General features: G+C 37.9%; 3 protein-coding genes and 1 pseudogene across 5 annotated transcripts; 3 read left to right on the top strand and 1 right to left on the bottom strand.

The window, feature by feature from the left end:
* Positions 1-32,611: 32,611 nt before the first annotated feature.
* On the bottom strand, positions 32,612-91,016 carry WDHD1 (WD repeat and HMG-box DNA binding protein 1). 2 transcript variants are annotated; one of them, XM_028101011.2, is made up of 26 exons: positions 90,932-91,016; positions 90,634-90,724; positions 81,360-81,471; positions 76,322-76,473; positions 74,707-74,818; positions 74,471-74,521; positions 73,460-73,555; positions 70,053-70,145; positions 69,148-69,254; positions 68,670-68,811; positions 64,858-65,068; positions 62,346-62,533; positions 60,617-60,801; positions 56,973-57,214; positions 53,518-53,655; positions 51,851-52,007; positions 46,421-46,535; positions 45,452-45,583; positions 42,541-42,758; positions 42,326-42,438; positions 41,674-41,730; positions 38,600-38,643; positions 38,037-38,204; positions 37,304-37,434; positions 35,426-35,564; positions 32,612-33,398 (listed from the first exon to the last, which is right to left on the bottom strand). In XM_028101011.2, exons 2-26 carry the CDS (start codon positions 90,708-90,710, stop codon positions 33,198-33,200), a joined length of 3,381 nt encoding a protein of 1,126 aa, XP_027956812.1. In that variant the 5' UTR covers positions 90,711-90,724; positions 90,932-91,016; the 3' UTR covers positions 32,612-33,197. The 2 variants fall into 2 exon arrangements, with proteins under 2 accessions (XP_027956812.1, XP_027956821.1); XM_028101020.2 differs by lacking the exons at positions 69,148-69,254; positions 74,707-74,818; positions 76,322-76,473; ... (1 more) ...; positions 90,634-90,724; positions 90,932-91,016 and having other exon boundaries at positions 32,613-33,398.
* Positions 91,017-91,126: 110 nt separating this feature from the next.
* Positions 91,127-111,151, top strand: SOCS4 (suppressor of cytokine signaling 4). The gene is made up of 2 exons (XM_028101458.2): positions 91,127-91,387; positions 104,943-111,151. The coding sequence occupies exon 2, from the start codon at positions 105,035-105,037 to the stop codon at positions 106,355-106,357; it is 1,323 nt and encodes a 440-aa protein (XP_027957259.1). The 5' UTR covers positions 91,127-91,387; positions 104,943-105,034; the 3' UTR covers positions 106,358-111,151.
* Positions 111,152-113,244: 2,093 nt separating this feature from the next.
* MAPK1IP1L (mitogen-activated protein kinase 1 interacting protein 1 like) lies at positions 113,245-126,532 on the top strand. Of its 2 annotated transcripts, XM_028110063.2 has the most exons (4): positions 113,245-113,406; positions 119,575-119,596; positions 120,290-120,991; positions 121,993-126,532. In XM_028110063.2, the coding sequence occupies exons 2-4, from the start codon at positions 119,579-119,581 to the stop codon at positions 122,002-122,004; spliced, it is 732 nt and encodes a 243-aa protein (XP_027965864.1). In that variant the 5' UTR covers positions 113,245-113,406; positions 119,575-119,578; the 3' UTR covers positions 122,005-126,532. The 2 variants fall into 2 exon arrangements, with proteins under 2 accessions (XP_027965864.1, XP_027965791.1); XM_028109990.2 differs by lacking the exon at positions 121,993-126,532 and having other exon boundaries at positions 120,290-121,986.
* A 10,210-nt stretch (positions 126,533-136,742) lies between these two features.
* LOC114214534 (peptidyl-prolyl cis-trans isomerase H pseudogene) lies at positions 136,743-137,323 on the top strand (annotated as a pseudogene).
* Positions 137,324-144,179: the final 6,856 nt, after the last annotated feature.

Raw genomic sequence — 144,179 nt, 5'->3', positions numbered from 1 at the left:
AGGGGGAACACAAGCAGGGGGAGTGGGAGAGGGAGAAGCAGGCTTCCCGCTGAGCAGGGAGCCCGATGCGGGGCTCATCCCAGGACCCTGGGACCATGACCTGAGCCGAAGGCAGACGCTTAACGACTGAGCCACCCAGGTGCCCCTGCTTCAGAGAGTTTCTAATGCTGGCTTTCTGACATATATACAGCTTTTAAAAAGTTTCGGATCAGACAAACCAGGAAAGAAGCCCCTGAAACTATTCTATACTAATACAGTAGCTCAGTCATTACAATTATTAGTATTTACTGGATATCTGCTCCAGGCATAGCCCTGTTCTAAATATCAAGGAAAGAAATATGGAAATTCCTTGGCCTCCTCAGCACCTTTAGTCTACAATAGAAGAAGTATTCATGCCAATGTGGTTTTTAAAGATAATTATTGAATTTCTATACGCATGAAATACCAAACTACATAAATCAAGAAATATGACCATCCCTTGGGTTCTTTGTCAGTCTGCTAATATTTTTGTAAGGTTTTTCCCCCTTCAGCAAGGTCCTGTAACATTTTTTCCCTGTAACTGCACTGCCCACTGTCTACTGATATTTTCTGGTCAGAGTTATCCACTGGGTCTCAAAATGTGTCAGCATAGATGGAGACAACATTAAAGAATGGCCTTGTATTTAGCAAATGAAAACAAAAATACCAAGTGAGGTACTTTTAAAAGTGGAAGGATTCAATGGGGACATTTTCAATAAGATGTTTTTTTAGTGGCAACCTTGTGCCTTCCTTTAAAAGCATTTGTAAACGTTAACTAATAATGTCCAAAGACAATTTCTACTTAAATTTTTACCCTAGAAATTAAATTTTCTTATAAACACTGCCACTGAGGCATCAGCATTTTTGTTACCAAATAGTACAAAGTCTCTGGATTTGTTCTATAAAATACTTACTTGTTAAATGGAGGCAGTACTTTTCAGCCAAATGCCCAAAGGTAATACAAGGAAGCTTTACAATCACTATTATATAAACAGTTTAACGGCGAAATGTAGGTTGTTGGCAGGGGTGGTTATAAGTAGAAATGAGAGAAGAAGGAGGAATAAACTAAAATAGGAGGGACATACTCCACAGAATTTATTAGCACAAAATATTTCAACAGTAAAACTATGAGCATTCACAGCTAGAAATTGTAATGACATCTATCTATGTTTCTAACCCAGTAAGGGACCCATTTTCACTTTGGACCCAATCTGGGAGTGGCTTTCTATCAAAAAAATCAAGGATTTTTTTTTAATTCTCCCATTTTTAGGACAGTAGCAGAACAGAGAAGAAGATGAGTGAGATACAGCATCAGAGATTGAATACTGCAGTGCTATAGAAATATATAGTCACTTACCAAGGGTAACAGATAAACTAACCTTAGGCATTTGGCAACGGTAACTGGAAAAGAAAGTAAATTTCTTTAAATGCACTTGATGAAGATTTTATATTTGAGATTCAAACTTTAGAGGGTATTCTTGACTAAGGTGGAAAGATGCACAAGAAAAGTGTCCTTATTCCACTCCTAACTTCCAGAAGAACTGTGAAGTCAATGCAATCCTGAGATGTCTCACTAAATCCCCCCAAATGTCAGGAGAAGCAAACTAAATTGAGCCCTTACCTTTCTTTTCCTCTGACTGAGGAGGAATGGAACAACTTTTGGAGAGAAAAATGGAACATTGAGCTGACTCTCTGAGATGGAAACGAATGATCAAGGGCTCTATACTGAGTTAAGGAAGGTGTCCACAGCCCAAAGTTACCTCACAAGAGAAGGGTAGATATACCCCAAATATCACATGTCCCTAGCAGAGGATCTTAAATAACACCTCAAAAGAACTAGCATGTACTAAAAAGAGGGATACTAATGAAGAGTACATTCTACCACAGATGAACACTGTCCCAACCTTCACAGTCCCTTATAGAAGAAAGGATATATCACAGTCACCTCAAGTCCCAAACTGTAGCAGAGTCAGGAAAACAAATGAGGTTCCACAGTAATGGGAACACAAAGAAGTCATCCTCAGTAATATCAGGCATGGATGGAACAGTGAAACCGCACGGCAACCATTGCGAACATACAACAGCCAAACAAAACTAAACTAAACAAAGGTGGAAATAATATACCATATTGAAGACACAAAGACAAAAATGCAGCTGAGTAGGAAATAAAGCTCATGGAACAGAAGAAAATTCCTCAAAAATTTTTTATGCTACAAAACAATAAAAACATGAGTTCAATATGATAAAAAAAACCAAGATAATAGAGTAATAAAATTGAAAAAGGAGTTACAGATCTAAGGAAATGAATTGAGGACCATCATTATTATGGAATTTGTTAAAAAGAATCAGGTATAAAATAGACACTGCAGAAAATATAATTACTGACATGAAGAAAGGCAGGTGAATGAATGCAGAAAAGAGAGAAAGATGAAAGCTTTTAGAGAAGACAAAGATGATCTAGCATAAGAATAATTAGGGTTCTGAAGATAGAGAACTCAGCAAATGGGAGAGAATGTAGTCAAACATTTAATACAAGCATATTTCTATACCAGAAAGAAACCCTTATATTTATATGTAATTGATTTTCAACAAGAGTGCCAAGACAATTAAATGGGGTAAGAAGTCTTTTCAACAAATGGTACTAGGGCAAGTGGAAATCCTCTTGCATGTAGCAAAAAAAGGACTTGGGGTGGGGGGGTCGGTGAAATAGGTGAAGGGGATTAAGAGGTATAAACTTCCAGTTATAAAATCAATAAATCAGGAGGGCAAAAAGTATAGCCTAGGGAATGTGGTCAGTAATATTATAATAGCATATGGTGACAAATGTGACTACATTTATTATGGTGAGCTCTGTATAATGAATAGAATTGTCAATTCACTATGTTATACACCTGCAACTAATATAACATCATGGGTCACTCACATCATATACAAAAATTAACTCAAAATAGATCAAAGATCTAAATGTAAAAGCAAAAGTTATAAAACTCTTAGAAGAAAATATAGACATCTTCATGTCCTTGGATCAGCCCATTAGATTTCTTAAAAAAGACACCCAAAGTGGAAGTAACAAAGGGAAAAAGAAAAGATAAATTAGACTTCACCAAAATTTAAAACTATTGTGCTTCAAAGGACACCATCCAAAAAAAGAGAAAATAAAACCCACACAGAATGGAAGAAAATATTTACAAATCATGCATTTGATAAGGAACTAGTATCTAGAATATATAAAGAACTCTAACAACTCAATGAAAAGACCAAGAACCGATGGGCAATAATTCAATGGACAAAGGATTTGAATGGACATTTTTCCAAAGTATACACCTAGTCAAGAAACACATGAAAAGATGCTCAACACTATTAGCCTTCACGGAAATGCAAATTAGGGTATGAGTGAATACTACCTCACAACCCCTAGGATAGCTGTATTCAAAAAGATGATAAGTGTTTCTGAGAACATGAAGAAATAGGAATTCTCATACACTGCTAGTGGGACTATGAAGTAGTGCAGCTGCATTAGAAAATGGTCTGGCAATTCCTCAAAAAGTTAAACATAGAATTCCTATATGACCCAGCAATTCCACAGCAAGTAGAAACCTAGGAGTAACAAAAACATGCCTACACAAAATTTGTAAATGAATGTTCATAGCATGATTATTCACAATAGCCAAAAAGTGGAAACAACCCAAACGTCCATCAACTGATGAATAGATAAACTAAGTGTGATACTAAGTGTGGTATACATGTACACTGGAATATTATTCAGCCAGAAAAATGAAGTACTGATATATCCAATAGCATGGATGAACCTTGAAAACAGTATACTAGAGGCGCCTGGGTGGCTCAGATGGTTAAGCATCTGCCTTCTGCTCAGGTCATAATCCCAAGGTTCTGGGATCCAGCCCCACGTCAGGGTGAGGGGGGGAGTGTCCCTGCTCAGCAGGGAGCCTGCTTCTCCCTCTCCTTCTCCTGCTCCCCCCTGCTTGTGCTCTCTCACTGTCATATAAATAAATAAAATCTTCTTTAAAAAAAGAAAACATTATACTAAATGAAGAAAGCCACATGCAAAAGGCCACATATTGTGTAATTCTGTTGTATGAAATGCCTAGAATAAGCAAATGCATCAAGACAGAAAGTAGATTAGTGGTTGCCATGGAGTGACCACTAATAGGGTATGGTTTCTTTTTGGGTGGTGAAAATTTCCTGGAAGTTGTGGTGATATTTGTACAACTTTGTGAATATATTAAAAACTATTAAACTGTACAGTTTAAAAGGATGAATTTTATGGTATCTGAATTATATCTCAATAAAAAGGATATTTCTCTTAAAAACTAAAAATAAAATTTGCAAAATATATCTATAACTTTCCTAGAACAATATGTTCTAGAAAAATTTGAGACAGAATGCTCAACGCCAAGCTGGATAAACTTCAAGGTTAAAGACAGTTTCAAGGATTGAGTTTTTCAAGCAGCCACGGAAAAACAAAACAAAACAACAAATTGCCTAAAAAGTTTTGCGAGTAAGGATACAAGCTATCCTCTGGTTTTTCCACAGCAACAGTCATTGCTAAAAAAAAATTTGATTTTTTTTTGGAGGAGACAGCTTTATAGCTTTAAAGAAAGTAAGTTATACCTACTCAAGAGAGTATTTAAGTCCAAGGGTACACTGTCTTAAACATGTATGAACTCAGAAAACACAACTCATACAAGTTTCTTATTGAGAAAACCACTCGATATGAGATCCTGCTAATTAAGGGATAATCAAAATAAAGAACTCAAGAATGAAGAAGTTATCGTAAATATTTAAATATAAAATGAAGGGGCACCTGGGTGGCTCAGTCATTACGCGTCTGCCTTCGGCTCAGGTCATGGTCCTGGGGTCCTGGGATCAAGCCCCGCGTTGGGCTCCCCGTTCGGCAGGAAGCCTGCTTCTCCGTCTCCCACTCCCCCTGCTTGCGTTCCCACTCTTGCTGTGTCTCTCTCTGTCAAATAAATAAAATCTATAAAAAAAAAAAAGGAAAAGACCTTTAAAATAAATAAATAAATATAAAACCAATTAAAATTTTTTAAATATAAAAAAACAATTCTAAATACAAAGCCAATACTAAATCACTTTGAAATCATTGTTACAGAACAGAACATGAACAGTATGAACCCGGACAATATAAGAATAATACAACTAACCAAAACCGAGAATTGGAGAAGGGAGATGGGCAGTCTTCACCCTTCATAAAAAGGAGTCAATAATATTATTTAAACTGAAACATATTAGGGGTACCTGGATGGCTCAGTCAGTTAAGCATCTGCCTTGGGCTCAGGTCATGATCCTGGAGTCCCAGAATGGAGGAGCCCTGTTTCTGGCTCCCTACTCAGTGGGGAGTCTGCTTCATCCTTTGCCAACTGCCCCCCCCCCGCAACTGGCATGGTCTCTCTCGCTCACTCGCTCAATCTCTCTCAAATAAATAAATAAAATCTTTAAAAAAATAAAAATAAACTGAAACATATTGGTAAAAAATCAAAAAAATCTTCATGGTTTTTGTAATTTCTTTTTTTAACTTTAGAGGGCCTGTTAAAGAAATACCACAGAGAAATTTTATGTGTCAACTTGACTGGGGTAAGCGTTGCTCAGATACCTGGTAAAACATTTCTGGGTGCATCTGTGAGGGTGTTTCCAGAAGAGAGTAGCATATGAATTGGTGAACTGAGTCAAGAAGATTGCCCTCCCCAAAGTGGGTGGGCATCATCCAACCTTTGGAGGGCCTGAATAGAACAACAAAGTAGAGGCAGGGTAAATTCACTCTCTCTGCTTGGAATGAGACATCCATCTTCCCCTACCCTCAAACACTGGACATCAGTGCTCCTGGTTCTTGGGCTTTCTGACTCAGATGAGGACTTATATCGTCAGCCCCCCTCATCCCACCCCTGTTCTCAGGCCTTATGGACTCAGACTGAAAGTACAGCCCTGGTTTTCCTGGCCCTCCAGCTTGCTGAAGGCAGATTTTGGGACTTTTGGGCCACATAACCACATGAACCAATTCTTATAATAAATCTCCTCTTATATATGTATCTCTCTATATATTTTATTGGTTCTGTTTCTCTGGAGAAACCTAATACAGATTTTTTAAAATATCTTCCTTCAGATTTGCTTCAGATCCCTTTTCTTCCTATTAAGTTCAAATAAAATGAATGTGTTTCTATTAAAAATAGAATTTCTGATAGGATGCCATTTGGCAAAGGGTTTCAACCAGCTTTTAGCGAAGAGCTGAAAATTCATATTAGAATGCCACTGCATGGTATTCATAGTTACCACTCCAATAAACCATATGCGGTTCTCATTCTATAGGGTAGGCTCAGTTATAAATTCCACTGAAGTCCCAAGTATGGAATAAGCCACATAGTACCTCAACTGAAGATTGGATCCCGATGCCCAGAGTGGGCAATCAGGTAAATACCACTCTGGAAAGGCTGTTATAGCCATGTTTCTTCTCTGGGTGAGCTACATGTTAATTGCAACACAGGAACTATGGTTAAAGAAAGCGAAGTCCAAGTTCCTGCTTCCTGAGTAGGTATGAAAAAAGCCAGACAACACATGATGTCACCACCTTAACTTGTGCTAAGATTATGGAATTCACGGGGAGAGCTAGATATGAAGCATTCTTCAGTCTGCTTGACGACGGTGGTGAGAGTGGGGCTTCAATCCTGGGATCCCTTCCTTCAGCTACTGCCCTGGCTCAGGACCATCTGCATACCCACTGTAAAATGCAACAAACCTCTTTCCATCCATGTTCCATGTAACTTTGTCTATGTTCAATAGACACCAATAGAAGACCCCTAAAGACAATTTCCCCTACTCTATATTGAATCCAAAACCAGATGTGGATTTTAAGTTTGAGAATCCCAAGACAAGAAGGAGAAATTTAAAGTTTCATGAAATTGTCCAAATGCTTTCACTTTGAGCTGATTCTTTCAGGATTTTAGTCAATTTCTGGGTATGTTTAGGGGGCCCTTTTTGGTCTATAGCCTACAATGTGCAAAATATTTGTGGTTTCAGAGATTAACAAAAATTAAGCTTGTAATCTGCTCCAGCTGAGTCAATAAGCTTCAGAGAAGGGTTCCATTTCCGTGGCCCCACCGGTCCCATCATGCCATCAAGATCAGGTGTCATTCAACCAATGTTTAGTGAACATCTACTCCATGTCAGGCTCTGTTCAAGGCACAGGGAATGCAGCAGTGAACAAAAAAGAAAACAAAACAAGGAGCTTACATTCATTCATTCAACAAGTTCTTTGATGTTGCTACCTCTACAACATATCTGCTTTTTTTTATTATTGGTTTCAGAAGAATTCTAGAGACCATTGCCACTTAAAAAGTAAAACTATGTATGGGACAACTGGGTGGCTCAGTTGGTTAAAGTAGCCGACTCCTGATTTCAGCTCAGGTCATGATCCTAGAGCTCAGGGTCTGGGATCCAGCCCCACTGTGGGCTCTGCACTCAGCGGGTAGTCTGCTTGGGATTCTCTCTCTTTCTCCCTCTGCCCCTCCTCCTGCTCGCACGCACGATTTCTCTCTCTCGAAAATAAATAAATAAATCTTTTTTTTTTTTTTTAAGTAAAACCATGTAAGTTCACAAGTTAGAAAAAATAAGGGTCATGTCATATAGTGGTTAAGAAAAAAACCTGTGTCACACTCTCTGGGTTCATGCCCTGGCTCCATCAGTTACCAATTTGGTAACCATGGGCAAGTCTCCTAACTTCTTTCTTTAAAGATTTTATTTATTTATTTGTCAGAGAGAGAGCACAAGCAGGGGGTACAGCAGGCAGAGGGAGAAACAGGCAGAGGGAGAAGCAGGCTCCCCGCTGAGCAAGGAGCCTGATGTGGGACTCCATCCCAGGACCCTGAGATCATGACCTGAGCTGAAGGCAGCCGCTTAACCGACGGAGCCACGCAGGTGTCCCGAGTCTCCTAGCTTCTTAAAGCCTCAGTTTCCTCATCTGGAAAAATGGGTGGTACAATAATAGACCTTCATAGGCTTGTTGTATGCGTGTAAGACAATCCATGTAGAGTTTAGCAACAACACTAGATACATAACAATTGAGTGATAAATGTTAGCCGTTGTTAACAGTAAAGGTGTTTAAACTGCAAAGAGAATATTTTAATTATCAAAAGATCCCTTGGAAAAGGAGTATTTAAGTGCTGATTTACTCAAGGGAACCTAAAGTTCAGACCAGAAAAGCTTAGTGTTATCTCTTAGGATTAACTGAAAATTAATCAGAAGTTAAAATAACATAAATCAAGAAGAATATTTGTTTCAAGTCTTTCAGTAATGGGTTGTGAGGTAAAACTGTGTAAATACCGTGAGTTTGGTATCTTTTCAAATGCACTTTGTACAACCTCTGGTTGTGGAGGTACAGACTCATACCTATTCACTGAATAACATTTCTTATTAAATGCCCATACTTTGAGCTACCGACCAGGCATTGAGAAATGGCGTGATTCAACAAGAAAGGCTGGCAAACTCATGTGTGATGGAAAGAATGAGGCAGTGCTCCGTCCTCCGAGATAAAGGTGATCAGGACACTGACCCAAATATATCTAGAGAGCGCCGTCTCCAGCACAGCCATGTGCGATGGTAAGGCTGTACATACCATCCTAGAATTTCCGCTTTTCCTGACCTCCTCTATCAGTTAGCCTGGTACTTATTTCTGGAGGATGCTTAGTTCACCCAGAGTAGAGGATTTGTTTTCTAGTCGGCAGACGCTTTCAAGTGGTAATTTAACTGTCAATGAAAAATAAATAAAAGGTGTTGCAAATTCTGTAAGATCTTAGCCATTTATGGAAGCTCTGTTGTTATTGAATGTATCTTCCTCTCAGTTGCCTGGGGAACTGCATTTTAATGTCACACATCAAGCAGTTCTTTCCTGAATGTAATTGTAGTTTTTCTGATGCCATGGTTAAAGCTGTTCAAATGTTTGGCTTCTGGCAAATATTTCCTAACATCATTCATGACAGTGATGGATCTGAAGCAATTTTAATACATTTTTAAATTCCACTAACTTGTTAAATAACCAGCGAAAGAATTCTATATATATTGAAAATATCTTTATTACCCGAAGAGGTGTCTGGGAAGATACATTAGAATTTGTAATGATCTGATGCTTTCAAGACTGTGGTTGGTCCTTTGCAGAATCACATGTAGAGGGCAGCCATGATCTCTCATAAGAGAGGTGCCTTATGGCAAGATGAAGCCCTGCACTGGGTTGACCATTGATTTCTGGCAGTCACTGCTAGATGCCTACCCAGTATTCTCTCTCACCTTCTTTTTTTACTGAGAGCTCTCCAGCTTAGTTCAGAGAGCCAATGTGCCTGGACTTGGCTAAAAACACATATTTTCCAAGCTCTCGGAAGCTTCAGTGGTCTTATGACATCATTCTATCCAAAGAGTTATCAGTCCCTGGGTGTCACTCTTGGGAAAGACCTTTCAAAGGGTGTGGATAGGTGCTCAGCCAATAGGCACTTTATGTCCTTCACATTCTTTCTCTTACCGGGAGTGCAGAAGCCACGCTAGAAGTGGATTAGTCATGTTGTTCCCAGGAAGCCGCAAGTACATGCTGGGGATGGCTGAGCAGAAAGATAGGAAGATCCTAAGTCCCTGATAGCACAGCATAGCCTCCATTCCAGCCTGGGACCACCTCCCCCTCCAGGCTTCCCATTACTTGAGAAAAGTGAAACAATTTGTGCCATTAGTATTTGAGTCCCTATCATTAAAAGCCAAACACAAATCCCAGCTGATAGAAAATTTGGTACCTGTAAATGGAATGCTGCAGGTAAAATTGGAAACTAAGTGTTCGGACAGAGGGCTCTAAAGATCCACCTGTTGGAGACTGAAAAGCTAGTGGTCCCTGTTTTGGCAAGGCATTTGATCAAACTGTCTCTGCTCTACCTTGCTTGCTGTGCTTCAGTCAGCACTATGGTGGCAGATTAGGAAGATAGATGGAATCTGGTCCATTGAGAATATTGCCAAGTCACTCCAGACCAGCTCTGCCACCCCCAGACTTCTTATTGGATAAGAAGAATGGTCCTTTATATTTTCTTTGCATTTTACATTATAGAATCCATTCTAGTTAAGGCACATAAATGAGAGGAATGACTCCAAGTACTTTGCATGGTGCCTGGCATATGAAAACTAAAAGGAATTTGTTGAATCACTAAATGGGACACTCTTATCATCTTATTCTTGTCTCACTTCAGAACATGCATAGATAAGAACCTTGCTTTTGTTGGTTTTACCATTATCTGCTAGTTTATCATCCTTCCTTCAAGAAAGTGAACAATTTACAAATTAATTAAATAATGAGGTTGGAGGAGAACCTGGCTGGTTCAGTTGGTAGAGCATGTGACTCTTAATCTCAGGGTCATGAGTTTGAGCCCCATGGTTTAGAGGGTACAGGTATAGAGTTTACTTAAAAAATACATACATACATACATACATAAGTTGGACTTTCTGATAGTCAGTCCTAGCCAAAACCAATAAACAATAACGCTACCTAACACTTTTTTAATGCTGTCATGTGCCAGGCACTGTTCTAAGAAATTTATCAACTGACTTATTCTTCACTACAACACCATAACATAAGATTATTATTATGTTAGTTCTGTCAGTGGGAAACTATTATTATTATAATAGTTTTGTAGGTATAGAGGGCACACATAAGTTAGGCATCTTGTCCGAGATCACACAACTAGAATGAGTGAGTAACAGAGCCAGGATTAATTCAAGTGTTCTAGCTCTTGACTACCACACTTTAATGTTACTTTAGTATTAATTTTCTTCATTCTTCGTCATCATCCTCATTCTGATCTTGGCCTCTGAGATAGTTGCTATTACCTTATGAGTTTGGGTTTTTAAAGTCTTTGGTTGACCATGCTGTGTATTTCTCCTTCTACCCACCTGTGAGGAGGTGGATGGGCTGGGCATCATGGCCCATGGAGGCAGGCCCTCTGTAGGAATGATTAATGTTTATACTCAATGCTTTAAAAAAAACAAAATTGTGAATTTGTTTTATTATAACAGTAAGGCATAAACATTTGCTGGTTACTAGGTAGCAGAGAATTCTAGATGTCTCTGTCTCCATTCTCCCCTTCTTCTAAAGTAATAGAATCCTAATGTTAATCCGGGTATATGGCCACCCTCAATGAAGATACCTTCCTGACAACCTCACACTTAGATGAAGACACTGATTTCTGGACAAGGGATATTAAGAAAAGGAATGTATTCAACTTTGAGATTGCATCTCCCTTCTTGTAGCCTGGAATGGGAACATAGGGGCTTAATGGATTATGTAGACAAAGCAATCCCCTATAGGTAATGGAACAACCAGAGAGATGGAGCCTGGAGCCTTAGTGACTTTATGGAGCAGAGCCACTATTGTCAGTCCAATCATATACTTGAGAGAAAAATACATTCTTCTGTTGTCTAAGCCACTGGTATTTTGGACCTCCATTATGGGAAGCAGGACTTATGTCCTAATTAATACAACTGGGATACATAATTTAGACTTCAGAGCCAGACTTAAAGAGATGCAAATGTCAATCGTATGATGTTGGCATCCTGCATGATTTATCTGATTCATCAATCTTTAACTGATATCATTGTTGTCGAACTCTGTATTGAATAAAGAAAATCCCACATTTTAATAAAAAGAACTCTTGTTTAATCTTTCCTGGAATTAGACCTTTCTCTGATGATCTCTAGTCTCAAAGCCTCTAGATTCCTTTCTATAGCTGTCAAGGACTGTTTACCACCATTAGAGAAATGATCTTGCCATTCCCTTTGACTTTCTAGTTTTTTCTTGTTTGATTCAGTGTACGTTTTCTATGCACTGAAAGCATAGAAAACCCCTCATTCCTGAGCAAACCAGGATGGTTGGTTACACTAGTTATACTTAAAATATGTTACCCTGTTACTTTTCCAAGAGCTCCTCAGTTTTTATCTACAACTACCTTTCTACTTTTTTCTTCCTTTCATTCTCAACTAACATTTGTTGATTTTCCATTATATGCCAAGTATAATATTAGGTTTTGGAGAAGTACAAAGGATAATGGGAAAAGGACCTTCTCATCTACTAAAGGAAACAGACGGGTAAATCTAATTATAATATAGTGTAATAAATACAATTAAAGAGGTTAAGTGTGAAATATTTGGGGAGTTCAGAGGAAACAGTAATTTGAAATAATGGTTGAGTTAGGAAAGGGCTTCATAGAGAAGGAGGCATTGGATATGCATCTTAAAGATGGTTAGGTATTCATCAAGCAAGGAAGTTGCTTCTTAGCACTTAGCGCTTCCTTTATTATGGAACTTTAATCTGAACAGAAGTTCAATACAAAACAAAACACAAAACCTGGAAATGGATGCTCATTATTCATGATTTCTTTTTGTGAAATTTTTATCTGAATCTCTCCCCCACCCAGAAACATGTTGTAGTAGTTCTGGTTAAAGAAATGCAAACAGAAGTTGTTGGAAGGATGGGAAGACTTAATCAAGAGGGACATACAGTTGATGTAAGCCCTTTAGCCATTTCCCCTTACCCTTCCTGGGATTCAGAGGTGATGACTGGCACTCCAACAGCCATCTTGGACCATGAGGTAACTTTCAGAATGAGTGCACTAATGATGGCAGATTGGAAAAATAGGAGGTATCTGGCTCGTGATAACTGAGGAGCAACTATAGGAGTCCTGCACTATCTACCTCAGGGCTTTTACAAGAAAGAAAATTAATCTTTTGTGTATTCATACCATTGCTATTTAGGGGTTTGGACTATATGAAGTTAAACCTAATCACAATGGATATAAGTAACAAGTCAAATTTTTAGTGATTACTATATTAGCAGTCAAACACCCACCACTACTATGACAGTTTGAGTAAGAATTCTCTGACATAGTACAAAAAATACAGACATCATTTTAGATAATAGAAAAATAGCAGACAACCTTGGGCCATATCCCACTCAGCCCTGCTTAAGCTCCCATCTCTCTTCAGGTGCTGGGTCCCTCTCCCACCACTTCCCTTCTTTTCAGGATTAGCTCTATTTGCCCACCATGTCAACCATTACATTCCTGTCCATTTATTTTGTTAATTAGGTCATCTATACTCTAGGGCTCAGCCTAGCTAAGCCCTGATGATCATGTACTTTATAGTCCTAAAATATATTTTGCTTATTATAGAACTTTCTCCCCTAAAAAGAATTCTGTATTAACTCAAACTAACATTTTCCCTCTACACTTATATTATGTCACAATCCCAAAGTTTCCTCAACCAGCCTGTAGCTATTTGTTGCAGTTCTATATCACTTAATATCCATGGAAAAGCTTGGTCCACAAAGGAAACTCCTAACCGAAGACGTATGGATTGAGTTTATACTGTTAAATGATAAACTGAAGCATATTAAATTTTCAAGAGTTTATTTGAGCAAAAATTGATCCCAGTCAGGCAGCACTAAACTGGATGTGGTTAGGAATGCTCCACCAAAAGGAGCCAGGGAAAAGACTTTTTATAGAGAAGATGTGGAAACAAAGCAAGGAAATTATTTGATTGGCTATAGCTTAAGCAGCTGCCTTATTTGGGAAAGCCTAGTTGGCTGTTTGTGATTGGTTGTCCTTAGGTTTTGATTTCTTTACCTTGAGTCATTTACAGGCTTAGGTTTTGGTTTGCTTATGCAGGCCACAAAGGCATTAAAGCTACCTCAGTCTAATGGCCTCCTTGTTTAATTACTTTAACAATCTAAAGCCCTAACAATTTCTTCATCCTCCATCTGTATAGTACAAATTGCTTTTCTAAATCTAAGGAATGAGATCATTAATAGTAATGTTATATATGTTTGTTTATACCCATGAGGTCCCAGAAAAAATTCTGAGTTAATGTGCAGTCCTGTTCAGGCATCAGACTTACATTTTTGTGAGAAAGCCTAGAGACAAAAAATGTTAGAATTTTAGGCTGGTAGGGAGGTATTCTTGAGCAGGAAAGCCTCAGTGCCCCTCAGTTTCCAATGGATAAGAAGCCTCTACTCCCAAACTTCAGACTCTAAATAGAGCTGTCTTTGGCTTCCATGTACTATGAGGTGTGGGGGAGATGAGAGAGGCTTCAACGAAATTGGAAAAGGGGATATATCCCAACAACCACAGTAAGTCCTGGGTCTTGGGAAATGGCATCACATGGGTCTGTATATTTGCAAAGTTGTGAAGAATCTAAAAGGATAGTTGTATAAACTTTCTTCTCCACAGCTAAGTCAATTTCCTTCTCTTGACTCCCTGGTTTTACTTGACCTGTTTCTTTCCTCTTCTTTTGGCTTCTTCCACACCTGCCAAAATCTGCCCTTTTCACTTTTGTTATATACCTAATATTAATGATATCAGTGATTACTTAAAGAATGAAGCGTATTTCCAAACTGCATGTGTGTGTGTGTGTGTGTGTATCAATTATATATATGTATCTTCTTATTGAAATCTACACAGAATTATATAGGAGTAGGAAGTTGTAACATTTGTGAATGAGTTTGGGAAATATAGCTTACTTAGAACAGTGAAACTTTTCAGAATGCTAACATGATAGGAGCATGTGCTTCAACAGTATATTCCAAGCTTCCATCTGGCTGTCATGATTGTCCTTATTTCTGAGGGTATTTTAAAAGCTCCAGGAGCCATCCCATACAACCAAAACCTTGGAGGGGTGTACAAAAATATTCCCAACCTTGTATGTTGTAATCACCTACCTTAAATATGATTCAAACCATGAAAGAGAACAGGCCCTTTTGTGGCTAGGCCAAGAATGGCGTCCAACTAAATAAGGATCAAACAGAAATCAAGAAATGAGCAGAAGGCAGAGAAACTCAACTCAACTCTCACCCCATATCCCCTCACCACACTCCCTCAAGCCAAAAGAGAAAGTCACAGCTAAGCTCTAGGCTAATACAGTCTTTACATGGAAATCTGTGAGCAGTGGCAGAGATTGAGACAAGAGGCTCTGAAAGCCGTCCGTTCTGATTTTGGCAATGATGTAGAGAAAGAACACAGTTTGGCATCCAGACAGGTCTGTGGAATTCCAATTTAGCCACTGATTAGAAGCTCTGTACCTTGGGCATATTCCTTAACCACTCTACTTCATTTTCATCTTCTGGAGAATGGGACTAACAATATCCTCCTTGCAAAGTTACTGAAATAAATTTTTTAAATATAACATACATGATATGATCCCATTGATAAAACTTCTACAAACAAGGAGAACTCATCTGAGATGTTAGGAGTTAAGGTATTGGCTATCTTTGAGAGAGGGGAGGGTCTTAGTTGAGAGACGGGTGCAGTGATAATTGACTGAGATTTCCACTTTTCGACTTTTGTTAAAGTTGAAAGAAATGACATACGTAAGAGCCTAGTACTGTGCCTGAGAGATTCTCGGCACCCCGTGAATGACAGTTGTTATTTGTTGGCCATTTTAGAGGTTCAAAGCCTGTTGAAAGGCATGCAATTGAGAAATCAATAAGAATGAAGTCAGATTTTAAAGATTCCAATAATTTGTTCAGAAGCACAACATGTCATTAAGAGCCCACATGGGAATTTGAGAAATACTGTTATTAGCATCAGAGGCGGAAGTAACTAGAAGGTGTGAAAACCTATATTTCATGTAATTGAAGAGGATCAATTTTACTGTTACACAGCGCTTCACCTAGTTCCCATGTCCTACTAGAGATACCCTGAAATCTTTCCCTCTAGTCTGATCCATCCACCATTTAGGCCTGCTTATGTCCATTTTAAATGACAATTCAGTTTCTGCTAGTTAAACAAATTTTTCCGTTGAAAAACTGTGGCAAGCTTTGATCTAATCAAAGCAGTTGATCTAATCAAGGCTTGATCGGTAAGCCTTCTTGCAACACTAACAGAAGAAGGCATTTATTTTTTTTTAAGATTCTATTTATTTATTTGACAGAGAGAGAGAACACAAGCAGGGGGAGCAGCAGGCAGAGGGAGAAGCAAGCTCCCTGAAAAGCAAGGAGCCGGATGGGGGACTCGATCCCAGGACCCTGGGATCATGACCTGAGCTGAAGGCAGATGGTTAAACAACGGTGCCACCCAGGCGCCCAACAGCAAATAATTTTTTATTTGCTGTTTTTTTTGCTTTATTCTTTTTTTCCTTAAAATCTTCCATCAGCTTTAAACAAAATAAGGGCAAGCCTTTCATCTTTCTAAGAACAAAAAGCCTAAAGGGTGTTTGTGTGGCTGCACCTGTCTGTTCACTTACATACTGTCACCATTTTCCAGGAATCAATATAATTATTTGCCCCTAGACATAGTTTCCCAGCAACACACATCTTGAACCAATTCAGGTGAATTTCCTTTGTCATTTATTGTCACCTGGCTTCTGCATCAAGTGACTGCAACCTTCCGCAAACATTAGGATTATGCCTACTCAAAGGAAATGAGTAAATGTTATGTTTATACACTGTCTTTCTCTTGAGATTTTATGATACTGAGCAAAGAGTCATAGCCAAGGCCACCATAGTCTCTTTGAAGGCAGCTGGGCAGGTATTTTTGTGCCATGCAGACAGAGCAGAACAGATTTACTCCCAGGGTTTTCTGACCGGAAGGAAAGGCAGGACTTTCAACAACTATTGATGATCAAGAGACACCCAAGAAATAATCTGATTTTCCTGCACAAGAGTCTACCCTGACATTTTCTCATTCTTTCCACTGGGAACAGGCTGGCAAGTACCTTTAAGGCAAAACAACAGTCAAGTTATTGCCAAACCATTTAGCAAATAGTATATAAATTTTCCATGTTTTAAGTGTAAATATCCTTCACTTTAAATTCCCTTTATCCTTCCAAATAGAATTTTTTAAACTTTACGTTGTCTGAATTCTTGTAGGCAAGATGTTTACTTTGGTATTCACTAAAGTGGTTTTTTTTGTGATTGCTAAGCAAATTAATCATATTTTTAAATAACGATGTACAGTTTTTTATTTGAAAAAATAATGACAGTTATTTTTGATAGGGTTAAAATCTCCTATAACCTCACCACAATTGTCATCAATTTGCTGTATTTCTTTTTAGTCTTTTTAATTTCCTATACACAGGTGGTTATTTTTGTTTCACATTGTTATATTTCCATTGGCAACCGTTTTGTTCGTTTACCTCTGTATTATATGAATTTTTCCATGTTACAACAAAATTTTTGAAGCCACTTTAAAAAGAAGTAGCTTTGGGCGCCTGGGTGGCTCAGTTGGTTAGGCGACTGCCTTCGGCTCAGGTCATGATCCTGGAGTCCTGGAATCGAGTCCCGCATCAGGCTCCCTGCTCAGCGGGGAGTCTGCTTCTCCCTCTGACCCTCTTCCCTCTCGTGCTCTCTATCTCTCATTCTCTCTCTCTCAAATAAATAAATAAAATCTTTAAAAAAATAAAAAAAGTAGCTTACTATCCAGTTAATTTGATAAATCTCTTATTAACAATAGAGTACATCATTATCGACTATCACTCAAGGATAATCACTCTCAGATGACCTTTGCCAGGGTCTTAAATTTGTACCAGGTATAGATAAGTAAATTAGTCTTTACTTTCAAGGTACTTTTCCTTATTCTGTACTTGGAAAAATCTAAAGTACAGCTATATTAGTGATGTGACCTTGCATAAGTTATTTATCCTCTAAACTCAGCCCTTTTTTTCTATAAAACGTGGATGATAATAGAACCTCGTTCAAGATGTGAGATCAGTTCCTCTCATATGCTAAGCAATCAATAAATGCTACTGATAAATGAAGGGTATGTTTTAAACAAGATTCATTTCCAGTCAAAACAAATGGGAAAGGAACTGTTGGATTTTTTTAGTAACAGATTTTAAATTAGGTTATGATCTTGCCCCAAGTGTAGGGGGCAGCCTAAAGAAATGTAAGTCATACAACAAATGGAAAATGTTAACTCCTGATCCAGCAGTGTCCAGCTTGCCTTTGTCAGGCACTGCCAGACCATCTCCTTGGTAGTCACAGACCACAGCACAGCGACACAGTGACTCTCTGCACTGGTCAGCTCAGTGCCTTCAGGCAAGCTAAGGCCAGCTCCTCTCAATTGTCAAGCAAATCTTGAAGCTCCACCAGACAAACAAGATGCTTTCCTGCAAAGAGCAGGACATGTTGTTTTTCTTTAGCCTTCAAATGTCTAGATGTTATTCCAAATAAAATTTTATAATGGAGCCCACATTTAGAAGTTACTATAAGGTATTTTCCAAAGATTCTAAAATGTCTTGTATGGGGCTGAGGAAGAAAAACTACTAGATTTTTCAGGTTTTTAACGAAATTGAATTTAAATGCAACCTTTTTTAAAAGATGAGAAAAACTAAAAAAATAAAATGAAAAAAATTTTAAACATTTTATTTTGAAATAATTTTAAAGAAAATTTGCAAAAATAGCACAAAGAATTCCCATATACCCTTCTATGAGATCCCCTAAATGTTAACATTTTATTGTGCTTGCTTCATCATATCTCTCTCGTTTTAAGTCACTGAATACTGTGTATGAGTTCTATGTGTTTTCTTCCTTTTTTAAAAAATAAACTCTATGCTCAATGTGGGGCTCAAACTCATGACCCTGAGATCAAGAGTCACACTGTACTACCTGAGCCAGCCAGATGCCCATCAATGTGTTTTCTTTACAATCACATCCTTCATGTGAACTGGTACTTGTTTCCTATAATTTATAACTCAGCGTATGTTTTTAATATATACTTTAAAGTATACACACACAGATACATACATTTATATTTTATCAAAGTGATCAACACATATGGTCAAACAATCAAATAGAAAAGATGACTTTATAATGGAATGCTATAGTTCTGCGCTCAACTCTGCTCCTCAGAGGCAATAAATATCTTAACCAGTCCTTTTTACTTTGGGTTCTTCCCAAACCTACACATCTCTAAATAATACACTTCTGCTATTTCTTACTAATCAACTCTGGACATTTCGTTTTAACTTCCTACTCTGAAAAACAAGAATTTAGCCCATTTACTCCCTCTCTCCCATAGAGATATCAGTATTCTTGTTCTTCTGCTGGTCACCTCTGTATCTTCAACAAACATACTCAGTCTCCACTTTTGTTCCATAGAAGCTCTCCCACTTTGTAAGCAAAGGATATTAGCATTCTAATTTTTTACTCTCTCCCCTTCATCTAAGGGCTACCCCTTTACTTTTATTTTATTATTTTATTTTTTTTAAGATTTTATTTATTTATTTGAGAGAGAGAGAATGAGAGGGGGGAGGGCCAGAGGGAGAAGCAGACTCCCTGCAGAGCAGGGAGACGGATGCGGGACTCGATCCAGGGACTCCAGGATCATGACCTGAGCCGAAGGCAGTCACTTAACCAACTCAGCCACCCAGGCGCCCTTTTATTTTTTTTAACGATTTTATTTATTTATTTGAGAGAGAGAGCAAGCGAGCAGGAGCAGGGGAAGGGGCAGAGGGAGAGGGAGAAGCCAACTCCCCGCTGAGCAGGGAGCCCGACATAGGGCTCGATCCCAGGACCCTGGCATCATGACCTGAGCCAAAGTGAGGTGCTTAACCGACTGGCCACCCAGGCGCACCCCTCTTTACTTTTACATTGTCAATTTATAACATTTTCATCCTGTTCTATAACCACCATTCAAATGTCCATTATTTGTCTAAGTTCATCTTACAAATGGAAAACTAATACGAGTTTACATTTCCATGATGATGTAAACATGAGTCATTGCAGAGCAAGTAGCCTGCTAGGAGTCCTTTTCCACAAGGCCAAGATAATGATCACCTGTCACTTAGTGGAGAATGTTACCCATGTCAAATTGAAATGGGGATTCTACATTTCACCTCCACCAAATCCTTTAATGGAATCTTCATGTTTGCCAACTTCTCACTACTCCCTGATCAGTCATTGCCTGGGCATCTTTGGCTTACCCCTCCTTTCTCAGGTTTTGTGAGCACACAGGAACCCCCAAGATGCCAGAATGCACTGCTCTGGTTCTCCATAGAAAATTTGTTTTCTTTCTTTACAGCAACCTTCCATTTTAATCAGTTGCCAAGAATGAAACCAATTCAGGAGATTTCACATAAATTCTAGATTTCTGTCCTCTACTGAAAAAATTATAAAATTGGCTAAATGCACTCAAATTCTACAGTAATGTGCAACAGAACAGTTTCCTTCCCTTTCCTTGTCTGGCCTCTGAGGTCATGAGTTTTCAACCCTTAAAATACAGACTTGCACTTAATCTCTTTGGCTCCAGCCTCACATCTCATTCCTGCCTCTCTAAGGTTTCAGAGGGCAGGCCGTGCCCCTCCGGGATCGAAACCCCTCCTTATGTATTCTCCCTTACCTACTGTGTGGTCACAAACCAGAACAGTTTCGGTGGCATCACCTGGGAGCTTGTTAGAGATGCAGAACTCCATGCCCCATTCTAGACCTACTGAATCATAATCTGCAGGTAAACGACATTCCCTTGGTGAATCCTAGGCAGATTAAGAAAAAAATTGGTCTAGACTATAGTTTCCCTGCCCTTGCTTCCTTGGGCATCCCCCCTCCCTTTTTTTGGTCTTCTTAAATTTATTCAATTATCTCATACATAGATGTTCCCCACCCCTCCCACTTCATCATCAAGTTTGTAGATTTGCTTTTTATTTTCATTTATTTTCCATTATTTAATAGGATCTCTAGAGACAAAGGAAAAAAATTGTGTAGTCAGTAATTCAGCAGTTTGATAGCTCTTGAAACAGTAGCAATAGAAAATTTTGCCATGCCCTGTTTTTGTTTTGTTTGCTTGCTCATGTTTTTCACCTATCCCCTCAATAAGAGCACAGATGTGAGAGGGGATGACAATGTTTATGATCTTGATGAAACAATTCCTCATGCAGGAGTCTCCTGTTGCCCTCTGGTTAATTACTTTACACCTGGAAAACTCAGAGACGCTGCTGCCTGCAAGGCTGGTGGCCACCATCCTGCCAGAAGTACTGGCATTAAAAAAAAAAAAAAGCAAACTGGAAATTACAAGAAAGACAAAGGGAAAGGAACAGCTTAGCAGAGACGTGCAAAACCATGTTTCTTTGTTGTTCTGGGTGTATTTTTATTTTTAGCCTCACAACTGCTACTGTACATTTGTCCCAGCCAGTCATCCAAGTATTTGTGGAAATTAACTGCAATGTTATGAATGTTTCACAGATGGATGAACCAAAGCTGATGAGAAAACAAACTGGTTCTGATCTTTTCACCATTTTGGGGATCTGAGTTTTATCTGGCTGAAAATAAATGTTTTCAATCAGAAACTGTACGGGGGCGCCTGAGAGGCACAGTCAGTTGAGCCTCAGACTCTCGTAGGCTCAGGTCTGATCTCGGGGTGGTGGGGTCGAGCCCCATGTTGAGCCCTGCATCGGGCTCGGTGCTCAGTGCAGAGTCTGCTTGGGTTTCTCTCTCCCTCTTCCTCTGCCCCACTCCACCCTGTGCACTCTCTCTCTTTCAAAAATAAATAAATCTTTAAAAAAGAGGGAGAGAAAAAAAGAAACTGTACCATGCAGAAATTTTTTTTTTCCTGCCAGAAACTGAATATCCTACTAAAAGTGGCTTGAACTAGTGTCTCTCAAAATTGGCTGCACATTGGAATTACCTGGGAAACCTGGCTCCCACATGGCGAGGTCTGATCTCATTGGTCTGGGGTGTGACCTAGGCATTGAGAATGATTCTCATGTGCAGCCAAGGTTGAGAACCACAGGCTGAAACGATGCAGACACTTCCCGTTTCATTTAACCAGAGGTCTAGAGACGGCACTGTAGGCATGTTCCCGGGCTTCAGTAATATCGTCAAGGACCCAGGCTCTTCCCAACTTTCTCCTTAGTCATTCTCAGTGTCTCCACCTTGTTACAGATAGCTGCTGTAGCTCCAGACATAAAGTGGTCAGACACAGCAGGAAAAGGGAGGTCAAAACCACTGCCTCTCCCTTGTCCCTCTAGGAAAACTTCCCGGGGAAATGCCACCCTGACCCCTGTGCCTCAGGAGATTTCTCCTTATTTCATTGGCTAGAACACTCTCAGACCAACTGCCAGTAAAGAAAAATGGCTTCTGTCAGTTACCCTGTTGCTGTTGCAAAACAAAATGAGGGTTCCATTAAACTAAGTAAAAAAAGGAGGATGACTGTCGGCTGGGCAACTGCCAGTATCTGTCTCTGTAACCTTGTCATCCCAAACAAATTAGCAATAATTCATCATTAACCTGAGCATGCCATCAGGCTCTGTTGGGCCCTATATTAATTTTTATTTTCTTTTTGGAGCAGTTCCAACTATAAGAAGTAATATTCCATGACTTTAATTCTTTCTTAGGGGTCTTCCAAAGAACAAAGAGAAATTTAATTTAAAAATAAATAGAATAAAACTCATTCCATCTCGGTCATTACCGTATGGGCTCATTGACACTTTTTATAAATTGAAGATACATTGTGGGATCGTATTGATCTTATTTTTCTTACTTCATGTTTTGCCATTTCATCATTTAGGGAATTCTTTTATCATACTCTTCAATTTTTCCTAGCTATATTTTATTTTATTTGTTTATTTTTAATCTTTTATTTATTTATTTGACAGAGAGAGACACAGCGAGAGCAGGAACACAAGCAGAGGCAGAGGGAGAGGGAGAAGCAGGCCCCCCGCCGAGCAGGGAGCCCGATGCGGGGCTCGATCCCAGGACCCCGGGATCATGACCCGAGCCGAAGGCAGACGCTTAATGACTGAGCCACCCAGGCGCCCCATCTTTCAGTTTTCTTACCGCATTCCCCAAAGTATTGCATCAGTTTTCAAGAAGGAATAAAAGAAGACTGGAGGAACTATTTTATAGTTTGCTTTAAGATTTCACAGAACAAGTTGAAATTTCAGAATTTCTCATTCTCCAACCATAGTAGCGAAGGAAAAAGAATTGACAAGAAGAGATGTTTCAAAATTTTTAGATGAATCAGAAGACACAGATTGCAGCACTCTAGACTTTAAAGATGGTGGAATTGATCATATAAATGAAATGTCAGATTATGAGTTTTCAGATGATGGTGTTACCGATGAATTTTCTCAAACTCAAAAATAAATAAGTGACCTATATATGTCTTAGGACAAAAAGGAAATGTGGCATTTTCATCCAGTTAGTCATTCATTCGACAGGAAGCATGTTATTACTACACAATATTTTGTGACAAAAACCTGGACTCTCTTGCTTCGCTAAAAGGATGTATGATGGCATCCTTTCTATTTTTCTTACTGTTTGTGCGCCAATATTCATTTGAAGTGGTTTGTTATTATAAATTCTTGTTAACTTTCTTAATAAAGTTTTTTTACTTACTATCTCTTTATTTTTCTACAAATTAATCATGACTTTAAAATGGCATAATGAATATTATTCTTGGTGTATTGACAAAGATCATTCAGATTACCCAGTTGTGGGCTCAAAATCGTTTATTAGTGTCCATGAGGAAAACATTGTTTAGGAGAGGCACTGTGCCAGGCTTTGAAGATACACAAAAATAGGTCTGCCCTTGAAGAGCTTATAACCCTATTGGGAGTCAGGAATATAAATTCTCTCCCATTAGCTACAAATGCCATGTAGGGTTTTCCATTGTCAATTGTAGGATATCCTCAGCTTTTTTTCCCGATCTTCCCCCAAAGTTAACACCTTAAACAACTATAAGTAGAATACCAAGAAATTGATATTGGAACAATCCATTCAACTTATTCAGATTTTACTAGCGCAGATTTTGTGGTGTGTGTGTGTGTGTGTGTGTGTGTGTGTGTGTAGCTCTATGCAATTTTAACATGTATAAAGCCTCGTGAAACCATCATCATGATGAAGATACTCAACTGTACCATCACCACAAGACTTGCTTTATAGCCACATCCCTCCCCTCCCCATCTTTAACTCTGGCAACCACTACTCTGTGCCCCAACTCTATAATTATATTATTTTATGAGTATTATATAAATGGAATCATACAGTGGAACAGAAACAAAATAGCCTTTGAGACTGGCTTTTTTCAGTCAACATAATTTACTGGAGATTAATCCAAACTATTGTATGGATCAATATCTTGTTCCTTTTTGTTGCTGAATAGTGTACCATGATATGAATATACCATCGTTTGTTTCACCATTTAGCCATGGAGGGACATTTGGATAGTTTCCAGTGTGAGGCTATTAAGAACAAAGCTGCTATGAACAGAGATATTCCTGTGTGAAGTAAATTTTCATTTCTCTGGGATAAGTGCCTAAGAGTCCTCTTAGGACTCTTGCTGGTCACATAGTAAGTCCATTTTAGTTTTGAAAGAAATCGCCAAATTATTTTCTGGAGTGGTGGTACCATTTTACATTCCCACCAGCACTATATGAGTGATCCAGTTTCTCTACATCTTCACTTGCATTTGATGTTGTCACTATTTTTCATTTTAGCTCCTCTGATTATGTGTGTAATGTTGTCTCATTGTAGTTTTAATTTGCATTTCTCTAATGGCTAATGAGACTGAACATCTTATCATGTGTTTATTTGCTATCTGTATATCCTCTTGGTGAAATGTCTGTTTATGTCTTTTGCTCATTTTGTAATTGGACGGTATGTTTTATTTAGTTTTTAATGCTGAGTTTAAGAGTTCTCTATATATTCTAGATATACCCAGCTACTATTTTTAATCAGCTGCTATAGCATTTAATTTGAGGGAGAAATGATGTCATGAAGAGTCTCTATCTCATTGAACCACACGAATACTCCTCCCTTTTTAGAAAAACCATCTATATCAATTCCAATCCAGCTGTCTTCAACGAGGAACACTCTTGGGGGTGGGGGGTAGTTTCCAACCCTAGGCAAAACATTTCATTTGCCATTAATCTGCTCCACACTCTAAAAATTCAAGTGCCAGCTCTTCAACCTTCTTTCTCGAGGGGTTTTGTTATCAGAGCCCCAAAGCAGCTGAGATAATACTGACATGGCAATTTTTGTTTGTTTTTCATTTTTTCCCCTACTTTTCCACTTTCACTAGATGGATTTCTCCTGCCCATTCATTTCTCTGCTTCCGCAGAAGTTTAGCTTTCCCCTGCTATGGCTATGGCACTCATTTCTACATACTTATGCAGCTCAGTTCCTCAGCTTAACTGATTCTGCTTCTGTATCCGAGTCCCAAGTTTCTGGGAGAGAGACTGGACCTCTGAATATTGGGGTTAGGTGTGCACTTCCAGTGCAGCTGTGGCCTGGGGAAGTGAAGTCAAGTGGCAAGTGATATGTGGCTATCCTTCTGGGGATGTGGCCTGCGCGGGTTCTCTGAGACTCAGAAGGAGGTCTAAGCAGAAAATTGTCATCTTTGTTAGAAGGACCAGAGGCAAAGAAAGTCAGGGAGGTTAAGTGGTTCCCAGAGCCATATAGCTCCAGTAGTAGAGGAGGTAGAGGCAGGATATAAACCCCAAGCCCATCAGACTCCAAAGCTTGCACTGTGTCTACTATGCCACCATCTACCACCATGATTCCTGCCCTCGAAATCCTGCGTCTCAGCACGCCTGGGTGGCTCAGTCGTTAAGTGTCTGCCTTCGGCTCAGGTCATGATCCCAGGGTTCTGGGATGGAGTCCCTCATTGGGCTCCCTGCTTAGCGGGGAGCCTGCTTCTCCCTCTCTCACTCCCCCTGCTTGTGCTCCCTCTCTAACTGTGTCTTTCTCTGTCAAATAAATAAATAAAATCTTAAGAAAAAAGAAAAGAAAACCTGGGTCTCTTGGTGAGATCAACACGTATCCATAACTACAATAGAGACACATGAATTCCAACAGAGAAATATACTAGGAGAAAACAGAAGACAGAGATCTATTAAATGAAATATCATTTATAATTAAAAGAACAATAGCATCATTCCTTTTTAAATAAGTTTTCTAGTAGTTTAAATCTATGCCTATTTTATTATCCTCCTCATCAAAATACTTTGGTGTGCTTATAAGTCCTGGGGTAACATGGTTCACTGACATACAAAGTTAATTCCACAAAGTGACAGAAAAAAACAGAATGGCACAAATCCCTCTAAACAAGACACATGACTTTATGCAATTTTTGTCCTTTAATAAGCATTAACTAACTTTCTAATGTTAAATCAATGGTATATCCTTAGAATTGAGTCAATGAGATAACTAAATTGTATTTTTTTTCACACACTGTGAGATCTGACCTACTAAAATTTTTACTTAGGAGTTTTCATCCATGTTCATGAGTGAGATTTGGTTTATAATTTTCCTTCTAGAACTTTGCCAGTTTTCGATATTATGATTAGGACAGCTGCTATAAATAATTTGGTAAGATTGGAATTTTTACTTGACTGTTGATAGACTTTGTTTCTAAATTCATCTAGCCTGGGACACCTGGTGGTTCAGTCGGTTAAGCCTCTGACTCTTGATTTTGGCTCAGGTTGTGATCTCAGGGTCATGATCTCAGGGTTGTGGAATAGAACCCTGGGTTGAGCCCCTCATCGAATCAGGCTCTGTGCTCAGCAGGGAGTCTGCTAGAGATTCTTCCTCTCCCTCTGCCCCTACCCTGCCCCCATGCACTCTCTCTCTCTCTCTAAAATAAGTAAATCTTAAAAAAATAAATTCATCTAGCCTGATATTTTTTTGAGAAGAATTTTAAATATAGACTAAGTTTTTAAAATTGCTTAGACTATTCAGATATTCCTTTCTTCAAATCAGTTTTTTAAATAACTTCATAGAAGACATCCCATACAGTCACCCACTTAAAGTATAAATTCAGTGGTTTTTAGTAAATCACAGAGTTGTGCAACCACTGTCACACCCAATTCCAGAACATTTTCATCACGCCAAAAAGAAACCGTGTACCCATTAGCAGTCACTCACCCTTTCCTCTTAATCCGTACCCTTAGGCAACCACCAAAACTTTGTCTCTATAGATTTGCCTATTCTGGACATTTCATATAAATGGAATCATAGAGTACATGATCTTTGTGACTGGCTTCTTTCACTTACCATGTTTTCATATTTTATCTATGTTGTAACATGTACCAGTACTCCATTTCTTTTTATTGCCAAACATTCCATTGTATGGATACACCACCTTTGGTTTATTCATGCATCACATGTTGAACATTTGGGTTGTTTTTACTTTTTGGCTATTATAAATAAATAATGGTGCTCTGAACATTCATGTGCAAGTTTTTGTGTGTACATGTTTTCATTACTCTTGGATTTATACCTAGTTGTGGAAATGCTGGGTCATATGATAATTTTGTTTAACCTTTTGAGGAACTACAAAACCACCATTTTCAATTCCTACATTCCTGTATCTGAAGATTCCAACTTCTCTACATCCTCCTCACCAACACTTGTTATTGTCCATTTTTTTAGTTATAGCCATCTTAGTGGATGTGAAGTGATATCTCTTTGTGGTTTTGATTTGCATTTTCCTGATGGCTAAATACTGAGCACCTTTTCATGTGTTTATAGGCCATTTGCATATTGTCTTTGGAGAAATGTCTGTTCAAGTCCTTTGACCACTTTTAAATTGGGTTGTCCCTTATTGAGTTTTAAGAGTTGTTTATATATTCTAGATGCAAGTCCCTTAGCAGATATTATCTGCAAAAAAATTTTCCCATTCTATGGCTTTTTTTTTCACTTTCTTGATGGTGTTTTTGAAGCACATTTTAAATTTTGATGATGTTGACTTCATCTAATTTTTTCTTTTAATTCCAGTTAAATAACATACAGTGTAATATTAGTTTCAGGTATATAATATAGTGATTCAACAATTCCGTACACATCACCTGGTGCTCATCATGACAAGTGCACTCCTTAATCCCTATCACCTGTTTCACCCAGCCCCCCCACCCACATATTTTTTTCTCTTTGTTACTTGTGTTCCTGATGTTATATCTAAGAAACTATTGTTTAATCCAAGGTCACAAAGATTTACACTTGTTTTCTTTTTTTTTTTTGTAAGATTTTTATTTATTTGACACAGAAAGAGAGCAAGAGCAGGAACACAAGCAGGGGGAGTGGGAGAGGGAGAAGCAGGCTTCCTGCCCAGCAGGGCACCCCCACTTGTTTTCTTCTAAAAATTTTTTTAGCTTACATTTAGGTCTTAATCTATTTGGAGTTAATTTTTTTTTTAAAGTAAATATGTATGGGGATGCTTGGGTGGCTCAGTTGGTTAAGCATCTGCCTTCAGCTCAGGTCATGATCTCAGTGTCCTGGGATCGAGTCCTGCATCAGGCTCCTTGCTCAGCGGGGTCCCCCTCCACCTGCCGCTCCCCATGCTTGTATGCGTGCTGACAAATTCTTTTAAAAAAATGTATGTATGTGTTTGCATGTATCCAGTTGTCCTGGCACCATTTGTGGAAAAGACCACCCTTTCCCCATTGAATTGCCCCACCAACCTTGTCAAAAATCAATTGACTGTAAATGTTGAGAGTTTATTTCTAGATTCTCAGTTCCATTGCGTTGACCTATAGGTCTATTCTCTCACCAGGACCACACTGTCTTGATTGTTATAGCCTCATAGTAAGTTTTGAAATTGTGAAGTGTGAATCCTCCAACTTGTTTTTTCTTTTTCAAGACTATTTTGGCTATTCTGGGTTCCTTGAATTTCTGTATGAATTTTAGGATGAGCTTGTCATTTTTTGCAAAAAAAAAAAAAAAAAAAAGCCAGCTGGCGTTTTGAGAAGGAATGCATTGAATCTGTAGATCAGTTTGGGGAGTATTGCCATTTTAATAATGCAATGTTAAGTCTTCTGGTCCATAAATACAGGGTGTCTTTGCATTTCTTTAGGTCTTCTTCTATGTCTTTCAACAACGTTTTGTAGGTCAGAGTATAAGTTTTAGTCTTTCAATGTCTTGAGTCACTTTTACTAAGCTCTGCTTTTGTAGGTACTTGTTTACCTCATCAAAATTTTCCAGTTTACTGTCATAAAGTTATTTATAATAGCCCTGCCTTTGTCAGTGTTCAGAGAAACAGAACCAGTAGGAGAAATATATTAGATTTATTGCAAGGAATTCATTCACACAATTGTGGAGACTGGAAGGCAAGTCTGAAACCCTAGATCCAGAGCGTAGACCTCCAGGAAGGGCAGGCAGGAAATCTGGCTTGAGCTGAAACTGCTGTCTACAGGTGTAATTTCTTCTCCCTCAGGAAAGCCTCAGTTCTGCTCTTTAAAGTCTTTCAAATGACTGAATCAGGCCCACCCAGAATATCTAGGATTATCTCACTTAAAGTCACCTGATTATAATACAATCTATAAAATACCTTCATAGCAATACATAGGTTAGTGTTTCATTGAATAACTGGCAAATGTGGCCTAGACAATTGACACATAAAACTGATCATGATAGGCCTCTTTCAAAAATCCGTACCATTTGTAGTTAATACATTCCTTTTCATTCCTAATATAACTTATCACCCTTTTTCTATTATGATTAATCTTGCCAGATATTTTCCTAATTTGTCTTTCAAAGAACCAACTTTTGGCTTTCTGATTCCATTATGTTTATTTTCAATTCCATCAGTTTTTGCCCTTTATGATACAGTTCCAGAGAAGGTAGAAATTGGTATCAACAACAGGACCACTACCAACAAAAGGTGACACTTTAAATTTTAGGCTTGAGTTGTTTTGGATTTTTTTTTTTTTTACACCTTTTGGGAACATGAATTTGGACAGCATACCTATGTGAAAGAAAACATATGCACAGAAGAGAGCCTAATGACATACACTAAAATGTTAACAGTGGTTATCTCTGGATATTAGGATTGGGGGTGATAGTCTTCCTCATTCTTCCCATATGAAAAAGTATGTACTTCTGGGAGACACTGCGTGGCTCAGATGGTTAAGCGTCTGCCTTCAGCTCAGGTCATGATCTCAGGGTCCTGGGATCGAGTCCCACATTGGGCTCCTTGCTCAGTGAGGAGCCTGCTTCTCCCTCTGCCTGCCACTCCCCCTGCTTGTACTCTCCCTCTCTCTCTGGAAAATAAATAAATAAAATCTTTGAAAAATAAAATAAAATAAAAAGTATGTACTTCTGGGGCCCCTGCGTGGCTCAGTTGGTTAAGTGTCCGACTTCGGCTCAGGTCATGATCCTAGGGTCCTGGGATTGAGCTGCATGTCGGGCTCCCTGCTCAGCAGGGAGTCTGCTTCTCCTTCTCCCCCTCCCCTGCTTGTGTTCTCTCAAATAAATAAAATCTTTTTTTAAAAAAGTATATACTTCTATTTTAATGTATATATATATGTTGAATCACTGTTATACACCTGAAATTAAGAGAATACTGTATGTCAACTATACTTTAACTAAAAAAAATCTATGTACTTCTAATTAAACACAATGCAGGTTTTTAAAGATTTTATTTATTTATTTGAGAGAGAGAATGAGAGATAGAGAGCATGAGAGGGAAGAGGGTCAGAGGGAGAAGCAGACTCCCTGCCGAGCAGGGAGCCCGATGTGGGACTCGATCCCAGGACTCCAGGATCATGACCTGAGCTGAAGGGTCGCTTAACCAACTGAGCCACCCAGGCACCCATGATGCAGGATTTTTAAAAAATTTTTTCAATGTAGGATTCTTGATTGATCCTAGATTGGTTGGGGGAGGAAGGCTAAAGGATACTTTGGGGGAAATCTTAACATGAAATGCATCTGAGGCAATAATATTCTTCTGTTAAATTTCTTTGGTATAATGATATTGTGGTTATGTAGAAGAATGTCTGTTCTTAGGGGACACATGTTGAGGCACTGAGGGGTGAAATGTCTTGATGCATATTTCAAATGGCTTGGGAAAAACCCTATTTATAAAGCATATATTGCAAAATGTCAAGAGTAAGTCAAGGTACATAAAGGGTATAATATGTTCACTGTACTACTTGAAATTTTCTGTAGGTTTGAAAATTTTCAAAATAAAAACCTGAGGAAAAATTACATACTTCTATAATAAAGCAGAGAGAAAACAAAAAAGACCCATAAGACAACCAGTCACTGATTAAGATACTTTCTGCATGGATGGGTCGCATCTTTTTGCCTATGGGGATCTGTTCCATGTTAGTGACAGCAGCTCACCACAAGGCGCTGTGCTGATACGATGGGCTGGAGATTACCATAGCCCCCAGAGTCGGCAGGCGTAACTCAGTGCCCACTCACATGCTTTCTGGAATAATCATATGATGATCTTTTGATGAATATCAAGTATTAAAATAACCTCCTCTTTGAGAAATTTTTACTACTAGAGAATGAAATTAAGCAAATGGCTATATTCTACAGCACAAAATAAGCTCAGAATAGGCAATATTATTGATATCATGATGGTGGTTAATATATTCATTCATTTCCATTTTCCCATCCTTAAGTCCCAATTCTCTGAAAAAAAATTCTTTTTAAAGGTTTAATCTTATATGGTAAAGGAATAAAGATAATGTATCTTGGTTTCCAAGTTTTGATTTATAATTTAAACTAAGTCAATACAAAAATGTTCCTTCAAGCAAATAAAGGGATTAAAAACACTTTTTTTTTTGCAAATCCTTAGTATTCTCAGGTTCCTATGGAACTGTAATATAACACTGAAGGATTACATCCTATGTACAATAAAGTTGAGGAAATAAAAACAAATGCATGTCTACAAACATGTTTTCCAAAGTATTATAAACTTTTACCTTAGGTCTTAAAATAAAAATTCATATAGTATTCAGAATGAAATCAAATGATGAAGCAACATTAAATAGCCAATAGTATAACTAGTAATAGCTGACATTTATATAAAACATTACTATGTACTAGGAACTAAGTGCTTTTATCTCATTTAATTCTCATAACCCTAAAGTAGGTACTATTATTATACCCATTTTACAGATGAGTGGTCAAAGGTTAGAAACCTGTCCAAGGTTTATTCAGCTGGTAGGTACTACAGTGAGTCTTCAAGACCCAGGCTGTTTGGCTTTGAAATCTGTGCTCCTAACCACTGCACTATAATGTCTCTCTATACCAGCTACTAATTAAAAAATTAGAAATGTATTCCTTCCTAACCTTAGTCATAATGATAAGGAATATCTTTGGTTTCTACACATCTGAATTTTCAACATATTATGTTCCTTCCAACATATAAAACCATCCTCAATTCTGAGCCATCTGATTTTATTTTACTACAACCCCCCTCCATTCCCACCCCTGTGTACTCTGCTCTCATTAAGTGGCTGCATTTGTATTAAATTCTGCTTAGAATAATAACCAAAAATGCATGAAATAATTAAATCTTGTTTGTTCAAAATTAAAGAGGAGTTAAAGACCTTCCCTAACTTTTAACTACTCTCTTATCAAGGCTTCAAAGACTTGCTCAGGAAAGTACTGATGATGATGATAACCAGAGTATCTTACCAGGAAACACATTATGCCCTGGGCTGAAATAGTATCAAAACAGTATCTTCAATCTTCTTTTCCATGTGTATGATGTGTAGCAGGATGGGGGCAATGGTGGAAATTATGGCAGTAAGCATAAACTGTATTTTCTAGAAACATTTTCATTTCATGGAAATACAATGTTAAGACCACAGCAAGCTAAATATGGAAATGTGAAAGTCATTTATTTTTTAAAAACCAGGCACTACACAGACAAGTGAAAGCCATATATGAAGAAATTTCTGAAACAAACAAAAGAAAAAAATCTCATCTACAAAATTATTTACATGTTTCGGGTCCACATTAAAAAACATGGTCCCTATGGTAACAAATCTGGAAGACAACTTCTATAGTACTTCTCAGTACATGACATAAACCAAACGAGGAAACCCCTTGAAGGTACTTCAGTGCTCAGAGGTTTTAAGACCTTGGCTTTGATGATTTTGAAGGTAAGAAACAAAATCAAACTGGCTTCCACTGGGACATGCCAGTAGCTTCAAGTCAGTGACTAATCACAATGTTTCTGAATGTACCTCCATTTGGGGGCAGAGTAATCTGCAGAGATGATGGTTTTTATACATGCCCTGTTCCCTACACCAATATAATTACTACATTATCTTATAAAGACAAATAGTTGTCATTAAACTTTTTTAAAAATACATAATGAGTTTTCTAAACATTTTTTTTTAAGTCCAGGTTCATCAATGATGAGAAAAAAAATCCACTACCTACTTTTCTACTCTCTTTAACTCTATTCCTGCTTAAATGCAAAAGCTGACAGTTTCTGATTGGTAGAAAGATCTAAAGGTTTTTGCTTTTTAGGCAAATTCAGATTCTCCTTTGCTTTTTCTTTCTCATTTTCAGTTTCATGACTTTCATCAACCACATGTTTTCGCTTCTTTGCTTCAGCTCCATCACTTGTAGTTCCTCCTTTGGCCTTGGAAGCCCATGCCTTCGTCAAAATATGGGAGGAGAAAAGATTTTTAGGCAATAACAAAGAAATAGGAAGGAAATGATTTCCTTACTTTTCCAGATAACAATCCCATCTATAAAAAGCAGTATTAAAAAAAAAGCAGCATAATTAGCACTTGAATTGTTAAGCTAATCATTAAGGGCCCTCATTGTTAACGAATCTCTTATTACTTAATTGCAGAGCATGTTAAAAAATTTACATTCTACCTCTAATATTTTAACCTAAACTCTGCTTGTACTTAACCATATTAAGTGCAAAATACTACAACTGCAGGTACTTTCTTAAAAATGAAACTTTTTGAGATTATTCACATGCAGTTGTAGGAAATACAGAAGGATCTCGTGTACCAGTTTCCCAGTTTTCCCCAATGGTAGCATCTTGCAAAACTAATGTAATATCATAACCAGGGTACTGACATCAATACAATCCTCTTTTTTACTTCTACTCCTATGTGTGTGTATGTTTAATTCCAAAGTAGATTCTACCTTCAAGATACAAAACAGTTCCATCACTACAAGGATCCCTCATGTTGCCCCCAAAACCTACACTTCTCACCCAGGCCCCAACTCCTGGTAATCGGTACTGTTTTTCATCCCTATCACTTTGTCATTTCAGGAATGACATTTCAGATATTCTTTCAGGACTGGCTTCTATTCACTAAGCAAAGAACCTTACAAAGCTCAGTCGTTTCCATCTGTCTCTTACTGACTTATTTTTTAAGTAGGCTCCACACCTAGCATGGGGCCCAATGTGGGGCTTGAACTCACAACCCTGAGATCAAGATCTGAGCAGAGATCAAGAGTCAGATGCTTAACCAACTAAGCCACCCAAGCGCCCCTCCCTCTGTCTCTTAAAATCTATTTTAATATGTAATAGTTCCTACATCCACTTTGTTTCCTTTCCCATTTCTTTACTGTAGAAAAGGAACCCTTTGGAGCTGTAGAATTTCTCACATTAACACACTGGATTTAAGCAAATGTTTAAGGTTTACCTTAACAATTCTGATTACATTTCTAAGTATTCAAAAACACAATCACAACTTTTACCAAGTCTCTTCCTCTTCTACTGCATAAGACCATTCAGATGCCATTTTATCTATGTCTTTAGAATTTTTATCCTCTTATTCATTCTTATAAAAAGTGAGAAGCACAAAGTTGGCAGTGAAATTCTAATGAGGATAGAGGTGGTTAAACCAGTTTCTAGCTTCCTCATTTTGTAATACCTTTACTCCTAAAACCCAGTTTATCAAGGTAAAGTATCTATTTCACCAGGTGCCCGTGCTGCATACTGTCATCCCTGGGGAAATGAAATCTGAGGATTTAATTGGCATTCCTTCCCCTTGCACCAGAAAGCTGCTCCTAGCCCTCCCTCACGTGGCAGAAATTACATGAGGAGCAATAGGTACCAGCCACCTGTCCTAATTTCCAAATGAAAGGCTGTAACAGAACACCACCTTTCCCCCCAAAAGCAGTATTCTCATTCTGGGTTTTTCTGTTTGTTTGTTTTAAAGTAAGCTCTATACCCACAGTGGGGCCTAAACTCACACCCCTGAGATCAAGAGTCACATGCTCTACTGACTGAGCCTGCCAGGCAGCCCAGTATTCTCACTTTGTATTCAATGTGGAAGTACATAGCATTTTAAAAAATTCTGCTTACAAGAACCCTAAAGTCCACACATGTGAATTAATTTCATTTTTACTTATTAATTTGCTTTTGATTTAGAAGTAATGTACTTTTTCTTGGGGTATCCTCCTAACTTACATTATATAGGAACTTATATACAGATATAAACAGTAAATCTGCCCAAAATTTAACCATCAGCACTAAATAATAATTATTACACATCCATATAGTCAAAGCTGACATTTCAGTTATTTAATTTCCTCTCCGCCAAGAGTTTATACCAGAATATCTGCAATTTCCAAAAACAGAAAAAGGCATTTTCTGTAAGAATTTTTAAAACCTGGGATTTACTAAGATCTCAATCTCAACAAAATCATCCTTACCTTCCTTTCTTCAGCGGACAATACTCTAAATCGAACCATTCCTTCTTTTATTATGTCTGCTTCATCTGAAAAGTCAGGATTGTCAGACAAAATACTACTTCTGTTTTCTTCCAGCCACATCTGGAACCCAGTCTTTGTCCTAAAATAGCAATTATGTGAAAATATTTTATACTTAAGATGCAGTTTAATGTGCTTTATGATTTTTCAGGTTAACAATTAACGATTAGTCTTTGCATACCTATATAAAGTAAGAGAGACACAATTAATTACACTTGTTAATATTCATACTACGCATTACTTAAAACTGCCAGGAGACCACGGGTAAAATGAACTGAAAAATCCCTTGTAAGGTCGATTCAAAGATTTTACTTACATTTGTATTTTCCAAGTGGAGCAACCATGAACTCTACACTTCTAGCTCTTTTTAGAATACTGACGCGCTCAAGGTCTCCAATTCCACTCAGCCCCTCTGGACCAATAAATGTTTTCCAAGTATCCTTGGTGGGTTCTTTTTCCATTGCCCAAACCAGCTATTTGAAATTTTTCTCTCTCTCAAGATCTTTACCCATCCCCTCCTTGCTCTCATAGCTCTCACAGCTGTGGTAACATACTGCACTGGCAGACAAACAGGATACAGGCAAACAGGAACTCTCACATTGCAGGACGTACAGAAAATGATACAACATCAATGGAGAAAATTTTGGCAATATCTATTGGAATTATGGTGCACATTAACTTGAACCATACAGGAATCCATCTTATAGATATATGTATATGTGGGAAAGGACATTCATATAAAGTTACTCATTGTGGTACTATTTGTATTAGCAAAACACTAGCAACCACCTTCTGTCCACCAGTAGAGAACTGAATAAATTATGCCATATCCATTCAGTGGATGTGAAAAGATTAAAAAAATTCTTTATGTAGCAATAGGAGATGTTCTACAAAAGCTAAGTGAAAAAAAGCAAGGTACAGAATAATGTGTAAGCTACCATTTCTGTAAAAATAAAAAAAAAGATAAATGTAAGTGTTTGAACATACACAAATAATTCTGGAGGGCTATGTAAGAAATTTGTTGTAGTGATTGTGAAGAGGGGAACTGGGTGGACAGGAAAGATATTTACTCTTTATCACACATTTTTTTCTATCTTTTCAGTTTTTCCCGTGTAACTATATCTATTCTAAGATAAAAAAAAGAATTATAAAATATGTACAATTTATTTTTTTTAATATTTTATTTATTTATTTGACAGAGAGAGAAAGAGAGAGAGCAGGGGAGCAGCGGAGGGAGAGGGAGGAGCAGCCTTCCCGCTGAGCAGGGAGCCTGAGGCGGGGCTCGATCCCAGGACCCCGAGATCGTGACCTGAGGTGAAGGTAGGCACTTAACTGACTGAGCCACCCAGGCGCCCCAAAATATGTACAATTTAAAACACATATAATTTATCAGGGCATACCCTAGTAAGTAATATAAATAGACATTAATCAATATTTATGGCTTCCTTTCCCTAAAATTATGTGTTCAGAATGTCTACTACCAGTGTCAATGTATTATTTGTAATAATGAACAAGAGAGTTGAATAATTCTGTACTGCTGTTTCTGTATGCCTTTTATTGGGATATTACATCTTAAGAATAATAAATTTGGGGACACTTGGGTGGCTCAGTCATTAAGCGTCTGCCTTTGGCTCAGGTCATGATCCCAGGGTCCTGGGATCGAGCCCCACAATGGGCTCCCTGCTCAGCGGGAAGCCTGCTTCTCCCTCTCCCTCTGCCCCTGCTTGTGTTCCCTCTCTCACTATCTCTCTCTCCCTGTCAAATAATAAATAAATAAAAATCTTAAAAAAAAAAGAATAATAAATTTGTCTGTGTACTGACCTTTGGTTTTCAGTGTTTTGAGGACACATAGCCGGTGTTTCAGATGATGAATTTTTAGGACGTTCTTCTTTCACATCCTCAGTCTTATCAGTTTGGGAAGTTCTTTTCTGGAAATAGGATGCTGCAGATGCCTGTAAAAACAAACATAATGAATACTCCCAACAAAATGTAGTACAATTTTGTATACTAAATCAACTTTTGAAAAATGTGGAAAAATGTATGTAGAATTCTTATACCAACACGTGAAGCCCTGGGGTTCTCAACTGAACATAAACATGACCAGAGACACAAACCCCCAAAAAACTACAAATTCCATATTTTCTAAATGCTGAATTTTATTATATGAAATGGAAAAGATAAAAGATCTACTGTACTAATGACAAATCTAGGATGAAATACCAAATCTGGGAGGAAACTAGAAGGCAAAATCAGAATATAGAACAAGATTGGGGCCAGGTACTACAGCATCATCATTAAACAAAGATATGCATTAGAATCATCTGGGAAATTTTTTTAAAAACCAGATAGGTGCCTGAGTCCCTGGGCCCTGAGTATAAATATATATATATATTTCAAAAAGTGATTCTGAAGCAAAATCAGATGAGAACCACTACCCTCACTAGACAATCAATAATAAACAACTGGAGCCTCCTGTCTCATACCTGAAAAAGAGGGAACAAAACAAACAGATCATGTGCTGCTTTACTGCTGATGTGGGTAGTTGAAATAGTACCTGCTTGGACTTTGGCTTTGGAACTAGAGGCTTTATAACTGGAGACTTTTCATTATTTGTAGCTCGATTAAGTGCAGATTTCTTGGATGATTTGTTCATATTGTCTAAAATATTACTTGAACGGGCTGAATTCACTGAAGTGGCTGGCTCTTTGGAATTGGCCGATACCTAAAGAGCAAACTACTATTAGCATTTTTATGTTTAAAGAAGAAAAAAAAAATCCCAAGAGATTCATTTTTCCTTAAAATATCTATTAGGTCTATATTGTGGTCTCACATTTGGAATTAAATACACTTTGTACAATACAAATTAGACGGATACACATATTAAATATACCACATCCCCATGGAAAAGAGGGACTATCTTTCAAAAACCATTGGTATTTAGAAGATAAGTAGAACATATAACTCTTAACCCAAGTGTGAACTAGTGCTGCTTTCATCTGTTTTCATATCAGTCTTTAATGCCTCCAAGTCTGGCGAGTGTCATCTGATGGTTTGGAAATATTTCTCTGTATAAAAATGTATTGAAACACATTTTAAGTATCACTGGAAAGAGTTTACCTTGAAGGGGTTTACTCGTCCTTGGCTGCAAGAGGTAACTGCACCTTTCATAAGAAAGAAACCCTCACTTAATAGTAGTAAAACATAGAAGACTTCTGACTTCTGTAATAACAGATGGAATATTTTAATCTGTATTATACAAAAACAAATTGCAACTTTAAAATTATTAACAACTACATAATGAATGACCCCCTACCTATTTCCAAGCCAAAATAAAAGCTTTAAATGGGGAACCTGTCACTATGAAATATACCAACCCAATATATATAGATCTATCCTTTTCTCCTATTACCATGGAAGAATGGTGCCTTGTTTTAGCTAAGGTTAATAATTTCTCTACTTGTGCTCTAGGTCCCATCCCCTCCTGCTTTGTCAAGAAACTTGTCCTATCAGTGGCTACACCATCTTTGGATGTATACCATCTTTTCCCTCTTTATTGGCTATTTCCCTACTTTATTGGCTACAAGTTTCCCAACTGCAACAAACAAAAACAAACCCTCTCAACCCCACATCCCCTCCAGCCACCATTTTTAATTCTCTCCCCCATAAAGCCAAATTCAAGAGCTGTCTACACAGTTATTCCCAGTTCCTCACTGTTCATACATTCCAACATCCAAATAATATGGCTTCCAGCCCTACTACCCTATAGAATCTGCTCTTGCTAAGGACACAGTAAACTCCATGTGGCCAAATCTGGTGGGTAGTTTTTAGTCATCATCTTATTTGACCCCCTCAACAGCATTCTATATAGCCGAGTGTTCCTTTCTTCCTCATATTGTCTCCTCCCCTTGACTTCTGAAATTCTGCATTCCTATCTGCTTCCTCTCTTCATCTCATTTTTTTAAATAATTTTTTATTGTTATGTTAATCACCATACATTATATCATTAGTTTTTGATGTGTTCCATGATTCATTGTTTGTGCATAACACCCAGGGCTCCACGCAGAATGTGCCCTCTTTAATACCCATCACCAGGCTAACCCATCCCCCCACCCTCCTCCCCTCTAGAACCCTCAGTTTGTTTCTCAGAGTCCACAGTCTCTCATGGTTCGTCTCCCCCTCCGACTTACTCCCCTTCATTCTTCCCCTCCTGCTATCTTCTTCTTCTTTTTTTTCTTAAGATATATATTGCATTATTTGTTTCAGAAGTACAGATCCGTGATTCAACAGTCTTGTACAATTCACAGTGCTCACCATAGCACATATCCTCCCCAATGTCTATCACCCAGCCACCCCATCCCTCCCACCCCCCAACCACTCCAGCAACCCTCAGTTTGTTTCCTGAGATTAAGAACTCCTCGTATCAGTGAAGTCATGTGATACATGTCTTTCTCTGATTGACTTATTTCACTCAGCATAACACCCTCCAGTTCCATCCACGTCGTTGCAAATGGCAAGATCTCATTCCTTTTGATGGCTGCATAATATTCCATTGTGTATATATATCACCTCTTCTTTATCCATTCATCTGTCGATGGACATCTTGGCTCTTTCCACACTTTGGCTACTGTGGACATTGCTGCTACAAACATTGGGGTGCACATACCCCTTCGGATCCCTACATTTGTATCTTTGTGGTAAATACCCAGTAGTGCAATTGCTGGATCGTATGGTAGCTCTATTTTCAACTGTTTGAGGAACATCCATACTGTTTTCCAGAGTGGTTGCACCAGCTTGCATTCCCACCAACAGTGTAGGAGGGTTCCCCTTTCTCCGCATCCCCGCCAACATCTGTCGTTTCCTGACTTGTTAATTTTAGCCATTCTGACGGGTGTGAGGTGGTATCTCATTGAGGTTTTGATTTGGATTTCCCTGATGCCGAGCGATGTTGAGCACTTTTTCATGTGTCTGTTGGCCATTTGGATGTCTTCTTTGGAAAAATGTCTGTTCATGTCTCCTGCCCATTTCTTGATTGGATTATTTGTTCATCTCATTCTCTTTTGATGGTTCCTCCTCCACCTAATGACCTAATGTTTAAATTCTCTAGCCCTTAAGCTCACTTTTCTTCTCACTTTATACCCTCCTCCAATGTTCCCTCACCCATACCCATGATTTAAATTGCTATGGTTACGCCAACAATTTTCACTTTATATCTTCCTCCCAGACTACTTTCCTGAGTTCCTAACTCAAATAGTAGTTCATCATCCTATCTAAACACCCTAGTGTTTTCTAACTCAGTAAATGGTACCATCATTCAAATATTCAAGCCAGGAAACGGAGTCATTCTTTACACCCTGAACTTCCATATTCTCTACATTTTCTTCAGAAACACGTCATTTTTTTTCATTCTTTCTCCTATTAGTCACCACCACCTGAGTCCAAGCCACTGTTCAATGTCACTTGGACTGCCTCAGTAGTCTCCTTATGTGCGTTCCTCCTCTGCCGGTGTGCATGCTATGCCTCTGCTTGAAACCTACAACAGCCTCCCAGCAACCTCAGAATAAAGATCAAAATTCTTACTGTGGCCTACACAGATCTGCATGATTTAGCTCCCGCCAATCCCCCCAAAACCACTCAGCACCACACTTTTCTCTGCCTCTGTGCTCTCTGCACCACTCTTAGAGTCCTCCCAAATGCTGTTCCTCAAGTCACACACTGTTCCCTTGCTTCTGCTCTCACCCATCTTAGCCTAGCTGATTCTTACTCATCCTGCAGGTCTCTGCTTTAAACATTCCATGAGGCCTCCCTTGGGGTCCCAACCAATCCCTTACCACTGACTAGATTACAGCACACTGCTATATGCTCTTATAATACTCTGTACGTGTGTTTACAGGTCATTTTTTTTTAAATCAAAGGAATATATATACATGGCTTAAAAAGTCAGTTGGTACTATGTAAGATGCATGTCTGCTTGACTTCTGTATCTGCCACCTAGTCAAATACCTGACACACAATAGACATTTAATAAATATTTGTAAAATTAGCAGTTTCACAAACAATATTTCTGATAAAAACAAACCAAGGGCAGAGGAATAGAGGTGGGGGTGGGGGTAAGGGGTGTATCTGAATAGATATATCACTTTAAAGACTAACTTGCACAATTTTGATATTACAAAATCACAAATATTTCTTACCTGACTTAACAGCTGGCACATCAGAGGGATTTGTACTTTTGGAAAATAGATTCTGTCCTATAAAATAATTAAGATAATACAATGTAAATGGGGAGATAAAGTTACTCTCTATAATCAACAATCAGCAAAGATGTCTTGACAAAGCACAAGTATTCAATTTTCCTCAGCTAAGTAAAATGGGGAAAGCCACACAATATAACATTTCTCATCTTTATTTATTTATTTAAATATTTTATTTATTTGACAGAGAGAGAGAGACAGCGAAAGAGGGAACACAAGCAGGGGGAGCGGGAGAGGGAGAAGCAGGCTTCCCGCAGAGCAGGGAGCCCGATGTGGGGCTCGATCCCAGGACCCTGGGATCATGACCTGAGCCAAAGGCAGACGCTTAATGACTGAGCCACTCAGGCGCCCCATTTCTCATCTTTAAATTGCCTTAAAAATGTATCTTATGGTATGCCTGGGTGGCTCAGTCAGTTAAGCATCTAACTCTTGATTTTAGCTCAGGTCATAAATTCGGGGTTGTGAGACTGAGACCCGTCTGGCTCCTCACTCAGCAGGCAGTCTGCTTCTCTCCCTCTGCCCCTGCCCCCACTCACACACATGCTCTCTCTCTCTCAAATAAATAAATCTTAAAAAAAAAAAAGTATCTTGCCATGCTTATGTAATTCTGGTTTTTCTTCTTTATCATCAGCTTCTCTGCTGTCCTCTGCATCTTCTTCCACTTGGTTTCTGAGTCTTGGCTGGCTCCACTCTGTAGCAGTATTACTGTAACCAAAAGACAATATATTATTCAATAAAGAGCTATGCAAAGACCAATTTAATATTCAGAATGGTAAAGAAAAATCTAAGCAGCTGATTATTTCTTACCCAGCATTCGGCTCTTTTCTAAAATCCTCCTCTTCCTCTTCTTCTACCTGGGTTGTTGATAATTCAGCTGCCTTCTCTACAGCCAGTTCACTAAGTTTTTGGGCCAATATTAATCTCCGGGAACGAGAAGCGTATTTAATGGCTAAATTCACAGCATTTTGAGTCATTAAATCAGCTAGTTCCACACAACGGAATTCCCGATCCAGTTTACAAGAAAGCTAACCCAAAATGGAAAAAAAATAAAATCATGTCAAGAGAAACTTATTTTTATTTTTTAAATTTTTTAAATTTATTATGTTCAATTAGCCAGCATATAGTACATCATTAGTTTTTGATTCATTAGTTGCATATAACACCCAAGAGAAACTTTTTAAAAGAGAATGATACTAGTAGTAAAACTGAGGAAACAGTTTTCTAGATAATGTATCTCACTGATTCTAAGATGCATATTTTTATACATTTTAACATCTCTGAAAGTGGGAAGCATCTCACAACTGATGGTGGGTCAGAGTTTAATTTGCAGCATTTTTTTAGGCTTAAATAATGGTGCATTTTACCATCAATAATAGATTCAATGAAATAAGTTTTATGATTTCAAGCTATTAACTGCAAGGGAAGTAAGATATTCCTTTAAGATTCAAATGTGGTTTTCTTAAACTTGTTTCACTGCCCACCCACCCTCACCCCACCCTCGCCAAATAGGGCAGCAAGTTTAAAGAAGGAATAGATTGTAAATGATTTGTCATTACTTTGCCCAGAATTGGTACACAAATGCTACTAAGTGAGTTTGGGTTTGGGGGAGTAGATTTATCCATTCGTTTTTAAGTGTGATTGTCTATGATCTCCAACTACCAGAAATAGTTGTATAACTTCCAAAGTAACAGCTGCCTTTTTCTTGCTCTATTTTTTATAAGTAACAATACAAAACAAAGGGCATTCATTTAACATCTTAGAAAATACTTGACTACTTTTCTTTTGGTATGAAATTTAACAACTCAAAGTACAATGTAAGGAAAATTAGTACTTCAAAGACTACTAAGGGTTTCCTAATTCATACGGTAGAAGGAATATTTTGTTACTTAGACATCCCACATTTGATGCATCAGCACAGAAGCTTTAAATAGTCATCTGCATGTCCTTTTCAAGTTTCTAATCAGTCAAAGAAAGATAAATACCATATGATTTCACTCACATGTATATAATTTAAGAAACAAAACAAACAAAGGAAAAAGAGACCAAAAACCCCAGACTCTTAACTATAGAGGAACTGATGGTTACCACAGAAGATGTCAGTAGGGAGATGGGTGAAATAGATGAAGGAGGTTAAGAGTACACATATCTCAAAGGCAAGGGAAATAAAAGCAAAAATGAACTTTTGGGACTTCATCAAGATAAAAAGCTTCTGCACAGCAAAGGAAACAATCAGCAAAACCAAGAGGCAACACATGGAATGGGAGAAGATATCTGCAAATGACATAACAGATAAAGGGCTGGTATCCAAGATCCATAAAGAACTTCTCAAACTCAACACTCAAAAAACAAATAGTCAAGTCAAAAAACGGGCAGAAGACATGAACAGACACTTCTCCAAAGAAGACATACGAATGGCTAACAGACACATGAAAAAATATTCAACATCATTAGCCATCAGGGAAATTCAAATCAAAACCACACTGAGATACCACCTTACACAAGTTAGAATGGCAAAAAAAATTTTGGGGGGGGTTCTTTTTTTTAAATTTAACTTCAATTAATTAACATATAGTGTATTATTAGTTTCAGAGGTAGAGTTCAGTGATTCATCAGTTGCATACAACACCCAGTGTTCATTCCATCACGTGCCCTCCTTCATGCCCACCACCCAGTTACCCCATCCTCCCCCACCTCCCCTCCAGCAAAAAAAAATTAACAAAGCAGGAAACAACAAATGTTGGAGAGGATGTGGAGAATGCAAGTTGGTACAGCCACTTTGGAAAACAGTATGGAGTTTACGTGAAAAGTTAAAAATAGAGCTACCCTACAACCCAGCAATTGCACTACTGGGTATTTACCCCAAAGATACAGATGTAGTGAAAAGAAGGGCCACATGCACCCCAATGTTCATAGCAGCAATGTCCACAATAGCCAAACTGTGGAAGGAGCCAAGATGCCTTTCAACAGATGAATGGATAAAGAAGATGTGGTCCATATATACAATGGAATATGACTCAGCCATCAGAAAGGATGAATACCCACCATTTGCGTCGACATGGGTGGAACTGGAGGGGATTATGCTAAGCGAAATAAGTCAAGCAGAGAAAGTCAATTATCATATGGTTTCACTCATTTGTGGAACATAAGGAATAGCTGGAGGACATTAGGAGAAGGAAGGGAAAATGAAGGGGGGGAAATCAAAGGGGGAGATGAACCATGAGAGACTATGGACTCTGGGAAACAACCTCAGGGTTTTAGAGGGGAGGAAAGAGGAGGGACGGGTTAGCCTGGTGATGGGTGTTAAGGAGGGCACGTATTGCAAGGAGCACTGGGTGTTATATGCAAACAATGAATCATGGATCACTACATCAAAACTAATGAAGTACTGTATGGTGACTAACATAAAAAAAAAGTACACATATCTGCCTATGATCTTAGTTACAAGGTAATGTCTTAAATATTTTATTTTTTTAAAAATATTTTTTTATTTTTTTATTGCAACATCAACTGGGAAACAGAACTGAGTAGAGAATTGCTGAATAACTATATTGAATACCTGAAAATAATACAATACTGTAAATTATACTAGAATTAAAATCTTAAAAATTAAAAAAAGATTTTGATGCTGTGGAACTTGGTGCTAATTCACATACTTTTAAGAAATCCAATCTATAGAAAAGTGTAACTTTAATTTTTCCAGCATATTTATTTTACTCACCGCAAGCATTTTCATTAAAAGCTCCTGTTGTTCTTTTATTGCTTGATTTTTAGTGCTTTCTTCATATTCATAACCATTTTTAGCTAAATAATCAAGGTGATTGTGAAACATGACGGAACGCCAAAATTGTTCCTACAAAAGTGGAAAAAACTGCTTAAACTACCAGCAAGTGTTAAATATTTATCTTAAGATAACAGATTCTGGGGGCGCCTGGGTGGCTCAGTCGTTAAGTGTCTGCCTTCAGCTCAGGTCATGATCCCAGGGTCCTGGGATCGAGCCCCACATCAGGCTCCTTGCTCAGCGGGAGGCCTGCTTCTCCCTCTCCCACTCCCCCTGCTTGTCTTCCCTCTCTCGCTGTGTCTCTCTCTGTCAAATAAATAAATAAAATCCTTTAAAAAAAAAAGGTAACAGATTCTGAATAAATTTTTGAAATACTCTTTCTATAGTTTATTTTGTAATTCAAATTTTAATGTGATACCAAAGCTTAACTTCATCTTTTGTCCTTAAAAAAAAGGAAATATAGCATTTTAAATAGTTTCTTAGCCATCATAGTTAATGCTCAGAGAACTTGGTAAACTATTTTTAAGAGCTGGTTTGCTATTTGTTTAGATTAACTAATTGCAAGATTTCAAATGACTTTTGATGGCACAGAGCTAGGACTAGAGTGAGGCAAGCCTGGCCTAAAACACAGTATTTATGGAGGCCTGCCCTCTCACACACTCGCCCAACTCTGCAAGTGAGAGCCTTACCCTGATGTTCATACCCATTTACCTCACAGACAAAATCCCTGGAAGCAGTGATGGCAATCAGGTACCCTGGTGATCATAAGCAGTCATCCTCCCTCCCTGCTACCACTATTTATTTAAAGTAATGAGTATTCAACACTGGTCATCAGGGAAATTTTTAAATGTCTACATCACAGACATTATATTATCAAATTCAAACTGTCAAGGTAAGATTTCCACATACCTCCATTTGTCCTTTCTCTGTCGCAATCTGACAATAAGGAAGCTTAAAGGATAATATAGCTACAGCAGGGCGCGGAAGAGTGGGAGGAAACCGAGAACCTTTGCAAGGAATGCACCTGTCAGTAAAAAGAGTCTCACCATAAAAACTTCCCCCCAAATCATAAAAACTGTTAAAATATAAAATTTCTTAAATTCAGTAACTTGGAATAATATTATGCCAATAGCTGGCTTAATAATATACAACAAATTACTCTTTTTAACTCACACCTGATTGGGTTTAAAAACTGTCCCTCCCCATGCATTTCAAGAATTTTAACAATCCCTCCTCACATCAGTTTTTCCTTAGCAAACTGCCCACTTTTAAAATATGGCAGCTGTGCAAGACTTGTCACGGGATCGATGTTGTAAAACAGATCACCCAAGATGAAATGCTGATAAAGCATTTCACTTTTATCAGTTTGGTAAAAGTGTCAAATAAGAGAAAAAGATGGTGTTATGTCCAATACAGATAAGTGTCTATTACTAGATATTGATAAAAGTGAAGCAGAAAATCCAATATATACCTGGTTATAATATATACCTGGCTCTGCTAAATCAATGGTTCCCTTATATGGTAATAAACAGCTCAGTGGGCAAGAACTTTGTCTAAAACCTTTTCTGATGAGGATATGTAAGGTATTTAAAGATGCCCATCAGTATGAATACTAATGCAATTTATTAATTAAAAAGCATTCATTAATCACAGAATGATATACGCACATAGAATACCGTTTTAATTTATGTACTCCCAATTATTTATAAGAAAACCACTGAAAAACCATGCTCACACACTGTAAGTACCTTGGGTGAACTTTCTAATATTTCTAGTCATTTATAAATACAGTACAATAGTCAATGCTTATTAATAACCAGCCTTTTAGTCATGGCTTAAAGTCATGACTTTCTTAAAGGGAAATACTAAGTAGAAATCAGATCTTCTGGTATAAATTTTTTTTTCATAAATGTCTAATATTATCGAATGCCCACTAGAATATTTAAAAATTAGTAAGTGGCAATACTCAGGAATTTTTTTCAAACTACAGAGGCCCCCCTCTTCCTAGTAAGATTTGAATACACCTTCTTTTTGTGACCATATAATAAAAATACAAACATGTTTTTAGAGCTCCAATATTTTTGAACATATAATTTCATTTCTTCTTCCTCCCCTTTTATGATTTCATGTAAATTAATGGTTGTCACCACACAATATGAGGTAGCAGTGTGAATACTTGAAAAAAATCTCTTGTAGCAATTCTGTCATTCACAAAAGCCAGTGGTTTATTAGTCATGCAAAATGAAAAAGAACATGTGCATTCAGAAAGGAGTAAGTCTAATTATATACATACATATGTATATTAACAAAATCAGAAGTAACTTTGGAAGTAATCTTAATTACCTTAACATTTATTTTTTCTATAAAAAGACATACTCTCTTGTTTAAAAACATTTTATAGCTCAAATATTTTATTGACTTAGTCATAGTAAGCAATTGTCACAAAGAAAAATTAGGATTTTATTTATAGTTTTTTGAAGCCACATTTACATCAAAGCAGAGTACTAATTCACATTTCTTCTCCTTTAAAGACTTGAAATAAAAAGACCTGTTCTCCCTTAAATATCCCTTTCATGGAAGAAGAGGAAAAACAAACTCATCTGACTGCTAATTTGGTGGGTTTTGCCTACAATGAATGAGCTTCCTGGAAACTGTGTGGCTAAACCATCTGGAGGAGAAAATGGAAAAAATAAACTACGGTTTACTAAGAAGACAAAATTACTTAAATTCCTTTTCAAATAAATAATAAAACTTGCTCTCTTACTAAAGGAAGAGTTGAAAAGATATCTGACTAGAGAAAATTGGGGCCAATGTCCAGACTAAACTTCCCCCAGGCAACAAGTTTCGCTTTGTGTCCTGGGTTGCGTGGAGGAGACTTTGTTCACAACTTGTTTAGAGCAGTTACTCAGGAGTAGATAATGATTTTACTTTACCAACTCTTCCGCTGTTGGCCTTATTTACCTTTAGGTAGTGTAGCACATATAGTCAGTACTATAACAAATGCTAAACAAAACTCAAAAAAAGAATTTGTTTTCAAGCATGTTAAATAACTCTTAAGAGCTTTTAAAAGCTAAAGAGAAAAGGAAGGGAGGTTGATATTTGTAGAGAGCAAAGTAAACTCAGTTATATATTAACCAGTAGTGATCATGAAAAAAAATCTTCAGAGGAAACAATAAAGACAGTTTTTGCTAAACTGATGTGCATTTCAAATGGAGATAGAAGTGACAGCTTCTAGATTAGTAATTACTCATATTCATGATTAAAGGCAGGTGTTTTGTATGGACTCAAATGACATGTTTTTAATTCTTTTATTTATATCCCTAGGAGTTGAACAGTTAAGTCATATGCTAACTCTATTTTTAACCGTTTGAGGAAATGCCAAACTGTACCAGTTTATATCCCCACCTAGTGCTGTTTAGGGTTCCAATTTCTCCACATGCTCAACAGCACTAGTTATTGTCCATCTTTTGGATAATAACCATCCTAGTGGGTATGAAGTGGTATCTCTGTGATTTTGATTTGCATTTCCTTAATAACTCATGATGCTTAATAACTAATAAATATCTTTTCATGCGTTATAAGCCATGTGTGTTTTCTTTCGAGAAATGTCTACTCAAATACTTTGCCTATTTTTTGAGTTAACTTTTTTTGAGTTACAAGAGTTCTTTATATATTCTGATACACATCCCTTATCACATAAATGATGTGTTTCACCTTTTAAAAAATCTACATAGTATTCTAGTGTACACCTGTACATAATAACATTAACTATTCTTCACTAATGGAAATTTAGGATTCCAATCCTTTGCTAATATCAACAATCCTACAATGTAGGATATCTTTTACATGTATCATTCCCACATGGTGCTAGCAGCAGTACTTCCTAAACTTTAATGCACACACAAAGCACCTGAAGATCTTGTTAAAATGCAGGTTCTGATTCAGCAGGTCTAAGTGATGCCTGAGATTTGGCGTTTCTTTTTTTTTTAAGATTTTTATTTACTTGAGAGAAAGTGTGTGCATATGCATGTAAGAAAGAGAACATGGGGGGTGGGGAGCCAACATGGGGCTCGATCCCAGAACCCTGGGATCATGACCTGAGCTGAAAGGATATGATTAACCAATGAGCCACCCATGTGCCCTGACATTTGGCATGTCTAATAAGCTCCCTGGTGATGCTGATGCTGCTGGTCCATGGATCACACTTTAAATAGCAAGTACTAGTATATATGCAGGACAAATCCTAAGGCAGATAAAAGAGCACATGCATTTCTAATGCTGGGAGTTCTTGACAAATTGCCTTCCATAGGGATTGTAATCAATTTATACTCCTATCAGCAATTTTAAGTTTGATTATTTCCCCCCAGCCTCACCAACTAAGAGTGTTATCAAATTTTCAGATTTTCCTCATTTGATAGAGAAGTCTTTTTAGTTTTGATTGTATTTTTCTTGATATCTTTTCATATATTCAAGAGCCATTTTTATTTTCTTTTCTATTGCCTTTCTTGAAATAGTCTACTTACAGCTTCTGTGATATGACCCTCTTCAAGTGATTTTTCTCTTATTTGCTTAGCTAATATTCCTTTTCCTCATTCAAAAGCTCCATCTCCCAATATCTGACCTCTAAATGTTGGAATTTCTAAGGGGTGGATTCTGTGACCTTTTTTGTTTCTTTCCTCTATGTGATCTCGTTTATTACTATGACTTTAAATACCTTCTATATTCTGGTGATTCCCAAATTTATATCTTACAATCATGTATTACAATACCTTCTTGATATCTCCATTTGGATATCGTGCAGGCATTTCAAACTTAACATACCCAAGAGAGAATTCATTTTCATGTCTCTTATTTCTGTAAATGGTACAACTATCCATCTAGTTGCTTTAATTGGAGACACAGGTGTCATTATTGAGTCTTCTCTCTCACTCCCAATACCCCATCTATCACAAAATCCTACTGTTTCTATCTTAAATCTAGTTCCTTTAATTTTTACTGCCCCTACACTAATCCCAGCTATACTTATAGCTCAGCTAGATGACTGCAAAATCCTCCTCAATGTTTCTCAATGGAGGCACTGATAGCATTTGGGGAAGGATAATCTGTAGTTGAGCAGGACCATCCTGCACACTTTAAGATGTTTGACAGCCCTGGCCACAGCTCTCTAAATGCCAGGGTAACTCCTAATCATTGTGATGGCTAAAAATACTACCCCGCATCACCAAACATCCTCAGAGAGCAGGATAAATCCCCTGACTGAAAACTGGGCTCCCTACTTTGTCTTTCCATTTACCACATGTATTTTTCTTTTTATAGTATAAATCAGATTACATCATTCCCCAGATAAAACTGTAGAATGGCTTCATGATACAATTTCAAATAAAATACTAACTTCTCTATATGGTCTATAATGCAGCCTGTGTCTAACTTCCTGATATCATCATGGACTTAGGCCTCCCATCAACGCTCACTTCTTGTATGCTAGCCACGTTTACATTCTTTCAGTTCTTTAAACATACCTAGCTCTTTCTGACCTGAGGACCTTTATGCATGCTGTCTATTCTGCATGGATCATTTTTCACTCCATTTTTGCCTAACAGACTCCTTGGCCTTGGGTCTCATTTTAATACTATCTCTATTAAGAGTCTTATGTGACCATGCTACCTAGAATGTGCCCTTCTGTTATTCCCCATCATGGGTCTACTCAAGATTAATTTGTGGCATTTATCCCAAGTAGTAACTAACATTTACTTGTTTCTGTTATCTGTCTCCCCAGTCTATAAGCTCCATGAAAGCAGAGACCTCTTTGTTCACCAAGTACCTATACAATGCCACTGCCAACTGTTTAGACCAAAGATATCAGGTGTCAAAAAACAGGAAAATATTTAATATTGAATAGAGACTATACAGACTGAGTTTTATACTTGCAGTCAACTACTAAATTTCTATTAGCCCTCTCCCTGGTTACAATTACTGAGGCTTTTAAAAATCTCAAAAAGCCACTAAATTATTCAATTCTAAATCAGAGTTTAAAATAAAAGGCTGTAATAGAAGATGAAATGCTACATTTAGCCAGAACTCCCTTCCCTGTCTGGCTGAAATAATACTACAGTTACACCAATAAACTTAATTTCCATTTTGTTCAGTAAAGTTCTAAGTCATGCTGAAAATCTCAAAATGAATATAAACAAATTTCTAAGCTAGTGAATATGGAAAGCAAATAAATGAACTAAGGACAAAAATTTTTGTTAAATACCTTTAAACAAAAGAGTACAAAACAAAAAACTTCAAAGTACTTTTTAGAAAGAATCAACTAATAAGCACTTTCTAATAGCCTACCTCAGTTGCTGGGGATTTTCATGGATACCAACCACCCAGTAGTGATCAGATTTTCCTTTGCAGTGTTCTCTTGTGTTACATATGGGAGTCCATGTATTACCAAGCCCTCTGTTAAGCATTCGAACAACGCCTTCTGAATCCACGTAACAGGGCGTACCTACACAGCAAATGAAAAAGAAATCACTCGGGAGAAATAGCTACATATTTGTGAAATAAATCCTATTTCAAAAATACATACCAATGATTCAATTGTCAATTCAAAAGTAAAAAGGTGAATAATTAAAGATCATTTCCCACAAAACTTCATTAACCACAGAGTAAGATCTAACTGAATAAAAGAAGAAAAAAACATTGCATGTGATATGACTAAAATTTACCCAAGAGAAAAAGCTGATAGTTTCAGTGAGAACTATGCCACCTGCTGGAATATAGCAGTATTTTTAAAAGCCAATTTGAGTAAAAAAAAAAAAAAAAAAAGTTAAACCTGAATCTGAAGTTTTGCTAGTTAAGAGAGACTTGAAAAAATGATCAGAACCTGATGCACAGTGATGATCTAAAGATCTTTGTCTTTAGCACTCTTCTTCCTCTTGCTTTCTTGGACTTGTCACTGTTGGGTCCCCCAACTCCTAGGTAAGCAATTCTTAACTCGAAAACAAGGAAGCATCCCTGTTTCCCACTTACTCTGCTCTCATCTCAGGGAAGTATAATAGCATATTCCCTAATTACCCCTTTCCTTATCTGTGACTTCATACACCTCTCACGCTGCAAACAGCATGTTCCTCAAGTCTAGATCTGACGGATAACTGGGGAAAAAAATAAAGCTTTATCAACAGAAGTTATTAATGGTCACATTATTAGAACATAAATGACCAATAATATCCCACTAGAAAACACATCTAGAGATGGCTGATTTTTTTAAAGACAAACTGGAGTTTCCAAAAATATAATGAAGGACATGAATCTCCAATGGAAATATTTGAGCTAGGAAACAGGGCTAACAGGTACCTTAAAATAAGGTACTTCAAATCATCATCAGTCATAAGCCACTACTAAATGAGTCTACAAATGTATTTTAATTTCCTAGTGCCACATGAGGAAAGGGGGGAAAAGTGAAGTTAATTTTAATAATATATTTTATTAAATCCAATATATCCAATATATTATTGTTTTAACATGTAATCAATGTAAAAGAATTATTGAGATTTTTCTTTTTTTATACTAGGCTTTCAAAATTTGGAGTATTTTATACTTACAGCACATCTCAATCTGGATTACCCATATTTCAAGTGCTCAATAGCCACATGTGACTAGTGGTTACTGTAACAGTGCAGTTACTGAAATTTCCTATTTTTTTGTGTAGAATCTGCTGGAAAAGCCACAACTTTACCACTGACTTGTATCTCCTCCTTGTTATCCATAAAAACTTTTAGAGAAATGTGTTTCTCTCTTTGTATATTTTCTAACCAGAATTCACACGAACAACAGATCTTATACATAAAACAATGGCTACCTTCCCTAACAATTCCAGTTTCCCACCACCAACATAGTAAAGGAATTTAAACATACAATATAGACAATTTGCCTTAAAAAAATAATTGGGAATGAAACAATGGAACAATTTCTACTTGAAAAAATGTCTTCAATATAAATAAATAAGTTTATCTTGCCTTCAGCTGAAAATCCAACCCACACTAGGTAGGATTTCCTTGTAAGAGGAAGAGGATCACCATGTAAAATTTGTTTTTTCTTTTTCCCCAGCTCTAGCAGTTGAACTCCAAGGCACTGATCACCATCAAATCCTGTACCTAGTGAGAATATATAAATAGAAATCAGGTATCAAAGGCTATTTAGCTATAAAGCAGTCTAGAGTACCTTCTGTGAATTGACTTGATTTTGTGATAAATTCTTATATTAACACTACTTTTTATGGATAACCCACCTGACTGAGGTACCATTCAGGTATTAGAAGCAGAATACTATGTTACAGGGACTATTTATATAAAGTGGTATTAAGTAGTAATTCATTCACCCAAGAAATATTTACAAAGAGCTTACTATGTGCCAGGTACTAGGGCTACAATGGTAAAGAAGACATGTCCTCATGAAATCTATATTCAGGTAGGGGAAGACTAACTTTGAAATAGAAAAAAAATGTGAGGCGTTATCAAAGAATTAAAATAATGTGATACAGAGTGTCAGGCTGAGTGATTATTTTAGACTGGACAGTCAGAGGTGGCCTCTTTGAAAAAGTGGAATTTAGCTGAGATATAAATTGCAAATTAGTTAGGGGAAAGAGCTATAATATAGTAAGCAAAAGGAACAGCTAATGAAAAGGTCCTAAGATGGGAACAAGCTTGGTAAATTTGAAGAACACAAAGAAGCTAGTATGGCTAGAATGAGTAATATGAAAAAGTGGCCAGAGATGAGGTTGAAGAGGCAGGCAAAGGTCAGATCAGGTAGGACCTTGCTAGCTGGGATACAAAGTTTGATTTTTATTCAAAAGCAATGGGAAGTCATCAGAGGAATTTGAGCAGAAGAGGGACGTGTTTAGATTCATGTTTTTAAAAGATCACTCAGGCTGCTATATGGAGAATGGACTGTGGAAGGCAAGGACTGAAGCTAACAAGCCAGTTACAGGACTACCAGTTCAAGAGAAGACATCCAGGTTGGACTGGGGTTTTAGTGGAGGAGATGAAAAGACGGTTTGGAATGTTTTTACTCGATAGAACTGACACGTGATATGACTTCACTGATAGGGTGATGTAGGGGGGTGAGGGAAAGAGAAGAATTCACGATTCATTTCTGCCTTGAGTGGCTGGGTTAATATAATAGTATGCCATTTACTCAGATGGGGAAAACTAAGTAAAAGGCAAGGTGGAAGGTAAAAAACAAAAACAAAAACCCAAAGGTTTTATTATGACCAAGTTAAGTTTGAAATGTGTATCAAAATTGTACAAAGAGATTTCAAGTGGCCACTGGATATGTAAGTCTGTAGATACAAGGAAAGGGTAGGACTGGTGATACTACTGTATAAGTCATGGACACACAGATATATTTAAAGCCACGGGCCCTGGGGTGCCTGGGTGGCTCAGTCGGTTGAGTGTCTGCCTTCAGCTTGGGTCATGATCCCCGGGTCCTGGGATCGAGCCCCACATCGGGCTCCCTGCTCAATGGGGAGCCTGCTACTCCCTCTCCCTGTCTACCACTCTGCCTACTTGTGCTGTCAAATAAATAAATAAAATCGTAAAAAAAAAAAATGAATAAATAAAGCCACAGGCCTTAAGGAAATATCCCAGAGTAGTTTCTCATACTGCATTTTTGAGCTATGAGTCAAGAAATCAATTTAAAGTTACAAAGAGTGTTTAAAGGAAACCGAAATCAGGGGCGACTGCCTGGCTAAGTCAGTTAAGTCTCTGCCTTTGGCTCAGGTTAGGATTCCTAGGTCCTGGGATCCAGCCCCACATCAGGCTCCTTGCTCAGCGGGGAGCCTGCTTCTCTCTCTCCCTCTGCCTGCTGCTCCCCGCTTGTGCTCTCTCTCTGTCAAATAAATAAATACATAAATAAGTAAGATCTTTAAAGAAAATGGAAATCAAAGAGTAAATACTGTCCATGAGACTTTTATTCCAGTTACATTTACAGATATATACAGAATAGCAATGTAGAACGTATTTCTTATTAGGGCTAACAGTCAAAAGACTGGAAGCTCCTCATCTAGAGAGGGACCTAGAGAAGAGGGGCTGTGACAGAGTCCTGGAGCACTCCAGCTAAGAGGCTGGCATAGGAGGTGCAGCCAGCAGAATAGCTGAAGGAGTTATCAGTAGGAAAAACATCTGGAGTGATGTCACAGAATCCAAGAAAGGAAAGTGCTGGGTGGGGGACGGGTAAAATAGGTATTGGGGATTAAGGAGTGCACCTGTTGTGATGAGCACTGGGTGATGTATGGAATTGTTGAATCACTATATTGTACACCTGGAACTAATATAACACTGTATTTTAAATATGCAGGAATTAAAATTTTAAAAAAGAGAGAAAGATGGAACTAGAGTGTATTGTGCTAAGCAAAATAAGTCAGAGAAAGATAAATGTCATATGACTTCACTCATATGTGGAATTTAAGAAACCCAACAGATGAACATAGGGGAAGGAAAGGAAAAATAAAATAAGATAAAAACAGAGAGGGAGGCAAACCATAAGAGACTCTAGAGTTAAGAGAACAAACTGAGGGTTGCTGGAGGGGAGGTGGGCAGGGGGATGGGCTAGATGGACAATGGGTATTAAGGAAGGCACTTGTTGTGATGAGCCGTGGGTGTTACATATAAGTGATGAATCACTAAATTCTACTCCTGAAACCAATACTACAGTATTTATGTTAACTTGAATTAAAATAAAATTTTTAAAAAATAGAAAGTGTTTCCAATGGAATGACCAAAAAAATAAGCATAACAAGATTATCAGTAATCTTTTTTTTTTTTTTTTTTAAAGTAACCTCTAGGCCCAACATGGGGTTTGAACTCATGGCCCTGAGATGAAGGTCACCTGTCCCATATCAATAATCTTGATAAAATCAGTCTTGACAACATAGTGGTGGGGACTGAAGACAGAATATGAGGTGAAGAAAAGGAAGCAGCAACTTTTTAAGTCATATTCAAACTGACTTGCTCCTGCACACTAGAAGTTAGTTTACTTTTTGAGGCATTTAAACTGAAAATTCTTTTAAGATTTAGATGTGGAAGTAACTAACCTTGGAAAATAGAGAAAGAGATCTGAAATCAAAATTGCACATGGAAACAAATGTTCCAATTATGTAAGACTCTGAGTTGGAGACACTAAGGCAACAGTGTTTTATTTTAGTGAACTAATTTAATTCAATAATGAAGTACTGAGTGGATTTTACAATGTGTAAAATGTTTCCCTACAAATAAAATATTTTCATTTTCATTGCATTTAGTGAATACAACAAAATTCTGTACATTCAAAGATGACACTGACTCAAATACTAAAATGAATGCAAAAGCAGGTATATAACCCAAAACAAAATAAGAGAAAGAGGAAAAAAACTCAAGTAATTTTCAATTTACTTCAGGTCCCGGTAAAATTATAAAAGACTAGGAAAAAAATCTACCTCTATGATAAGCAATGAAAAGCTGTTCTCCATGTCCTGCCATTGATACTACAGGCCCAGGAAGACTGAAGACCTCTTTCTGAACACCTCCAATAGTGAACAATCGAAGGAGCATGGCACTGGTGGCAGCAGCTGCCCATCCCAGACCAAGACATAGAGCTTCAATATCTTCATTCTGAGGCATGTCTACTATCCACTCTTTGCTTGAATCCCAAGAACTAAAGTGCAGACAGTGAAGCTTGCTAAAAATTGAAACAAGACAGAAACAAACTTTCATATCTGATATTTTATATATATAAAACTAATCATGATACTCAGTGACAAAACCAAATAGCTAATTTTTTTATTAAACATAAATAGTACAGAAATAGCTTTGAGAAAGTAATTATGAAATATCCTTAAAATGAACTATATTAAAACCATTAACAGTTAACAGGGAAATGCTCATAACTTAATGTTTCACTAACAGGAAAATGCTCATAACTTAAATGTTAAGTGAAAACAGGCAGACTAAAATCTGCAGAATATGATCCTAGGTTGCAAATGTGCAGAAAAATCACAACTAAATTTTTAAAAAGGGAAGAAGCATCAAAATGTTAGAGTTCTTTCACTGCCAAAAAAATTTAATACAGCAAAACAAAGGAAAAAAAGGAAAAACAATCACACATAATCCCAAAAGCAAGATCCCACCACTGCTAACAATTTGATACATGTTTCCAGTTTTTCTTTGCATAGATACATACATGTAAGTTATTAAAGCTAAGCTTGGGAATGCAGATACTATAGTATTTGGAATTAGAGGTAGTACTGATTTTCTAAAAAGTAATTTTAAATTCAATTTTATTTTATTTTTTTAAAGATTTATTTTTTTTAATTTTTTTATTGTTATGTTAATCACCATATATTACATCATCAGTTTTTGGTGCAGTGTTCCATGATTCATTGTTTGTTCATAACACCCAGTGCTCCATGCAGAACGTGCCCTCCTTAATACCCATCACCAGGCTAACCCATCCTCCCACCCCCCTCCCCTCCAGAACCCTCAGTTCGTTTTTCAGAGTCCATCATCTCTCATGGTTCGTCTCCCCCTCCGACATACTCCCCTTTTCTTCCTCTCCTGTTATCTTCTTCTTTTTCTTTTTTCTTAAAATATGTTGCGTTATTTGTTTCAGAAGTACAGATCTGTGATTTTAAAGATTTATTTATTTGAAGAGAGAGAGAGAGAATTGAGCCGGGGCAGCGGGGGGGGGGGGGGTAGCAAAGGTAAAGGGAGAAGCAGACTCTGCTGAGCAGGGAGTCCAACGCAGGGCTCAAACCCAGGACCCTGGGATCATGACCTGAGCCAAAGGCAAACACTTAACCGACTGAGCCACCCAGGCACCCCTAAATTCAATTTTAAAATGAAAAGTAACATTGTATATAGCTGTGAAATAACATATCCAGGAAAATAGAGAAAGATACCTGAAATCAAAATTGCACATGGAAACAAATGTTCTAATTATGTAAGACTCTGAGTTGGAGACACTGAGGCAACAGTGTTTTATTTCAGTTAACTAATTTAATTCAATAAGGAAGTATTGAGTGGATTTTACAATGTGTAAATTAGGAAACTATTAAAATGTTAAAATGTGTTTTTCAGTCTCTAATGCATACTCAATCACCTGTGGATCTCATTAAAATGCAGACTTTGATTTGGGTCTAGGGTGGGGTCTGAGATTCTGTTTTCAACAAGCTTCCAGGTGACCCATGCCCCTAGTCTGCGGACCACACTTTGAGCAGCAAGAAGCTAATGTATCCAATCAGGATTTTAATTTCAAATCACCTCAGAGTTGGTAAAATCTATAATCGTGTATAAGCACTAAAATCAGCTGAAGAATAGAGATCAGGAAAAGGCAATCTGGCTAAAATAACTGAAAGCTGAACAAAAATATTTTTTCTTCCTAAAAAAATATGGATTCAGCATTTCACTGCTTTTCCATCATAATTCTATCTACTTACCAAATATCATTCTGCCCCCTCCCTTTTTTAAAAATTTCAGTTCTAACCTACAGTGACAAAAACCCCCAAAAAACAGAAAAAAACCCAGGTCAGTAGTTGTCCAAGGCTGGTATTAACTGCAAAGGGATACAAGGGTACATTTCTGAGTGATAAAAAATATTTTGAGGGGCACCTGGCTGGTTCAGTCAGTATAGTGTGTGACTCTTGGTCTCGGGGTTGTGGGTTCAAGCCCTACATTGGTGTAGGGATTACTTAAAAATATAGCAGCAATGTCCACAATAGCCAAACTATGGAAAGAGCCCAAATGTCCATCAGCAGATGAATGGATAAAGGAGATGTGGTATAGGGACACCTCAGTGGCCCAATAAGTTAAGCGTCTGCCTTCGGCTCAGGTCATGATCCCAGGGTCCTAGGATCGAGTCCCGCATCGGGCTCCTTGCTCAGCGGGGAGCCTGCTTCTCCCTCTGCCTGCCGCTCCCCCTGCATGTGCTCTCTTTCTCTGACAAATAAATAAATTAAAAAAAAATATGTGGTGTGTACACACACACACAATGGAGTATTACAGAGCCATCAAAAAATGAAATCTTGCTATTTGCAATGACATGGATGGAACTAAAGTGTATTATGCTAAGCGAAGTAAGTCAATCAAAGACAATTATCATATGATTTCACTGATATGTGGAATTTAAGAAACAAAACAGAGGATCATAGGGGAAGAGAGGAAAAATAAAACACTATGAAACCAGAGAGGGAGACAAATCTTAAGAGACTTAATCATAGGAAACAAACTGAGGGTTGCTGGAGGGGTGGGGGGATGGGGGAATGGGGTAACTGGGTGATGGGCATTAAGGAGGGCATGTGATGTAATGAGCACTGGGTGTTATATAAGACTGATGAATCACAGATCTGTACCTCTGAAACCAAAAATATATTTTATGTTAATTAATTGAATTTAAATTAAAAAATGTTTGAAAAAAATTTAAAAAAATAAAAAATAATTTTTTGATTGTGACAGTTGTTACCTGAATACACACACATTCGTTAAACTCATTAACTGTATACCTAAAACAAGTATATTTTATTGTACATGAATTACACTAATAGAGTAAATTTAAAAAGGAGGCAGGGGTTTATACAAAAAAACTAGAAGAATACATACCAAATTGTTAACAGTGGTTACATCTGAGTAGAATTCAGGGGGGAATTTTTATTTCCTAAAAATCCTGTACTGTTTTTTTGTTTACAATATATATATTAAATATTATATTGAAATACTTATAATAATTATATATTATATACATCTGTATATGTATATATCTTACAATAGTAATGAAACAGAGTAACATGTTTAATCTAACTCTAATTTCTCTTGCAATTACAAATTGTGAATTGTGTCATCAACTCCCCTGCCCAATGCAGGGCTTGAACTCACAACCCTGAGATCAAGACCTGAGCTGAGATCAAGAATCAGATGCCTAACCGACTGAGACACCCAGACGCCCCATGTCATCTGAATTTGTAATCAGAGAATGTAAAGGACGGGACAATTAGGCAAAAACAGACATGTTCTGAGGTATTATGTATGAAACTCTTCTGTATCTAACAATTCAGCAGTGACAAATTCTTCCTAATAATCTGGAATTTACCTTGCTAGTTCATCAGTGCTTTCACATGCCAACAAAGCAGCTTCATAAGAAAGATCTGCTACTGTGTAATTCAAACTGTTTGATAAATGTGTTGCATGGTGTATGGAGGTATCATGGAACTCCACATCTATGGCATTGTCTTGTTCATCATTATAGCAGCGAATAATTCCAACAGAGTTCCACACCTACAAACATTAAGGTTAAATACAAGTCTGAGAAAAATTAAAGGTCCTAGAATCAGTAGACTAAAGTAGTACAAATTACTAAATATAATTCAGTCTATCACAATTGAAGTTATGGGAGCAACCACAGCTCATCTACCTTTAAATAGTTTCAAGTAAGAGTAGTGACATCAGAGCTACAATTACTATCTATTCTTTTCATAAGAAGGCACATAAATATTTACTAGCAAATGGAGTATTTCATTTAATATTTTAAAAATTACATGACTGCCATAAAAAAATACAATTCTGAACAACCAAACCATTAAATTCTACAAAAGAAATATCTACAAAATTTATTTACTTATAAATATGGATACAAATGACAGGATATTTTCCTATTCCCACTAACTGCTTTATACTGTAGGAATAAATATACACATTTTAAGGCAACATAAATCAATACCATTTAGAAAACTTATCTTTCACCCATATATACTACAGGTTCACACACTAGGCCCTAGTGTTTCCTTTCCTCTACTACAAATAACTATAAATAAAATAGCTGACAATAAAAAATTAAGACCTATTACTTGATGATTACGGACAGCGATAAAAAGTTTTATTAAAATAAAACATCACCTTTAATATTTACATACAAATTTATGCCAGGCCTATAGCTTTCAAAAAGGACAACAGGCAAAGTCCTCAGTGGAAAACCTTAAATAACCAACAAATAAAAATATTAAACTTTTTAGTTCTCAAAACAAAAAGCTAATATATTCATTCATCCATTTAGGAAATATATTCTTAATGCCTACTGTGTCATACCTTTTTCTAAGTGCTATCAGTAAACCAAACAGAAACATTCTTATCCTTCTGGAGTTTACATTCCAGTGGGGTGGGTGGGGAAAAGAGGCAGATACTTTGTTTTCCATAGTACTTATCACCTTCTAATATATTATACTAGGAGGTGCCTTCAAAAAACACCTTCTAACTTGTTTTGAAATCAGTATAAACTTCTATATAAAAATATGAGAAATCAAGTTTGGAAGTACAGTCAAGAGATATTGCAAGATATACGGTAACATTATGTTCATTATATGTCACTTTGCAAAGCAGAATTTCATTTAACATGATTTCCAATAATAAGGTTGAAATAAGATTAAAACTGTAAGTTAACCATAAAATAAATCAACCACAAAATTATAATGAACCAAAGTGCTCCAGGCCAGTTAACCAAGGTTTTTTTTTTTTTTAAAGATTTTATTTATTTATTTGAGAGAGAGAGAATGAGAGATAGAGAGCACGAGAGGGAAGAGGGTCAGAGGGAGAAGCAGACTCCCCGCCGAGCAGGGAGCCCGATGCGGGACTCGATCCCAGGACTCCAGGATCATGACCTGAGCCGAAGGCAGTCGCTTAACCAACTGAGCCACCCAGGCGCCCTAACCAAGGTTTTTAAAAAAATATTTTGTACCAAACAAAATTCATTATAGTGAGATAAAATACTTACAAGTTAAAGAGTTAGATAAAACTATTTTAAAGTTAAGTGTAGATCCAAGGCTTACCATGAACCTATGTGTGAGATGCATGGGCGTAGAACCTGACTGGAATGGCTTCTGCCGAGGAGTTGGCATTGGCCCATCATAAAACGGCCTTTGGGACGTTACAAGTGGTAGATTATGAATGCTGTCTGCCTGATCATCTTCCTCCTCTTCTTTGAGAAGACTAGAACCAGTTTTTAACATTGTAACATCTAGAAAACAAAGAATTATAATTAGAGAATCATAAATACCAATGATCTGGAAAAAAGAAAGCATTATGCAATCTAAATAACCTTTTCCATTCATACTTAATAACACACTAACATGCTATCTGCCTCTTCCACTATGTTAACATTTACAGTGATGGTGCAAAAACAACGGAGGGTAAAACTGTTGGTGTGGTAACATGAATTAGGGTAGTAGCACCAATCTGTATTAGTAGTCGACTAATATAGTTAACCACCACTCAATTGCAGTAAAAATACTAATTCTGTTGAATCTTGATCTAGCATAAATTTTTAAAAAAATATTCTCTGTGCTAAAATGGGAAGTGTGCATAAAGTGTGATGTCTGCCCCCCCCCCAAAAAAAAGCATTTGTGTAATTGAGTTGTAAGCTAATTATTTTTACTTGAAAGAATGCCAGATAAACTATGGCTATGCCGACCTTGATTATTCGGTGAACATTTTCTTTAAATAAATGAAGTTGATCATTTAAGAAAAATAACTGAGAGATTTGTTGTCAATGATAAAATTTGAGTTTTCAAGCAAAAATCAGAATATTAGAAAATTTGTACCTGCCACCATGAACTTGACTGCCTCCTAATGTTTAAAAACTTCTGATGAGATTGGTGATGATACTAACAAATATAACCCTGGATAATGTGTCAATATTAAAAGACCCGCAGACCTGCAGTGAACCAGTATTTTCCAAATTACCAATGCATATATTTCAAAATCAAACATGGTAAATTAAAAGATCCGTTCAAGTCAGACCAATGGATTTTAATGTAATACAGCTGGAATGTTCACTGGAGTTTCTGAATTCCACATTGCAAGTAAGTTGAATTTTTGCTACAGTAGCAAAGAAGAATATCTACAAGTATTTCAACAGGCTGTTAAAATACTCCCTTTTCAAACCACATATTCATGTGAACCTGAATATTCTACACATACGTCAAGCAAAAACAACATATATGGCAGTAGACTGAATTCTGAGGCATGAGAGAATTCAAGTCATCTTCTATGCCAGACCCTAAAGAAACTTGCAAAAGGGTAAAATAATGCCACTTTTCTTATGAAATTTTCCATATGAAACGTTATTTATGTTTACAGAAATGAGTTTGTTATTTTAAAGTAAATATTTTTTAAATTTCTCAGTTTTAGTTTCTAATATGGTAAATAACAATAGATATAACTCCATAAATGATTTTCTTTGGGATCCTCAGAAGTTTTTAAGAATGTAATGAGCTCCTGAGACCAAACATTTGAGGACTTCTATCCTATAAAACCCTATATGATTTAAATGTAGCACAAGTCACCACCATAAAATGGTATTTGGCATTTTACTTGATAATGTTCAAATGTGCTATTTTAGCATTCAAGTTGTTGCAATAGGCACTTTATTTAAAGGTTTTTTAATTGTAATCTCTATTTCTTTAAGAGATACTATACTATTCGGGTTACATATTTCTTGAGTTAGCTTGGTAGCTTGTTATCTTTCAAAGAATTTGTCCATTTTATCAAAGTTGTTACATTTATGGGCACAAAGTTGTTCACAACATTCTCCTTTATTCTTTTGTTATTAATAGCAATGCTATCTTACAGAAATGAGTTATATATATAATTTTAAATTTTCTAGTAGCTATATTTTAAATAGTAAAAAAAACCCAGGTCTAATTAATTTTAATATTATTTTATATTAAAATACTATAATTTCAACATGTACTCAATGTAAAAAAGGACTAAAATATTTTGCATTCTTTTCATATTGTCTTCAAAATCTGGTTGCATTTTACACTTACAACACACCTCATTTTGAACTAGCCACATTTCAAGTGCTCAATAGCCACAGGTGGCTAGTGGCTACCATACTGGATATTATAGATCTATAGGATCTATGGTGATGACTCTCCTCTCATTACTTATATTAGTCATTTGTGCCTTCTTTTTCTTTCCGGTCAGTCAGGATAGAGATTTAACAACTTTACTGATCTTTTCAAAGAATTAGCTTTTGGTTTCATTGACTTTCTTTACAGTTTTTTGGTTGTCAATATCACTGAATTGTTTTTTATTTCCTTCCTTCTGCTAGTTTGGAGTTAATTTCCTCTTCTTTTTCTTACCTTGCTAAAGCAGAAGCTTAGATCATTGATTTGAAACCTTTCTAACAAGTATTTAATACTATACACTTCCCTCTATGCACACTGCATTAGCTACATTCTACAAATTTAATAATGACTTCAAATAACAGTTTTAATAAAAAAATTGAAAAGATCAATCAACAGGACAGATAATCATATCCACAAAGTCAATACATACCAACTGAGTTTTCATCATCTTCTAGGATGTGGCGTCGCTGTCTAGGACGACCTGAAGCCAGCATGAGGTCGTCATCCTCTTCCTCATCATTTATAATCCTCTTTGAAAAAGAGGGGGTCTCCACTGCATTGTCATTTAGAAAATCACCAGCATTATTTGTATCATCTCCATCAAAAAGATCATTGTAATCCTTTTCCACTCTGCTAGAAACCTTGAACAAATTAACATAAATTACAAAGTATTAGTGAACTATTTAGATAAACTCAATTACTCAAAAGGCAATTCTGTAATATGCACCTATACATTCTACAAAGTAAGCAAATGCCCTGACAAGAATAATTAATAAATGTACTTATGAGGACTATATTTATATTTATGTGAGACCTAGTCCTTACTTTAAGTGCCTTATAGTCTATGGATGGGACAGGAGTGTAGGACAGGTATGTAAAGAAATACTATATATACCCCAAAAACAAGGCAAGATTTTACTCCTCAAAAGTCATTCTCCAGAGAAGTCACCTAAAGTCCCTATAAAGTCTCTTATTATAAGATATTCTCTCATTTACTTTTATTTTAAATTTACTTTATTTTGCTTAGGTAGGATATGTTTGCTTTCAATCTCAGTTAAAGCTAGCTTTTTTTTTTTTTTGGATGCTTATAAAAGTAAATGCGTAGAACCAATAGACAAAGGAGGCAAGGAAATTCAACATTAATCCCTGACTCCTAGGAGTATGAACATTGTAGATGTAGAATCTACCATTGTAGATCCCAGATATCACTGTAAACAGTTTTTGAGCTCACATTACTATATTTGTTGGGTAATCTCCATGCCCAACGTGGGGCTCGAACTCATTACCCTGAGATCAAGAGATGCATGCTCTACTGACTCAGCCAGCCAGTGAGATCATTTTAAAAAGTGAATAGTGGGTGGCTCAGTCGGTTGAGCATCTGTCTTCAGCTCAGGTCATGAACCTGGGTTCAAGCCTGGGATCAAGCCCCGCGTCGGGCTCCCTACTCAGCAGGGAGTCTGCTTCTCCCTCTGCCCCCCGCCCCGACCCTGCTCATGCTCTCACGCTCTCTCTTGCTCTCTCAAATAAATAAAATCTGTAAAAAAAAAAAAAAAGTCAATAGTAAGCAGATACACTGTAGAGCTCACAACTGACTCATAGGATTAATGAAAATTGTACAACTGTTAAGCCAATGGAAACTTATAATCTGGTATAAAATTCTAATGAGACCACCATTAACAGATTCAAAAGGACTTTATCACAAATCTTTTAGATGGAAGTACATAAAATTGTGTTCTAGAAAACTAATGTTTAATGAAATGAGAAAACAGGAAAAATATGCTTCTAAACTCCTGTATTTAAACATGATTTGAAAGGAATAATTAAGAACTAAATGCTCTACAAAAATACTTAACTTTTTCTTTATATTTAACTATTTTATCTATAGTCCTAAAAGTTTATGTACTCTGTTAAAAACTTTTTTTTGGATTTTAAGAAAATTTTTTAAAAAATGAGGATTTTTGGGGGGCACCTAGGTGGCTCAGATGGTTAAGCATCTGCCTTTGGCTCAGGTCATGAGCCCAGGGTCCTGGGATCGAGCCCCACATTGGGTTCCTGGCTCAGCGGGGAGCTGCCTCTCCCTCTCCCTCTGCCTCTCCCCCTGCTCATGCTCTCTCTCTCTGTGTCTCAAATGAATAAATAAAATCTTTAAAATAAATAAATAAATAAATAATAAAAATGAGGATTTTTGCCTTATACTTATGATGAGGTCCATAAAGTGTTAGAGGTGTTATGACAGAAGTATGTACTGTGAAGAAAAGCAAAGAGAAGAGTGGGCAACTCTGGATATAAGGGTTAAGGTTTTTGGTTTTTTTTTAAAGATTTTATTTATTTGACAGAGAGAGCACAAGCAGAAGGAGAGAGAGGGAGAAGCAGGCTCCCGGCTGAGCAAGGAGCCCAATGGGGGACTCGATCCCAGGACCCAGGGATCATGACCTGGGCCGAAGGCAGCCGCTTAACCAAGTGAGCCACCCAGACGTCCCAAGGGTCAAGGTTTTATAAGCGGTGACCTTTGAACTAAAAACTGTTTCTCAATTTACTGTTTTTATAATGTTACACATGCATATAAATTAGTTACAAGGTTTATTATAAAAATGAAAACAGTCCTCCTGCACAGCCTCCAACTTACTTTTCTATTCTTTTAGATGATTCTTTTGATATCTTCCTCCATAGTTTTAAATAATATTGTGCTATTTTTTTGGTTTTTCAGTTTTAATCATTATTTATTAAACACATCCTATTAACTTCTGTATATTAGGAAACATGAGGATTTGGTGTAATTTTCAACCACCCCTACTCTCTTGTACGTATGTACACTATTCTCCTACACCAATCCTCCCAATATAGATATATTCTCATTTTGGTTGGATCAATATACAGAATTTAGATTATTATGACCATGTAAATGGTATGCATGGTTGAATAAAAATAACATATAAAGTGTTGTGCTACAGACTGTTCTAATTCTATATATAATTCATGTAATTCTCACAATAAAACTCTAGGTAGTAGACATTATTCCTACCCTCATTTTATAAATGTGGTATATTGTGATCACCTTTCCTTGCTTTTATAAATTTTTTTCCTGGAGTTAAGAATCTTCTCTCTCTTTAGGTCTTTTTTCTTGGACAGATTCCCCAAAGACGATTCTTCCAATCTCTTGCCTGAAAAGCCTAAGTAAGAGTGGCTGACAATGCTGTAGGAGCCAAGTATGAAAAATAAGCTGGGAATTTTAACATCCAAGTATATACATTTTCATTTAATCCTCTTCAGTACAGTATTCCTCTTCCACCCAATGCTGCTCAACTGTCCTCAGTTTACCAACCAGAGACCTTCTCTGTTGTACCTTTTCTAGAGGACAAATCTCCAGCATTCTGCCAGAATATACATGGCAGTGAGGGAAGGCAGTTACCTAGCTGTGCACACTAATGTTGAGACTACAGATATCTATTTGTTTATTAAACCAATTCTCCTGTTTTTAACCCCACTTTTAGAAGTGCCTAGTGCTACCAAATTTTGAATCATTGGGGGATTCAGTCAGGCAGGCTGAACTGCATCTCCGCTTTCCCCCAATTGCAGTCTTAGGAGTCAATTTTCCGACTTTTTGAGAAGCTAAACTTAAGTTTCCCATCATGCTTCTATTTTCCAGGGGTTCCAGGTATCAGTATCTGAGTAAACATAAATGGGTATGTTAAGTGAATGATCTTTAACTGGAACCCTAAACCAGACTTAAAATATGACTGGGTATATTTGCCAGGCAGGAAGAATAACAAACAAAAACAAGGCATTGTATAAAACAAGGTGGCCTGCTTAAAGCAGTAGATGGCTAAGCATTAAGACATGTAAGGGTAGCTCTAAGAGTTAAAGCTAATTCAGAGCAGAAAAGGTTTATAGGCTAAACTAAGTTATAGTTATTAACTCTAATTTTTATCTATATTTATTTAAATAACAATCTCCAGAATACCAGGATACTAAAATAGTATTTCATAATGGTATTCTTTATAAAGCCAAGGAATATTAACAGGCATTATATGGAGGGGAAAAGCTTCTCAGTAAAATATATTTAGGAAACATTAGGTTAAACAAGTTTAAACAGTTTTCTTTGTGATAAATCATTACTGAACATCTAATATAATAACATGAATTATAATTTTCCAAGAAAGTAATGTATTTTGTGGAGTTTTCCAAACCCATATGACCACAAAAGACTCTGAAGAAACTATTTCACCATCTATTGCTTATTACCTTACTGCTTGATGTCTTTCCACTGGGCTCACAAACATTCTCCAGGAGCCCTAGATTTCCTTCTGCATCAGTATAAGCTATTCGACCACAAGTAGGATGCCATGCCAGGCCACAAATTGCATAACCTTTCTCATGTTTCACCCTAAAAATTAAAAGGTGAGTTCTTAAAACACTACCAAAAGTATATAAGCTATACATTTCTTTAGATAAATTTTAGTTATAAAAGGTTAAATGACTTCTGACAAACTAATAACTCTATGTTTGTATTCTGACAATCTAATACTTGCAAAAATTTGAAATATTTCATCATAAAACAAAAATCTAATAGAAATAAGAAAAAAAAAGACAAAAGGGAGTGTCTGGCTGGCTCAGTCAGTAGAGCATCCAACTCTTGATCTCAGGGTCATGAGTTTGAGCCCCACACTGGGTATAGAGATTAGTTGAAAAAAAAAAAGACAAAAGATATGTTGAATCATACCTTTCCATGCAATCTTTGGTTTCCACATTCCAAACTATAATTAAACCATTAATACTCCCTGCAGCTAAATATTGCCCACAGGGAGACCAGGTTACTATATTTAGGGCCTATGAGGAAAAACAATTAATAAATAACAATTTGCACAATTTGAAACTAAACACTTATTTTATTACCAAATTCAAATTTTTACAACTCATATTCTGTGTAACTTCTAATTAAATTGATTCATAAATGACAAGACAGTTTATTTTTTAACTTTCTTTTTCAGTAACATTCAACTATCACTAGCAGCTATTACTTTGTTTACCATGAGAAAATTATACTGGCACAATTTTAAAAACAAAATCTAAAAACTGTTATTATCCTAGAAGAGAAATCATAAAAAGTATCCTCTCAGCTGTCACTATCAAGATGAAGAGAACCATACTAAGTGAAGTGAATCATATTAAGCCACTGCTGACCTACTGGGCCTCTTGAGAGCCAAATGGGAATGTTTAAGAGAAGAAGAGAGAAAGAATATAGAACATTTCCTGCTCTAAAATTCCACAGTCTATGATCATAAGTCTCAATGAAACTCACTTAACAATAAAGGCTAATGAATTACTGATAATGTGAAAATAACATGTTCTAATACTATGTTAGGGTTAAATTTGACTTCTTATAAATTAAGAGATTGTCTGATCAAATTTCACAAGGAAGAGAGTTCACATAGGACCTAGCAAAGACCTATCTACTGTCCAGTTACTGGCTAAATGAAGAAAGGCTGAGGGGCAAAAGGTGGACACATGCACAACAATTTGAGGTTGTTATCCATGTCCAACAATACTTAACTACAATTGTATTTAGGCAAAGTATGCATGAAATATTCCTGTCAGCCTAATGAAAGTTTCACTTACAAAACGTACCTGAGAGATGAAATTATCTGAAAGATCATATTGATTATTCCACGTTTCTCTTCTATATAGCTTAACAGACTTTTCCATAGGAACTGCCAGTAACTATTAGGAAAGATAAATGATTTAAACAAAAGTTTACATTAACTTAGAGAGAAAAAAAGAAAAAAAAATCAAATAAGACTATGAAACATAAAGCAAAATTGTACTATAATTGGCAACTAACAGAACTCAGAAAATTACTTAAAATTTTGATAAGCAAAGAATGAGTGATCACTCTATTGCTTGCACTGAAAACCAGAGCACTTGTAGTTATGTATTTTTGACACTACTTCTCAGAAATCTAAGTCCTTTGGATCTAAACACTCATCTCATTTGTCAAAAGGAAAGAAATAGATCCAGAATGCTTTAAATATCTTAAGAAAAGGAAACTGATCTTCTTACACATTCTTCCAAAGAAAGAGACTAATAGAAAAAATACAGTATTTCCATGTTTATACAAAGAGAAAAATATTTATGAACAGAAAAACTGTGAATTGTATTGATTTTTAAATTAATTAGATTGTTTCATGAGCAAAGAAAAAATACATACTAAATTCCTCATCTATCACTTTAATGCAGAATGTAGTAGTCTTAAAGAGTTTACATGCTACAAAGGGCATATATTAAAAGAAAGTCTCCCTCCCACCCCTAAATCCTATTTCTACTTCCCAAAGGTACACATAAGCATAGACTGCACAAGAATACGTAGGTACAGGGGTGCCTGGGTGGCTCAGTCGGTTAAGCATCTGCCTTCGGCTCAGGTCATGATCCCAGGGTCCTGGGATTGAGCCCCCGGTCATGCTCCCTGCTCAGGCAGGAGTCTGCTTCTCCCACTCCCTCTGCTTCTCCCCCTTACTTGTGCTTGCTCTCTCTCTGTCAAATAAGTAAAATCTTTAAAAAAAAAAAAAAAGAATTCATAGGTACATATATATATACACAAGTACATACACAATAAACAGAATTCTATTTATACCTACTGCTCTACAGCTTGATGTTTTTTATTTCACAATGTTATCAGAAGACTATTCCCAATGAGGACATACAGATCTACCTCACTTTAACAATTGCAGAATATCCTACTTTCAGGAATACCAGGATTTATTTAACCAGTTCCTATTAATAAACATTTAGTATGTTCCTATTCTTTTGCTACTACAAACGGTGATGCAACATTTTCATTATACATACCCTGTAATGCACATATATAAATATGCTTATAGGATTTATGCCTAGAACTAGTACTGTTGTTCATTCTGATAAAAACTGCCACTCTCTCTTCCACATAGTATATAATCAAACTTTTGATGTTTGAACATCCGATAAATGAAAAACAGGCTATCACAATAGTTTCAATTTGTATTTCTTTTGGTATGAAAAGTTGCATATACTTTCATACGTTAAAAATCACCTATATTGGGCGCCTGGGTGGCTCAGATGGTTGGGCGTCTGCCTTCAGCTCAGGTCATGATCCCGGGGTCCTGGGATCGAGTCCCGCATCAGGCTCCCTGCTCGGTGGGGAGCCTGCTTCTCCCTCTGCCTCTCTCTGTCTCTCATGAATGAATAAATAAAATCTTAAAAAAAAAATCACCTATATTATCTTTTTATGTACAATGTTCATGTCCATGACCACCTTTCTATTAGGATCTTATTGACTTTTTTTTTTAAAGATTTTTTTTTTCAAAGATTTTATTTATTTCAGAGAGAGAGAAAACAAGCGGGGGTAGACAGGCCAAGGGAGAGGGAGAAGCAGACTCCCCACTGAGCAGGAAGCCCAATGTGGGGCTCGATCCCAGGACCCTGAGATCATGACCTAAGCTGAAGGCAGACACTTAACCAGCTGAGCAACCCAGGTGCCTCAAAAGATTTTACTTGTAAGTAATCTCTACACCCAACGTGGGGCTCAAACTCACAACCCCGAGATTAAGAGTTACACACTCCTCCAAATGAGCCAGGCAGGCACCCCAGATCTTACTGATTTTTAAGAACTCTTTTTTTCTAAAGACTATTTATTTGAGAGAGAGACAGTGTGTGTGTGAGAGAGCACTGGTGGGGGGAGAGGCAGAGGGACAAACCAACTCCCCAATAAGTGGGGAGCCCAACGTAGGGCTTGATCCCAGGATCCCGAGATCATGACCTGAGCCAAAGTCAGACACTTAACTTACTGAGCCATCTAGGCACCCTGACTTAAAAGAACTTTCTGAATATTAAGAAAATTAGCTCTTGGGGCACCTGGGTGGCTCTATGGTCCCCTTCAAACATCGTACTGATATTTTACATTTGAATGTTCTCAAAAACTATAGGTTAATTTAAGAAAGACTGACATCTTTTTTTTTTAAAGATTTTGTTTATTCATTTGAGACACGGATACAGAGAGAGAGAGAGAGAGAGCATGAGCAGGGAGAGAGGCAGAGGGAGAGGGAGAAGCAGGCTCCCTGTTGAGCCAGGAGCCTGATGTGGGGCTCGATCCCAGGACCCTGGGATCATGACTTGAGTTGAAGGCAGATGCTTAACCATCTGAGCCACCCAGGCGCCCCAGAAAGAACTGACATCTTTATATCAAAAATTCCTTTCTAAAATTGGAATATATTTTTTTATTTAAGTCTTCTTTTACTCCTCTTGATAGCATGTTCAAGTTTACTTTATAAAGCCCTTTCACATTTTTGGTAAGTTTACCCTTGTTATTTCATCTTTTTTGATTTCACAGTAAATGCATCATTTTTTTCTCCACCACGTATTTTCTAAATGGCTATTATTTATATATAGGATTATTATTGGTTTTGTATATTAGTTTGTTTCCAACTACCTTACTGGATTTTCTTACTAATAATATTTTTTCCTCAGTTGATTTCTTAAAATCTCCTTATAGTCAACCATTTCATTTGTAAATAATAAGTATTCTCCTTCCTCTTTTCAAACAGTTCCTATCTTATCAGTTACTACCTCCAAAATGTTAAACGCTACTAGTAAGAGTGGACATAACAAGACTGTTTCCAGAGTTGTTCCATTAAATACAAAAATAAAGAAGAAAATTAATTCATACAAGGAAAGAACCTTTACAAAGTTAAAATGTTTTGTTTTGTTTTTTTTAGGTAGGCTGAAGCCCAACCCGGGGCTTGAACCCACAACCCTGAGAGATTGAGACCTGAGCCCACACCACGAGTCAGATGCTTTAACCAACAGAGCCACCCAGGTACCCCCAAAGTTAAAATGTTTCTTAAAACATATCAATATTAATTGGTTGGCTTGGGGCACTAAAACTTACAACCTAAATGAAACAGTTACAATTTAACAAACTAATTCTACTATTCTCACATTCAAAGTTGACAAGAACCAGAAGAAATAACTAAAACGAAGGTTGAAAAGTAAGAGTCACTTACCTTCCCACTTTTTGGCTGCCAAGCAAGTCTGCAGATTGATTTTGCATTTATCACATCATTGCATTTTTGAAGCAGTGGCCAACTAACAGTACATGTCTGATATTTTAAAAAAGAAAATTTATTTCCCTTTATGAAACTTCTCCAAGAGATATGAAGAATGGAAAATATTTCATAGGTGCTTTCTTCAAACTGACATACTGGTATGAAAAAAGCCACTTGATTCACCTTCATCTAACTATGATATCTGATTTACCTAAATTACTTTAAATAATTCAGAGGATAAAAAGCACAAATCTTAAATAACTAAATAAGTGTATTTCCTATGTAGAATAAGTGAACAATATACTCACTGAATAAACGTATATACACACACATTTAAAAAAAATACATTAAAATCTTAAAACATCTACAAAAATAAAGTTAAGAAATCTCCTATAAAATGTTAAGGTATCAAAGTCAACCCTTTTAAACAGTTCAAATATAAGGGGAAAAAACTGGTTACTGAGGCATACCCTGTGGGGAATACTTTTCTCATTAGCCACATTATCTCTAGTATGCCTCAGGAAAAATTAATGGTTCCCTTTGCCAATCCAGAGAGCTCTTTCTTCATATCTCCTTTAAAACTTTTATCAGGTTGGTTAGAATAAGTCATTTATGTGACTCTCCAAATAAAGTATGGCCAATGTCTTATTTTATTTTTGAATCCCTAACATCGAGATCCCAACACATGGTAGTTCATAGTATAGTAAATATGTACTGATTTTTCCCCACTGATTTATAAAACCTAAAATTGAACTATAAATCTATTTCCCTTCTGATTGGGTAGAGTTAGTCTTCAACACACTTTCACATTAGATTATTATAGGATTTGATGACAAAAACAGTACTCAATGCTACTCAAAAGAAACAAACTATAAAGAAAAAGAATTATTAATTTAGTCCAATGCTATGTAACACCTCATTTATGACAGAAATGAGCATAAAGTCTTAAATTCAAATTGATAAGTTTACCTGATCTGAAATTTGCCACACTTTGACAGTTCCATCACAACTAGCTGATGCCTGCAGGAATAAAACAATAAATTTCTCTATAGTTATGGCCATAATACCGTATGGAAACTGGTTCAACTGATAAACCAAATAGCCTTTTCATCAACTGTGTGAAATTTTCTGCTAATTCTCTTACAATTTTAAACATATTGAAGAAAAAAAAAAAAAAAAGAACAACAAAGGGAAAAAATGATTACCAGAAAGATGTCCTTAGGATCAAAGGAAAGACTTAAAACAGGAGCATCATGTCCTCGAAATGTTTTCTGTTGGCTGCAATCCATCACATCCACAACTTTGACTAGAAAATCACTATGAACAGTAAGAGTAATGTATAACGGACACTAATAAATACCCATACAAAAGCCTCTCCTAAAATCTATGACCCAAATATTTCAAAATCACAAGAGTATATGTCATAATTTCTTTATAGCAACATGCAAAATTTGGCATCCAAATTTAAGGACCTACTTTTTAATCTTGCCCCATGAAGATACCAAAAACAGAACTCGGGATTTCCCTTTAAAATACTAACACTTTGGGACGCTTGGGTGGCTCAGTTGGTTGAGCACCTGCCTTCAGCTCAAGTCTTGATACCCTGGTCCTGGGATCGAGTCCCACATCGGGCTCCTTGCTCAGTGGAGAGCCTGCTTCTCCCTCTGCCTGCCTCTGCCCCTGCTTGTGCTCTCTCTCTCTCTCTGACAAGTAAATAAAATCTTTTAAAATAAATAAATAAACTACAAATACAAATACTTCCTAACTGGCTTCCTTAGTTACATCTTAAGCTTCTATTATTTATTAATTAATTAAAGTCCCAACCATTTTTTTTAAGTCACAACCACTTTTAAAAGTACTATGTTAGGGACGCCTGGGTGGCTCAGTCGTTAAGCATCTGCCTTCAGCTCAGGTCATGATCCCTGGGTCCTGGAATCAAGCCCCATGTCAGGCTCCCTGCTTGGCAGGAAAGCCTGCTTCTCCCTCTCCCACTCCCCCTGCTTGTGTTCCCTCTCTCGCTGTGTCTCTCTCTGTCAAATAAATAAAATCTTAAAAAAAAAAAAAAAAAGTACTATGTCAGGGACACCTGGGTAGCTCAGTTGGTTAAGAGGCCAGCTCTTGATATCGGCTCAGGTCATGATCTCAGGGTCCTGGGATCCAGCCTTGTGTTGGCTCCACACTCAGCAGGTCTGCTTGAGATTTTCTCCCTCCCCCTGCTCATGCACAATCTAAAATAAATAAATCCTTAAAAATAAAAAAAGTACTATGCCTTTTACTTCACCTCACCAATTCATTAGTTCCTTTTTTTCCTATGACAAATAAGCATCAAGAGAAACAACAAAAATCCTGACAGTCCAGGTTCTACCTGAAATGATTTTTAAAATTTCATATCAAACTATCATGTTTCCCTAATCTTTTTCAGCATTTACTGAACATGCTGTCTGCAAAGCAAGATATGTCAATTCACAAAGAAGCACAAGGTTGCCCTTAAAAACCTTCACTAAAGACTTGAATATAAAAAAAAATTAAGTGGGGCACCGGGGTGGCTCAGTTGGTTAAACATCTGACTCCTGATTTCAGCTCAGGTAATGATCTTGGGGTTGTGAGATAGAGCCCCACATCAGGCTCTGCGCTGGGCACGGAGCCTACTTAAAGTTCTCTGTCTCCCTCTCCCTCTGAAGCCTCCCCACTCTGCAAAAAATTACGTCACACACACATACACACAGAAGGGAGAGAGTCCTGAAAATGTTACCCTGAAGCCAATGAATGAGGCCATTCTGTTCTAATATTACTTCCTTTTCTGGTACCAGAGGGCCTTACCTAGATCCGGCAGCAATTTTTGCACCATCCCCATTAAAGACCACATGGTTTGCATTTGTGGTGAAGCGAGTCAATATACCATCTGGAATTCCTTCAGGAAATGTGTGGACTTGAATAGTATTATTGGATACTGCAGTGACCAATTTCCCATTCTAAAAGAAACATTGGCAAAAAAATCCAAATCAATTGAGTCTTTCCACACTTAACAATCCTACAAAAAAAAACATAAAAACTTATAAATGTAGTTAATGTCAAGAGAAAAATCATTACTCAATGTACAAGTTTCCTGAAGTGTCTATTAGCAAGAAAAATTTACTTACTAACCTTTATGGAATTTAATTCTCCCTTCACCAGCCAAATTTTTAGCCTCTGGATTTTCATTTACTTCTGACAAGAAAATGATTTAAATAGTATTTTTATGCATCCCCAAGTATCATGAAAGAGACTAAAGAGTTTTTCAGAGAAAAAACATAGCTAGTCTCAGTGAGGGAACAGCACATCAGAAGGCATGGCCACACCATAGAGTTGCCCTGTGTTTCCACAATAAAATCATTAGATGCCTTTTTGAAGTAGATAAAATCTAAATGCAGAATCCATGGCTTCTCTTTAAAAACACTGAATAGGAAGACAGCAAGTAGGAGGATCCTAAAAAGAATACACTTATAATGTTGAGCACTGTAAAACTGTTGAGAATTACCATATTGTACAATTGGAACTAATATAACACTGTACGTTAATTATACTGGACTTAAAAATATAAATAACTTTTTTAGAAAATAAAAAAAACATTAAATAAACAAAGTTTTAGGATCTGAAAATTATCAGCAGACATCATTGCTCTGCATAGATTTTGGCTAAGAATCATAAAAGGTCAAGTATCTGCCCTAGAACCTTAATTTTATTACTTCTCTAGGAAGAACTACGTCCTCACAGACTAAATCATAGTCTACCAACCATACATGCTCTGATAATTCATATGGTCAATTTATTAGATTAAATGCTAACTGCCAAAGAAACAAATTACTCAAGTTTGTTAATGAATATCTTATAGCAATAGGTCTCAGTCATATTTGCACATGTAAGACCCTCTGCTTATCTACAGCACCTGCTCCCACTCCAACAGAAAAAGAACTTAGTAATACAGTGACATGTTAGTATATAGAAAAATTGGGGAAGATATATACATCTGTTCAAGTAACAGTATAGATGATTCGGATTTGAACTATAATACATACTTATCTTCAATTACTGGAAAATTGGTGAAAAACACTGCCTATGCCTACATTGTAACTACCGTAAGTAATTAAACAATTCACAATACACTAAATCTATCATGTTGAAGCTAAACAATAACTTAAATATGAAAACAAGAAAAGAATTCAAGAAAAACTATAACCAACTCAAGACAACACTGATGATGCAGAGAAATTGCAGAAACACCAACTATTTGTGTGCATGTACAGGAATTTTGCAACCTGGCTGTGCTTTACTTGGCAGACAGATGTCTCAGTAGAATCTGACTAAGCATCCTGTTAGATCTAGTAAAGAATTTTGATAATTCTTTAATAATTCTTTAACAATATCAAATTCTTTTGATAATTGGTAATAGAGGACCACATTAACTGGTCCTCTATTCATGTGAAAATATTAAAGTATATATCTGTACTTACTCACCCAAGAGATCTGAATAAAGGACTTGCTTTGAAGTCAATTTCCAACAAATCTACTGGGAAACCACATCACTATCAGTACTTTATCAACTAGTAAAATTAAAAAAAAAGAAAACACGCAAAGGATCAGGGATCTGGTCAGATCACTCTTCTCCCTACTGGATTGAGAAGAATGGATCCCAGCACAAGCTGACTTGAGCTCCAGCCCACTGTGTTTCTTACCGACTGTGTCATTTGACCTTCCTCAGAGCTCTGACTTTCCCAAGAATAAAATGGAGGTAATTCCACATACTTCCCCATATCTTTGTTAAAAGGCCTTGACAATGTAAAATACTAGGTAAGCATTAACTATTACTACCAGTTGATTCATCTCATTTTCACTATTTTGGAGAGTGATATTTTCTCCACTTTGTTCTCAAACAAAACATCTAACTGTACTTCCCTGTACCACTGACTCCAAAAACAGAAAGTACATTTATAAGCAATGATATTTTAAATGAAATCTGTTGTAAAATTGCCAGCTTCATATGGCTGTGTGGTAATGTCATTTCAATGAAGTACCATAAACTCTATTCCTAAAGCAAAAGAAAACATTTTAGCACAGACTATCAGACTTGTAGTTCATTGAATAATGGCCCCCCAAAGACATGCCTAAGTCCTAAGCCCAGGTACCTGTGAATGTGGTCTTATTTAGAAACTGGGTCTTTGCACATGTAGTAAGGATCTAAATCTAGGGGCACCTGGGTGGCTCAGTCATTGAGCATCTGCCTTTTCATCATGATCCCAGGGTCCTGGGATCGAGCCCGATGTCGGGCTCCCTGCTCAGCGGAAAGCCTGCTTCTCCCTCTCCCACTCCCCCTGCTTGTGTTCCCTCTCTCGCTGTCTCTGTCAAATAAATAAATAAAATCTTAAAAAAAAAAGGATTTAAACCTAATGACTGGTGGCCTTGTAAGAAAATGGAGAGAAGATAGGGACACAAAGACACAGAGAAGAGGGCAATGTGAAGAAAGAGGCAGAGATTGGAGTGATGTATCTTCCAACAAAGGAACACCGAGGATAACTGGCAACTACCAGAAGCTAGAAGGGAGGCATGGAACAGACTATCCCTCAGGGCCTCCAAAGGAGCTAACCCTGCCCGCACCTTGATTTCAGGCATTTTGCCTTCTGAACTGTGAGACAATAATTTTCTGTTGTTCTAACGCCACCAAGTTTGTGAAAATTTTTTACAGCTGAGATGGAGCCCTATGTGGAGCCTGCTTAAGATTCTCTCTCTCCTCCCTCTGCCCTTCTCCCCCCAAAAAACAAAAACAAAACTCCCCAGTTATACTTCCAATGACTATTGTGCAATACTATAAAATAACAGAAACTACATATTGGTCTCTGCCTCCCATTCCTGGCATAGAGTTCCTAAAACCCTTGTAATTTCCTAAGTGACAAGACTACTAGGAGAAGCTTTTGCTCTAATACTTGGTCTCTGATCCCAGTTCCTGACACAAAGCTCTTAAATCCCTTGAAATTTCCTGGGTGATAGAAAAGACATTTCTAAGGAGGCAATTCTTGGTGGGCTCCTGGATAGCTTCAGGATGAGGGCTGCTCATCAGAAAAATCAAACCATGATTAGAAGTTTGGAACTTTCAGCCTTATCCCGTCATCATCTGGGAAAGGGAGAAGGGCTGGAAATGGAGTTAATAATGGCATAATCAATTATGCCAATGTAATGAAGCCTCCATAAAAATCCCAATGGTATGGGGTTCAAGGAGCTTCCGGCTTGGTGAACACATCGCCGTAACAGGAGGGTGGCGGACCCCAACTCCATGGGGAATAAAAGAGCCTTTCAGATCTTATCCCATGTATCTCTTCATCTGGCTGTTCACCTGTATCCTTTATCTATATTTCACTATATAATGAACTGGTAGGAGTGTTTCCCTGAATTCTGTGAGCTGTTGTAGCAAAAGATTGACTCCAAGTAGGGGGTCGTGGGAACCTCTGATTTATAGCCAAGTAGGACAGATTCTGTGGGTAACCCGGGGACTACTTGCAACTGTTATCTAAAGTGGGGGGCAGTCTCGTGGGACTGAGATCCTGACCTATAAGGTCTATGCTCACTCCTGTCAGTGTCCAAATTTAACTGAACTGTAGGACACCCAGCCAGTATAGCAGAGAATTGCTTTGATGTAGGGGAAAAAACCCACACATCCTGTGTTGGAAGTGTTACGAGGAAGGTAGTAGTGTGAGAGTAAAGGAAAAAGACAGGAGAGTGTTTTTCCTTAACAAATACTTACTTCTCCAAATCCTCACTATTATGGAATTAGCAATATTTTTCATCCTTGCCAATCTGATAGAAAAAAAAGATCCAATTGTTTAATTTGTACTTCTTTGCTTATTAGTGAAGTTTAACTTGTATCTAATATATGTTGGTCATTTATATTTTTCCATCTGGGAATATATTTTCCATTATATATGACCATTTTGGTTTTTTTAATATTTGAGAGAGAGTGCGTTCGCGCATGCGAGAATGAGCAGGAGGGGGAGAGGGAGAGAGAAACTCAAGCGGACTCCACGCTGAGCACAGAGCCTGACACAGGGCTCAATCTCACAACCCTGAGACCACAACCAGAGCCGAAACCAAGAGTCAGAAGCTTAACTGACTGCGCCACCCAGGTGCCCCTATAGATGACCATTTAAAAAAGAATATCTAAAGTATCTAAAGACCATCTCATTCATCTACCTTAATGAGCCTGAGTTTGAAAAAACATGAATTCTGTGAAAATACTTTTTCTACCCAAATACAATACACTCAAAATTCATCACAAATAAAAAGCTTAGTTGTTTTTATATACTTAGTTTGCAAAGGCCTTCTGAAAACATGTCTCCATTCTCCAAATAAACCTAGATATCACTTGCATATTTACCTTACATAAAACATTAGAAACATGAAACATGTATATGTCTTGAAAAAGTTAAAATATTCCTCTTTTCTAGTGTAATTAGTTGTCTAAATTAGTGAACTAAAAACCTGAAAATGCCATGGAGTTTTCTCTCAAAGGGAAAAAAAGGGAACATTTAAATCTCAAAAGAAAAAGTATAATTTCTTGCAAATATTTTAACTGGTTTACCATTAATAAACCATTAATCACCTTTAATAAACCATCCAGATTTTAAACCCATTCAGATTCAGATTTTACTTGTAAAAATTTCAGGCAATTTATGGCATTATTATACATATTTGAATATTATTATTTCATAAGAGAAACAAACAAAAAGTACATCTACATTCAAAACTTCAACAAAAATATTCTTCACCCATACATAAAAAAAATCACACAGCAGTATCATTTCTCATCGGTTGCTATAAATGTTTTTAATACCTTCAAAGCACATGAATATGCCTTTTCTCCAACATTAATGGACTTAGGGTCATCATCATCCAAGTCTTCCCAAATCCTCACATCACCATCACTTCCACAAGTCACAATATAACTGTGAAGGAAACACACTCATTAAGATGTCGTCCAAGTTTCAGCAAAGAAAAAAAAAAGTCATCCAGTTTCAGGCCTATTAATTTTTTTTGGAATACTTTATCTTTTTTCCAATAAAATCAAAGTGTTAGTCAATGTTTTCTCATTTTACATACATAAACCTCAATAACAAAGCCTGCTAATCTCCTATCCTATAAAATGAAAGGTAAATTTAATGTTCTCTCCAGTTTCTCTGTGGCATAAAATTCTTCATCTGTAATTTAAGAAAGATGAATGGGTAATTTCTGTTAACAATAGGGACAAAGTCTACCTTGCTGACCATTGTGCGTCTAGCAATCTCTGACATATAGAAGTCTTGATAAATGATTGTTGAATGAATAAGTGGATGGATACAAGAGCTCAATTATCCAAAACTGATTATTCAAATGGCCATCTGTATCTCTCAAATCTTGTTTTAAACCCCCTGTCTTCCTGGTACTTATATTCATTTGGTGTGTGTCCTATCTGTATGTGTCCTGACACATACAAAAGCAAACAAAATACAAAAATAACATAGCCAATGGCAAAGAGAAGCTACATAAAGAACTGTAGAGGTTCATAAGAAAGGTGATATCTACACTGGGAAGTCAAAGGTCAAGCAGGGCAAGTAGAACTGGATATGCTGAAATTGGTGAAAAGAGCAGTTCCAAACAGAGGAAACCACATGAACCAAAATACGAAGTTAGTAAAATATGAGGGAGTTCACTTAGAGCAAACGGTACAGGAAATTGAGAAAGAAAATGCAGATTGGGGGTCACCCTATTTACAATGATCTTAATCCAAGAGTAAGGAGCTTGGACTCCCTTCTACAGGAAAGAAACAGAAGGACCATTAGTCTTTTTGCCTAGGACATTTCTTTCATTTTTTTAAGGATTTTATTTATTTGAGAGCGAGAGAGAAAGCACAAGTGAGGGGGAGAGGCAGAGGGAAAAGCAGACTCCCTGCTGAGCAAGAAGCCAGATGCGGGCTTGATCCCAGGACCCTGGATCATGACCTAAACTGAAGGCAGACGCTTAACTGAATGAGCCACCCAGGTGCCCCAGACTAGGACATTCCTGATTTATACATCCAGCTGGTTTAGAATCTGTCCTCAATTTTTTTTTAAAGATTTATTTACTTGACAGAGAGGGACAGAGTGAGAGAGGGAACATAAGCAGGGGGAGAGGGAGAAGCAGGCTTCCCGAGGAGCAGGGAACCCAATGTGGGGCTCAATCCCAGGACCCTTGGATCATGACCTGACCCGAAGGCAGCCGCTTAACAACTGTGCCACCCAGGCGCCTCTGTCCTCAATTTTTTAATTTTAAGACATATTAGTATTGGGGGGCACCTGGCTGGCTCAGTCGGAAAAGCATATGACACTTAATCTCAAGTTGTGAGTTCGAGCCCCATGTTGGGTGTAGAGGTTACTAAAAAAATACATAAATTTAAAAAAATAAATAAAAGGTAGTATCTTTTAAAAAAATATATTAGTATTATTTGCATCAAAACTGGTTGGGTGAGTTTGACAGACCTCTTCTTTGCACTTCCAGCTTCTGCCAGTGAAACATGTACAATGAATAGAATTCTCACTTTATCACATAGGTAAATCTGAAAGACAAGTGATTACCCATCTCCCCATTCCAATCCTTTCTTGATGCAACATTATTAATACCTCCTTTCACAGACAACAGGTGCTAACAGACAAAAACCAAAGTGAAGTCAGTCAAGAGGCCCTACAGCGATTTCTTTGTCTTCAGTGGTGATGGGGTAAGTACTTCATATCGCTGTCCCTACTGAATATTGCTGTCCCTACTGACTATTTGGTGCAATTAGTCAGCCAGCAAGGTAGATGTAGAAAGTTGCAGCTGCCAGTTGGTGGTACTAATGGAAAATCAGAGTGAAATACAGTGTAATTAATGAGAAATATATGCAAGAAATAGTTAAGTTAAATAGTTAAGTTGAGCTTTTAGAGTAGTCTGAATATTCTTGACAGTGTTTTTGTTATTTACTATAGGAATAAAACTAAATGTTAATTTTATTGATTATGCATTTTAATAAAATACCTTTCAGTAGCAACTAAAAAAAAGCTATCAAGTACATGTTAAAAAAAATGAAATACTGTATTTCTGCTTCTCAAGAAGTTGATAATGGAAATGTAACATGAACAAAATGTTAGCTGATGTTTATCATGGGGACTGGAGTGATGACACCAACCACAGAAAGTCAGAAGACACAAAATTCCTAAAGAAACCTGAGTATCTACTTTGTAAGTTAGTGATTATCTTGTAACTCCCTGAAAACCATGCTTCTACAGCTGCAGAAAGTGAGTCTGCATCTTGTTGGGCATGACTTTTCATAATGCAGTACTGTCCAACAGAACTTTCTTAGAGAATGGAAATGGTCTATATCAGGCTCCTGAGCAATTAAAATGTGGTTTAAAATGTGACTCATGCAAGTGAGGAACTGAATTTTAAATTTAGTTAACTTTAATTAATTAAAATCTAAATAGCCACCTGTGGCTAGTGGCTATTGTACTGAACAGTGCAGCATTAAAACAGACGACAGTGGTTCTAAATTAATTCTGTTCATTTTTCATTTTGTTTCCTAATTCAAGTATGAAGTAAAGTTATAGCTATTAATACGTTGTCTCCATTAGTAAAATAATTTTTCAAACAGTTAAGTGATACTGGTTTTCTCAATGTCATCAGAGGGTTTAAATAGAAAATCAGTCAGACTGATTCCAATAATGGTTTAGTCTTTTTCTCTTCAGCTCATGGAAACAAAGTAAAGCTTCTAGAAGTTTATTCTGCAGAAGCAAAACATCTATTATTGGGAATTCTATCTAACCTCATTTGAAAAGTTCAATGCTAAAGATAAAATTCTTAATTTTCACAGTAATACAACATTTTGGTTGAGCACAGCACTGTAGCAAAAACAATGTACTTACTGAATTTAGATATCTATGAAATACTTATGTACTTCAAATTCAAAGTATAATTCATAACCAAATGCACTGTGATAATGTACCAATCAAAACAGAAGCCATAGTTGTCAAATTTTGAGATCATTTTATTAACACCCAGGATAACAAAATTTTTGTAACAAACTGATATTAAATACATAAAAATACTTCAGCATTGCATGAGATGCTTTCTCTTCTGCCTATCATCAATCAGATTTTCTAAATATTTGAGTCTTTGAAGAGTGACTTTTTTTTAATTTAAATTCAATTAGCCAACATATAGTACATCATTAGTTTTAGATGTAGTGTTCAATGATTCATCGGTTGCATATAACACCCAGTGCTCATCACATCAAGTGCCTCCTTAATGCCCATCACCAAGTTACCCCATGAAAAGTGACTTTATAAAACCTAGGTGTCCTATAATGATGGTATTATTATTACTGGAAACAAGTTCCCTAAGTCTTAGTTGCATCTTGCTCAAAATCAGTTAACAATCTTTAATTTAAGCCTTCAACTTAAGGCTCTGAAGCTTTTAGTAAAATGCAGTTAATGAAAACAAAGCTTATGCACAGGAACATACTAAAATATATCCCTACAAAAGCAAGTAAGAATTGAACAGAGGCGCCTGGGTGGCTCAGTTGTTAAGCGTCTGCCTCCGGCTCAGGTTATGATCCTAGGGTCCTGGGATTGAACCCCGCATCGGGCTCCCTGCTTGGCGCGAAGCCTGCTTCTCCCTCTCCCACTTCCCCTGCTTGTGTTCCCTCTCTCCCCGTGTCTGTGTCAAATAAATAAACAAAATCTTAAAAAGAAAAAAAAAAAAGAGTTGAACAAATTGTATGTTAAAAGCTGAAAAAGTGAATGATATAATTTTGAAATTTGCTAATTGTACTCTGGAATATCCTGACCTATGAGAAGAATCTTCTGAGGGAAGTCCTTTTTTAATTGTACAAATTTATGTTCTATGCCAGAATATTAAATTGAGTAGGCTTAAAATTTGTGAAACATTCAAAGAAACCACAGACAACTTCCTTGATGAATTTTGTCTTTAAAAATATTAAAGAACTAAAAAAATAAAATAAAATAAATTTTAAAAATATTGAAGAGCTTACTACTGAAAAAGGGTACTCTGAATACAGGTTAAAAAAAACAACGGAACCTGTAAAAATACTGAAGGTGAAAGATTTACCTATTTAAAATAAATTTTTAAAACTTGAGACTTTTTCAGGGTGCCTGGGTGGCTCAGATGGTTGAAGGTCTGCCTTCGGCTTGGGACATGATCTCCAGGTCCTGGAATCGAGCCCCATGTCAGGCTCCCAGCTCAGCAGGGAGTCTGCTTCTTCCTCTCCTACTGCTTGTGCTCTTTCTGTCTCTCTCTCTCAAATGAATAAAATCTTAAAAAAAAAAATTAAAAATAAAAATAAATAAAAATCGAAATTCTTCCACTTAGTAGAATTTGCTCTGAGCTTACCAGGTATATGAGAACCTAAAGAAAGTATTTTCTGATTGAAAAATATTATGGTCTAGGGACAGCTGGGTGGCTCAGTCAATTAAGCATCTGCCTTGAGGGTCCCGGGATGGAGTCCCCATTGAGCTCCTTGCTTAACAGGGAGCCTGCTTCTCCCTCTGCCTGCTGCTCCCCCTGCTTGCCTGCTTGTGTGTGTGCTCTCCCTCTCTCTCTGACAAATAAATAAATAATCTTAAAAAAAAAAGAAAGAAAAATATTATGGTCTAAAAAAAAAATTAACTGAAGGTCTCACTTTAAGGTCTCACCATAAATGTAACTCTGAGGAAGACTGCAGTCAATTTTATAGCAAAAATAAAAAGAAGACTATATTGAAAAAAATATATTTTTCAGAAAAATATCAGCAACACCATGTTAGAGACAAGCTAAAAAACTGATTAAATATTCTACTTATGTAAATGTTTGGATTATACTCCATAGTATAATCCAAATGTAAATAGAAATGTACATAGAAAATCAATGTAAAATTTTTTTAATGTTTTAATGTCACAAATGTTTTTACAAAAAAAATGTTTTGAAAATTTTTGAAAAGAAATGTTATAGATCTACCAAAACAGAATAATTTGTCAATCAATAAATAATTTTAAAAACTGTAATTTTAACTCTTGAAATCCTTCTCCTCATTCCCCAAGGTGCCCTGGTTTAGATGATAAGAAAACGACTGTAAGTTTCTGAGTGAGAAAACCACTGTAAAGACTAATTCTATCATGCCTTGATCCTCTTTGTGACATAACTACAAGAAGCCAATGATTACCAAGGCATTTCTCACCATCTGGATTCTCCATCCTCACAGAGCCATGTTCTTTCCCTCATACGACCTGACCCTTCCACTGGGCCTCATGAAATTCGCAGTCAGGCACCAGAAAAATCTCTACATCCTCAGCTTTTTCCCCCAACATTTCTTCTGAGAACACTGCTTCCTCTTCAGCCCTCTTAAAAGGTGGCTGATTTCTCTTCTACATTCCTGTGGGGCCTACTGATGGGCCTTCCTTGCATTTTACAACCACTTCCATTCTATTGCTACAAACTACTCGTAAAAAAAAAGCAGGGGGCAAAAAACTGCTATCAAAACCCTAAAGAGAAATCTCCCATGTTCCCTAAGGATTTTTAGCACAAGGCTCATTGTCATTCTCTAACACTATTCCTATCATAATTCTTAGTTATTTTCAGTATCCATGTAGACAAAACTATATACCAAACCTTGTCCTCCACTTCATCCCCAAACTGCCATGGTCATAGCATAGATTTTTTTCTTTATCAATATTGCAACTGCATCATAATTTCAATTTCAATTATCCTAATCACTTATCTTTTCACCTTATACCCTCAATATCCCAACTTCAACAATTTTTATTTCTATTAGGATCTACAATCTATTGAAACTACTTCCTCACTGTCTCTCCCTTCAAATTCTCACATCCCTCCTAATCTGGCTTAGATTCCAATCTGTCCTTAAAATCACTCCTTTGCCTCATCCTCAAACTCTCTGGCCCTCTTCCACTGTGTCATACTTACCTGGCAAAATCCCAACGCTGGTTAAATCCAACTCTATGCCTATTAATAAGTTTGCACTTGGGACGCCTGGGTGGCTCAGTTGGTTAAGCGTGTGCCCTTGGCCCAAGTCATGATCCTGGGGTCCTGGGATCAAGCCCCACTGTCAGGCTCTCTGCTCAGCGGGGAGCCTGCTCCTCCCTCTCCCTCTGCCCTTACCCTGCTTGTGCTCTCTGTCTCTCTGTCTCTCTGTCTCTCTCTCAAATACATAAATAAAATCTTTAAAAAAAAAAAAAAAAAGTTTGCACTTGCAGAGCTAAACATGGCTACAGAAAAACACCTAACTGGGTTGTATGGTCTCACTTTAAATTCATGATCACTAACCTAAAGTAGGCCTTTAGTGCTGCCCAATATTCCAACTAGCATTTCCCTAGGCATTTCAGTTTTCCCTCTCTTCTAATCATCTACGTTCTCCCTATCCCACCTACATGCTCCTTCCCTCCACTTGTGAATTTGACCATGCTCCTATCTTTGGCCACTGTCTCCCCCTTGTGCACTATACTGTTGCCCCTCTCACCTACTGAAGGCCATCACTCCAGCAATTCTCCCTCTTTCTATTCTAACATCAACTTATCCCTCTCTGTTGGATCATCCCCACTCATACATATACTGTATCTCTCACCTTAAAACAAAGACCTTTCCTGACCTCAAATTCCTTGTAGGAATTTGAGTAGGGGTAAGAGTAGGGGTACCTACTCTTAGTGTGTCATCCTCACTAACTCCAATTCCTTCCTTTCCATTCTCTTGAATCCACTGCGACAAGGTTTTCATTACCATTCCATAAAAAAAGCTCAAGATCATCTAATGCCTCCACATCACTAAATCTAATGGTGGATTCTCAGTCCTCAACTTGACCCACCTGCATTTGACATAGTTTATTATTTCCTTCTCCTTAAAATGCTTACATTTCATTTGCCTTCTAGACATCATTCTTGTCTCTTGATTTTCTACTTTTCTAGTCACCTTTTCTTAGTCTCCTTAGCTGGATCTTCCTAACTTGATCTCTAAATATTTTGGAGTGTCCCAGGGCTTAGCCCTTGAACCTTTTTTCTTTACATTTACTCCCTCCCTAGGTGATTTCATCTAAGTTCATAGCATTAAATATCTACTTATTGATAACTTCCACATTTAGATTTCCAGCCAGGACCTCAATCCAGTAGGCATCAGCAAAAGATATAGTTTTCTAGGGTGCCAGGGTGGCTCAGTCAGTTAAGCGTCTGCCTTTGGCTCAAGTCATGATCCCAGGGTCCTGGGATCGAGTCCCACATCAGGCTCCCTGCTCAGTGGGGAGTCTGCTTCTCCCTCTCCCTGTGCCTGTCACTCTGCCTGCTTGTGCTCTCTCTCTCTCACACTCTCTCAAATAAATTTTTTTTTAAAAAGATATAGATTTCTGTCTCTAGCTTACATTTCTTCTCTTAGCTTTCAACCCATTTATCCAACTGTCTACATCTCTAGTTGATCTCAAAGAAATATTCCAAATGTCCAAATGTAAACTCATAATCTCCACCCTCTTTCTACCTCTGAAATAAGCTCCTCTCCAAGCATTTCAGGTATCTGTGAATGGCACCATCATTTCCCCAAATGTAACATCCAAAAATATAGATATCTCCCTCTCCTTCGTCTTTAATGTATGATCCATCCTACTGATTCTACCTTTTAAGTATTTCCTGAATGTATCCTTTTTTCCATATACATCTTCTCTAGTCCAAGCTTCTATCACACTCCGCCACACTAATACAGATACCCACAGTCTTTCTGCATCCACTTCTACTTCTCCAATTCATCCTCCATGTACTTCTCAAAAACAAGAATCTGATCCCATCTCTCTGCTTCAAATTTTTAATATATTCCTACTGCTTTTAGAATAAAAACAAGATTCCTTAATAAAGCCCAGAAGGTCCTGGATAGGATGCCCACTACCTTACCTTCACAGATTCATCCCTCATCAGCCTCTGTATCACACTCTACATTTTGGCATCACTAGCTTTCTTTCAGTCCTTTGAGCATGGTCCCTACCCCCACTGGAATTTTGCAGTGTTCCCTCTGTCTGGAATGTCACTACCACAACCTCACTGCCATCACCACCTCATCTCTTTTTACTCCCTAATGTCTACTCAATATTCAGATCTCATCTCAAGAAACAATGCCTTAGAGAAACCTTCCCTGCCTCCTCAAGCTATATCAACTTCCCTTCAAACATGCTTATCATTGCACCTATCACTTACTATTTCTAAACATACATTTACTTTTGTGATTAATTTGTGCTCAATGTCTGTCAATTTAAAAAGACTTTAAGGTCAATTAAGGAATAGATTGTGCTTTGTACATACTGTATCTCTAGCCTCCACCAGACTTGACAGGCAAATATTTTTTCAACGAGTGAATCAACACAGGAGTGACAGTGGAAGCCACACAACTGGATAGTACTGCAGAGGAATGGGACTTAAAAAGATAAAAGAGACCAGGGTTCCAGGAAAATATCACAATTTAGCAATCAAGAAGAGGAAATAAGTTGGAAAAAAAGCTGTCAAAAGGGGGGATGGGGTAATTGAGTGATGGACATTAAGGAGGGCACCTGATGTAATGAGCACTGGGTATTATAAGACTGATGAATCACTGACCTCGACCTCTGAAGTTAATAATACATTATATGTTGATTTAAAAAATAAATTTTTAAAAAGCCGTCAAAAGGTTAAAAACAGCAATGAAAAAACGAAACAGCATCACAAAAGCCAAGGAAAGATACACCACCAAAAAAGATAGAACAGGCTACTGAATTTGACAGGTAGGCAGCTAGTGATCTGACAAAATAATAATGTGGGACGCAGAGAGGAAGTCAACAAAAGGAAGAGATGAGGGAAAGGTCACATCTTTCCAACTCCTCTGGAAATAAGATTTTACACTTGCTAACTTTTTCGAGATACTAAAACTACAACGTCGGTCCGAATCGAACAATAAATCTAAGGAAAATATATGTGCCATTTTAGATTTCAGCCTTATTTCTCTCTATCTGGGTGAGTCATTTTGGACCGACTACTTTTCTGACATATAACAACAAAAGTTCTAATACTTACACCCGAAACGTCCTTTTTTCCAAAGCACCTTACCTCCCCAAATCATCAAAGCAGACATCTGTATGTCCCTCTGTATGTCCAAATCTCATCGGCTTCTGTATGGCAGGCATTTTCTTCTACCTACCTAAAAATGTTTTATAAAAGCTAGTATTATTTTAAAGGTGAGGGAAGACGATGGCTGACGGAGAAGGGAAGTTAGTCTCCCGGCGGCCCCTTTCCCCCAGTGGCACAAACAAGATATAGTAGAGGGTCTGTCAGACAATACCCGGGAAAAGGACACGCTTCTCTTCGGTGCGCTACCCGGACACCAACAGCGTGAAGGACTACTCACCAACCGGACCGACCTCCGCCACCGAGGAAACGCGCGTAGCAAGCGTCGGCGCAAGGCCGCTTCCCGCGCTCAGGCGTGCTCGCTACACTGCGCCTGCGCCCGCTCGCCCACGCCCAGCGCCGGGGCGGACCGAAGTCGCCGGGTGGTGGCGTCAGCTGCGCGCCGCCTGCCAGGGAAAAAGCCGGTTGCTGGGAGAGTGAGGAAGAAAGGGAGGGTGCCGAACACGGAAGTGATGGCAGCGCTTTGGGAGCAGGTGGAGGCGGTGACCGCAACGTGTGAGACAGGAACTCAACGCCGACGGGTGGGGGCTTGCAGAAAGGCGTCCGCCTTTTAAGATCTACACGAGGTGCAGGAGTGGCTGGGTCTCCCTTCTCCACCTTAGCGAGCTCTCAGAGTGATGGCGATGGTGATGGCGGCAGTTACTCGGACAGCCCCAGTTAAGCTGCGCTCTGAGAGGTGAGTGGGGGAAGGGTGGTTGCTGCCCGGCCTTGCCGATTGGGGTCAGCTATCACTTTCCAGGCTCTCCTAACATGCAACCGTATCCGAGTGCCTGTACGTGACCAGTTCCTCCTTGGGGCCCGGTTAGAGGATGAGGTCTTTGAGCATCTTCTCTCGAGGAGAGCGAGACCCTTCCCAAACCTTTAATCCTGGCATCCTTCGTGCCCTCATCTTGTCGTTTCTATAGAGATAAAGGAGGGAAGACTAATCCCAGTTCTCAGTTCCTAGAGGTATGGCCTGCACATTAATGCTTATTTGGGGCGGGGGGGGAGGGACTCTATATATATTCCTTAAGAAGAAAGTAACTTGGATTTCCCCGTTCAGACCCCACCTAAAATTCACTGAACTGCATATTTAGAGCTAAAAGAAGAGCGAGAACTAAAGTATATTGTTGAATACTTCGCTCCTTACAATCTGAGCGAAGGTCTTGGCCATTAAGTTTATGCTTTGTTCCCCCATGTTCTCCCGTGTTGGCAGAACAGTCTGATGAATACCTTAACAGTTACATATTTTTGTGGTACCCACCTTCTAGTCTGCGTCAGACTCTAGTTTATGACATAAGTGAGACGTTTTTCTGGTGTAGATATTTCCCCATTGTTTTCCAATCTAGTTCCATTGTGAAAAGTTACACAGTTACACAAACGGTGCTATTGTTCTTACTGTCTTGGCATTCTGTGAAGGTTGTTTTTAGTACTAGGGTTCCAAATAGGCTTCCTAGATACTTAAGTATGGTATATTAATGAAGAGGAAGAATGATTGGCTGAAAATGAACTTGGGATTTGTGGCAAAATAGCCAAACTATTGTGGATTTCCCATAACAACAAAAGATACCTGAGATTACTCTTTCTGAGTGACTTTATTTGGAGATCATTCGTTAATTTTTAGATAGACTGATGTGTAATTTTTTTATCCAAGTAAATATCACTGGATAGACTATGGAATTGAAGATGAACTCTTAATATTCGTCTCTGTATTGAATATATCTTGATGAGATTTCAAGGTAGTGCTATTCAGAGCTCAGCATAAGAAGAATCTGTAAATTGAAATAAGAGTTATAGGTATAAAATGCCCTAACTATGACATCTATAAACCCTGTGACTTTAAAACTATGAATGGTGTCTATATTTCTCTCCCTTCACTCTGCCTAGCAATCAAGTCATTTGATCCATAGGTTAAAGAAAAATTTCCTTTACAAATTTCACATGTATGGAAAGAGCTTAGGCCTTAGAGTTGACAGTTACTCATTGTATGACCTTGAATATGCTTTACTTTTTCTGATGTCAGATTCCTTATTTCTAAAATGGAGATACCTACTTCCATCGATTGTTAGTTTTAGTGTATAGGAGATACTCCTGGATGTATAAAATTAATTGTTAATAATGTCTGGTGTTATTAACAGAGTACTTTGGGTGGGTACTTAGTGCTTTTATTTAAAATAGAGTTTGTTTTGTTTAAATAATTATCCTGTAAGATTTTTCAGTATTACTTTTGCTAGTATTGCATTTCTCTTTCAGTCAAATGCCAACAAATTTTTATGTCAATGAGTTCATGGTCTTGATGGAAACAGACATTCAAACAACATGTACAAGACAGTGTGGTAATGAAATGCATGTAACTTAAATGTTAGCAAAATTGTGTGGTTATTTAGGATAATGTAGTCTTTAAAAAAATCCATTGTAGCTGTCACTGATCTGGCTGTCAAAATTTTCCAAATGGATTTATTTATCATTAACAGTGCGTGTCTCATAGGAGTGGGTAGCTGAATGAACTCACCGAAAATGACACAGTTTAAACTGCTGTGGAGATTAGTTAGCTTTGCTCTGTTGCAACCATTTTTAGGACCTTTACGCTCACAAATATTGTTCTCAAGGGCAAGAAGGTGAGAAAACATGAATATATTACCATTCTGCTGATGGCGATGACTATTATCTACATCATATACTCTTAGAGACTCAGTTTATTTAAGAAGCATATCAGCATTGCCTTATGGAAGGGGTTTAAAACATGCCTTTTCAATAAAATATGTAGTTGATGTAAAAATCACTAATTATGTGAAAGATAAGGCTGGAAGAGAGTTAAAATACCTGAGGCGGGGGACATCTGGGTGGCTCAGTCGGTTAAGCGTCCGACTCTTGATTTCGTCTCAGGTCATGATCTCAGGGGGGTCATGAGATTGAGCCCCAAGTGGGCTCTGTGCTGGGCATGGAGCCTGCTTAAGATTCTCTCTTTCCCCCTGCACCCCCCCACCCCATCTCTCTCACACATGTGTGTTCTCTCTCTCTCTAAAAAAACAAAAATAAAAAATAACTGAGGAGAACAGTATTGAAGAAAATAATATCAAAGGCAATTTAGAAATCTGAAGATTTGTGTATCTCTGAAGGTGTCCTGAAACTTTCCAGCCTATTTAATTTATTTTTGGAGTAAATAATACTTGCATATGTATAAACTTCCTAAGGTATAAAAGGCAATACAGTAAAAGTTCTGTTCCCAGCTATCCAGTTCTTGTGGCTGAAGACAGCCACAGTATTTGATTACATGGATAGTGGATCCTTACACAGCAAGACAGATATAATCACTCTTTTATTGATGAAGAAACCAAGACTCAGAGAGGTTATAGTTTGTCCAAAGTCACACTCCTACCGAATGTCGAAACGAGAAATAGAGCATACAGGTCTTTTACCTTCTGATTCAAGATAGTCTACCATACTGTCACTCCATATCATAACTGTTACCGTAAAACTTAGAATTTAGTAAAACACATCAGTACATAAAAACATTTTATTTAAGTCTAGAGTCACCTTATACTAGTTTGTTAAAACTTGTATTAGTAAAACTTGTCACCCAAGCTTAAATATAAGAATATGTAATTATTATAAAGCAATGGAAAGACTAATTTATAGTAGTTAAAAAAAATTTTGCCTACTCTTTCTGTTGAAATCTATGTATTTACTAAGTTAGCTTGCAAGAAACTACATTTTTTTTTAAGAAACTACATTTTTTAAGTTAAAGGTTTGGTTATTTACATCCATAATATTTTTAAAGAATTTAAAATTTTTTAACTTTTTAAAAAAACAATATTTAATATCAAGAGTAATATAAAATACTTTATGACATTTCAGAAATGCTGAAGCCTCCTCAGCCTCAGATTTTCAAGCCTTATATGTGGCCTTTGTTTCCTCTTGTTCCTTTTTTTTTAATTTTGTCACTTTTCCACGTCTCATTTTTAGAAATTAATTTCTACATGAGAAGTTCTGAGTACTACTAGAAGGTAGCTAATATGCATTTTCATTAATCTCAGTGTATGCTATTTTCATACATCTTAATCCTGGTGGCAAAAACATCAGGCCACTGGAATTACCCAGATTTTACAATGTGAAAACTGAAGCTAAATGAGATTTTAAAATCAGGTGATAGAACTAATATGTGACAAAGTCTGGATTTTAGCCCATGTTTGATGATTTAGCCCTTCATGCTATTTCATCGGCACCATGCTTCATTTTTAAATATAATGGAGTGAAAAACTGTAGATGGTTAATTTTTTATAGATGTTTAAAACATTGAAATTTTCTCTTTAGACTAAATTACTCTTACAAGAAAAAAGACTTCAAGGAAATGAGCCAAAATGTCTAAATTGACTGCCTTTAGGTAATTGAAGTATAGTTTTTTTCCCTCCCTTTTAAACTTTTCTGAATGTTCCATATATTTTATGCTGAACATATATAGTTTTTATAATTACAAAATTATAAATTGGAAAGAAAAAAACATCTGTTTAATCCAGTTTATTCCCTAAAGAGTTACAATCATATATCTTAAATATTCTGGTTTCTAAGATTCTTTTAAGGTCCTTCCACTTTTAAAAGCCCAGGTACTGCCAGCTCTTAGTTTTCTGTTCTCTCTTCACTCTAGATTAACCTTCTTCAGTGACAGGTTCTTCTGTTCTCTCTTCACTCTAGATTAACCTTCTTCGGTGACAGGTTCCTGGCCATTTCTCTTTGGCATGCTCAGGGAATGCATAATCATTTAAATATTAGCCCAAGTTAATATTTCCCCTAAAATTTGCTCCAAAATTATTTGTGTGAGCTAAGTACAGGAAACTATGGGTTAAGCAGACTTCTTACCTGAAGGACCTCTCAGAACCTTTTGCTAAATATACATTATAATATTTAATAGGGAAAGCCATTCCTAAATTTGTTTAACAAGGAAACCCCATCTCTCTAGAATGTGTATTAACATCTTTTAGAACTAGTGTCCACGAAAAGTACAGACTGGGGGACACTGGCATAAGCAAGCAATAACTGGGAAAGTAAGTGGGGGGTCTGGGGAGGAGGAGGACGTAGTGGTACTAGTCAGTAATTCATTTTGTTTATTAATCATTTAAGTCCCATGAGCCCTGACTTGGCAGCATGAAAATGGCAGGCACTAAAATATTTACTGGAAGGGGGGCGCCTGGGTGGCTCTTGTTAAGCGTCTGCCTTCGGCTCAGGTCACAATCCCAGGGTCCTGGGATCAAGCCCCGCATCGGGCTCCCTGCTCGGCGGGAAGCCTGCTCCTTCCTCTTCCACTCCCCCTGCTTGTGTTCCCTCTCTCGCTGTGTCTCTGTCAAATAAATAAAATCTTTAAAAAAATAAAATAAAATATTTACTGGAAAATGAACCTGTATTGCTCTTGTAATGAGAAAAAAAACAAAAAACTTTTTTTTATTTCAGAGATTTTTTTCATATGAACAAACCTGGTTTTCATTATTTTTCCTTAACATTTCAAGGAGTTCATATGTCATCTACTATCCAGTATATTCCATTTGTGGGCCCTAAATGTCTCCACAGAATCCTCCTCAAGTATCAAACTATGATCATATGTTAAGGACTATGACCCACAGAATCAAATTCAGATATCACAGCCTATGATCAGAATGCTTTCAGGGAGTTTTGGGACACATAATGGCAGGTAAACTTTGGAGTCGTGGATTTGGTGAGGAAATTCCCAGACCTGAATTACTATCAGAGTAATTATTTATAAATTCTTTATGTAGTGTAATAAATAATGATTTTAGGATCAAATTTATTTTAATTTAGTATTTATATGAATTCTGGTCTTAGATATCATCAGCATTGTAGATAAAGTAGTTGTTCAATGAATAATTAACATATACTACAGTACTCTGGTAGCCAATGTCACAGAGATACAAAGAATTTTTCAGATAGATGAAGTTTAACCCTTTAATTATTGGCTTTTTTTTTTTTTAAGTAGACTCCATCCCAGTATGGGGCTTAAACTCATGACCCTGAGATTGAGAGTTGCATGCTCTACCCACTGAGCCAGCCAGCCAGGCATCCCTAATTATTGGCTTTTTAACAATTTTCTATAGAAATCTTGAATTAAAATCACCTACCTGGCCTTATTCAATAGAACTAATTAAATGTTATTTAAATCTTTGTTAGTAGAATGGCCATGTTGCATATTAATTCTTGCTCACTGTCCTTGCAGTAGAATCTGGGATCAAATGACTTCTGGGAATCTGGGAGCTTGCTTTCTTGACAATGGCTTTTATATAAATTTGCTTTTTAGATATTTGCCTCTTCCTCATTAAGAAATAATTTTTTTAAAAGATGTCACTGTGTACTCCCCAGAGCAATGTAATTTAGCTGCCTTCATAAAAAATTAATTACTGAATCAAGAGCCAAAGCAGCCTTCTCCCAAGTGATTTTTTTCACCCTCTTAAAAAAAAAAGCTTTGCAGTTACCAACAAAGATCTTTGATTTGTCAGCACCTTTTAAATTATGATCGTTGATTTCTATAATACATAAAAAAAATGGTAGTAAAGCCACTTTCTTATCACTTTGTATCTCTTCTGCCTCATTTATACAAAGTTTGTAAAATTCCAAGACTAATGATAGGCTGTTTGAAAGGATTCATTCAGATTTAGAACGAACCCAACACTTTTTTTTACATTTAGATTTTACCTCTATAGGCAAGACACAAAAGCACTTTTCTAAAACTCATCTTTAGTCTTTAAAAGTAGAAAAATAAAAATTTTGTTCTCACTAAAAATTAATGTTATTTTTATTGAGAACAGTGTGATTGAATTTTTTTATTTTTAAGAATTTTAAGGTTTGGGGCACCTGGGTGGCTCAGTCAGTTAACCTTAAGCGTCTGACTCTTGATTTCATCTCACATCATGATCTCAGGGTCATGAGAGTGAGCCCCATGTCAGACTCCACACTGGGCGTGGAGCCTGCTTAAGTTTCTCTCCTCCTCCCTCTGCTCTGTTCCTCACCCTTTGCATGCACGCTCTCAAAAAAAAAAAAAAAAAAGATTTTTAAGATTTAATGAAACTTGTGGAGGAGATTAGAAAATTATTTTTCCATGTGTCTAAGTGTAAAGATGTGAGAGTTTATACATATGATGCATTTTTATCATTTTTGTAAAGAAATCGTAATAGTGAAGGAAATTCTGAATATCCTTTTCCTAAAAAGATGTCTCTGTAGCACAGATTTTTTTAAGCAATTACTTTCTTAGTAACTAAGATGTTACCTATACCAGGAAGTGACCAGTTAAGTGTTTTGTGTTGCCTTTCTTTTTTAATATATCTGCTAAATAGCTTCTGAGAGCCACCTATCCCAGGAAAGATCATCAATTTTAGAACACCTTAAATTTCAACAACTTCAGTACCTTGCTCTGAGGTAACTAACAAACCTAATATGTTATAAAATTTCTATGATTGTGTCTATTTACAAAGTATTCTTAAGATTCTATTATTTAAGGTAATATAATCCACAAATCTATTCCGGCAACATGGAACCAAGTGCAGTCCACTATAGGTAAACAAAGAAATGGAGAGGGCTGCCATCAGGTCCTCAGCTTTTTGGAACTCTCACTCTTCCTTCAGGAACAGAGCACCATCCAACAAGTAATAACTATTTGATGACAATGAGTGATGGGAACATTGCTAACCATATAATCAATATTAATGAATTTTAAATTTTCTAATATTTATACAAATATAAATAGAAGTTAAATTTTCTTACTGCTTTAAAGACTACAACAGGGGCGCCTGGGTGGCTCAGTTGGTTAAGCGACTGCCTTCGGCTCAGGTCATGATCCCAGAGTCCTGGGATCGAGCCCCGCATCGGGCACCCTGCACGGCGGGAAGCCTGCTTCTCCCTCTCCCACTCCCCCTGCTTGTGTTCCCTCTCTCGCTGTCTCTCTCTCTCTCTCTCTGTCAATTAAATAAATAAAATTTAAAAAAAAGCGAAAAATAATTAAAAAAAAAAAAAAACTGCAACAAAATGTCATTTAATTGACATTTTGGACCATATATTGATATGGTATGTTTTACCAAATCAGGTTTTTGCCATAGTTTATAAAAGTAGGAGGGACTTCTGAAGCATGAACTCAGTTTTCTAGCAGAATAGCTATGTGAAATTTATAGAAGGCTATTATTCTGAGATACATACAAACCTAAGTCAAGATTTTCTGTGCATTAACTCTTTAAGTACAAGTAAATGTATGGAAGTTTCATCTAGAGCTATGGTATGTCACTTTATTTTATGGACACCTGCAGCATTAGCACATGTAAAAACAGTTAACCAAAAATCCAGAGATACTTAACTGATTAGTACCTATTATATACAAGTTGGTAAGCCTTGCCAAAGTAAATCTGTTATGTTGGCATGTTAGCTTATGTAGAATAAGGCTGGAAATTAGTTCTCTAGGGGAAAATGTCAAATTGTTCTCTAGCTTCATGGTCTCTTAAGTTCCAGCTATATCTGGCATATTGATCTTTTTTCACTGAAACATGTTATTCTCCTAAAAATTAAAACTTTTTAGTTAGAATTGGACTAGAGACAGAAGTAGTCTGTGATGTCGTCATTATAAACTACTTTTTTTTTAAGATTTATTTATTTGAGAGAGAGAACAAGTGGGAGGGGCAGGGAGAGGGAGAGAGAATCTCAAGCGGACACCGCCATGAGTGCAGAGCTGGACACGAGGCTGGGATCAGGACCTGAGTGGAAAACAAGAGTTGGACACTCTGATGACTGCATCACCTAGGTGCCCCATGAATAATTGCTATTAAACTGGCTTATGTGAAACAGATATATCTAATATCTGTTTCTTTTTTAAAAGAACATTTATTGATTACTTAATACGTTTAGGATCTGAGCTGAGTACTTTACACACATTATTTCATTTAATCCCCAACAGCTGAATGAAATAGATAGCATCAATATCTCTATTTTACGGATTAAAAACACTGAGAGGTTTCAAGTCCTATGGCTAGTATAAAATAAACTGGACTCAAACCATACTACTAGTGGCCACCATTACTGTGCTGTGGAACTGCGTTCTTGTCATATATATGCACAGAGATAATGAAAATGTTAAAAATGATTACTGCTGAACGGTAGGATTATGGACGGTTTGGGGTTTTTTTTTCATAATTTTAAGCTTCGTTTGAATTGATGATGAGTATGAATTACTGTTATTTATGTTCATCAAAATGATATATGCACCCAGGTTAAAAATTAAGTTGAAAGCTTAGATAAGATAAATGCTACAGTCCTACCCATTCCAAAGGCATCACTTTCAATCTTTTTACTGTTTTTCTGATATTTACCTTTATATTTCTAAATCATATGCTAATACTTCTTTCTTGATTCATCAATTACTAGACATTATCACTTGACTTCCTTTTATGATAGATGAGGATTTAACGCTCCCTCCTTCCTTTCTTCCCATTTCCTTATTGCATTTATATCACAGTTTTGATGAACATGTAAATGATATTTTCACTGCTGAGCCAGGTATTTTACAACTCTGTTTTCTTTCTTGTATAACCCTTGAATTTTTGTGTGATTAATAATTACCTAATTCTTCCTCTGTTTGCATTCTTCTCAATTGAATTTTCCAGAAGTCAATTCTTTTTTTTTCCTCAAGATCTTCCACCTTGGAACCTATGGCCTTGTGTGATTCTATGGACTAGATGCTCTGGGGATACCCTATTGTCTAGAGATTTTCCTTCTTCATCATCCTAAGAATTCACATTTCCTGTCTCCTGTGTTAAATATCTTATTTCCTATGTTATGTCTTCTGTTGTGGGTGTACACTCTAATTTTAGAAGACTTATCTTCCAATATGAGGTAAAATTGTTGATGCTTTGCATATCTGAAAATTTATTTTATCCTCATTTGATTGATAATTTGGCTGGTTATCTCTTCGAAGTTGGAAACTAGTCTCTAGCTTCCAAAACTAGCCTCTAGCTTCCAGTGTTACTGTTGAGAAACCAGATGCCATTTATTTACAGTCCTTTGTGACTCTTTTCCCTTCAGGAAGACTGTTTTTTCATTTTCATATATTTTTTGGCTTGGATTTATTTGTTTATTTAACTGTAGTAAGAACACAACACGACATCTACCCTCTTAACTTGAGTATCTCCTCTTTATCTCAAGGATTCTAAAAATTTAGAATAATGTAGCTCAGTGTGTATTTTTCCCCCATTGTGGTAGGTACTCAGTGGACTCTTTCATTATGGAGGCTCATATCCTCTGGTTCTGGGATATTTTCTGATACAGTTTCTTTTGTAATTCCCCCCCCTTCATTTTGTTGTTATTTTCTGTGAAATGGCTGTATTGATCCTGTAGCTTTCTTAACCTTTTCTAATCATTTTTTTCCTATTTCCTGTTATTTCCTCAGTTTATTCTCTGAACTTTCCTATTGAATATTTTATTTCTGTATTCATATTTTTAATTTACAAAACTTTCTTATTCTCTGATTGTCCCAAACTCCTCTTACTCATTCATAGATTTAATATCTTCTCTTAACTTGGAAGAAATTTTATTTTCTGCCCTTTTTGTGGTTATTGTTTTCTCTAAGTTTTTTGTTTTAGCCTCTGTTGTTTATGTTAGAGGCTTTCCTCAAAAGTCTGATGACCTGTGACTATTCATTCATATTCTGGAGTGAATGAAGCACAACAATGCTGCCTGGCAGCTGTGTGTGAGTATGTGGGACTTGTGGACTGGCAAGCTTGGGTGGCCTTCCAGGTTTGTTTTGTTTTTTTGATTCACTTATTTATTTTTGGGGAGAGAGAGTGTGTGTGTGTGTGTGTGTGTGCGTGCGCACGCACAGGGGAGAGGGTGAGGGAGAATCTCAAGCAGACTCCCCACTGAGCATGGAGCCTGGCAAGGGGCTTGATCTCACAACCCTGAGATCATGACCCAAGCCGCAATCAAGAGTCCACTCTTGGATTGCTCAACCAACTGAGGCACCCAGGCACCTCCCCCAACCCTCAGCTTTCTATTGACAGAGTCCCAGCTGTCAGCATTTAGAGGTCTTTTCTCTTTGGCCATTCTATTTCTTCAGCAAAGTATCTTTTTTTTTTTTTTTTAAGATTTTATTTATCTGACAGAGACACAGCGAGAGAGGGAACACAAGCAGGCAGAGGGAGAGGGAGAAGCAGGCCTCCCGCCGAGCAGGGAGCCCGATGCGGGGCTCAATCCCAGGACCCTGAGATCATGACCTGAGCTGAAGGCAGATGCTTAATGACTGGAGCCACCTTCAGCAAAGTATCTTTTAGTCCCCTATTATAAGTCTGGCTGCTGGAGTTCTGGGAGTTGGATGGAAGAAGGAAGTAGGAATTTTCATTTTGATTTTAGTCCCAAACCTCCCCTTTACCCTCTATGATATCCAAAGTCCTGAGCCTCTCTAGTTCAGTTTCTCCAAATGATAAATATCCCATCTCCTCCAAGTGTAGGAGTAAAAACTGGAGAGATCCTGTTGTACTTATGCATATTTTCAACTTGCTTCATTTTCCACCCTGTTCTCCGCCCACATTTCTGTATCATCTGGGTCCTGGACTTTGCCTACTCTGTTGGTTTGCTTCTCATCCATGTCATCTGTGTGCCTAGTGTTACCCACCTCTCTGCTGCTGAGTTATTTACTGCTCCTCCATTCATATTCTGTTCTCATGTTTTGTGATTCAGGTTATAGACATCTGCTAGTCCTGTTGAAGATAAGATTTGTGTTTTTATTTCTCATATTTTCCTTGTTTTAGGTTGACTTCTGAGAGGATAGAGCAAAAAGATTTTCATTTGGCCATTTCAAACCAAACAATTACTTATTTTACAATCAGAAGAAAACAAAAAGCTATTCTCATTTTGAGGGGAAGTGAAGTTATAATACTAAGAAATTTAGTAATGGAAAGCAGCCGGTGTAGTAGCTAGAGGAAGCATTAGAATCACTAAAGGATTTTACAGGAGATTTCATTGAAGGCAAAAAGAACTTGAGAGAGCAAAACTGAAGCAGGCCCTCATAAAGGTGGGAATGCCATCAAGAACAGAGATGGGGAGCTTATCTTTGATAATAGAAGTGAAGGAAGAAATGGTAAAATGTAGAGGTAATGGGCAAGATGAGGGAGCTTATATCCAGTGGAGTAAAGTTGGTCATAGAGTTTAATAAACTGCTATTTTGATTTATTTTTTTTTGTAAATCACCAAGCATTTCAAATCTTAACATATTTTTCACAACTGACTAAAAAAAGTAGAAACTATGTAGTATTAACGAAAAGGATTTGCTTGGGGCTCCTCTTACTTTTTTATCTTGAAAAATATGTTAAAGTGTAAGCTCTTAAAAGTGTTTATTCTGATCAATGACTCTTCATCTTCTTCAGCTTACTTGGTTGCTTCTCGTTTATTTTTGCTCAGTAGAACTTAATCAACAAACAGCCAAAGCATAATGTTGAATAAAATTTTGGTATAATGAATAATGACGTATCTTCCAAAATCAGATTTAAAAATATTTTCCATATGGATTTTAAACGAGTATGTACTAGTGAGGTCACTAAATCAAAATAATCTGTATAATCACCAGGTGCTATTCAATGTTCAGAAATGGAGTATTTTCTTTGGCAAGTCTGATTCATTAGTTCACACTTTTAAGTACTTGCCAGTCATATTTGCTACTACAGATACTTGTTTCAAATCCTCTTGCTTTGAAAATGCATTCAAGTGGCTCTAAACATTTACTTGACTATTGGGATTATAATGTTCCTCTGACATATCAGAAACTTAATTGTAATCAGTATGCTAAGTGAGACTGATTTTCTGTCTCCAAATTCAAATTTCATTTGTAAAATATTTGAGATTATAGAATACTTACCCCCAATTCTGGGCTTAAATCTTATTCCACCTAAGAATAGTTAAGCTAATCCCCTCTGTGACCAATCATTACTATTAGTCTTAATAAAACTCAGTATTTCACGTTGTAAACTCTAATATATCCAGCCAATTTTATGGGAAAGTCATTGGCCTATAGAAATTTATCTGCTTGTTTCTCAGAATTACCAAGAAAATTACAAAGGTGTATGTGTAAAAAACAAATTTTTATCCAATTCCACATTTTCTAAAAACTTCCTAGACTGATAGTGAAGTTGACCAATTACTGAAATAAGTTGACAAACTGCATTGGGAATGCTTGCATGGCATTCCTATTGTTCAGTGGTGATTATTTGATTCTTTTTTTTAAATATTTTTTAATTTATTTGACAGAGAGAGACACAGCAAGAGAGGGAACACAAGCAGGGGGAGTGGGAGAGGGAGAAGCAGGCTTCCCGCGGAGCAGGGAGCCCAATGCGGGGCTCCATCCCAGGACCCTAGGATCATGACCCAAGCCAAAAGCAGATGTTTAACGACTGAGCCACCCAGGCACCCCTGATTATTTGATTCTTAACAGCTTTTATAACTTAAAGTTCATATTTTTAATCAATAGGAAAGCGAGGAGAGAGAAGTGAGGGAACTACATAGTAGTGGTTCTCAAACACCAAGTCATGTATTTCTCAGTCTCTTACAAACAATTCACTGGCTGGTCTGCTGTGAAATAAAAATAAGGGTAGGAGAGATTGGCATGAGATATACCTCAAGACTAGAAATTGTTCATACAATTTTGAGCATACAGTTGGACTAAGAGAGGCGGCCTCACTTTTTCTAATCTACACTGAAAATTAGCTGTGGGAAAGGAACGCAGATTCTTGACTCCCGGGCACTATGAAATTACTAGTATATGGTAAAGCAGATCATTTAAGTGAAAACAAAATATCTTGGCACTGTCTTCCAACATATCCAGTACTCTTATCTTGTTCCTGTACTAGCTGTGGTTTTTCATTTTATGTCTGATTGGGGTTTAATATAGAAACTACTGTATGCGAAGTAAATGACAGTTGGACACCTGGGTGGCTTAGTTGGTTAAACGTCCGATTCTTGGTTTCAGCTCAAGTCATGATCTCAGGGTCATGAGATCAAGCCCTATTTGGGCTCAGTGCTCAGTGTGGCATCTGCTTGAGATTCTCTCCCTCTCCCTCTGTCCCTCACCCCCACCCCACCCTGTGCACTTGCTTGCGCTGAGCATGGAGCCTGCTTGGGATTCTCTCTCTCCCTCTCCCCTTCCCCTGCTCATGCACTCATGCTCTCTCTCAAAAAAAAAAAGTGAATGACAAATGACTGCTGTTTTGTTTTTTTCCCTTTAGATACATCCAGAGAGTGCCCAGAAGAAACTTCCTGCTGGAAAAACTGAAAAAGGAGTATTTATAACACTGGAATTTGTGGATAATTTGTTAAAATGGCAGAAAATAGTGAAAGTATTAGCAAAAATGTAGATGTAAGGCCCAAAACTAGTCGAAGTAGAAGTGCTGACAGAAAGGACGGTTATGTGTGGAGTGGAAAGAAATTATCTTGGTCAAAAAAGAGTGAAAGTTGTTCAGATGCTGAAACAGTGAATGCTGTAGAGAAAACCGAAGTTCCTTTAAGGAGCCAAGAAAGGAAGCACAGCTGTTCATCCATCGAGTTGGATTTAGATCATTCCTGTGGGCATAGATTTTTAGGCCGATCTCTTAAACAGAAACTGCAAGATGCTGTGGGGCAGTGTTTTCCAATAAAGAATTGTAGTGGTCGGCACTCTTCGGGGCTTCCATCTAAAAGGAAAATTCATATCAGTGAACTCATGTTAGATAAGTGTCCTTTCCCACCTCGATCAGATTTAGCCTTTAGGTGGCATTTTATTAAACGACACACTGCTCCTATAAATCCCAAATCCAATGAATGGGTAAAGACAGACTTGTCTCAGAGTGAATTGAGGGATGGTCAGCTAAAACAAAGAAGAAACGTGGAAGAAGAGGTAAACTGCTTCTCACATACCAATGTTCAGCCCTGTGTCATAACTGCCAACAGTGCTTCATGTAGAGGTGGTCCTGTGACTGGCTCTGTGATGAACCTGGTTTCAAATAACAGTATAGAAGATAGTGATATGGATTCAGATGATGAAATTATAACACTTTGCACAAGTTCCAGGAAAAGAAACAAACCCAAATGGGAAATGGATGAAGAAATCCTGCAGTTGGAAACACCTCCTAAGTACCATACCCAGATTGATTATGTCCACTGTCTTGTACCAGACCTCCTTCAGATCAATAACAATCCATGTTACTGGGGAGTTATGGATAAATATGCAGCTGAAGCTCTACTAGAGGGAAAACCAGAGGGTACCTTTTTACTTCGAGACTCAGCACAGGAAGACTATTTATTCTCAGTTAGTTTCAGACGCTATAGTCGTTCTCTTCATGCTAGAATTGAACAGTGGAATCACAACTTTAGCTTTGATGCACATGATCCTTGTGTCTTCCATTCTCCTGACATTACTGGGCTCCTAGAACATTATAAGGACCCGAGTGCCTGTATGTTCTTCGAACCACTTTTATCCACTCCTTTAATTCGGACTTTCCCCTTTTCCTTACAGCATATATGCAGAACAGTTATTTGTAACTGTACAACTTATGATGGCATTGATGCCCTTCCAATTCCTTCTTCTATGAAATTATATCTGAAGGAATATCACTATAAATCAAAAGTTAGAGTACTCAGGATTGATGCACCAGAACAATGCTAGGGAAAGTGTGGGAATATGGGAATGATTATATACATATTTTCATTTAATATTTTATTTTTCTTATGTCACTTTGAATTTTTCTACAAGGGCAGTTGAAATAAATCTCTGCCCTAAATTTTACTTCCAGATCAGTTTATTTTTCTTATGATAAACTAATTGTTTAAAGTTACACACTAGGGGTTAATGAATATTTTTGACCAGGTGTTTGGTTTTTGTTTTTACCAAATAGATTGTATGCTTACTTAATTTTTTTTCTTAATTGTAATTCGCTTACAATCCAGGGATATTTGAAATTTGGTAGGCGTTGCAAACACAGTTAAATAATCTATATTTCATACTTTTCCTTAAAAATAATCTTACGTCCTTTCCTACATGTAAATTCCCTTGTTAACCTATGCCATTGGCATTCCTATACATAAAATATAGTTTCCCCATCCCCTTTTCAGAGTTGTTTTAAAGTTCTTCAGTAAAGCTGAGTGTGTTGTAATTCACAATCCATACCAATGTATTGAGTTTTGTAACTTAATAAATAATAGGGATGTTAAAGGTAACAAAATGGTTTGAACGTAAACTTGAAGGGTTTTCATTTTAAATACTAACTATAAAGCAGTATTAGTAAATTTGATTTATCTGATCAGGAAGAATCAAATGAGAACATGACTTTTTAGAGGTGAATTTATTTTCTACCCTGTAGCATGGTCATTTATTTTTTAATAGGTCTTTCACTCAACCTAGATGAGTTGCTATCTTCAGGACAAATATTGTTCCTTTCTCACTGGAAGCTTTAAAAATAATGATAACACTATTAGTAAGTAGTAGTTACTAACATACTAAAGCAACTCTGGGGTTTTTCTGTATTTACTTATGAACTGTTGCTTCTGATTAGCCTTTTCATAGAAACTCTGAGCCTTTTCTTTTGGGGAGATGCCACAGTTTTATAAACAGCCAGAAATTTCCATCGGTAACCAAAGAGGGACCTAAGTAGTCTTCAGTATTTTAAAGTGAGCTTCACTAAAGATTCAAGAAGTAAACATGGAGCTCAGTTTTTTGAAACTTAATATTGGTTTTGATTTTCAGGTTTCAAATAATTATTCCTGTCTTCAGAATTAACATGTCTTTACTGTGGCGTCAAAAAAGGGAAACATTTTGAGAGCTACATGGCTTATGCCATACTGAACAGTACTAGGCACTAGGAGTAATATTTTAAATTTGCTATCCCCATACGGAAGCATTTTTAGAAACGTCATTATCCCAGTATAATAAAGGTAAATGGAGTGATAACCTATCTAACTCCACTTTTTTTAAAGAGTCAGCGCGTAATTTCCTAGATAGTCGTTTCTTCTGGTGAGCTGTCTAACCCTTTGTACAAATTGGCCTTTTTAATATCATAGTAACTGATTTCTTGATGATAATTTAGGTCCAGTAGGAAGCTGTGTCCACCTGGACTGAAACGACTCAACTTTCCAAGTTAGAACAGATGTTTCTTAAGTATCATTGCTTTTATTTCCCTTTCCTGCAGTTCTGTTGTAAACATAAAGATGGTATTTTTCAGTAATAGCTTTAAAATAAATTTTTAGCAATGACAACAAAATTAAACCAAGAAAATCTCTTACCATTTTCTAGCATTTTTTTTCTCAGTGATCTCAAGATTGTCTTGGTTCCAGGTAGGGTAACTACTAATTATGGCACCTGTCTGTGGAGTAATGAGGCTCAGGATATCATTAACACCGATATCGGGATAAATATCTCTTCTAAAGATGATATTTTCCTTTTACAAAAGTAGAAAAGTCTCATACTACCTCATCTTTATTGTGACACTTTTGTAGATCACTGAGAAGGTTGTCTTATTTACCAATAAAACACTTCCTAAATATCCATTTTTGGTGAAAGAACATTAATAGTAAGACTCTACCCATGATTATAGTTTTTTATCAGATTTTGATAATGAGACTTTCTGTTTCTGTGAAACAATTATTGTTTTAAATATTTTTCTTTTAAAAGTAACTTTTTATCAGTACAGAAAAACCTAAGGGATGACTAGCTAACAAATATTCTGTTAAAGAGTAATTTTATAAAGAAAAAATGAAATATAATTATGTTGTCTTTTATAATGGTAAAAAGTTTATATGAAAATCAAGATATAAGTAGCTTTTCATATATTCAGACTGGTTGCTTGTGATATATTTTCTCTGGCTTTCTTATTTTTTCAACTTCAAGGTATTAATAGCTGTTAACATTTTCAAAATACTGCCATGTATATATCCTTGAAGTAAATGATCTAATAAATGAGAGCAGGGAAGAGACTCATTTACTCTGAAATGGTTTGTATTTTTCCTTTGGTATTTGCTACAGTGAAAAGAAATCTGGAAAGTAGAAGTATAAAGACTTGAGAAGGGAATTGTTTACCATGAAGAAAAAAGGAAAGAGTAATAATAAATTTTTAAAACATTGAAGAATTGGAATTTAGAAAGGTTAATCCCTTTCTCTTTGTGAGGATACATTTGGAAGAGCATCCAGTATTCACAAACTTACTTTTAAAATGTAAAATATGTAATTATTAGAATATATAACAAAAGTGACTAAGTCATGAGAGGAACATGAGGAAAGATACAAATATATCTAAATATAAATTTTTTAACTCTTAAGTTTGTGGGCATTTGAAAAGTGTAAATTCCAGAGTTGAGAAAGCATCAGCATGGTGGAAATGTGTAGAGCTTATTGGTGAGAGAGTATGGAGCTAAAAGAAACAAGATAAAATATTAAAATTAAGAATTTAGGCATCACCTCAGGGAAGAGCCTTGACAGTGAAAGGGAACTACTTAACTGCTAATAGCTAGTCTGGACCAGACACTTAACTGCGCTTTGGGAATCATCCTGCACTAATCAGGAAATAAACTTGACTTCTATTTCTCAAGCTTTTCAGGATGACTCCACCACCACCACCATGCATCTTTTTTTTTTTTAAGCTATTATAGCATCTTGATTCATATTCTTAATTACTGAAATATTCTGAATGGATTTTTTTAGGTTCCTTGAGCATTTTTGTATGAAGAATCCTATGTGATCTTTCTATAGCCATGCCATTCACTTAAATAATTCATAGAGAGAATGGTTTAATTTAAAGGAAGACCTAATAGGAAGAAGATTAAAGGAAGCTTTTAGTCAGCCTGTGGTTAGATTTATTGATTTGGTGAACAGAACTGTGTTCTTTCCTGAATTTCAGCTAATGGTCAAAGAATGGCTTTCAGTTAAAGTTGTGACTTATTATAAATAATACAAAGAATGTCTAAGTAATTAGAAATCCTTTAAAAAGTAGAGTAAATGTGGGACTCATACAAATTCCATTTCTTTTTATAAGAAAAACACAAACCATTATCATTTATTCATGAGCCAAAGCCATTAAGAAGACAAATCAAGTTATCAGCTTCCTGTCTCTCTGAAGTTTGGATCATTTTATAGACCCACGTAATAGAGCGGTTTCTTCCTATGAAACAAAAACCTTGAAACCTAACTCTTATACTATTAGTTTTCATTTAAAAACGTTTTTGTCACTTTTAGCTATAATGAGTCAAATAGGCTATATATTGATTTTGGTGGAGTAAATTTTACAGGAAAGTAGACTTAATTATTTCTGGAGACAACACAGGGAGAATAATGTTTAAATGTTAAAAAAAAAAACCCTGTGTGTTAAGTAATACCCAAATGAATAAAAGATTTTAAGTCAAGCAGACTTTATATTTTGGAAAAAAATCTTTACAATTTTGGTCTTTAATCAGTTTTACATTTATTTTTATTTCTAAAGAATGAACGGAAAGCACAAAGGTTTTTTTTTTTCTTTTTTTAACGACCTAGTAGAAATGAGCAATGCTACAAGAGTCTGCCTATGCCATTCTAATATATTAAGATATTCGACACAGTGGAAGTGACTTTTTAAATGGGTTGGCTTCTAAGTAGAAGTGTAGACTAATGGGTACAGCGCAACAGAGAGGGATTTGGGGCACATTAATCCTATTTCAAATAAAAGAATCTATTTTTTAATTTTGAATAGATTACTCAATCCTAAATCTTTATCTTCATCTCCTAGCATATAAAATGTAGAAAAATAATACTTGTCATGACTTCCTGAAGGTTAATTCTTCATTTAAGAGATGACCCTTGGAGCATACTTGAAAATAATTTCTGTAATTTCTTGAAAATAACGTGATGGATTTTCAAAGTATCCCCTCAGTGGACCCTGCAAATTCACATTCACTTCTAATAGTCTGTAATAGGCTTTCTTGGCTTGATTTGACAATAGATGTAACAGTACAATTTGGATTTACGGTTTAGACTCTGGAATTGGATGAACAATTGCAGTTTCCTCCTGCCCTTCATAAGGTTTATGTAAAATTGATGTTTGCCTGTTATTTCAGAAGTTGATTACATTTGCAGGAAGTGAAGATAATCACTTTTGCTGTGGTTATAATCAAATCTAAACTTTCAGACTTAAAGTAAAACTCAAGGTTTACTTAAATTATGCTTGCTTTGCTAGGATTGAATCAATTCTGTATAAGCCAAGTATGAACTTGATATATACTTGAATATACAGAGTTTAAGTAGTAACTTCACAAAACTGTTCGTACTCTTGTCAGTTGGGCTTGTATGATCCTCCCCTTACCCAAAAAGAAGTAGACTCTTTCCATTTTTATTTCTAATCCTGAAGTTGAATGTTTCTTCTTGGATGTGAGTTCAAATAAATTGATCTGAATAAATTTTCACTTCTTCTTAATTAAAACTTCGTATATAAAACCCAAAGGCTTTGTATTTTGTTTTTAAAACATTGTATATCCTGGGGTGCCTCAGTTGGTTAAGCATCTGACTCTTGATTTCAGCTCAGGTCCTGACTTCAGGGTTGTGAGATCAAGCCCCGCCTCAGGCTCCACCCTGGGCATGGAGCCTGCTTAAGATTCTATCCATCTCTGCACAAGCTCTCTCTTAAAAAACATTGTATATCCTGGCTTTGCACATTCAACTGAGAATCTAAAAAAATTGCGGGCACCTGGGTGGCTCAGTCAGTTAAGCATCAGACTCTTGGTTTCAGCTCAAGTCATGATCTCAGGGTCCTAAGAGCTGTTTGGGAGTCTTTCCCTCTGCCCATGTACCCTCCCTCTCCCCCCCGCGCTTTCATGCCTGCATACACTTAAATCTAAAAAAAGAATAAAAAACTTTAAAATCTATATTACACATTTTCTAATTCAAAATACACCTTATGTCTTAATGTGTCAGTTTGGGTCTTCTAGAAGCAGATGCCAAAATGTGATTAAATGTGCAAGAGATTTATTGGGGAAACACTTATGAAGGAAGGTGTGGAAGTCTCCCCTATCACTTTGCAAGTCTGACATACATGAAAGAAATGCAAAGATTGATGAGGGTGGGCTTCAGACTGCACTGCAATTGTGAAAAAGTTAGACGGGGATTTAGTATCCAAGCAAAGGTTGACTGACCGAGCCCATGTGGGACAGGAATGACCTAGCTCTAGAACACAGTATGCTGTTGCTGAGAGCATGGAAAAACGAGGCTGTCAGTTACTCTGATAGTGACCAGGACTGGGGTGAGGTGGGTGAGGCACTCAACCTGGGCACAAAAATCTTTTGACCGAAAATCTCGTATTTCAGTACAACGTTTTAAATTCAGAATTAAGGGGCGCCTGGGTGGCTCTGTCAGTGAAGAGTCTGCCTTCGGCTAGGTCATGATCCCGGGGTCCTGGGATGGAGCTCCGTGACTGGCTCACTGCTCAGGGGGGAACCTGCTTCTCCCTCTCCCTCTGTGGGTCCCCCAGCTTGTGCTCTCTTGTTCTCTAATAAAATCTTTTTAAATACCAGAATTAAAACAATAACCTAATGAAGAGAAATGCCAAAATTTTAAATATAGGTTTACTGACTTCTGGTGACTCAGGCTTCCTTATAGCTCCACAAGACACTGTGGATTCACTTGACTCCTGAGGGCAGAGTAAGTCACACTAATACCCTTTTCCATAGACCATTTTCCCTGTCCAAAAATAAGTCTTCAACAGGCTTGGGTATTTGCAGTTTCTCTATAGCTCGTTTTTCAGTAAGACAAGTATGTGTGCTGGAGGAGCATACCCAGGAGTAAATCTTCGTTTAAGAAATTTCTAATAAAATGCCTATGCCCAGTGACCCACTAACGGGTAACACAAAGCAAAATGTTGTAATGATTCTGCATCCTTCTAACGTATTTTTACGTATATGTACATACTATATGTATATATATTTTACACACTATATAATTATGGCATCTGCATAACTCGCCAGATTTCCTTGGCGCTGGGGGAATTTGTCCATTATCCTTCAGAACTGACCTAGAATAGGTAAAGTTCTGAACATGTGGAGGGAAGAGGCATTGATCAGGAAAAGCCTGCATAGACAGCTTTTAGTATCAATTGCCAAGCTATTTACAAACGTCTTCCCTTTCCTGTGTCGTTCCTTTAGCGCTCCTCCATTTGGGCCCGAGGGCCAGTATCCGCTGGTTGGCCGCATCCACACCCAGCCAGCTTCGAGGCCCGGCTGTAAAAATCCCTAAGCGTAGGAAATCCAGAACCAGTCCTTACACCACTCCAGGAAACAAGTTAGCAACTTCCGCCGGGATGCGCAGAACATCACTGACTACAGACATTTCCTCCGAGTGCTCAGAATTCCGGAAAACCGGGGAGATTTCCTCCCGCCCACCAGAAGAAAACAGCCACCCTGGGCGAGCCCGAAGAGCAGCCGCGTCGCCCCACCCTGCCGGGCAGGCCGCAGTACCATCGGAAGCCTATTGGGGGCGCGCGCGCTGCCCGGCCCGGCCCCGGGAGGAGGGGAGAGCGCGGGCGGGGGCGGCGCGCTCGGCGCTTCCTGTTCCGGCGCCAGGAGGAGCCGCGCGCTGTTAGTGCTGGTGTTGCTGGTGCTGCCGCCGCTGCTGCCGTCAGTCACTCCGCGTTCGGTTCTTCGGCACCCGGTTCGCTCGGACCCATCGTCGCTTCTAGACTTTGCTGCGGGCTCGGATCTTGCCGGGTGAGGCTGCTTCGGCGCTAGTGGGGATCGTGGAGGGGCGCGAGGGAGAGCGCCCAAGCGGGAGACAGGCGCGGTAACAGAGGTACCTGGAATCGCCTTTTCGGCGGCCGGGACTAAGCGTCTACCCCCGCCATCTTCCTCTGAGCTGCGACGTGCCCCCCGAGAGCTCCCCGGGGAGGAGGCGTCGGAGGCGGGTGACGTCGCGCCCGACGGGTTTCTCCGCTCTTGACGTCAGGTCTGGTTTGGGGGCGGGGCGGCTAGCGTGCCCGGCCCCACCCCCACCCACCCCCCCCCACCCCCACCCCTTCCCGGGCGGCGAGACCCGCTCGGAGGCCGGTTCGCTCCGGTTGATCCCGGACTCTCTTTGTTCGTTTGGCCCTAAAGGGTTCCCGGCTCGCGCCCCTCGGCCCCGACCCCCTTCCCCCATTCATTAATTTCTAATAAAACGGGAGAGATGGGCCTGAATAGTCTTGGAGGAATCTGGCACTTGCTTAAGATTGTCCGCAATGTGACAACGTTCTGGTCGTTACTTACCAAAGGAGTTGCTAGCTAATACATTCGATGAATACACATGACAGAAACCGTGAGAAGCGCTGAGTTCGGTGATACTCTCTTTTTTAGGATTTAGGAGCTTATGTTACGCATGGAAGGTTATAAATAGCTGAACCATTTCCTCTTTGAAAACCAAGAGCAGTGCTTTTACCGGATAAAATTTCTAATGTTGAGGTAATCAAACCATACCGAAAAAAAATTTTTATAGCCTTAAAGCCAAAGAAATACACACTCTCACACCTGATGATTGTAAAGGCCTGTTTTGAAAACCAATCTTCATTACAGGCCAAGATAGCCTTCAGAGATCTTTCAGAAGTTCTTTGTTCGGCTGTATTCATTGGGCAGGAAGAACAGAAATTTTTCTTGGTACTGGCGTCTCTGAACCTCCTATTCGAAACTAGTTTGTCTCAGAAACTTGAGTTGGGTTGTGTGTATTAGAATGTTCTTTTCCTCTCTCCAGGAGGAACAGAGAGAGACCCATGCCTTAACTGCAAGGCTTGGGGCCAGTGTGTTTTGGAATTCGGAAATCTTTGGATTGTATCGTTAGATTTTAGGAAGAGAATAAGATGCATAGACAAGAGGTATCACCCCGGCAAAGTCGCGGCAGCGTCCCTAAGACAGCATTCATATTTGTGCAGTGATAGGTGTGACTTAATGGAAACTATAAATATCCTCAGGCCAGGCTTTGCCACCGTTTTGTGAAGGTTTCTTTTCTTACCAGGAGATTTGTTTATTATGTAAGTCTCAGGGCAGGTCTGTGAGGTGGATGCCATTCCTGTCTACTTATATCTCTGAGGTTTGAGGAGTTCAGCCTGTCCAGAGCCAGCGAGTGAAGAGCTGCGGTTTTATCTAGGCAGTGGTAACTTTCAGGGTCACTCAACCGAGGCTGCATGTCTGTGTACAAAGGAAGAGGGGGCAATGTATCTGTTGCCCACCCGCTATTTTTGGAGCACTGTTATTATAGACAATTTAGGAGTACCATTCAGTCTTTCACATCACTAGCCCCTTTATAGATGAAAAACAGAGTCACTCAGGTGAGCTGAATCTGATGGAGACACTGAAGCCTCGGTCTGAAGGCTCTCTGCTGACTCCTCTCCCCTCCCCTTTCTGTAGTCCGACCAATCTGAACTGCTTGCACTTCCCGGGGCGTCCTCTTGCCTCCTCCAGCTTTTGCACCATCTGCTCGTCCTTCCTAGGGCCTGTGCCACCATCCCCCACGCCCAGCTCGCTCTCCATTGTTTCCCCAGGATTCCTCCCCTGACACTCCCTTCCTTGATTCCTTTAGGAGCTCTTTGAGGTACTCCCTTGGTGCCCTTGCTTACTCCAGGTAAGGTAATTACTGTTTAAAGGTTAGTTCTTCACCAGACTGAATTCCTTAAGGATTTTTTCCATGCAATGTTGCTCATTTCTCTAAAGCCCAATACAGTGCCTGGTATGTATGTTCCAGGAATAAGTATTAAAAAAATGATTTTTTAAAGTTACATGGCTTTAAAAAGTTTAAAATACTCCAAACCTTTATCAAGTCCCCAGATCCTTGAGTTGCCCAAATGTAAAATAGAACGTACCTGATAAAAGAGCCAATGGTAAAACGATATTCTAATTCAAACTTTGTATTTTCAGCATATTACCATCATCTCCCCCCATTTCTCTTAGTTTCTTATTTACTTTTTTAAGAGGTGGGGAGGGGCAAAAGGAGAGGGAGAGGATTTTTTTTTAAAGATTGTATTATTGATTTAGAGAGAGGGTGTGGGAGTTGAGGGGAGGGGCATGGGGATGGTGGATCTCAAGGCACTCCTCTCCTGGAGCACGAGCAGGGAGCCCGAAGTGGGGCTTGATCCCATGACCCTGAGATCATGACCTGAACTAAAACCAAGAGTGGGACACTCAACCCACTGAGCCACCGAGGCGCCCCTCTTAAGTTTCTTTTAATAAACATCTTACATGTCTGTACTACTTTATAGATTATTAAACATGTTACTTTTAATTATCTGTAAAGTAGTCAGGAATTAAAACTGTCTTGCAGATGAGAAATGGTCTGTGGTTAAGGAGTTTGCCTTAGTCAAGAGGATTGATGTCCATATTTCATAACTGTCTAGTTCTATGCTTTTTATCACTCCACCCCAATGTGATGGCCCCTTTGAAATAGTGGCCTTGTTTCGTAGTCACTAGTAATTTACAGAGTTCAACTTTTTAAAACCTCCTTGTGATTGGATTGCCATTTTACTCTAAAAGCCATAAGAGTTAACAGAAATGTTTTACTTTTCTAGTGTATGTCCAAAGAAATTTTGTACTGTTTTTAAATTACTGTTCTTGCTCCTCAGAAAATAGAATGATTATTTTTCATATGATGCATAGATCCTGCCATAAAGTAGTAATGGAAAGTTTTGGAAATAATAGCTTTACAGTATTCTAAAATGAAAAATGAAAATCTTTCTTGATTATAAACCTTTTTTTTCTTTTGGCCTCATCGTAATTAGCATAATCCAGGGGCGCCTGAGTAGCTCAGTTGGTTATGTGCCCAACTCTTGATTTGGGCTCAGACCATGATCTCATGAGCTGGAGTCCCGTGTGGGGATCCACGCTGGGCGTGCAGCCTGCTCAAGAGTCTCTCCCTCTGCCTCTCCCCTCCCCTCTAAAAAAATTAGCATAATCTAGGTATTTTGGAATCGTTTTTTAGAAAATCTAGATTTAAAAAATTACATAACTCAAAAAAAATTATGTAACTTCTAATATTCAGACACTGATGTTCAACTTTATGTTTTGCCTTTTTATGATGAAAGTAAGAATAAATTAGAATGTTTCCTATTAATAAGAACACTGTATATTCTAGACACGGAGAGAAGGTCACTTTACTAAAAGTGCTGTACAACAAGAAATGATCTACTTTTAATTCCTTTAGTTAGGGCTTCATTACTTAATCATTAAGATTCTAATACCTCCTTTATCTTCTAGGATTTAATTTTTTTTTAAGATTTTATTTACTTATTTGAGAGAGAGACAGAGATAGCGAGAGAGAGCACGAGTGGGAAGGAGAGGGAGAAGCAGGCTCCCCGCTGAGCAGGGAGCCAGACTCAGGGATTGATCCTGGGACCCTGAGATCATGACCTGAGCTGAAAGCAGATGCTTAACCTACTGAGCCACCCAGGAGCCCCCAGGATTTAATTTTTAACTTCAAATTTGGAAAGCCAGAGTTGTGAGTCCGTTTAAGATTACTAACTTACGGAATAACTTACATTCTAATGTAATTTTATAACTAGTTAACTTTATATTGTGTGTGTGTGTGTGTGTGTGTGTGTGTGTGTATTTTTTTAAGAGGGAAAAGTAATTCTGAAAACCTGAACAGCAGGACCACATGAAATTGAATGTATTGCTTTGTTAGTTCTCTGCTTCAGAATTAATGTGAACTTTGATACAGAACCATTTTCTGTTTCAGAAAGGCTCACCCTATTTGAAAAACATGTTAATCTTAGGTAGACTTTAAACTTGCCATGCACTGATAAAAGTTTCTTCAGATGTTCATCTTAAGAATTTACTATTGTGTGATATAATGATTTATTATAAAGCCTTAACGTGGGAGTGATTGGATAGTTGCTTTATATTCAAGATGTGTTTTTTGATATTCTGAATAAATAGCAAGGTCATAGCAGTTGTAGCCTTCATATTCTTTTTCTTTATCATTCCTGTTAGCCAATTGTACTTGAAAATAAAACTCTAAGAATGCAAGGATGGCTCAGTATTAAGCAATTTTTATATATAATTAACTGTGTACATGGGTCAAAGGAGAAAGACTCTTGTGATCAGCTCATTAGATGTCAAAAAGATCTGAAGAAATGCAGTGTCATCTCTAAATGTTGTTTTTTCCTCTAAATGTTTTTTAACTAGCAAAATAGGAATAAATAAATCTAGCAACATAGGCATAAATAGACATCTTTAATGTAACTTTTTCCATCTCAAACTGAAAATGGGAATTTTATTTAAACATTGGAAGCATTTCAAGGAGAGTTGGGAACAAGACCATTGTGCTTACTATCACTATTTAACATTTCATTGTTAAGTTTAGCAGATGCAAAGGAAAAAAGGTGTAAATATCGGACAAAGAATGTAAAATTATTATTATGATGATGATTGTTGCAGATGACATAATTCTTTACCCGAAATCCCAGGAAATCAGCTGTGACACTTAAAGGAATAAAATAATTTAGTAACGTTACTGCTTACAAAAGTGATACACTAAAATTTTTTCACATAGGGGTGCCTGGCTGGCTCAGTGAGTAGAGCATGGGACTCTTGATCTCAGGGCTGTGAGTTTAAGCCCCACGTTAAGGCTAGAGTTTACTTTAAAAAAATAAACTATTGAGTGATAAATGACAATGATGGGAACTAGGAAAATCTACCTTGTTCTTGAATGAGAAGATCTGATATTTTGAATATGTTACATGTTCTCTAAATTAATCTGTAAATTTAATGCAATTCCAACCAGAACACCAACAGATTCTTTCTATTTTTTTACAAAATGATCTGGAAAAAATAAACAGAATATTCAGGAATCTAGGGGGAAAAGACAACAGCAATAGGTCATCTGACATTAAAATTTGCTAAAAATATAAAGCTACTGAAATTAAGATAGAATGTTGTGGTGCAGATCAGTAGGGAAGAACAGACTTCAAAATATCCATGGGAAATAATAGAGGCTCTGTAGCCTGGTGGTTAAGAGCCTTGGCTCTGGAGTCAGATTGTACCTGAGTTTGACCCCTTTTCTACTTGTTACTAGCTCTGTCCCCTTAAACGAGTTAACTTGATGAGCTTCCTTTTCTCAAACTGTCAACTGAGTGAAAGAATGTGCATCTATTCAATGAGATTACCCACCTAAAACACTTTGAGTACTGTACCTGTTCTGTGGTAAATACTCTGTATTTGTTGTCAATATTGGCAGTAGAATGTGTTAAGGGTAGCTTGTCATATATACCAAGAAAAGATAGATTATACATTAAGTTAGGGGCACCTGGGTGGCTCCGTCAATAAAGCATCTGACTTTGGCTCAGGTCATGATCTTGGGGTCCCAGAATCCAGCCCCATATCAAACTCCCTGCTCAGCAAGGGGTCTGCTTCTCCCTCTGCCTCTCCCACTGCTCCTTTCTCTCTCTCTCTCTCTCTCTCAAATAAGTAAATAAAATCTTAAAAGAGTGTAATTGGTAAAGGACTTTAAAGTGACATGGACTTTTAAGATGTATTTTATTTTAGATAGCCTTACCTGTTGACTGCATATTTCACTTCCAGTACTTTTTCCTGATGACACATTCACAAGGATATGTGTTGAGAAGTGTTCACTCTATCATTGTTTAAAACAGCTCACAGTGCAAACAACCTAAACTACCACCAAAATGAGAATGCATACTATATTGTGGATCACTTTTATATGATGTGCTGCCAGTAAAAGGGGATGACATTTGTAGAACTACATGAACTACAATGAAAGTTTTCCCTATATAAAGAAAAAGACTTTGCATATATGATTAAATAACAGTAGTGTATACAGAGTTCCTTAAAGAATATATAGGAAATGTTAATCACTGGTTTTGAAGTATTCTCTTTTTTTTTTTCCTTTCTCTTTTTTAGGAAAATGTCTGATGAATTTTCGGTAAGTTGATGCATTTATCCTTCATAAGTATTTTGGCTCTTAAGAAAATGACCTAGTTCTAACTGCAGGCCATATAAGTCTTTTAATTTAAAAGAGATGCTTATTGTGATCTTGCTTTTGGCCGGGGAGAGCATGTGATTTTAATAGCTGATCTGCCTTAATTGACTTAGATATAATATGTTTGAAATTTTATTCTGTTATATGTATTTATGAATCCTTAAGTAAAAAAATTTAAAAAGTCTTAAGTTGCTTCTGTTCTCTGTTCACATGGCAGTGTTAATAATGGCCAGCATTTTTGGAATATAATATACACCAGGCACTATGTTAAGGGTATTACATGAATTATCTCATTTAAGCCTCAAGTTAATGCTAAGCTTTTTTTTTTCTTTTTTTTTTTTTTTAATGAGGAAACTAAAGCTCAGAGAGTATGTAACTTGTTTGAGGTAAAGCCAGGATTCAAATCCACAGTATTTTGAGTAATTGTATTTAGAAAATTTGATCTCCTCTAAGGAGTTTGCATTGGAAAGTTGATTTTTATATTAAATGAATTGTTTTTAAACCGAGCAGTTTGGCTATTGAAGATGTTCTAGGAGTTTGTAATCCCTACAGCTTACTATCCTTTATTAGTTTATAATCATGCTTGACATGATTTGGCCCTAAATAAGATTGATACATGCCTGTTTTGTATTCCAGTTGGCAGATGCACTACCTGAACACTCCCCTGCCAAAACCTCTGCTGTGAGCAATACAAAACCTGGCCAACCTCAAGGCTGGCCAAGTTCCAACCCTTGGAATAACCCAAGTGCTCCACCTTCTGTGCCATCTGGACTCCCACCAAGTGCAACACCCTCCACTGTGCCTTTTGGACCAGCACCAACAGGAATGTATCCCTCTGTGCCTCCCACCGGACCACCTCCAGGACCCCCAGCACCCTTTCCTCCTTCTGGACCATCATGTCCCCCACCGGGTGGTCCTTATCCAGCCCCAACTGTGCCAGGCCCTGGGCCCACGGGGCCATATCCTACACCAAATATGCCCTTTCCAGAGCTTCCAAGACCATATGGGGCACCCACAGATCCAGCTGCTGCTGGTCCTTTAGGTCCATGGGGATCCATGTCTTCGGGACCTTGGGCACCTGGAATGGGAGGGCAGTATCCTACCCCTAATATGCCATACCCGTCTCCAGGGCCATACCCCGCGCCCCCGCCCCAAGCACCAGGGGCAGCGCCGCCCGTTCCATGGGGCACGGTTCCACCGGGAGCCTGGGGCCCACCAGCACCGTACCCCGCCCCCGCAGGATCGTACCCCACACCAGGACTCTACCCCGCTCCCAACAGTCCTTTTCACGTGCCTTCAGGACCTTCTGGTGCTCCACCGATGCCTGGTGGCCCCCATGTGAGTGTTAAATTTGTTATCTGAAATGCACTAACAGTCACATAAGCACAACTGAAAGATGATTTGCCTCCGGGTTCAGAGAGAAGATTAAAAAGCATTTAAAACTTTTAAAAGAAGGGGTGTGTGTATATAAGGTAAGGGTAAATTTCAGGCTCCAGATAAAGCATTTAGAAGGATGAAAACAAAAGTATTCCTGGTACTGAAAATAGAAAAATTTCCCAAAGACTTTGTAATGTAGTAAGCAATGTCCTCAATAACATCCCTGAAGAAAACTCAGGTGCACGTCACTGGACTTTTTTTTTTTTTTTTTTTTAAGTATTTCTCTGTCGCATTTTATAGCATCACACCAAAGCACAGTTCGGTAAAAAGTTTCTGCCTTTGTGACTTCATACAGAGGTAGATTTTTAGAGCATCTAGGACAGTGAATACATAGCCTTTCCTGTCCTTCCTGTAACTCTCCCTAGTGTTGCTCAGCCAAAGTTCTGTTAGATCCTCCGCAGCATTGAGCTCCAGATTATACCACTATTCTGCATTGTCAGTTACAGGTAATGCTTCATGCTTTACTGTCAGCCAAGCCAGAGTGGTAGGATTGACATCTTAGTTGGAGAACCTGTCTTGGACATACAACCAAATAGAAAAGCATCCCACTTCCCCCCAGAAGTAAGCCACGTGAGTCTTAAGAAAGAATCATGATTCTCCTTGGGGGGTGGGGAATGACTCTTAACAAAATAATCAGGTCTCCAACTAGATTAATGAAACATCCACCTCAACTGTAAAGGAAAAGGAATCTTAATAAAATGCCCCCAAAACTTACTTTCATTAGTATTAACTTCTTGCTATACAAATTTTTGTTTGTTTGTTTGCAAATTGTATGCCAAAATAAATGGGATGACTTGCCGTTTGGATTTATTAAGCAGTAAGTTTATTTTAAACCACAGCAAGGAGTTAATAAACTCCACTTGGAAAAACTCGAGGTTTACTTTTTCTTTTTTCTATTGCAGTCTTACCATTAAGTTAATGGACGAAGAGAGGACGCTTTGCTTTTTGAAGTACATGTATATGCACATGAATATGCATATATAAAAATTGCTGGTTTCACTATTCTTAGAGGGCATTCATGAAAGAACAACTCTTGCACCTCTCAGAGAAGATATCTGCCTCTTGTACTTGGATGTATAGTACATCTGATGGATACAGTCAGATAAAAATGTAAAAGTAAATCATTCAAATGTGATTTTTATTCGGTTTTTATGGAACGTTAAAGCGATGAAGTATATTGAATAGCTCTTTGATACAATTTGTTTAAAACAAGATTTCAATTTGTTTAAATTATGAAACCACACACTTAAAAATCGAAGATGATGTGGATTATTGTTAGAATCTGCAACCTCATTGGCAAATTATTTCAAGTATTTTTCTATAATCACTTTTTCCCTAAATAAACACACTTTGAAAACAATCACATTGTCATAATTTAAACAAATGTTGCCTCTCAGCATCTTGAACTGCTCTGTCTATAGAATAAATAAACCTGGTCCTCTTGAGGTTGTAGTTTGGATCTATATTTTAAAGCTTTTGGTAATTATTGTCAGATGTTGAGTTCATTAGCCTGGCAGTGCTCATTTTTATCCTTGAGCTTTTAGTAAAAACTTTTCTATGATTTTGAGTTCTACCTGATCTGCTTTATTTTTAGCCAGATGGGTCACACAGCTCTAAAATCTGCCATTTATGAAAACTTTTTTATTTTTAATGCAGGCCAACGTGTGTAAATTCTTATTAGAGAATTGGTCATCTCTGTATTGCTTTGGAATAGATTTTGGGATGTCCGTATTGCTTTGGGAAGAACTCAAAGAAGGAAATCTCTCCTTTGTCTTAAACCTCAAGCCAGAGGAAACCCTGGAAATTGCTTCATAGTGACAAGTAACTTGCATTCCCACAGAACACTCTTCTACTCAGACCCTTTCTTATAGGTCCCTCTGCCTCAGTTCTTTAGAAGGAGCACATCCTTCAGTTTTTCCCTGATACGGAAAACTGGCACACTCTAGGAGTCTATTGTAAACACATATAGCAGTTAAGTTTCAAGAACCTTAGTCATTTAGACATGACTCTTTGTACAAGTGCGATCAAAATGTGTATGTGTCTTTCAGAGTCTGGTTAAGCTGTGTCATTGTCTTTTGCATAGTTTCCTGCATCTTTTGTAAAGTGCTTATGGCTAACAGTTCAGTTCTGTGTTTGTTGACAGGTAAATAGGTAGGATTGAGTGCCATCCTTAAAAATTATTCTCTAGCTCTAATACTGAAACTAATAATAATAAGGTGTAGATCTCTGCATTCCGTTGAAAGTAAGCAGTGTGTCGCTTAAATTAGTGTTGTTTGTAACCACCGAAATATCTCTAAGTCAGATCCTTAGAGTCTTAGAACTGACTATGTTATTTGTCAAATAACATTTTGAACCTTTGAATGTATCCATCGGGTTACTAAAATATGTCATGGATTTCATGACTAGTCTAGGAGAGATTTATGCTGGAGCTCTTGTTTTTGCTTAGAAATAAAGTATTTAGTAGTTTTGTTTCTCTTATAGTTAAAATGTCAAGAATGCCAAATGCTGCCAATTTAATGGTTTGATAGCTACCTCCTTTTAAGAAAGCAAGATGGTCACCTTTGAGAAGAACATTCAGTGTTTAAACTCCCTTTTAAGTAGATCATAGAGTCAGGCTTTCAGAATTGAAGCTGAGTTGTTTAGGTATCTTCAGACTGGGGAATGTCGTTAGACAGCTCCTACAGAGTGGCACAAGCGGTCTTGTTTTCTTTTGCTTCCTTGCAAGGACAGGCCGCACCAATCTACAACACTCTTGGAATCTTTGGTCAGAGCAGCCTCCCATTTACAAGGCAGTAGCCCTAAAAGGTATTTTAGCTTAAATGGTCGGGCAATATGTCAGCTAACTGGGGGATGAGAGGAAAAGTGAGATAGTGGGGAAGGTCTCTCTCCTGGTGGTTATTTTGGTTGTGTTAAAAGTTGGGAGAAGTTGACAACTCTGGCTTTAGATACAATATTTAATGTAACACTAGAGGATACTGTTTGATTAAGAGAAGTGGTAGCACGTTTGGGAATCTGTGATCGTGGAGTCCATTTATTAGAGGAGAAAATCTGCTAAAGGATTTGAAGGATCATGAACGTGAGATTTGGAATTACTACCCCCAATAAATACATCAACTTTGCTAGTGACCCATACTGCCCCATGTGCCCTAGACATAACACCTTTTCTTTTCTTTTCAAGGACTTTCCAACTGGTAGTTGTGAAATTTTTTTAACCTAAGAATGGAAATCAAAGGGACAAGAATTTGCTTTTATGTTCCTTTTAGTTTTGTAGAGCATTATTTCTCAGCTTGCGGGGAGAATCTTAATTCACGTGGGTACTCTGGGGACAAAAATGTATTCTTAGGTTCAGGGTAAAGTTAAAAGCAGAAGTTGTTCCAGCGGAGGAATGGGGGGAAAGCACGGGGGGGAAGGTTTTTCTCTTTACAAGGGAATAAGGTTGCTTTCGAAACCAGTCCTGGTAGGCCGGCATCAGTTTAGGGAAGAGACTGTTTCTTAGAAAGTTTGTTTGGTCTCAGAAGGGAGTACACAGGATGGAATATGCTGGCACTTGGGCTCTCTCTGAGCAAGAACTTTAAGACAAATTTGATGGAGATAATCGAGATGTGTTGAGGATTAGTGTTTCTGAAGTTGGAATCTTAGATTTTGAAATGTTAAACCGGAAAATGAAAGTAAAGATCTTAGGTCCTCATCACACACGCAGTTCTCAAGAATCAAGTCTCCTTGGAGGAGTGCTTGAAATAATACCTTGGCTTGTCTGTCCTGGGCTCAGCCTGATGCCTTTTCATGCTTTTGAAGATGGTGTTTACAACTCAGACTCCACAGCCCTGTTTTGTATAAAGTAGAACATAGATTATTCAGCAATAGGCAATACTTTTCTTTTAATTACCCAGGGCCCTCCTCCCTTCGTCAGTTTTCCTGTTGTTTTCAGTAGAGAATGATAAAAGGGGAGAGAAAAAAGGGGGTGAGTTTTTGGCCTTGGTCTGGCACACCACTACAACAGAATATTGGCCTATTTCTAGGAAGAAGTCGGTTTTGCCCGTAAAATTTTATCTCACAAATAATAAGTGCTACCGGTTGTACCCCAAAGGACAGCTTTTGAAATTTTGTGTACAGAAGGACGAAGCTCTACTCATGTTTCAGTTGAGATGCTGTGTCTCGTTTGCATGTCCATCAGTTGCCTAGACTTCTAAATGATTAGTGCCAATGTCTTCCTCACCCTGAATAAGTGAGTGCTAGATTTACAAAATGCCAGGGTTATAAACCCTGGACATTAAACCTAATAAGCACAGACCTTCAAGTGTTGGTTTTTGAAAAGCATAAGGTTAAATTCAGATGAATCACGCTGATAGAGGTACTATGCAGAGAAAGTGGTGGGCAGCTTTCAGGGAAGACTAAAATTTAATCTTGAGCAATATTGAGTATTGAAGGACAGACACTTTTTATTTTCAGAATTTTGCCAAGTAAAATTAAAATTGCCAATAAAATAATCAGTATTAAAGAAATGCCAGGCAAGCTCCTGGCTAGAGAAAACATCTGAGAACTGCATTTGTTCAGCACTCAAGTGTCTGATCCTGGTGCTTTGCCAGCTCCCAGAGCTGCAGAGAAGGAGGAGAATGCCTGTCCCGTGGAGGCTTACCGTCTAGGGGTAGCATTTACAGAATGCATGAGTACACCCATTTTTGGTTTACCTAGATAAACATGTTTTAGTTTGCCGCTGGTGGAAATGAGAGGCCAGCCTTTGGACACTTTAAACAGCAAAGTGTGGTGTACCTTTTTTTTTTTTTTTAAGTAAGAAATTAATGTTTCTCAAGATTGTAGTGTTTGTCGGTGCAACTGTTCACGTGTGCAAAGTAACAGGAGGTTTTTCCTCTTCACTTCTTCCCTGGATGAAGGCACTTAAACTGCCTGTCACTGGTTAACAGATACTGATTGTTGCCATTAAGTAAACTTGACTTCTTATGCGTGCTCTATAAAGGTTTTGTTTTGTTTTTGTATTTTTTAATATTGTGATTTTTAAAATTGACTTAATAATGACAAATTTGATGTATGTAATTGTCTATGCATTTTAAGTTAAACTGCCTAAAATGTGATTTGAGACATAGACATTTGTTTTGTATTATGAACTGTAAGCAATCTGTTTGAGATGTTAGGTTTTATCACCTGCTGCTGTATTTGTAAACAAAGACATGTTGCTTTAAGAAGTAATTATAATTAGGAGTAGTCTATTGATGTGATACTTGATATTTTTTAAGATAAACTTGTTTGCTTTTGTGTATTATACCTAAAAACTTTTTTTAAAAAATGTATTTTCATGGTTTCACAAGTTTTTCCCTGTATCTTATTCTTTAGGCCCAGTTCTGGGCTTCCCTGAGAAGTCCAGAGCCTAATTAATTACAAAATTGTTGTCATAAAGAAAGAAAGAAAAAAAGGGCCTGAGATGCTCCTCGGTGTGTGACCTGCATTCACTAAGGCATTTAAATAGGCTGCCTGGGAACGACCTTCTCCAGACCCTCTTTCAGCAACATGGTGTCCACTGTGTGGGTTTCCTCTTCTCCCTTCAAGGCTACATTATTCTTTGTAACCAAGTTATCTACAGAGTTGGGGAACTTTCCCTCTCTGCCCAACTGCCACCACCCCCGCTTTCTTTTATGAAAGATGGTTCTATTCCTGTGTAACTACTATGCCTACCGTGAGGGTCACATTATCAAACTTGGTAGTTTGCCATTCCCTTTCCACAGTGGGTTTGCTAGCCTGTCTTGAACCCCGGTGTGGTTGGGGCTGTAAATGAGTCATTCGTACAGCATTATGCTTTTGAAAGTGTCTTCTCCTTTTTGCCTTATAATTGGACAAAGTGCAACATAAATTTTTAAGTTGTGTTTGATGTTTTCTATCCCTTAAAGGTACCCACCTCAAATGGAGCTCTGAAGTAGGTAGTGAAATAAAAGATCATTCGGGAGCAAGGCTAGGGTTTTTTTTCCCCATCGTGAAATGACATCACATCAGCAGACACGTTCTTCCCCAGGTCCCTGACCCAAGCAGGTTCTTTTTTTACCACCATATTAAAACTTAGCACCAATCCTTTTTGCAACAGATGTCTAAAGGAAAATAGAATCCTATTCACTTATTTTCAGACTAATACGCTAGAATTTGGGCCATCCCGTAGAGTTTGTTCCTGTGGCACATGAACATGATTCTTCTTGGGTGGGTATTAAACAGTTATTTTCACTCTATATCGTGGGACCCTAGGGTTCCTGAATGAGGTAGAGCTTAGTCCCTCCCTACTCCGTGTTTTCTCTAAAGCAGTTCCTCTCTTCCACTTATTATTTTACTTAGTGTATTAGCTTGGGCTGCCATAACAGAACATCGTAGACTGGGTGGCTTTAACCAACGGGGATTTATTTCTCAACAGTTCTGGAGGCTGGGAAGTCTGCAGTCAAGGTGCTGGCCTGCTCACTTCCCCACTAGGGGCTCTCTGGCCTCTTTGTGGCCATCTTAACTGTCCTCCTTCGTGGGGGAGAGTGAGAAGCAAGCTGTGCTGTCTCTTAGGACAGTCAGTAATCCCATCATGCAGCTCCACCCTCATGACCTCATCTAAAGGAATTAGCTGCCAAAGGCTCCGTGCCTAAATACCATCACATCCAAGGTTAGGGCTTCAGTGTGAATTTGGGGGGACAAGGTGGTTCACAACGCACATACGTTGTTGGGGGAACAAAACGTTTTGCTGCTTTTAAATTCCAAAAACGGTTGTAGGTGACTATGTCCTAGTTGAGATTTGCTAAAATCATAATGAGACATTCATAAGTAGAAGAGAATCTTAGCCCATTTAGAATTCAAGCTTAAAGTGTTAGTGTCATATAAAAGAGGAAATTAACACTTTGCTCAGTTTTTGCTTTGTTCCTATTTTATGTTAAGCCTCATTTATTTATTTATTTTTAAAGATTTATTTATTTGAAAGAGTGGGAGAAAGAGAGCACATGAGAGGGGGGAGGGTCAGAGGGAGAAGCAGACTCCCCGCTGAGCAGGGAGCCCGATGCGGGACTCAATCCCAGGACTCCAGGATCATGACCTGAGCCGAAGGCAGTCCTTAACCAACTGAGCCACCCAGGGGCCCAACCCTCATTTTTTTAAATGGTCATTTAGACTAACATTCTTCATAGATTGGTGGGCAGATTAAAAAGAGCCTTTTTTTTAGAAAGGTTAAGTAAATTCCCAAGGTCATAGTAATAAAGGATGGTGCCCAGTTCTGTCTTTAAGGCTTAGGATTTGTCCACTGTTTTGCTCAGGCATCCAGTACCCTTTTTATACAATTGCTTGCTTACCAGTCTAGACCCTTGCCAGAACTCCCACAAGACACCCTTACTTGTTCTTGTCCCCTTAAGATGCCACTGGTGGGTTCCAAAGCCATGGGAAAACTCTGGTGAAAACAACTGGTTAACTTTTTAGACAAAGAAGTCAAGTTAAATTGAGCTTCATGTATTTTCCTACTTAGCTTAATTTCTTGGGAGCTAATGATAGCTTTTATGTACCTTTTACATACTTCGGCTCATTCAGTTCTTAACACTCCTGCTTTTGAGATACATACAATCTAAAAGGAGACAAAAACAAGCAGTTGACACTAAAACAGTTTATATGCACTATCTCAGTTAAGCAGCACAACAAACCTCTAAGACAAGGACAGTTCTCATCCCCATTTTCTAGATGATGAAACTAAGGCTAAGAGGTTATAGAGATCACATAGCTACTACATAAGGAACAGATTCGAATCCTAGCTGTGACTGATACCAAAGCTTTTGCCCTGTACCACTGTACCACAGAATCCTGCTTTCTAAGGACAGCATCTTATCCTGGTCTCTAGTGCAGTAGTTCTGCTTCCAAAATTGTATACCTGGCAAGTCAGATCCCTCTAACATTGAACATAGGAGACCTTTTACACATTCCATGTCATTGAAGGAGTTGGCATTGGAAATTCACTTTAAATTAAGAGCTAGAGTTTGTGTCTGAAATGTGTGCCCTTATAGTTGATGAAGAAGCACAGTTCTTAAACTACTAACTTAGAACTTAGTTGTATTTTCATAAACAAAGGCAAATTATGTTCAAACGTGTAGCAATTAAGAGTAGGTTTCAGATATGGACGTGAGAGTTGTTAGGAAAGGTAATGGATGATCAAACCACTAGTCATAGTCCTAGCGATTATAGGGACAGTGTGGGTGTCCAGCTGTTCTGCAGTGGGAAAGGCTTGGACGAGGCTGTCAGAGAGGCTGAGACAGAAGAGGCCTCTGTTAGCCGTGGAGGACAGCCAAGATGTACAGGAGAACTGTACAGAGGGTGGGAGAGTCCAAGGGAGGTTCTGCCAAGTATGGCTTGACAGTTCTTTTTTTAAACTTGCCAGTACAGGACATGCTAAGTTAAAACATCTTAACCGTTGCCTAGTTACTGCAACACACAAAATTCCCAAGGACTAAACTTAATGAATACCTGGATCACTTCTTGAATGCCCAAAGAAATCTTTCCAAAAAAAGACCAAAAGTACATGACTCATGATTCGGACTAGCACCCAGGATTTTTAGGGAAGTGGGAAAAAGAGGATTCATGTGAACTAGGAAAAGCCTCTTTACAAATTTGACAAGATTTCTTATCTGAAAGGCAGTCATAAGTCTCCACCTCTGGTGAATCTGCAATAGAAATCTGATCAAATTCTAGAAGGCAACCCTTCATGGTTTCAGTGAGCAACAACGGGACTCAGGGAACAGAGGTTTTAGCTTTAAGCTCAGCTCTGCAGTGTGATTTGCTGCAATTGACTAGTTTCCTGTGCTGACGTTAATTTAAAGCAGATCATAATACTCAGCACCACGAGGGAAAAAAATGGAACACCCTTCCTTCTAGCCAAAGGGATCTATTTGGTGTAGTAGCATAACTAAAGGATTACACCTCGAATATATAATACCTATATTAATGTTCCTTTTTTAAATTAGATTGTCATGGGGGCGCCTGGGTGGCTCGGTTGGTTTAGCGTCTGCCTTCGGCTCAGATCAGGACCTCAGGGTCCTGGGATCGAGCCCCACCATCAGGCTCCCTGCTCAGCGGGGAGTCTGCTTCTCCCTCTCCCCCTGCTCGTGCTCTCTCTCTCCCAAATAAAATCTTTAAAATAAAACAAAATTATAAAAAATAAATTAGATCGTCATGCTTAAAGGCTTAAAGTTACACAATGTGATAACATTGAACACCAAGGCTGTACTGTAAGTGGTCATATATCCCAGTTTGCCTGGAACAATTCTGGTTTATGTTGTCCAGGTATAATTATTAGTACCCTCCTTGCATTCTCAAGTGTCCTCGTTTTGAGGATAAATTATTATATGCTTATCCTAACTGTAGCAAAAAAAAAAAAAATGCAAGTGAAGATTTTCCATATTTGTTTCCTGAGATACAAACTCATCCTAAAGAACATGTTTTAGCATAGAAGTTAACCTTTGACTCACGTATCATTTAAGCTGCCACTCTTACTGCATCTTATAAAGGTGAAAATATCCAAGTCATTTAATTGTAGCCACATTGTCTTCAGCAAATCCCAAAAGCATGAAGAGCACACATTCTGGTTCTAGAATAGGAAGCCATGCCTTTTTTAGGCTAGAAAAGATGGATAGAGGAGTGATGGGAATACTACTTTTCTGGGCATCTCTCCAAAGGTATCTGCCACATGGCCTCAAACATGTCTCTTTTTTTTATTGTTATGTTAATCACCATACATCATTAGTTTTTGATGTAGTGTTCCATGATTCATCGTTTGTGCATAACACCCGGTGCTCCATGCAGAACGTGCCCTCTTTAATACCCATCACCAGGCTAACCCATCCCCCCAAACCCCTCCCCTCTAGAAACCTCAGTTTGTTTTTCAGAGTCCATCGTCTCTCATGGTTCGTCTCCCCCTCCAACTTACTCCCCTTCATTCTTCCCCTCCTGCTATCTTCTTCTTCTTTTTTTTTTCTTAACATATATTGCATTATTTGTTTCAGAGGTACTGATCTGTGATTCAACAGACTTACACAATTCACAGCGCTCACCATAGCACATACCCTCCCCAATGTCTATCACCCAGCCACCCCTTCCCTCCCACCGCACCACCACTCCAGCAACCCTCAGTTTGTTTCCCGAGGTTAAAAATTCCTCATATCAGTGAGGTCATATGATACCTGTCTTTCTCTGATTGACTTATTTCACTCAGCATAACACCCTCCAGTTCCATCCACGTCGTTGCAAATGGCAAGATCTCATTCTTTTTTATGGCTGCATAATATTCCATTGTGTATATATACCACATCTTCTTTATCCATTCATCTGTTGAGGGACATCTTGGCTCTTTCCATAGTCAAACATGTCTTTTTTTCCCCCAAGTCCTGAAAGCAATTTCCCTTAAAGCTCCAAGTTTCTTTGTTTTTGTTGTTGTTAACTTCATCTTCTCACACACTGAATAGCACTGAAAATTATGTCCAATTTTTGGGGTCTTTCAGCTGTTGCATACAAACATTACCAAATCTGTAGTAGAACTGCATTTCATCTCCTCCAGCCCTGGACTGACATGAGTGTTTCTAATTCACAGTAATGGTGGGAAGGAGCAGACGGTGAAATTTTTTCAAAGGGTCCATTCATTAGTGGCAGGGAATAAATGATGAAAACTTGTTAAAACCACTTCAGAAATATCTGCTGGCGGGAGTAATGGTTCTCACTTTTTTGGTGTTTGAGACACTTTTATTTTTAAGATTTTATTTATTTATTTGACAGAGCGAGCACAGGCCAAGGAAGCAGCAGAGGAAGAGGGAGAATCAGACTCCCTGCTGGGCAGGGAGCCCAACACAGGGCTTGATCCCAGGACTTCGGGATCATTACCTGAGCTGAAAGAGGACGCTTAAACTCACTGAGCCACCTAGGCGTCCCGAGACACATTTTTAAATACTGGAACTTGTGGCTCTCCTGTAAAGTGAATTCTTCAGGGATTGGCACACTAACATTCCCCCAGTATTCCTGTTTGGGTAGAACATTCTGTGGCCACGACCCAAGTTCTCGCACACGTTCTCACAGTTTCACAGCAAAGTTCTTGCATGTTGTCAAACAGTTTTTCTTTGACGCTGGCTTGATGGTATAGCCCTCCTTCCCCTTGCAGTTGGAATCCTGCTCTTCACCATCAGCAACGGTGCTCAGCCTCATCTTCTGACAGCCATTGCCAAAAAAGTACATGTCCCCAGCTGTGGCAAAAATTAATTGTGCACATTGACCACAATTTGCTGACACACCGGTTCTCAGCACACTGTTATGCTGCGGTGGTCATGAAGTTAGAAACACCTCACTGAAAACATCAGTGTGAATAGGATGTGAAACCTCAAAATACCGATATCCATTTGCTGCTAGTGCCTTTCACAACAAAGTACCTGGCAATCACATCTGACTCATCCAAAACATAGTGCTCTCAAACAACTCACACTCTTTGTATAATGAAAAGCATGTTGGGGGGGTTGGGAGAGGGATGCAACTGGGGAGGGGGTACATGGAGGACTTGGTAGAACCTGGTAATATTCTATTGAATGGGGCGGTGGCTATACTTAAGTATTCATTCTATTTAACTCCAAAGATATTTAATACCCTTTTGTATGTACAATTTACATGTTGTTTTTTTTTTTTTTTAATATACGGGGCCTGTGCATCTAATCTTGAAAGGAACCCCAGTTTCACCCAGAGTCTCTCTGAGAAAGGTAGCTAGGCCTAACTTCAGTGGTAGCTGATTCCCCAGGCATGTAACAGCGGTGTGAGGCTGTGCCTAGAGTCCATGTTTTTCCTTTACGCTAATAACTGAAGATTTCAATTGCTTTAGGAAACAGATGGTTGTCATTAAGAACACAAAAACATAAAGGGTCTGCCCAGTGATCCAGTCAGTCTAGATTCCAGTCTGACAATGGAACCAAGAGATGTTTTGTGAGAGAGCATAAGTGGTACATAAACCTAATATGCCAAAGCCAGCACTAGACAAATGGAGAAGCAATTGTAAAGCATGTGATTACATGAGGCATTGTGTGGGGCTAGCACAATGAGAATCACAGAGTAAATGGAGCCCCACAAACACAGGAGGAGACAATAGGGATGACATGTTCCACAGTGATACTTAGTGTAGCTGGAGAAAAATGAGGAAAATCTACTGAGAGTGAGCACTGAGGCCGTGTATACAGCAGTAAAGAGCACAGGTTCTGGAACCTGACCAGCTGTATTTAAACACTCTCTCCACCACTTAACTAGATACATCACATTGAGAGAGTTATGTAAGCTTTTGGTGCCTCCATATCTTCAGCTATAAATGCAGAAAACAGTAGTTCGGAACTCCATGGGGTTTTGAAAATTAAATGAAGTAATCCCTGTAAAGCATTTAGTGCTTGACCTCAAGCACTCAACCAGTGTGAGCTTATCATGGGACCTGGAAACCATTTCCCTAGGCCTACAAGGATGTTACAGTCTAGTAGAGGAAAGAGCAAAGTGAAAGAGCCATTTCCACCCAGGGTGATGTCACTGACGCAGGAGGCACGGACTCCTCTGCGCATATCCCATGAGCACCCAGTAGTTAAATGGCTACCACATCTTGAGCACTAACCATGTGTGATCCGGTCTCCTAAGGGCGTTAATCACATTATCTCCTTGAGTCCTCACAACAACTTCAAGCCAGGGGTAAAAGTCAGCTCTGTCCAGTGCAGAGCTAGGTTCCTTCCAGTTCATGATGCAGGTCTTCATGAGTGCGTCAAGGAAACTTGCACCCCAGAACAAGTCCTGTCTCAAGAGAAAGCACAAGAGGGAGACTGTCCTCACCTCCCAGCCACTTTGTCCCCCGCCATATTTGCCTAATCACATCCATCTGTTCAGGGTGGGCAAGGGAAATCACAAGCCCCAGGCATCGGTATGCGAGTGAGTTTCAGAGAGATGAGAGGCAGGCTGGGATGCTGGGGAGGAACTGATTGAAGTAGGTCGAGTGTAACTGTGGCACCTCCAAGGAGCCATGTTCCCAACATTCTGGAGAATGTCCCCACACTGGAACAGCTTTCCTTGCATTCTTCCTAGTGACGTCAGCAGCATAACTACAAACACGACTTGCTTCACCGCTGCCCACAGCTACACTGTTCCTTCATGCTGGATTTTGGGAGAACACACAAGCTATTCACTGTGGAGCCTCAAGCTCACTGGAAACTATGAACACTTCATACTTAAAAGGAAAACCATTGCTTTTCCGCAGCTCCTTTGCTCCAGATTACGTGAGAGACTTAGCCCGTATACACCAATGTCAACCAATACTCTGATCAGGGAATAGATATAGGAGAGGCATTCCTTGGAATGAGTATCTAAGAAGAATCTTAGGAGAATCCAAGCCTTGGACAAAGGGAGTAGAGAAGCCTTTGACCAAGGACAAAGGAAAACAGAACAGCCCTAAGTTAACTGCAAAATATATCAGCACCTAGATTGTTTTTGATCATTCATCTGGACTTATTAACCACTTACCCTCTGCCGTGTCTGGTAATTCAATAGTGAACTAGTCGAAACAATTTCTGCCTTCATTCAGCTCACAACCTGGTGGGAAAGATAATCATTAAATAATGTTAAGTGCACTTGTGATAAGTGACAGGGGAAAAAGCATAACTTAGTAGGTAGGAGTCAAGTAAAGCTCACCAGAGGAAACATTTGAGCTGCAATGTGAAGGATGAGCAAGATTTAGGCAGGCGATAAATTGGGAGAAGGGTGCCAGGAAGAGAATCCACGAGTGGCAAGAAGAAGGCCACCCTTGTGTGCAGGAAGGGAGGGAGGGGCAGGAGTGGGGAATACCTGCCTGCACGTTGATGGTGTTGAGGCAGAGGATGTAAAATGGAGCAAAATAGGGCAGAAGACCTATGATCAGCTCTACTTTTCCTCTGTGTTGTCTGCTAAATGAAGCAAGCTATCTTGCCATTGATAAATGCTCCAATAAACTCAGTTTCAAGTCTTAAGAATACCTTGACCATCTAGGATAATCATACCACGGAGATCCTCTGCATAGAGATCTGGGTTCCCTGAAGTCCCATTAGGCATATTTTCCCAGCCTGGTGGAAGAGGAAGTCTCCTTTTTATAATCTTAATATCTCTCAAAGCACCTGCCTATGCCAAAGCCACAATCTATAAGCTATTTGTGAAAGAATATTGTCAGCACTGTGCTGATTGGGGGAGGGGCCATCTTCCCTGCATTTATTCCAAAGGGGAAATTAGAGAAACCCTCGACTGAATAATTTGGTCAGCTCATACCCTGAGTAACTTTAATTTCCTATCACGCTTCTTGTCATAGTTTTCTTTCTAACACTTAACCATCTGAGCCACCCAGGCACCCCACAATGAGGGATTTAAAAAAATTTTTTTTCAATGCAGGAGTCTTGATTGATCCTAGATTGGGTGGGGACGAGGCTAAAGGGCACTCTGAGGGAAATTTTAGTATGAAATGCATTTAGGCAATAATACTCTTCTGTTAAACAAAATCTTTTAAAAAATTCAATTCTGGGTGCCTAGGTGGCTCAGTCGGTTAAGCGTCTGCCTTCTGCTCAGGTCATGATCCCAGGGTCCTGGGATTGAGCCCCGCATCGGGCTCCCTGCTCAGCTGGGAGCCTGATTCTCCCTCTGCCTGCCGCTCCCCCTGCATATGCTCTCTCCTTCTCTGTCTATCTGACAAATAAATGAATAAAATCTTTTTTAAAAGATTCAATTCTATAGAAGATAAGAAAAGAAATGGGTGGATGAACTCATAAATCAAGTGTAGATCAGTAATTAGTAAGCAGAGTATGTGTGGGCTAAACATCAGTGAAAAGGGCTACAAGATCTAAGAGTACATGAGGTAATAAACATACATGAGGGGCACCTAGGCACTAAATACTCAATGATACATTAAATAATCAATATTCATGAGTCCTTAATTCGACCACCCACTTGTGATATAGTTTGGTTCCACGTGCCCTCCATGGCTGTTCAACAGACTATTTGACAAGCTACAACTGTGGCTAATTGCATCTCTCTGACAGAGCAAGTATCACCGACCCAAGACCCCCTTGCTCAAACTTCAACTCTTATCTTCATATCTGCAGCAGGAAAAGCTGATGCAGCAGAGAGATAGAAGACATATGAACATACCATAACCCAGGATTTCAGTAGCATAGTCTTATCAATACCACTTGTTCCCTATTCTAAGTATTTAACTTGGTCAATCTCCTCCTGCCCCTTGCTTCTCACAGTGTGTTCTACATTGATTTAATAAACAGTGTTATCCAAGCATTTCACTTTCGTGTGTAAGCCTTTATATTCCATGAACTCTGAGATAACTTACCTCATAGTGTACTTGAAGCCTACTATTTAAAAAAGGTAATTTTCCACATGACAGAGTGACACAAAGATTTTTTAAAAATATCTAGTGTATATAGTCAATAACATTGATAAACCTAGGCTACATTGATCAGGGCAAAAAACAAATTATCAATGTCAAGAATGAGAGAGATGACATTACTACACATTATAAAGATACCAAAAGAAGACTAAGGAAAGGCGCCTGCGCCAGAGAGTAAACCCGCAAAGAGGGGATGAGGTTCGCCGGAACCCATGCCTCCCTCTTCTGCTTCCGGGTCGGAGCCATGGCGGTGGCAAATTCAAGCCCTGTCAATCCCGTGGTGTTCTTTGATGTCAGCATTGGCGGCCAGAATGTTGGCCGCATGAAGATCGAGCTCTTTGCGGACGTTGTGCCTAAGACGGCCGAGAATTTTAGGCAGTTATGCACTGGAGAATTCAGAAAAGATGGGGTTCCGATAGGATACAAAGGGAGCACCTTCCACAGGCTCATAAAGGATTTCATGACTCAGGGTGGGGATTTTGTTAATGGATATGGTACCGGAGTTGCCAGTATTTACGGGGGGACCATTTGCAGATGAAAATTTTAAACTGAGACACTCAGCTCCAGGCCTGCTTTCCATGGCAAACAGTGGTCCCAGTAAAAATGGCTGCCAGTTCTTCATCACCTGCTCTAAATGTGATTGGCTGGATGGGAAGCACGTAGTGTTTGGAAAAATCATTGATGGACTTCTAGTGATGCGAAAGATTGAGAATGTTCCCACAGGCCCCAACAATAAGCCCAAGCTGCCTGTGGTGATCTCACAGTGTGGGTAGATGTAGTCCAGAGCAAAACTGATCAGGCTTTCCCTTGCTCTGGGTGGCCCTCTTGAGTAAAATAATCCGATTGGCCCCTGTGTTTGCTTCCCTGCCTGCTGCGGCCCTTTTTGATCAAGAGACCTTGGAAATGTCACAGATTCAGAACCCAAGATTTTCTGTTTAAGTTTTCAATTGTAAATAAAGTTTTGTTTTGTTTTGGTAAAAAAAAAAAAAAAGAAGTAGAAGAAGACTAAGGAAATATTAACAACTTTATGGTGATAAATTCAGCAACTTTGATGAAAGGGACAAATTCCTTGGAAGACATAAACTATCAATATTCACTCAAACAGGAATCCATCAAAATCCTAGAGGAGAACACAGGTAGCAACCTCTGTGACCTCAGCCACTGCAACTTCTTGCTAGACACATCTCCAGAGGCAAAAATGAACTACTGGGACTTCATCAAGATAAAAAGCTTTTGCATAGTAAAGGTAACCAAAAGACAACCAGCAAAATGGGAAAAGATATTTCCAAATGTCTTATCAGATAAAAGACTACTATCCAAAATCTATAAAGAACTTATCAAACTCAACACCCAAAACACAAGTAATCCAGTCAAGAAATGGGCAGAAGACATGAACAGACATTTCTCCAAAGAAGACATACAAACGGCCAACAGATACATGAAAAATTGTTCAACATCACTCAGCATCAGGGGAATACAAATCAAAACCACAATCTACCACCTCACACCAGTCAGAATGGCTAAAAGTAACAAGTCAGGAAATGACAGATGTTGGCAAGGATGCAGAAAAAGGGGAACCCTCTTACACTGTTGGTGGAAATGCAAGCTGGCACAGCCACTCTGGAAAACAGTATGGAGGTTCCTCAAAAAGTTGAAAATAGAGCTACCCTAAGACCCAGCAATTGCACTACTAGGTATTTACCCCAAAGATACAAATGTAGTGATCCAAAGGGGTACCTGCACCCCAATGTTTATAGCAGAATGTATACTATAGCCAAACTATGGAACGAGCCCAGATGTCCATCAACAGATGAATGGATAAAGAAGACATGACACACACACACATACACACAAGTAATGGAATATTACTCAGCCATCAAATTGAAATTTTGCCATTTGCAATGACGTGGATGGAACTAGATGGTATTATGCTAAGCGAAATAAGTCAATCAGAGAAAGACAATTATCATATGATCTCACTCATATGTGGAATTTAAGAAACAAAACAGAGGAGCTTAGGGGAAGGGAGGGAAAAATAAAACACAACAAAATCAAAGAGGGAGACAAACCATAAGAGACTCTTAATCATAGGAAACAAACTGAGGGTTGCTGGAGGGGAGGGGGGTTGGGATGGATGGGATAACTGCGTGATGGACATTAAGGAGGGCATGTGATGTAATGAGCACTGTGTATTATATAAGACTGATGAATCACTGTACTCTACCTCTGAAACTAATAATACAAAAATGTTAATTAATTGAATTTAAAATTTTTAAAAAGACTAAAAGAATACTCAAGAAGAAATAAATAATCTAAATAGCCCCTATCTGTTAAATGGAAATGGTAGTTTAAAACCTTCTCACAGGGATACCTGGGTGGTTCAGTTAGTTAAGTGTCTGCCTTTGGCTCAGGTCATTATCCCAGTGTCCTGGGATTGAGTCCTGCATCAGGCTTCTTGCTCATCAGGGAGTCTGCTTCTCCCTCTGCCTACTGCTCTCTCTCTCTCTCTCTCCCTGACAAATAAATAAAATCTTAAAATAAATAAAAAGTAAAACCTTCTCACAATACTATAGCCACTTTGGAAAACAGTAGGGCAATTCCCTAAAGGGTTAAACATAGACTGATTCTATGACTCAGCAATTCTACTCCTAGGTGTATACTCAAGAGAAATGAAAACATATATTGACACAAACACTTGCAACAAATGTTCACAACAGCATTATTCATAATAGCTAAAAAGTGGAAACATACCGATGAATGGATAAACAAAATGTGGTATATCCACACAGTGGAATATTATTCAGCTATAAGAATAGAAGGAAACTTCCTCAGCTAGTTATAGGGCATCTAGAGCTAACATTATACTAAATAGTGGAAGACTGAGTGCTTTCCTCTAAAATTAGAAAAAAGCCGAAGATGTCTGCTCTCACCACTTCTATTCAATACTCTACTGGTTCAAGCCAATGCAACAGGGTAAGAAAAAGAAATAAAAGATAATCAGATTGGAAAGGAAGTAATAAAACTCTATTCATAGATGACGTGTCTATGCAGAAAATCCAATCAAGTCTATAAAAATAGCTACTAAAACTAATAAGTGAGTTTAGTAAGGTTGCTGGATACAAGTTCAATATATAAAAATAAAGTGTATTTCTATGAACTAGCAAACAGTTGGAAATTGAAATTAAAAACAATACCATTTACCCTAAAACTGAAAATATCAAATACATAGCAATAAATTGACAAAGATGTGTAAGCCCTGTACCCTGAAAACTACAAAACATAGCTGAGAGAAAGGAAAGGGAAACCTCAATAAATGAAGAGATATTCTATATTCATGGACCAGAAGACTCAATATTGGACTCAATATAATTAAGAAGACAGTTCACCCTAAATTTTCACATAGATTCAATGCTATCCTAATCAAAGCCCCAACAGTTTTTTGTGTAAAAATTAAGAAGCTAATTCTAAAATTCATTTGGAAATGAAAAAGACAGAAATAAAATAGCTAAACAAATTTGGAAAAGCTACAGTAATCAAGATAGTATGGTACTGGCATGAAAATAGATCACTGGAGAAAAAACAGAGTGTGGAAATAGACCCACATATATATGGTAAATTGATTTCCAACAAACATGTAAAAGTGATTTAGTAGAGAAAGCATCCTTGGATTAGAATACCAAAAGCACAATCCATAACAGAAAAAAAATGATAAATTGTACTTCTTTACAATTAAGAACTTCTGTTCTTTGAGACACTGTTAAAAGAATGGTAAGACTAGTTACTGTCTTCAAGAAAATATTTGTGAATCACTTGAAGGACTTGTATACAGAATATATTTTAAAAAATCTCAAAATTCAACAATAAGAAAACAAATATCCCAGTTAAAATAGGCAAATGATTTGAACAGATAACTCACCAAAAAGATACACAGGTGGCAAAAAACACATTTAAAATGTCATTGCAACTGGGTGGGGGGTTGCCTCAGTGGCTCAGTCAGTTAAGTGTCTAACTCTTGATTTCAGCTCAAGTCATGATCTCAGGGTTGTGAGACTGAGCCCAGCATGGAGCCCACTTAAGATTCTCTCTCTCCCTCTCCTTCTGCCCCTCCCCCCCAAAACAAACAAACAAATAAATAAAATGTCATTAGGGAAACTCAAATTAAAATAACAGAGATACCATTACATATCTATTAGAAGACTGACCATATCAACTGTTGTCAAGGATGTGGAGCAACTGGAACTTTCATGCTACTGGTAGAAATACAAAATGGTGCAATTACTTGGAAAATAATTTGGCAGTTTCTTAAAAATTTAAACATATCCCTATCTTAGGAGCCACCCATTCACCTCCCAGGAGAAACATAAGTATATGTTTATACAAAGACTTGTACACAAGTGTTCACAGAAGTTTTATTTCTAAAACTTCAAAACTGGAGACAACCCAAATGTTCATCAGTAAGTGAATGGATAAACAAATTGTGGTATATCTACTGAGCAAATGATACCCTCAACAATGGAATACTATTGAGCACTGGTACACTTAACAACATGGATGAATCTCAAAATAATGCTGAATGAAACAAGGCAAAAAAGGTGCATACCATCTGATTCCATTTATATGAAATTCTAGAAAATGCAAGCCAATCTTGTAGAGGCAGAATAAATAGTGATTGCCTGGGGACAGGAAAAGGGATTACAGAATGATATGAGGGAACTTTTGGGAGGTATGAATATGATAATTAGGTTGATTATGGGGATGGTTTCACAGGTGTGCACATGTTAAAACTTATGACATTGTATACTTTAAATACATACGTGTATATTGTATGTTAATTACCTCAACAAAAATGTTAAAAAGATCAGAGAATAGGGTTTTCTGAAGTAAATGGAATCCCTATTTCAAGAATAGTATACATTATTATTGAACATTTTTATATGCCAAACTCTATACTAATTAAGAGTTATTACTTCCTTTCGTCTTCCCAGTAACCTTATGAAGGAGGTACTGTTATTTCCATTAAGTAACTCATGCAAATCGCACAAGCCAATGAGATGCTAAGCCAGAATTCAAACCCTGGACCATCTGATTTTACTACCCACAATCATAACCACTGTATAACCGGGTTCCAGGAGGCCCTCAAGGAATGTGCAGGGCAGTGGAGAGATAGACACCACCCTCCAACCTACAAAAGAGTAAATGAGGGAGAGAAAAGGGGGAAATTTGGTGCAGATGAAACTAATGTCTTGCTAAGTTCCAAACTAGACCATTGACCCAACGACATATGTTCTGGATACAGAGTCCTGGTGCTTCTCAGGCCACTGGACAAGGGAGGGGTTGGGGAAAGGCAGGAAACCTCTGTCTGGACTAAAGGCGCTTGGAACCATGCACACCCAGTTCAGGCAGCCCCACCAGTCAGGGCTCCTCCAGTTTCTGCCCAGGTTAAAGACAAGCAGAAGCAACTGAGCAGACATTGCCTTGTCCCATTTCAGGAGTTCCAAGAGAGGTTTATAATTGAAAGTTCTAAGGTTTAGAACCTTGGATGAGTCCTTTCATTACTCAGTATTTCCACTTCATCATCTCTAAATGGGGAAGTTGAACTAGGTGTTGCTGTGGTTCCTTCTATGTCTCACATGCTTTGTCCTGGCCTGTTTTTATGGTTTTCCCAAAGGGTATGAAGGGCATCCATGAAGTGTCTAGTAGAGTGATTTTACTTCTCTCAGCAGCTCTGCTGACTACAGGGAATCCTGAGATTATAAAACAACATCACTAAATAACTAAAAAGGAAAATCACTAACTTTGGATGCCCTCATATTAATAACTACTTTTCTCATTATAGAAGTAATAGAGGTTAATTATAGACATTTTAGAAAATACAGACTGTGAGGAAAGAGTTAACACAGCAGGTCTGGTTGCTTGCTCTTTACAGGTCTTCAAGGGACCCATGATTAACCCTCAGCAGCCCTTAGCGTGTTCTTTACGTTAGTGGCTGATGGGTTCGTTACATACACCTGGACCAATGGACCATACCATAAGTACTCCTCAGGTTGCTTTGCACAAACATCAGGGTCAACAATGTGCACCTAGCTTCATTGTTAGGGTTGAGCTCTGGATGCTATAGTTGGTTGCATATATAGCAGGATATACCTATACGACCAGCCCCCCATAAAAGCCTTGAACTCTGAGACAAATAGGCTTCTCCAGCAGACATTCTACACATGTCCTCAAAGTTAATGGTGAGGGAAAGAGTATTCCTATATGGCCTCAGATAAGGAGTATTTGGACGAGGAGAGACATTGGAAGTCTGTGTTGGATGTCTCTGGACCCCACATGTGCATATCTTTTTTCCTGCTACTTTGCTCTGTATCCTTTGCTATAATAAATCTCAGTGAGTATTTAACCTGCTATTGAATCCTGTGGGCCCTTCTGGTGAATCACTGAATAACACACAGATAAATATAAATATATAAATATATATATAAATATACGTCAAGGGGCGCCTGGGTGGCTCAGTCGTTAGGCGTCTGCCTTCGGCTCAGGTCATGATCCCAGGGTCCTGGGACGAGCCCTGCATTGGGCTCCCTGCTCTGCAGGAAGCCTGCTTCTCCCTCTCCCACTCCCCCTGCTTGTGTTCCCTCTCTCGCTGTGTCTCTCTCTGTCAAATAAATAAAATCTTTAAAAAAAAATATGTCAATATATATAAATTAACCAAAATCCTTATACCTGGAGATAACCATTTGGCTAACTTTAAAAACAAGGTTTTGACCAACCAAATCATCTTGCAGAAGTCCTTCTGAGTTGTGAAAAGGCAAACAAAACTGCTAATTAAATTGGTAAATTGGGGGTGCCTGGGTGGCTCAGTCGGTTAAGTGTCTGCTTTCGGCTCAGGTCATGATCCTGGGGTCCAGGGATCAAGCTCTGCATCAGGTTCTCTGCTCAGCTGGGAGCTTGCTTCTCCCTCTCTCTCTGCTCCTCCTCCAGCTTGTGCTCTCTCTCTCTCTCTCTTGCTCACTCTGTCTCTGAAATAAATAAAATCTTTAAAAATTATTAAAAAAAATAATAAATTGGTAAATTGTATCATGGAGTGAAGATTAAATTTTATGGAAGCCCCATGTTTGGACTTAGAATAAGTGTACTGTTTTAAATGATTATCAAGATTTACTGAACTTAGCTTTTGTGACTTAATAATTGCTTCATCTATGACTTAGTCCTTAATTTGGAATCCAACTTGTAATCTTGATTGGGTTCCTATGGGGAGAGACAGGACACTTTACAAGAAATGGCTTTATAATATCGGCCAAGAACAGGTAGTGAAAAGCAGAGACTGCCTGTGCATGAGGGTCTGGGAGAACCAGGGGTGAGGCAGTGAATAAAACTAACTACCCTTCCAAGTACCCCTCATCCTGTAAGTCACCCTTCTTTGACAGTTTCCCTCTATGACCTTAATAATAATAATTACTACTAACATTTATTTAGTACTTATTGTGAGCCAATCACTATTCTAAGCACGTTTTCTCTTAATCTTCACAACGGCCTAGTCAGTAAGTGTTACTATTTCCTCCTTTATACAAATGAAGATACCAAGGCTAAGTATAATTAAGGAGCTAGTTTATGAAACTAGTAAACGAGATGGTACTGGGACTTGAACCTGAACTCGGAAGGTCAACTGCT

Source organism: Eumetopias jubatus, unplaced genomic scaffold, assembly GCF_037043125.1.
Source record: "Eumetopias jubatus isolate StellerSeaLion01/CBP00866 unplaced genomic scaffold, mEumJub1_p1.0 scaffold_7, whole genome shotgun sequence".
Lineage (NCBI taxonomy): Eukaryota > Metazoa > Chordata > Mammalia > Carnivora > Otariidae > Eumetopias > Eumetopias jubatus.
The sequence above is the reverse complement of the archived record's forward strand: the minus strand, read 5'-3'. Positions and strand labels throughout refer to the sequence as shown.

Coding starts and splice junctions, on each gene's coding strand:
- WDHD1 (XM_028101011.2), bottom strand. CDS start 90,710: ATGCCTGCCATACAGAAGCCGATGAGATTTGGACATACAGAGGGACAT. Junction 52,008..53,517: donor GGTTGGATTTTCAGCTGAAG/GCAAGATAAACT, acceptor TTTGCTGTGTAG/GTACGCCCTGTTACGTGGAT. Junction 42,759..45,451: donor TTTTAATGAAAATGCTTGCG/GTGAGTAAAATA, acceptor ATTTTGGGTTAG/CTTTCTTGTAAACTGGATCG.
- SOCS4 (XM_028101458.2), top strand. CDS start 105,035: ATGGCAGAAAATAGTGAAAGTATTAGCAAAAATGTAGATGTAAGGCCC.